This window comes from Herpailurus yagouaroundi, unplaced genomic scaffold (genome assembly GCF_014898765.1).
Source record: "Herpailurus yagouaroundi ecotype Mexico unplaced genomic scaffold, PumYag 186, whole genome shotgun sequence".
NCBI lineage: Eukaryota > Metazoa > Chordata > Mammalia > Carnivora > Felidae > Herpailurus > Herpailurus yagouaroundi.
The window spans coordinates 26,691,161-26,820,623 of NW_024412417.1; the positions used below are offsets into that span (position 1 = coordinate 26,691,161).

A 129,463-nucleotide genomic window follows, 5' to 3' on the forward strand; every position below is an offset into this window, starting at 1 on the left:
TGTTTTCCAGAGTGGCTGCACCAGCTTGCATTCCGACCAGCAGTGCAAAAGAGTTCCTCTTTCTCCTCATCCTTGCCAACATCTGTTGTTACCTGAGTTGTTAATGTTAGCCATTCTGACAGGTGTGAGGTGGTATCTCATTGTGGTTTTGATCTGTATTTCCCTGATGATGAGTGATGTTGAGCATTTTGCATGTGTCAGTTAGCCATCTGGATGTCTTCCTTGGAGAAGGGTCTATTCATGTCTTTTGTCCATTTATTCACTGGATTATTTGTTTTCTGGGTGTTGAGTTTGCTAAGCTCTTTATAGATTTTGTACACTAACCTTTTATCTGATATGTCATTTGCAAATATCTTCTCCCATTCTGTCAGTTGCCTTTTAGTTTTGCTGATTGTTTCCTTCGCTGTGCAGAAGCTTTTTATTTTGATGAGGTCCCAATAGTTCATTTTTGCTTTTGTTTCCCTTGCCTCTGGAGCCGTGTTGAGTAAGAAGTTGCTGCGGCGAAGATCAAAGAGGTTTCTGCCTGCTTTCTCCTCAAGGATTTTGATGGCTTCCTGTCTTACATTGAGGTCTTTCATCCATTTTGAGTTTATTTTTGTGTATGGTGTGAGAAAGTGGTCCAAGTTCATTTTTCTGCATATTGCTGTCCAGTTTTCCCAGCACCACTTGCTGAAGAGACTGTCTTTATTCCATTGGGTATTCTTTCCTGCTTTGTGAAAGATTAGTTGGCCATACGTTTGTGGGTCCATTTCAAGGTACTGTATTCTCTTCCATTGATCTATGTGTCTGTTTTTGTGCCAGTACCATACTGTCTTGATGATTACAGCTTTGTAATACATCTTGAAGTCCGGGACTGTGATGCCTCCATATTTGGTTTTCTTTTTCAAGATTGCTTTGGCTATTTAGGGTCTTTTGTGGTTCCATACAAATTTTAGGATTGTTTGTTCTAGCTCTGTGAAGAATCCTGGTGTTATTTTGATAGGGATTGCATTGAATATGTAGATTGCTTTGGGTAGTATCAGACATTTTAACAATGTTTGTTCTTCCAATCCAGGAGCATGGAATCTTTTTCCATTTTTTTGTGTCTTCTTCAATTTCTTTCATAAGCTTTCTATAGTTTTCAGTGTCCAGATTTTTCACCTCTTTGGTTAGGTTTATTCCTAGGTATTTCATGGTTTTTGGTGCAATTGTAAATGGGATCAATTCCTGGATTTCTTTTTCTGTTGCTTCATTATTGGTGTATAGGAATGAAACGGATTTCTGTGCATTGATTTTATATCCTGCAACTTTGCTGAATTCATTGATCAGTTCTAACAGTTTTTTGGTGGAATCTTTTGGGTTTTCCATGTAGAGTATCATGTCATCTGCAAAGAGTGAAAGTCTGACTTCCTCCTAGATGTTTTTGATGCCTTTATTCTTTTGTGCTTTCCGATTGGTGAGGCTAAGACTTCCAATACTATGTTGAACAACAGTGGTGAGAGTGGACATCCCTGTCGTGTTTCTGACCTTACAGAGAAAGTTCTCAGTTTTTCCCCATTGAGGATATTATTGGTGGGTCTTTCATATATGGATGCTGTATTTTGTCGAATGCTTTCTCTGAATCTATTGAGAGGATCATGTGGTTCTTGTTCTTTCTTTTATACATTGATTGCTTTCTGAATATTGAACCAGCCCTCCATCCCAGGTATAAATCCCAATTGGTTGTGGCGAATAATTCCTTTAATATATTGTTGGATCGAGTTGGCTAGTATCTTCCTGAGGATTTTTGCATCCATGTTCATCAGGGAAATTGGTCTGTAGTTCTCCTTTTCAGTGGGGTCTTTGTCTGGTTTTGGAATCAAGGTAATGCTGGCTTCAGAGAATGCATTTGGAAGTTTTCCTTCCATTTCTGTTTTTTTGGAACAGCTTCAAAAGAATAGGTGTTAACTTTTCTTTAAATGCTTGGTAGAATTCCCCTGGAAAGCCATCTGGCCCTGGACTCTTGTTTCTGGGAGATTTTTGATTACTAATTTGATTTCTTTGCTGGTTATGGGTCTGTTCAAATTTTCTATTTCTTCCTGTTTCAGTTTTGGTAGTTTATATGTTTCTAGGAATTTTACCATTTCTTCCAGATTGCCCATTTTATTGTTATATAATTTCTCATAATATTCTCTTATTATTGTTTGTATTTCTGCTATGTTGGTTGTAATCTCTCCTCTTTCCTTCTTGATTTTATTTGGGTCCTTTCCTTTTTCTTTTTGATCAGACTGGCTAAGAGTTTATCAATTTTGTTAATTCTTTCAAAGAACCAGCTCCTGGTTTCATTGATGTGTTCTACTGTTTTTTGTTTGTTTGTTTTGTTTTGATAGCATTGATTTCTGCTCTAATCTTTATTATTTCCTGTTTTCTTCTGTTTTTCAGTTTTATGTGCTGTTCTTTTTCCAGGTCTGTAAGGTATAAGTTTAGGTTGTATATCTGAGACCTTTCTTCCTTCTTTAGGAAGGTCTGGATTGTTATATACTTCCCTCTTATGACTACCTTTGCTGTGTCCCAGAGGTTGGACTGTGGTGTTATTATTTTCATTGGCTTCCATGTACTTTTTAAATTCCTTTTTAACTTCTGGGTTAGCCCATTCATTCTTTAGTAGGATGTTCTTTAGTCTCCAAGTATTTGTAATCTTTCCAATTTTTTTTTTTTTGGTTGATTTCAGCTTTCATAGTGTTGTGGTCTGAAAATATGCACAGTATGATCTCAATCTTTTTGTACTTGTTGAAGGCTGACTTGTGTCCCAGTATGTGATCTATTCTGGAGAACGTTCCATATGCACTTGAGAAAAATGTGTGTTCTGCTGATTTAGGATGAACCGTTCTGAATATATCTGTTAAGTCCATCTGGTCCAGTGTATCATTCAAAGTCATTGTTTCCTTGTTGATCTTCTGTTTAGATGATCTGTCCATTGTTGTAAGTGGAATGCTGAAGCTCCCTATTATTATGGTATTATTATCAATGAGTTTCTTTATGTGTGTAATTAATTGATTTATATATTTGGGTGTACCACGTTTGGAGCATAAATGCTTATAATTGTTAGATTTTCTTAAGGGGGTAGATCCCTTAATTATGATATAATGCCCTTTATCATCTCTTATTACAGTCTTTATTTTAAAATCTAGATTGTCTGATATCACTCTGGCTACTCTGGCTTTCTTTTGGTGACCATTAGCATGATAGATGGTTCTCCATCCCCTTACTTTCAATCTGAAGGTGTCTTTAGGTCTAAAAATGGATCTCTTGAACAAAACAACATATAGATGGATCTTGTTTTCTTATCCATTCTGTTACTCTATGTATTTTTCTTGGAGCACTTAGTCCATTGATGTTTACAGTGAGTACTGAGAGATTTGAATTTACTGCCTTTATGTTGCTTGTAGAGTGGAGTTTCTGGTGGTGTTCTCTGGTCCTTTCTAGTCTTTGTTGCTTTTGGTCTTTTTTTTTTTTTTTTTTTCCCCCCTCTTTTCTCCCCTCAGAGAATCTCCCTTAAAATTTCTTGCAGGGCTGGTTTATTAGTCACCAACTCCTTTAATTTTTGTCTCAGAAACTTTTTATCTCTCCTATTTTGAATGACAGCCTTGCTGGCCTGCCAAGTTTCTGTGGATAGGTCTACTGTGAACCTGATCTGTCTTCCCTTGTAGGTTAAGTCCCTTGTAGACTCTTTTTCCCTTGCTGCTTTCATGACTCTTTCCTGGCCCGAGTATTTTGTGAATTTGACTATGATATGCCTTGTTGATGGTCAGTTTTTGTTGAATCTAATGGGAGTTCTCTGTGCTTCCTGGGTTTTGATGTCTGTGTCTTACCCCAGGTTATGGAAGTTTTCTGCCATGATTTGCTCACATAAGCCTTCTACCCCTTTTTCTCTCTTTGTCTTCTGGGACTCCTATGATTCTGATGTTATTCCTTTTCAATAAGTCACTGAGTTCTCTAATTCTTATGTCATGCTCTTTTGCCTTAGTCTCCCTCTTTTTTTCTGTTTCATTATTCTCCATAAGTTTGCTCTCTATTTGGCTGATTCGCTGTTCTGCTTCATCCATCCTTACCGCTGTGGCATACATTTGAAATTGCAACTCAGTTATAGCATTTTTTATTTCATCCTGGCTAGCTTTTACTTCCTTTATCTCTGCAGAAAGGGATTCTAATCTATTTTCAACCCCAGCTAGTAGTAGTATTATCGTGATTCTAAATTGTGGTTCAGACATCTGGCTTGTATCTGTGTTAAGTCCCTGGCTGTCATTTCTTCTTGTTCTTTTTTCTGGGGTGAATTCCTTCATTTAGTCATTTTGAAGGAAGAGAAGGCAGTAATAAAGTAAAAAATAAAAATAAAATTAAAAAGTGAAAAAAACATAAAAAAAATCAAAGGATGCTAGATCCTAGGTGTATTTGGTTCCTTATCTGGCGAAAGATCAAGAAAAAAAAGGGAAAAAAATTCATTTGAAAAAATGAATACAATAAATAGAATAAAATAAAATGATGAAAATAAATTAGAATTTAAAAAATTTACAAAAAAGTAAAAAATATAGTAGAAAAAAATTAAAGAAAAATCTTTTTAATAAAAATGGAAATTAAAAATATTTTTTTCTTTCTGTATTCAAGAATAGAAAAAGAAAAAAATTGAATAGATGGATCAGTAAACAGAATGAAATACGATTGAACTTACATCCAGTTTCCCCTAGAAGTCAAAATATGAAGCACTTTATAGTCTGTAAACTAAGCAGAGGGAGAGACTTGTGGGGTTCCTCAAGAGTGAGGTTGGCCTAGCTGGGCACGGCTTAGTGTAACGGCTCTATTCTCCACTAGAGGGTGCTGCTCGGCTTACTGGGTGGATTGTTGTGGCACGTGTAGGCATGTATGCACATGTGCAGGAGGGGTGAAAATGGCACCACCCAGCTACCCAGTCTCTAGTTCAGAACTCTGTTCTCTCCCTAACTGGCAATCGAGCACCCCTCCTTTTTCTCTGGCTTCCGTCCACTCACCACTACTTCTACATTGTCTGTGACCAAGCCATCAGCCCGCCAGGCGGCACCTCCCTCCCTCTGGGGGAGGGTCTTGCTGAGCAATGACCAGGTGCTCGCCTGCCCCCAGCAACATTCCCCGGGCCATGCTGCTGGCAATCCATGCCCAGAGACTGCGGCTGGATGCCAGCCACTCCAGAAAAAGTTTGCATGATCATGTAGCAGCAGCACTTCAGGGATTATGGTAAATCTCAACACACATCTGGCACCAGCCTTCCCCCTTAACATCCTTGTTCCAATACCAGCAAATGTGGTTGTCTCTGGGGTCCACTGGGACCTTTGTTTGAGGGGAGGCCACACATAGCCTCTACCAAATGTCTTCCCAGAAGGGGAACTGCCACTCTCATTGTGGTCCTAGGACTCCTTGGACCTCCCTATCCATACCTGGAGTTTTGCCCTTCCCACCAGGGCACTGCCAGGTGTCCAGCTGTGGAGTTTCAGACTCTGTACTTCCCTGGTTTATAAAATCTTAATGGAATTTAAACCCTCTCCTTTCTCCCATTTTAGTTCAATCCCTGTAACTGTTGCCACTCTTCCACTTTTCTCCAGCTGCTTTCGGGGTGGAGTCCCCCAGTGTCTGTCCTCTCTCCACAAGCAAAAACAGCTCCCTGTCCTCCATGGTTTCTCTCTCCCCCATTCATCTCTCTGCACCACATACCTGATGAGTTCTGTGGTTCAGGTTGTACAGATTGTTGTGTTAATCCTCAAATCAGTTTTCTCAGTGTGCAAGATGGTTTAGTGTTGATATGGCTGCATTTCAGGGACTAGAGATGCAAAAAAAACCTTCCATGCTGTTCTACCATCTTGGCCCCTCCTCTCATTCTTTATGTATTTTAGATGTTAACCCTTTTTTGGATATGTCATTTGGAAATATCTTCTCCCATTCAGCAGGTTGCCTTTTTGTTTTGTTGATGGTTTCCTTTGCTATGCAAAGTCTTTTTAGTTTGGTGGAGTCCAATAGTTTATTTTTAATTTTGTTTTCCCTTGCCTAAGGAGACATATCTAGAAAAATGTTGCTAAAGCTGATGTCAAAGAGATTACCACCTATGTTTTTTTCTAGTTTTATAGTTTCAGATTTTACATTTAGGACTTTATCCATTTTGAGTTTATTTTTGTGTATGATGCAAAAAATCAGTCCAGTTTGAATTTATTTCATATAGCTGTCCAGTTTTCCCATCACCATTTATTGAAGAGACTATCTTTTTCCCATTGTATATTCTTGCCTCTTTTGCCGTAGACTAATTGATCATAAAATGGTGGGTTTATTTCTGGGCTTGCTATTCTGTTCTGTAGATATATGTGTCTGTATATTTGTGCCAGTACCATACTATCTTGATTACTACAGCTTTGTTATGTACCTCAGAATCTGGAATTATGATATCTCTAGTTTTGTTCTTCTTTCTCAAGATTGCTTTGGCTATTTAGGTGTTTCGTGCTTCCATATAACTTTGAAGATTGTTTTAGTTCTGTGAAAAATACTGTTGGTATTTTGATAGGGATTGCATTGAATCTGTAGATTGCTTGGGTAATATAGACATTGTAATGATATTATTTTTCTATTCCATTGTAACAGTATTCTTCCAATCCATTATCACAGAATATCTTCCCATTTGTGTCATTCTCAATTTCTCTCATCAGTGTTCTACAGTTTTCAGAATATAGGTCTTTCTCCTCCATAGTTGAATCTATTCCTGTGTGTTTCATTCTTCTTGATGCAACTGTAAATGGGATTGTTTTCTTAATTTCTCTTTCTGTTACATCAGTATTACTGTATAGAAATGCAACAGATTTCTCTATATTAATTGTTTCCTGCAGCTTTACTGAAGTCATTTGTCCATCCTAATAATTTCTGGTGGATACTGTGGGATTTAGTAAGTCCTATCTCCAAAATAGATCAAGAACATTATGCCCTGAGTGTGTACTTAAGGGTGTGGTAAAGCAAAAGAGAAGAATCAGGGTGGGAGGAGCTGTACTTGAGAATATTTTTGGTCACAGAAAGGTCCTCATGTTAGATTTGTCCAACATGGCATTAGTCTGGGTCACATATAAATTTGTTGAGACTTGTTTTGTGGCTTAACATGATCTATCCAGGAGAATGTTCCATATGCAACGGAAAAAATTGTATATTCTGTTTTGGGATGGAATATTCTATATATATGTTAGGTCCGTCTGGTCTAATGTGTCACTCAAAGACAGTTTCCTTATTTTCTGACTGAAAAATCTGTCCATGGACATGTGGAGTATCAAAGTCCCCTACTCGTGTTGTTACTGGTAATTTCTCTATATGTCTGTTAATATTTGCTTTATGTATTTAGGTGTTCCAATGTTGGATGGATATTTTTTGTTATATCCTCTTATTGGATTGGCTCCTTTATCATTATGTAATAGCTTTAGTCTCTTGTTACAATCTTTGTCTTAACGTGTATTTTGCCTGATATAAGTATTGCTGACCTGCTACCCTGGCTTTTTTTTTTTTTTTTTTTGCTTTCACCTGTATGAAATATCTTTTCATACCTTCACATTCAGTCTGTATGTCTTTGGGTCTGAAGTGGGTCTTTCTGTAGGTAGCACATAGATGGGTCCTGTGTTTTTAAGACATTCCACTCTGTGTCTTTAGAATGGAGCACTTAGACCACTTACATTTAAAGTAATCATTATTAGGTATGTACTTATTGGCATTTTGTTAATTGTTTTCAGGTTGTTTTTGTAGTTGTCTCTTCTCTTGCCTTTTTTAAAAAATGACTTTCTGTAGCGTTATGTTTGGCTTTATTTTTTTGTGCATCTGTTATTGGTTTTGGGTTTGTGGTTACCAAGAGTTTCATAAATAACATCTTAAGTACGTAGCAATCTCTATTAAGTTATTGTCATTTTGCTTCAAACATATTCTAAAATAATTTTTTACTCACTTCTCCACATTTTTATGTGTATGTCATGTTTTTATATCTTTTTTATTCATATTTTTATTATGTCTAATTATGGACTTTTCCTCTTAGAGAAGTCTCTTTAACATTTGTTATAAGGCCAATTTAGTGGTGATGTGCTTTTAACTTTTATTTACCTGGGAAAGTCTTTGTCTTTCAATTCTGAATGTTGCTAGGTCAAATATTCTTGGTTGTAGGTTTTTTCCTCCCAGCACTTTGAATATATCATTCCACTCTCTTTCGGCATGAAAATTTTCTGCTGAAAATTTAGCTGTCTTATGGGGTTTCTCTTGCATACAATCTTTTGCTTCTCTCTTACTGTTTAAAGAATTCTCTTTATCTTTAACCATTAACATTTTAATTATTACATGTTGTGGTGTGGATCTCCTTGGGTTCATCTTGTTTGGAACTCTCTGCTTCCTGAACTAGATCTCTGTTTCCTAGGTTAGTGAAATTTTCAGCTGTATATTTAAGTTAGTTTTCCTCCTTTTTCTCGCTCTTCTCCTTCTGGGATTTCTATAATGTGAATGTTCTGTTGATGTCCAAGAAATCACTTAACATATCTTTATTTTTAAAAACTCTTTATGCTGTTCAGCTTGGGTGCTGACTTCCTTTACCCCATTTTCTAGATTGCTAATTTGTTCTGCATCTGCTAATCTGTTACAGATTCCCTCTAGTGTACTTTTCACTGTTATTGTATTCAAATCTAGTTGGCTTTTTCATATTATCTACCTCTTTGTTGCAACTCTTGAGTTCTTCCACTCTTTTTCTCCAGTCCAGAAAGCATTTTTATGATCACTTAACTCTTTATCAGGCATATTGCTTATGTTTCATTTAGCTCTTGGGACTACTCTAGGTTAAGGGCCTGGGGCTCATCGAAGTGGTAAGCTGGCTAGGGCACCCAGGCCTTCCCTTCTGACCAAAGTGTAGGGGGGAACGTAAACCATGGTGCTTTGACAACCTTTCTGACTTGGGAGAGTTCCAGCAGCTTCCTTGCTGTTCAGTGGAGTTGTGGGGCTGCCTCTTTTATTTTCTGGTCTTTCAAACTTTATTTTGTCTGTGCCCCAGGATATCCAGGAGAGGTGTGCGGACATTTCCTTATAAGAAATGTCCCAGGGGTCATTGAGGGAACTGGCTGGCTATGGTGCAGGGACTGTGCCCTTAATCAAGGTAGAGTGGGAATGTAAACCCCTCATACCCAGAGAGTTCCAGCAGTTCTCCCACCATTTGGCAGGGTTCTAGGGCTGGATCTTTTATATACTCGTTGCTCTTTTACACGATGGCTCCTTTTCTGTGCCCCAGGGCAGATGAATCTGCAGTCAGTCCCTCAGTACTATCCCTCCCATCACCATTCATAGCATCTGATTCCCTTGTTGTCCTGTCTGCCTCTTGCTTCTGTATGTGGTCTCTCTTGTGAAGGTGTCGTCCAGCCCTCTTCTTCAGGAACAACGGTCCTATAAATAGGCATAGATTTGGTGTGTTCCTGGAGGAGGGGAGTTGATCTTTCTACGTTGCCATCTTGGACCCTAAATCTAAGTTATTTTCTATCTTTTAAATGTTGGCCAAAAGATTTTTATTTTCTGGGACGTTTTCTGGACCATTCCCAGATATTTTGGCATGCTGTATTCTAGACTCCATCACTTTCACATTAGGTTATAATTTTCCCCTAGTCTGTTTTACCATAGGTGGTGAGCCTCAAATTGAAGAATGTTTGGGTTTGAGTACAATAGGTGCTTAGTAAACACTGGTTTTCCTATTACAAACAGCAGTAAACTAATGCTTAAGATTTAGCAAGGCTTAAACCATCTTAGTTTCTTAAAGCTCACAGTTGGGAACAGGGTAAGGCTGAATGTGCACAGGTAGGGACATGTCAAATTACTGAATGCCCTGGCTTTCAGTAGCTTTCTCAGATGGGCTCAGGAAGCCTCCAGTTCATCGGCTTTGTTTAGGGCTGCAAGGGCATATACCAATAGGCACGTCATAATTTGCAGGTACTTAGCAGTTACAGGGATATATCTGTGCCCCAAAGATTCCTCAGCACTAGCTATTGGTTACTTTCATTTTAATTACATGCTAATATATATCATTACTGTATATCTACCCAAGTTTCAGATCATATGGCCCTTCTGTTGACAAGGACACTGATCTTTCATTTTTTTAACCCAAGACTTGAAAAATTCACTATCTGTATGAACAATTATTCTAGAGAAGGCAAAAGATGAGGCATAATTAACATTTTCCTGGGGAACACGATCAACAAAATACTCCAAAATTTACAGCTTATAACACAACTTTTATTAGAAAAGTTATACATAACATAGCATCAACTATTTTCAAGAACAATATTAAACCCGATAAGCAACAAAACCAGACTAACAAAATGTGTTAACAAGAAACTAATGACCTTTCTATAATCAAACATTCAATTATCTACAATGACTTTTTACAAAGGGAGAAAAATCCATGGTTTACAGGCACATATTGAAAATAAAGCTGCAATAGCAATTTTATACAATTACCATTCTCAAGAAACTGAATCATCAAAACAGTAATTACGAGTTCACTAATTTAAAACATTTCACATAATTTAAAATTATTGGGTATACACTGAAGTCTGAGTTTGAAAAGTGATTTTTTTCCACAAAAGTGCCAACATTTAAGCTAGAACTTTCAGTGTAATTTTGCCCTAAAAAGTTAAGACATATTTTGAGAATCATAATAGTCACATTATTTCTGGTGCTATCTGGTCTGTTAATAATAAAGCCTTTATTTGGATGTTTTTCTTAAATTACAGGAAACCGGATATAGGATTTCTGTTGCAAAGCCATTAAAAATAAAGTTCCAAACATAGGAGTGTGCAGCATTGGGAAAAGATCAGTACTAAAACTTGTAATAAATATCAGAGAAGCCATTAGTTATTAACAGCATTGTCTGCTTAAGGGCTAAGTCAACCAGGTGTATAATTTCCCATCAGTCTGTCCTTTTAGTTGGCATAGCAATTTCTATTTTCATGATCTGAATACTCAAATATATCCAAACATCTTTTTAAAACTTTGATTTATAGCTTCTGGAAAGTTATAAAATGTTTTTATATTTATTCTACTCTAAAAAGTCTACTTTGGCTCATTTGAGAGCCTCACTAAAACAACAGATTTCAGGATAGTCAGGTTCATTAAAAAGTTTCAAATGGAATGACTTACAAAATAGAACAATTTAAACCAAGTTCTATCATTTTGTAGCTGAAGGGTTTTACTTATATATAGCACAATTTCACGTGCCCTCTTGGTCATTACGGAATTACACTTTAAAATGTATCTCAAGAGGACAATTTGTTTTGGGCACCATCTCTAAAAATAGGTGTTAAAATTGCCAGTGTTACTAGTGGGAAAAGATGACTTCTGTCAAAGACTCACACCATAGTTCTTAAACTGTCCAGCGTTTTTTTCCTGACATGTTTTCCTTTCCAATGCAATAATGGAGAACTAAGATAAAAATCCCGACTTTCAACTGCTACTCATCATCACATGCGCCAATATTGCACACAACTGTTCTGAACTGTTAAAATGATCTTCTGGGTCCTCGGGTGTGCTTGTTTCTCCATCAGAACACAAACACATCCATATAAGCAGTTTCCCTTAAAGATGAAACTGATAAATTTAAAATACTGGAAAATGAAGAAAAAGGCAGAGACTTTGTACAGACAAAAATCTAAATTTTCTCAAAGGGTTTTGTGTGCCCTACACATGGGGGCAATTTGTATACACTAGTGAAATGAACACTAGCTATAATGCTTCTAGCTGCTCAAATAATGTGGAACCTTGGTCCAGGTGTTGCAATGATGTCACTGTATGGTTCTTCCTGTGTCAGCTCGATAGCTTGTTGCTTTTTAAGAACCAAAAAACTGTAGAATTTTGCTGCAGCTTGCTTTCTGTTTGTGTTTCGACATAACTCAAGCAAACTGATAGATTCAGCTCCAGTTTTAGCAAGAGCTCGCTGAAATAAAACAAAGGAAGAATTAAAGTAATCTCACAGGTAAGTGCTATTTTTTTTTTTTTTTAATGTTTGAGAGCCAGAGCAGGGGAGGGGCAGAGAGAGACAGGGAGACACAGAATTGGAAGCAGGCTCCAGGCCCTGAGCTGTCAGCACAGCCTGATGTGGGGCTCGGAACTTATGAGCTGTGAGATTATGACTTGAGCTGAAGTTGGACACTGAACCGACAGCCCCAGTAAAGTGCTAATTTTAAAAAGATGCTAATTTTGGATACTAGGAAGAGTATACTATGTATTCTGGTGGGAGTGGACTTTTTTCAATAGTGAAGGTAAAGGGGAAAAGCAAATGTGATACGATAGTAAAACTGAGCACTAACTCTTCCTAAGATTTCAACTTATTTTTTTTAATGTCTTTGAGAGAGACAGAATGAGTGGGGGAGGGGCAGAGGGAGACACAGAATCCGAAGCAGGCTCTGAGCCAAAGTCAGGTGTTTAACTGACTGAGCCACCCAGGCGCCCCTCAGCTTATTTTTAAAATCTCTCGATCCTTTGACTCTATTTTGGGAAACCTTAAGCAACATGCCTGGTATTTCACAGATGCTCAAATAATGATCCAACAAATACATTCAACGATCACTAAAAAGCAGCAGACACACAGAGGAATTCTATAAGCCACCACCAGTTTACCTTTGCAGCATAACCACTGCAAAGTGTTCACCTAGATGCTTTCCAGGCTTACTCTTTCTTTTTTAAGGCCTTATTTGTTTGGAGGGGGAGAGGCAGCGTGGAGCCTGACACAGGGCTTGATCCCACAAACTGTGTGATTATGACCTGAGCAGATATCAAGAGCTGGACACTTAATGGACTGAGGCAGCCCAGGCTTACTCTTGGCATATGTATTGGAATACGTTGTGCTGGAAAAAGTGTCACAAACGTAGACTTTCTGGTTATACCATGTTGCTTTTTGAGGGAGCAATGTCAAGTTTTCACTCAAGTCTTTCTAAGTCTGGACTGGCACACGTACCTGAAGACCATGAAGCATCTGCTGAGTCCTTTTATTCCATCTTCTTTCTTCTTGATCCTGATCACCTCCGGAAGCATCTTCATCCTGAATGAAAATGACCCCACCCGACACATAAAAAAGCTGACAAAAGTGTTCTGCAAAATGAATTATTTCCTTTATCCTGAAAGGTCTAATTTAAATTGTGTATTGAGTAACAGAAAATATCTGTGTCTAGTATGAACTTGCCTAACTTAGAGAAGAAAGTCTTCTGTACCTGTAAGCAAACACTTAACTGAATATATAGCTCATCTCCTTGCGGACTAGTACCAAAGAGCATACAGATTAGCAGATGAGGAAGTACTACTGGTCTGGATAGTGTTTTAAAAGAAATGGGCTAATACTTGATTTTGCTTGAGCTGCCTGGCTCCCAGTCACCTGCAGACCTGTCTTCTGTGAAGCTGGCATGGAGCGACTGCTGAGACCTGCTATGCCGGAACTACATACCCCATTTCCAAGAACCGGGAGTTTACAGCTTCATACATAATAAAATGCACAAGAATTTTAAATACTGACTCAACACAGTCTGAGATAATGTGGCATACATTAGTGCATAAAAAGAGTAGCAGCTCTGGGGCTAAATCCTGACTGTAAAAAAAGGTGGTACTCAAGCACTAAATGGTTATAAAATCTATGGTTGGCATAATGATGATAAATTATAAATACAGATACTCATGAAAATATATACCCAATCCATAACCTTTAGTCTTAGAAGAAATTTAAACTTCCTGGAAGATATTAACATTTTTATTGTAAATTTAAAATATCTGACAGCATCAAAATAATAAATCCTAAGTTACCTAGAACAGCTTCAAAGGTCCAGAAAGACCCCAAACAGCCAAGAAAAGCCATTCTCAAAGCACCTCTTCTTTTAAAAAAATAAAGCCATTCAAACCTTTCTTTTAGCCAAGTCACATCTCACCCCAATCTAATGAAAACAAAACTCATGGAAAATGGTTATGTGATTTCCAGGCCACAGAGAGCGAGGTCATACCAGAGGCAGACACTAATAGTAAGAATTGGCCACAAGATAATAAAAGCAGGTACAAACCACCTAGACTTTAAGAAATCAGTGAGAGGGCAGTCGTGTGTCCTTCAAAAGCCCACAAGGGAAACAATGAGGTATAGCAGAGCATAAAACTTGATGTTCTTAATGATGATCCAGATCATTAAGAATTTGGTTAAATTTTGTTTATGTGTGAACATTTTTCATCACTGTGATGCTCAACATCAATTACCTTAGCTCTAATATGAGAAGTAAAAGAGAGCTGTTTTAAGATTTTTGCTAAATCTGGGATGGGAATTTATTCATCAGATCTTTTCCAATATTTCCTTACCTCCTCCTCCTCATCATCTTCCTTCTCCTTCTCTTTCTCCTTCTCTTTCTCTGGTAGAAGTTCTAACTCTGGAATTAACTGACAGATATTTGGAGGCTCTTCTGGGGGCAGCTCTACAGGGGGGATTTCCACCTGCTCTACCTGCTGGGGCTGAAACAGTAGAAAGAAATACTGGGTCATATTGCCATACTTCCTTAAAACCAAAACTTGATGATCTGTTCTTCTTAAAGAGCTTTAACATTAGGGTACAGAAGAAATTAATCATAGAAGTGTTGTGTTCTTATACTTACTTTTTAGGCATCAAATACCTATAAAGTCCATGTGAGCAAGTTGTAAATCACAAGAAAAACCAGGAACAGAAAACCCCCAGAGCTTTGTCTAGTAGCATTTTAGGAAAAACCATACAAAACAGACCCACCCACTAACTCTAAGGCAACACAAAAAGGCTTTAACGTTAAATAGCCTGTACTATCAACCATTACTACATACAACTGTCTTAAGATTATTACAACTAAGCATGGGCTTGCCTTGGAGCTCTTACTGGCAGCAAATTAAAGGAATGAGGAGACTATCTTTCTGAGTCCATCTCTTGAATATCCTTCCTCTCACAGGCTTAATGTAAACAGTGAAGAACATTACAAAACAAGTTCCTCCAGGACAGTAGTACTAGAGTAACTCTCTTGATACCTGTTTCCACCCTCATTCCTGAGCTCATACAGGAAGATGCTCTCCTTGACAACTCTACCATCAGAGGGCACAGGAAACTAGTTCTTAAAATTGGCAGAGGAATCTTCTGCCAAAACCTCCTGATGGAGGCTGAACCAAGAGCCTAAGGTTATAAAAAATCATCCTTTTGCCCAGATTTATTCTATAAACTTAGGATTAGGGAGCCTCACACTACACCTTACTCCCTTTATACTTATTTTAGTTTTCCTATCCTACATGAACTTAAGGGTAGCCAGATGTTACTTCATGACAAGTATATTCTGATTATTTAATAAGACAGCCTAAAACGGTCTCATACTACAGGAACCTGGAACAGAATAGAGAGCCCAAGAATCAACCCATGTATATAGCCTACAACGTGGAAATCTTATTTCAATAGTGGTTCTGGAAAAACTGGACCCCTATCTTACACCACACACACAAATCAACTCAAAATGTATTAAAGACTTGAATGTAAGATCTGAAACCACAAAACTACTAGGAGAAAACATAGGATGGGTAAGCTCCTCAAAATAGGTCTTGGCAATAAAAGCACAAATAGACCTACATCAAACTAAAAAGCTCTGCAAAGGATGCTACGGATAAAAGGAAAAGGCAGTCTATAGAATGGAAAAAAATCTTTGCAGATCATTTATCTGATAAGGGGTTAATATCCCTAATAAAGAATTCACACAATTCAAGAGCAAAAATAAAACCAGTTTGATTCAAAAATGGACACAGGAGGTGAATAAACATTTTCCAAAGACCCTAGAGATGGTCAAAAGGTCCATGAAATGGTGCTCAACATCTTTGAAGCAAGGAAATGCAAATCAAAACCACAATGAAGGATCCCCTCACACTGTTAGAATGACTAGCATCAAAAGAGAAACCCTTGTGCACTGTTGGTGCAGCCACTATGGAAAACTGTATGAAGGTTCCTTAAAAGATTAGAACAGCACTTCCACTTCTGGGTATTTATCCAACAGAAATGAAATCACCACCTTCAACAGTTATTTGCACCCTCATGTTCACTGCAGCATTATTTATAACAGCCAAGACATGAAAACAATGTGTCCATTAATGGATAAAGAAGATATAATACATATACTATGGAATATTTACCACGAGAAAGAAAATCCTGCCTTTTGTAACAACATGGATGGACTATAAAGGCATTATGCTACTTGAAGTAAGTCAGAGAAAGACAGATACTGTATGCTCTCACAGGTAGAATAAAAAAAGGTTAATTCATAAAAGAGTACAACAGTAGTTACTAGAGGTTAAGAAGATGGTCCAACAGTATAAACTTACAGTTGTAAGTTCTGGAGATCTAACACAGTATGGTGATCTTACAAGTTCTCAGGACAAGAAAAAAAGAATCATGTAAGACAATATATATATGTATGTGTGTTGGGAAATGATTCCATAATATCAAATCATTATGTTGTATACTGTAAAGTAATAAGTATGTCATTTGTATCCGTCAAACTGGAAAAAACTGTTCAATCTTGCTGACAAGAAGAAAACCTATTAAAAAACTGGCCAGACACCTGGAACTAGGTGTTAATTACAAAAGTGACAAACCACTTTACTCATGACATATTTGATACTTAAAGAATTTAACAGGTTCTATATAATGATTTTCATCTTTAATCTAGAATTGTCAGATTCACCTGGACTATTGCCTGAGAAAGAAAATTAAATAAATAATAAACTGGACCCAAGTTCAGAATCAAGGATTTCACATTAACCAAGGATGGTCATGTTAGGCCCCTCTGAAACAAAACTATCTAAGAAGAGTCAGAAAGGCTCAAACTCCCAGATATCTTCTCCCACTTAGGGCACACTGTGTTCACATCTTCGGTTGCCATTCTTTCTCTCTAGACCCATTCCCTGCCATTAATACTTCATAAGAGCTCCTTAGATAACCTTATTACTAGGGATCTAAAATTCTTAATGACTGATATGCTTACTTACAGGGATCACAGGCTCTGGGTCAATTTGTCCTGCTTTTCGCTTCACTCCCTGGGGAGGCGGTGGGGGCATGGCTGAGTCATCCAAGTTTGTCCTGCTGGTCTCCATCACGGACTCCTGGAGGCGGCTTGGTTCTTCCAAAATGGGCTCATCTGCAATTGGTCATATGAAGAGGACATGTGGATAATACAGTCTTTAATAATATTTTAGAGAATTTACTTTTAATATTAATATATTAAGAGTACTTTTTCTCTAATGAAGAAGGCCAAATAAATTTTTACCACCTCTCCCCCCAACAAATATTGCTCAAGTTGTCAATACATTTAAAGGTGGAAAAGGGCCTTAAAAGGACAAGTTTCACCACCTCCAACCCAATGCAGGATAATCCTTTTAGCAGAAGATTACTCAGCCAGTCCTACTTTAAACCTTTCCAAAAACAGAAAGCTTATATTTAACAAAGAAATCGAACGCTATAGTAAGGAATGTATTTCCAGGTCCAAAAATTTGAGTATACCCCTTTGTTCCCGATTTCTTCTACTCTGCCAATATACAGGTAAGTCATCAAGGAACTATTCTAACAGAACATACCGATAACATCACGCTGCTGGTGCTGCTGCTGCTGGTCCTCTCTGGGAACCTCTGGATTTTCAAATTCTTTGAGGAATTCATCCAAATTATCAGCCTCTCCTCCTTTCCTCCTTTTTCTAAGATCTTCTGGTACTAGTGGTGTAAGACAGCGTGTAAAGAGCTAGGGAAAAAAAAAATCTCAATTATAAAATAAAAATCATATTAAAATCCACCACTGACATTTCTATTTTCCATTAAGTACATTTTAATATAGTTGTATGATTTCTACTTCACGTTAAATCCACACTTCATTCCGTCTTAATTTTTAAATACAGGTTAACAAATTATTAAGTACAGCAATTTCAGAAAAATCAATAAAGAAAAACTATCCACTATCCTATAACCTGGAGAGAACACTAAAATTTTAAATTTGTTTGCCTGCAGTTTATTTTCATATTCATACACTTACTCTAACTGGAAACATACCAAGTGGTTTTACATACTGTTTTTTTTTCACTTAGTTAATAAGATTTCCATATAATACTATCACTTTTAATTTTTAATATTCCACAGAGTGGAGATATATATGTACACGTGTACATACCACATTTGAACCATTTTTTTGCTATTTTGTTGTTGCTCTATTGCAAACACTGTAATGGACCATACTCACAGAAACGGTTTTCCATATTTTGAATTACTTCCTTAGGAATTTTCCTAATAATGAGATCACTAAGTCAAAGAGTAGAAATACCTTAAAGACTTTCTTCCAAATAATTCCATCACTCAGATTCCAATAAATAAATTTTACAATAGCATTGCTGCTCTGAAATACTTTCTAGTAATATCTATCGTAAAATCAATTCTATGCATATTTCAACTTTAGAATAACAGTCTAATAGTACTGCTTCACTCAGCATTCTCCACTTTTGGACCTTGTTTTGGAATAGTATGGAACCTAAAATGAGTAGAAAAGAGCCTAGAGATGAAAGTAATTCTTATTAAATAAATTTAAAGCCAGATAGTTTTGTTTTGTTTTGTTTTGAGAGTGAGCAAGTGCACAAGCAGGGGAAGGGCAAAGAGAGAGAATCCCAAGCAGGCCTCAAACCCACAAACCATGAAATTGTGACCAGAGTGGAAACCAAGTGTTGGACGCTCAGTGGACTGAGCCACCCAGGCGCCCCATCAGAGAATTCTTTATTCCAGGAAAAGGAGAACCACGCCATGGTTTGGCTTGAAAGCGGTATCTAAGGATTGTAGACTTGAAGCACAGTGTATGCTAAGGTAATAGAATTAGTAATTTATCAGAGAGAGGTTGAGGAGAGAGAATTATTAAAAACCACAGCAGCTTTTTCATACAGAAAAAATTCCTTCTGCATCTTTTAGAAATGCAGGTGTCAACACAATCTTTCCGATAGGTTATGTTCAGTATATTGTGATTTAAGTAAAAAAAAGTGCCATATAGTTGAAAATACTTGATCGAAAATGATTCAAAAGTTTTAAAAATTAACTTAAAAAAATTCTGCAAACTCTATTACCTTCAGTAGTCTGTTATTCCATAAAGGCTGAGCAGGTAAGGAGAAGAGTTTTTCCACTCCCCCTGTTTCTTTCCACATCATCAATTTCTTGGTGGGCGGTGCCAGATCCAAAGTAGTAACAATATCAGAATAATCACTGAGCTGGGCTCTAATGGTCTTACTATCCAACTCTTTGACACTATCAACAATCAGCTTCCTCTTCCTCTTGGCTTTTGTTTCTTTGACTGGAATGATAGAAGAAAATAAGGTCATTTTCCTGTGAGGCCATCATGAAATAAAGAGCCACCAGAGTTGGTCTCATTGTATCCCTGCTTTTCTATACACCTGGTAGAAAAACATCAAGAGGGCAGAATCCATTTTAACTTATGTTTCTGCAGTACCATGTAGAATAGAGACTGGCATACACAATAGGTGCTTGATAAAAATTTGCTGAATGAATATTTATAGACTTTAGGCACAAAATGAGTAAAATAATTCAAGTGCCAATATATTTTTCCCATGTAGGTTTACAGTGTAAAAAGGAACCTATCATACTTGATTCAGATCTGGGCTCAAGAACTGGGTTTTGTAATTTATTATTACCCAAGTGACCACTTAGAAAAGTTAACTTCATCTTGCTTATCCCTTTATTTTCTCACTTGAAATAATGCCAACCACTTATAGGAGTTGTAAAATACTTAGTCTTCTGTAAATGGTTGCAATTATGATTTTTAGTGGAGAAGTTACAAGTCACATATGGCACTTGTACAAGCAGACTGATGAAGTAAAACAAAAGCCCACACCCAGATGGACCTGGAGCTCTACTCTCAATCCTGCCTGTACACTCACTCGTAATCCTTACCAAAAACTCAGCAAAGTAGGCAGCATTCTCTCAATTTCTTAGGCTACAAATTCCTCAACATCACATCCTGTCAGAAATGTTATACCTCCACGATTTTTATGCATAAAACATTCAGGGAGTTCAGAATTCAAGATTCAAAAAGATGTTATACAGTGACAGCCCCTGTACAACACTTATTCTCCAGCTACTGAGTTCCCGTCTCTGAAAGTTGAAGTTCTTAAAACAGACTGCAAATCCTGATTATTATTATTATTTTTTTTTTACTATTTTTTTAGAGAGTGCAAGTCAGGGGGGAGGGGCAGAGTGAGGGGGACAGAGGATCCCAAGTGGGTTCTGTGCTGACAGGCTGACGGTAACGAGCCTGATGTGGGGCTCAAACTCACAAACTGCAAGATTACAACCTGAGCCGAAGTTGGACGCTCAACTGAACCACTCAGGCGCCCTCTGATTATCCTATTTTAACCAGTGCGGTGTACCTATTTTGCCTTATTTTTGGCTCTCTACAAAATCGGTCACTAATACAGTACATATTGTACTTACTCCTGCTCCCCTAATTAGTACTTAAGTTCTATGGGATAAAGACTTGTTCTTTGTTCTATTTGCAGTTTCTAAATAGATGTCTACCAAGCACTCTTTATATACCAGAAGCCCAAGGCAATTTTTGGTGATCAAATTCTAGTTTTAGGTAGAAAAAAAGTTTATCTTGTTCTATTTAAAAGTGATAGCTGTATCCTGAATTATAGTGTAACTAATTTCAAGTATTCACCCCAAAGTACCCATAAACCATCTAGAAATTTTAGTTTCACATCTAATTTACCAATCTTAAATTGCCCCTTTTATTGAGAAACAGCACCCCAGTATGTTTGGCTTTGTTTCTTAATAAGCACTAAAAGTGCTTATTTTAGAATCACATTTCCAGTTAAAAAAATAAAAATAAGAGGGTGGGTGATGGGTATTGAGGAGGGCACCTTTTGGGATGAGCACTGGGTGTTGTATGGAAACCAATTTGACAATAAATTTCATATATAAATAAAAAAATAAAAATAAAAAAAATAAAAAGAGAAAAAAAAAATAAAAAAAATAAAAATAAAAAAAGAATATGCTTAGCTTTTCCCAGATTGTAGCCCAACTCTACAGAACCTAGAACTTTGGAAGGTAATCAATCTTGTAAAATGCCTTGTAATGTTTTCTAATTGTTACCTGTGATCTTTTTTGGGAACCCCCAAAGACTAAGATACACGTTAGCAAAAAACGTGTTCTCTATATTTCAGAGCGACCTGTACAGATATTCTGTAAGATATCTGGATTATAACTGAAGATTCTATAATAGATACCTGACAAAAAGAAAGAAGCTTAGTTATCTAAAACAAGAGTAGCAGATTAGAGAAGAGCAGCCAGAACTAGGACCTTATATTCTAAATTTTATATGTTGAAAAAGTCTGTTTGCTCACCAGTGATATCAATAGGTTCCAAAGCAAAGGCTTCTTCCTCATTTGGAACAAGTGTTGTCTGATCAGTCATAGTTGGCATTGGTTCAACAGGATCCACCGAATCAGGACTATCAGGCCCACCCACTATAAAAACAGAAATTTGGTCACAAAAGCCTTGCGTATGTAATACATCTCCTACAAATGGCAGGACAAAATCCCCTTGAGAAATTGAAAGAAACCCACTGGTACCAATAACCAACACTTTTCTAGTTATGAAGGAGTTGCTCCAGACGTGAACCCTACTGGCCACAAAAGTGGAGGGACAGAGTTAAACATGAAAGAGAATAAGAACCAAACACTGTTTTTAAGAAGATTTACAATTCATTAAAAGCCGGAACTTTTAGTTTACGGTCGTCTACATTAAATACCTTTCTAGCTACCATATAATCATGTCCAGGTCACTGAACAGGAAATGCTTACTTGATACGTTATCATCCTCATCCATATCATCATGTGCAGGCTGTTCTGGCAACATCACACCTGCCTCAGACAGGGCAGGGGGATCGTCAAAGATACCACCATCATTATTACTTATAAGTTTGTCATCTGAAATAGGGAATGTAATTTAGTTATAACTTGAAAAAGAAATGCTAAAAGAATAGCTAATCACTAGGAAATACAATTATATGAAAATCAACCAAATTAAAAAACTTCAACTTCCATCTGTTTCTCTTCAAGGTAGCATACGAAAGTATAAAACCATATACAAAAAAATTTCTCATTCTTAATTTAGATTTTCTGGTTCATATCTCTATTTAAAACATATTTACTTAATATAGATATCAAACACAAATAGAGAAGTTTTAAGAACTAGTAAACCTTAACACTCTGAGACAAGCACCTTTAAGAAAATCAGGTACATCATATTTTTAGGCTAGTTTCAGAGAATTTCAATGAAATCAAATGGTCACAATTCACACATCTGTACCCAAAGAGCTGCTTAAGGCATAAAATTAGTGACTGCTCTAAAACACCACAACTGAACAAGGAAATGTTAAAATAACCACCTTGTTGTGACCTACCTAATATACCACCATCATTTCCTTCTCCAAAATTGTCATCCTTATATTGGTCTTCATATTCTAAATGGTTAATTTTCTCATTCAGATTGCTGGTGCTCTGTTCAGGCTCTAACAGGAGGTTAGAAGCGCTAGTGCTCACTAACATGTCGTCATCCTCAAAAGCGCTGCCTTCTCTCATTATCTCACGATCATCCATTCCAAAGTCGCCTGAACAAATTTTAGTGATAAGGTAAACAAAGTTACAAACATCACTGTTATAAAAGAAAGCACCTAACGATTTATGATAATTGTGATGCCACATCTACTTATGGAAGTCTTACTTGAGTATTAAAACATCTAGTTTAAACTTTAAACCTTTAGCATTTATATTTCATAAACTGATTCTGGGGCATGACTAGCAAATTCAAAAGTAGGATCCATATTTACATCATCTTAAATATATCAGGTAAATTTAACTATGTATGTAGGTTAGGTTGCATAAATACTCAGATTTTGTTACAATGTGTTTTCATCAAGAAAATACTCCCGCTAACTTGTTTTACACACTATTCAAAACGAGTAGTAGGTACATAATGAAATTGTTCCAAAGTGATTAGTTTAAATGTATTACTTCAATATTCAAACTTTTCACACAGATCCATACATAGATTCTATCACTGTGTATGGGGGGCAGGAGTAGACGAAATCAAGTTTGGTGCATAAATGGAAATGACGGTTCATATACTGGTAGGAAGGCAAATTCTTTTTTTGATGAAAATACAGGAGATAAAATTTTTTCTGTCATCATAAATGTAACATATGTCTGGGTTTTCTTTTTCAAATTGCTAGTAGTGCAACAACATAATTCTAACATTAGCTAGTGTCTAGTGATCTGTTTCTCTATTACCAAAATCATTTTCTTGTAGAATACTGATGTTCCCAACTTCTTCTCTCATGGTTATTTCTTCCACTCTACTCTGGTTCAGGCTGAACTGCTGGGCCACATCTATGTCACTTTAAAAGAATTTCAAATACATTTTAGTTTCAAGTCTTACTGTAACGCGTATACATATATACATATATATACGTATATACATATATATACATGTACATATACGTATATATACGTATATGTATGTGTGTGTGTGTGTGTGTGTATATATATATATATATAAAATCCTAATTCTCTCTATAAGGAAAAAACATGCACACAAGTTATCATGTTTTATAAGTCTTAATATAGAATACTAAATACAATTAAAGAATCTTTCAGTTTTTTTTTTAACGTTTATTCATTTTTGAGAGATGGAGAGAGACAGAGCATGAGTGGGGGAGGGGCAGAGAGAGAGGGAGACACAGAATCCGAAGCAGGCTCCAGGCTCTGAGCTGTTAGCACAGAGCCCGATGCAGGGCTCGAATCCATGAACTGTGAGATCGTGAACTGTGAGATCCCAACCTGAGCTAAAGTTGGGATGCTTAACTGACTGAGCCACCCAGGCACCTCTACAATTTAAGAATTTTAACAGTGATTCGGAATTTATTTTGTATGCTTATTTAAAAATCCTAAGTGACCGGCAGGCAAAACAGAATATGCTGAAATCACTACATAAGGTAATAGAGTATACAGAGGAAAAACTTAGAAGTGCATGGTCTAGACAGGCAGGAGTTTTCATCAGGGTTGTGAAACTTACAGGTGTTACGAACACTGAAGCTACCCAGCTTTTCTGAGACTTTCTTCTTCTAACAAATAATCTCTATTATTTAAAAAATATTAAATAAAAAACATGTAACATTAAACAATGTAGAATATCAGGAAAATTCAGAATGTAAATGCTTCAAAACAAAACATCTGTTTTTTTTTGTTTTTTTTGTTTTTTTTAGCAAATGCCAATAAAAACACAAGAGACTTCTGAAACATACCAACCAAATGCAGCTTACAGAATGTGTACAGACCCTAACTTAAACTGGGGGGAAAAAGGCCTATGTGTCAACAGGGACATTTGAATGCTGACTGGATATCACATTAAAGAAATATTGTATTTTTAAGATGGGATGTTGTTATGGATATATTTAGAAAATTCCTGGGGCGCCGGGGTAGCTCAGTCGGTTAAGTGTCCGACTTCGGCTCAGGTCATGATCTTATGGTTCGTGGGTTCGAGCCCCATGTCGGGCTCTGTGCTGACAGCTCAGAGCCTGGAGCCTGCTTCAGATTCTGTGTCTCCCTCCCTCTCTGCCTCTTCCCAATTTGTGCTCGCTCTCTCTCTTTCTCAAAATTAAATGTTAAAAAAAAAAATTAAAAAAAAAAAATTCCTTACCTCAAAAGAGATACATACTGAAGTATTTACAGAGAAAGGAAGATCTATATTCTTTAAAACAATCCAGTGTGTGTTGGAGGTTGAATTGGGGAAATACATATGAAATAAAACTGGCAACATATTCAAATTAAACAACAGTGCATGGGGTTCATTATACTAATCTAATTTTTGGCTGTTAAATTTCCATGATAAAAATTTTTTAAAAATGGAAGTTTAAGAGGAAAAAGAAAACAGGAAAGGAGCTAGATAGCACCTAGCATTATTTCACACACACACAAAAATAAATCAGGAGTCATAGATCATTTTACAAAGCAGAAAAATTTGTCAAAAAAAAAAAATGGGGCATAGTGTAAGAGTTTTCTGGTTGTCACTTGTGCTACTAAATCACATGGAAAGTTATAGGCACATTCCCTGTCATGGTAACAGCTGGATTTTGAGGACTTGAGAAAAGAGAAATATACTACAATATTATGCTAGAACGGTCATCTCCGTACAACTTCCTCAATTGGATGTTGTGACAATGACCCTTTCTTGCTCTTTAAGTTAGCTTGGCAAAGAGGATAACTGTAGATGACTTTAATATGTACCTCCAGAGAAAAATCATGAACCAATAGTTCATGTTTACTAATATCCTTATGTAAAGCACAAACCTGGGAAACTGTTTACACAAGCTTTGGCCTAAGCACATGTGAATTCTCCTATCTTAGCTTTGTTAAAGTTGACATCTGTACAGTTTTCTTACAGAAGAAACAATTCTAGGTTATATGTTTCATATTTATACATTATCCTAATTGAAAGCTTATACATTTGAGCCTCATGTTAATTTGGTGTCAAAACATTCCAAGGAAGGGGCGCCTGGGTGGCTCAGTCGGTTGAGCGTCCAACTTCAGCTCAGGTCATGATCTCAGTGTTGGTGGGTTCGAGCCCCGCATTGGGCTCTGCACTGACAGCTCAGAGCCTGGAGCCTGCTTCCGATTCTGTAACCCCCTTTCTCTGCACCTCCCCCCTTGCACTGTGTGTGTCTGTCTCTTGAAAATAAATGTTAAAAAAAAAACATTCCATGGAAAACTATACATGTGGAAACCAATAATGTTATTTGTAGACCAAGTCAACAATTAAAAGAGGGAGAGACATACTCTAAGTCAGGCAGTGGCTGATCAAAGTCATGAAATTCTTCAGGTAAGGTAATAGCATTGTAAGCAGCTTCTCGATTTTCTTCAGGTAGGTCAACAACACCTGGAAAGGAAATGGTAAGCTTGAAGGCCTGGTTATATCACAGGTTATCTAGGGATGAGAGGAAGGTAAAGTCAGTATGATCTCCTAAGGTTATAGTCCTGAAAGATTGATAATGTATGCAAAGTACCACCAAAGCTCAAGTACTTTTGTTTTTCTATACTCATAAGCCAAATTACTTGCTTTCCAAAAAAAGTCAAAGCACTAATAACGCATTAAGGTGGTAAGTCTTGGAAAGGACATGACAAATAAATATTAATAACAGTTTTCTTCATAAACATGACATTTATGAAGAAGGGGAATGACTGGAAAGGAACACCCTAAATATCAAGAGGAGTTGGTTATTTTAGGGTAAGTGGGATTACATTATTTTGGTTTTCCTTATATTCTTCAGTGTATGCTAAAAACGCATTGCTTTAAATAAGGAAAAATAAAAAAGCATGGTTACTTAAGCAAAATGCAATTACCTACATGTTAGAAATCATTCAAGTACCATAGCCTCTACCTAAACAATTGGCTTTTAAATAAAATCTTAGATCTCAAAAATCTCACTGTTCATATGTTAAAATAAATTGAAGTAGTAAAACATAACTTCGGTAAAAACTACCATATAAGGCATCTCTTCATTATTTTAATTAGAATAAAATTCCATCATTGTTTTAAAAATTACAAAATGACATATGAATTCAGATATCATAATTATTATCTATGCAGATGGAAATTTGGTTGCTAGAATCCAGTTTTAGAGCCAATCACTACCTAAAACAACAAAACACTATAAAGAATGTTTAATAAAAGTCTCAAGTTAAAAGTGAATTTTAAGAATATGCTAAAATTATTTGGGAAAAAAATTTTAAATCCTAAGATTTTCTTAAGTTACATTTAAAAAATTCATGTAACAATCAGCTTTTAACATTTCAACTCTGACTCAGTTCTATGTAAGATAATGAAAAGGCATTTAAAAAGGGGTGACTGCCATAATTCCATATGTACGACTGAAGTGGGTTTCTTCCCTTGAACCACTGCCTCTCCAAGCCTAGCCCTGTTTTTGAAAGGTTCCCCTGTATTAATATTAGAACAAAACAAGTGGAACTAGAATATACGTTTTGCAATTTTTCATACTGCATGAGAAAATCCAAGGTTTAAAAAAAAAAAAAAAAAAGTCAACAATACCTGGCCGAAAAGCCATCTTTATCTTAATGAATGCTTCATTACAGTCTGCAAGGAGATATTTGGCTTTTCTGTGATAGATTCGAACTACTCCCAGTAAGAGATGTCCTGATGTTCGGAGCGCCATCTTCACCTAGGAATAAAACATCAATATTGATCTAATTTACAAAGTTAATATTTTTCGTTTTAGAGGTAATCATACTTCAAAGCTTGTATTCTGTGCAATTGATGGGCAGTTTTCACTTTCTCTCTTCATACTTTTAATCATTTATTTGAAGTTACCTTATAAATCACCTATACTTATTTTACTTGTGCCTTTACCTGTAAATTTCGAGTATCTGTATTGACCAGGACTAGACTAGCAGTAATTCATGAGTGAACACAGACACAAAGGTAGCTATGCAGCAGGTACCAAGGCATCCCACAGACTGCCATCATAAGCACATTAAGGAATGTGTGGCACTTTTGTTTGCCAATCCAGAGCCATTGCTCCTTGCTAGTTAGCTGAACTCTATTTTGTCCGGGGAGTGAATGTTCTCAGCCTTGAAGAACTGTCTCTTTCCTCTTTGCTAATGCTTTTTGAGTGGGCACATAACCCAGTTTAACCAACAAGAAAAAGTATAAAGTATGTCAGCTTCTAAGAGAGATTTTCCCAATAAGAAAAAGAACGCCTCTCTCTTTTTTCCCTCCTGTGTTGTGAGCAGTGGGGTTTGGAGCTGCTTGTAGTCATGAGGCTGTAAGTACAAGAACAAGAAGCCAACAGGAGACTGGTGAGTCCTTAGATGAATGACATCATTGAATGAACTCAACTAAACCTGAATCTTCCTATCTCTAAACTTCTAATTAAGTGACTGTTAATTTCCTCACTGTTTAAGACCTTTTTCACTGAGTTTATCGGTTGACTGGAAGGCATAATAACAGTTGAAAGGTAATGGTAACCCATCTTTTTTTTTTTTGTTTACAAGAAAATACACTCTTCAGCCTGTTTTTTTTTTTTTTTTCCCCTTTCAAGGTAGATCTCAATCAATGCTTGTGTGGGATGAGATGCAGTAGTTGGGAAAAGAAAGCGCAGTAAACACTCAACTAAACAGCATGATTCACAATTCCTGTAGCTAGAATATGGAAAAGTTTTTGAGAACAAGACAACATGAACTCAAACTTTCCCAGATTATTTTCCAAATCATACCATAGATCTCAAATTCTAAGGTAGCAAAGAAAGCTGTTAATCATTTGCTTCAAATATAATTAGTATGTTACTTATAAAATGTTACTTATAAAATGTTATGTTACTTATAAAATGAAACACTGTATTTCTCAGTTATATATGTACTGTCTATAGCAGCCTAGGATTCCATTTACAAGGACTCTGAGGCTCTGTCTTTATGGCAATTTCACATGACTTACAACATAAATTATGAAAGTTACTGCTATTCTTAGTATATCTAAAATTAAAAATTTGTGATCAAATCCAGGACTTATCATCCTTGATATGAAAAGACCCAATTAAAACACTGTTCCTAATGGAAAGAAAGAATCTACTTTTACGATGTGGTCTTAGAAAATTTAATATTGACTGCACCTTTACCTAAGAAAGGAGGAAGGATTTAAAATTAAAACCCACTGCATGCCATTATCTTGTAAAGAATTGGAAACTTTTTAAAAAGGTGGTGTTTGGGCAAAAGATTTCTTTCTGGATGAGTTTGGCTCAGAGTTTAGCAAAGAAGTAGGTAATATGAAGTATGGCCCTTTTTACTGTTGAGCTAGCCCATGTTAAGAGTATAGGTGTAATATGGAACACAGGTTATGTACCCAGGGAAAGCTCTACAGAGGCTACCAGTGGCTGTTCAAACAGAGGAGTGTCGTGAGGGGGCAGAAGCCACACGGTTACAACTGAGCTGTATGTCTGACACTTGTTCTAAAATCCCTCACAAGAACTGGACAAGAGCAAACAACAGACATTTTTGAGTTAGCACACCTGTGGAAATATATATTCTATCAAAATAAAACAAGATCAATCATAAAAACCCACTTAGACGGGTGCCTAAGTGGCTCAATCGGTTGAGCATCCAACTCCTGATTTTGACTCGGGTCATGATCTCACAGTTTGGTTCCTAAGGTTCATGAGTCAGAGGCCCACATCAGGCTCTGGGCTGACAGGGCTGAGCCTGCCCGGAATTCTCTCTCCTTTGCTCTGCCCCTCCCCCACTCACACATGCTCTCTCAAAATAAACACTGAAAAAAACCCACTTAGAAATGGTTTTTAAAGTAAGTTGTTCTTTCTCACACCCTCCACAGTTTTTTACATTATTCTTGAACTGTATGCCTTACTTTGTGGCAACTGCTACATACCTTCACATATCAGATTATCTTGTATTCTTTTGTAGTGCCCCTAAAGGTGTACAAAGTACTCTGCACATACTATGAAAAAATGTTACCCTTTTAAGCCAAATCACCCTCAATATTTGCTTATGGGTGTTAAAAATTAGTCACACATATCAATTTCAAGAAAAGAGCTCAACTTCTCCTTTTTCCATTCACTTCCCTCAGTAAGCATACCTATAAAAAGTAGAAAACCTCATATTCTCATACAATTAGACCAGCAGTGCAAACTGGTACTATCTCCCCACAGAGCAAACTATTAATGCATGTCAGAAATATACCACCTGGCCCATCATTTATCTTCCTAAACATCAACACTAAGGAAAAATTTACAGATGGGAACAAAAGATCAATGAAAATGCAAGACTGGTTTTGATGTATCCTAACCTCACATAGTAAACAATCCTGAGTCAAAAAAAAAGAGGGGGGCATCTGGGTGGCTCAGTCGGTTAAGCATCCAACTTCGGCTCAGGTCACGATCTCATGGTTTGTGAGTTCAAGTACCTTGTCTGGCTCTGTGCTAACAGCTCAGAGCCTGGAGCCGGCTTCAGATTCTGTGTCTCCCTCTCTCTCTCTGCCCCTTCCAGGTTCGTGTTTTCTCAAAAATGAACAACAACAACAACAAAAAGCCCACAGATGTGACCAAAAGATTTTGCAAACAATGTTTATTCAATGGTTATTTTTTAAAAAGAGGAAAATAAACCTGTAGTCCTACCAAGTAGAAAAATCTTTGTAATTTTAATGGTTGCACAGTACAGGACCAGTGGAATTAAAATTCAAAAAATTAGGAAAAATTATAGATTATCTAAAAAAGACACTGGTAAAATAAATAATGTATAATCGAAACAATGAATTACAGGTCTATAATCTTTTATGTTAAATCCTTGGGGCCAAAAGTGTTTTAGAATTAAGAGATTTTTTTATTATTAAGGTAATACAGTGCATACGACATATATTAAGACATTCCCAGGATCATCTAATTCGAGCTGTTTCCAATAATCATTTACATTAGTAGTTCTACAGTGAACATATGAATACACAAATGACCTGTTTCTATGTTTTGTATTTAAATTCTGTGGATAAGAGACCATGACACTATACAATGCAACCATGAAAAATGATGGTAAAGTTATGAACAGAGCTTTTCCTGAATGTAGTCTTGTTATAAAACATATAATGCAGTTAGTGTATACATGCTTATGTGTAAAATATATGCACACATTTTAAATGCATACCAAAATACTAAAACTTTCTCTAGGTGGTAGGACTAGAGGTCACCTATTTCCGTTAGTAAACTTTTCATTTTATAATTTTTCACTTTACATCTTAGAAATAATATGATAAAATTTCCTTAAAACCAATAAATGCCACCAAATTTAACTCTAAAACCAGCCAAAATTCTGTAGACAAGTGGAAACTCTGTAATTTAGCTCTCATTACACATATAAACTTTCACTTTTCTCTCCTAAAACATATCCTCTCCCACACGACTTTTCTGAACAAGTCTTTTCTAGATCCCAGCTTTATTCATCTCAGATCCCCTTGCTTCTTCAGCAATAAAGAACTACCCTTATTTATTTAGCACATCATGGCAGCCAGCATCATCCAAACTGCCAATTCTAAGAGTAGCTCTCAATGCGGTCCAGACAGTTGTATCTGGACTATTTTCTCGACAGGACAACTAGAGTGCATATGGGTTAATACAAGGTCCGCAAAAGGACCTTTAAAACACAGATGTAATGTGTGTGTGTGTGTTGTATCATATTTAAGGACTTTTCCTTTGAGATTACTCCTTATACATTTTGAAGTCAACGTTATCTGTTTCTCAACAAAGTGTTAATGATGTTAATACCTGTAATTGTGTATGTTGTAAAGGTCCTTTCTTGGCAACACAAAAAAACATGGATTATTTCTAGTTACACTGTTTGTGAAATCCAAGGGTAAAAACCACTGCCTCAGAACAGTTTCACAGGATGTTAATAAAAGCTCCTCTAGGAACAGAGCCGTAAACAAGGCAGATAAGGTAAGGACATTCATGAGGCTTCCATGCTAGTGGGAGACACACAATAATTAAATATTTAGGAGAAGAGCACAGCAAGTATAAAAGTTCTGAGACAGGGAAAAAGCTTGATATCTTTAAGAAACAGCAAGTAGGCTTGTGGAGCGGAGGAGGTAGAAGAGTTATGGATACTATTTACTAGATGGCTACGATAATTAGATCTGATCCCTACAACAGTTTCTAATTAAAGGGTCCTTATTTTGAATATTTTATAAATTCCCAAATTAGAAACACCTATACACATGTTTAAGTACAAAAACATCTAGAAATATATTTGTGCCTGATCTCACGCTGATCTACCATGAAAACAGGCAAATGAAAAGATCTGTGCACTTACAGAATTTTTAAAGGGAATAACATACCAAACTGGAACTCTGGGTAATCTAGAAATTTTTCTTTGCCCCCAAAGAAGACGTAAACCTAAAAAGCTGTTTTACAGAATTGTTTCACATATCAATAAACAATTGACAAAGTGAATAAAAATATCAACAACAAACATACCTTTGGTGAGATGATACTCTCCACACTGCTCTCTAAATTACACTCAAACACATGGGCTTTGGTTAGCTTCTTATCCCAATGGGCCGCTAGCCAAATTTTGGCCAGAGGCCCTCTCTTACTGAGGACAAAATGTGCGTAGAACATTGTTCCGGCTGATTATGAAACAGGAGGAAATCTGAAAGGGAAAAAAAGTTAATATAACTACCATATGAAAACAAACATTTATCAAGACATAGAAGAAATATGAAAATAAAAGTTTCCTATTCTTTTTAATATGGAATCATGAAAGGTGGAAGAAAGTACAGTATGCATTTATGAAAACAATCTACTGTGTTAGTTTTGAGAGGGCAAGAAAAAGACCCCAAAATAGCAGCTGAAGAGAAAAGGGACAAAAGAGTCAAATCATTTTCATACCCAAAATAAAAGGGCCATTTTTTTTTAAAGTAAAAATTGTCACCAGAAAACTCTTTTCCATTTTGAAGTTCCATCAAGTGTTCATTCCATTCCTACCCTGATCACTGACTGTGGAAAAGAGTCTGCCTCTGGCCAAAAAAAAAAAAAAAAAAAAAAAAAAAAAAAAAAAAAAAAAAAAAAAATTCTTTATTGCAAGAAAAGTATGTCTAAGAATACTCAGGAACAGATATTAAACAGTGTGTAAATTTCCATTTTTAGAACCCCATTAACAATGGATTCTCAGCTAGATGCTTTATAGGATAATTGCTACCTCATGACAAGTACTGTGCTAATAAGTATTTCATATTGTACCAGATAAAAGTAGGTGGGTTGGTCCACCTTTACAGGTGAGTAGTTTAGAAAAGCTGAGGCTTAAAAAAGCATTATATATATAGTTTTTCCAACTCAAGAACTTGAAAAGCACTTGTCCAATTATAATTTAAACACTAACAGGACATTGTATCAGGACAATGATACAGCGTAACATTTATCTTATGACTGAAATAGTCTTAGTGGAAACACAAGTGCACATTTTTCTTTTAGCAAGCTATGTGTTGATATAGAAGGAAAAAAAAGGCACCCTAAAAAATCCAGTTTATAGAGTACATTAACTGTGTATGTTTCCTTCATTTCCTGTGTTGATATTTCCTTTATTTATTTACCCTTACATAGAAGATTAAAAAAATCTATTTCGCCAGATGAATTTCTTTTTTTAAAATGTCTACGACTACAGTAAGATATACAAGTCATGTTTTTACAGAAATAAACTCAAGCACACCCATAGCACATGAAAAGTACATAAACATTTTTACAACAGTTTTTCTCTTGAAATAATTATAGGTTCACAGGAGTCCCAGAAATAGTAGAGAGGTCCCACTTACCCTTTAACCAGTTTCCCCCAATGGTGACATCTCACATACAGTATCAAAACCAGGACACTGACATTGGTGCAAGTGTATGTATAGTTCTATGCCATTTTATCACATGTGCAGATTTGTGTAACCACCACTGCAAGTGAATAAGATACAAAACTAGTTCATCAACACAAAGCTCTTCCTCTCTATCCTTTTTAATTGTCACCCCCATTCCTTCCTCTCTACCATTCCTAAGTCCCAGCAACCACCACTCTTCTTCATCTCTAACTTGGTCATTTTGAGAAGGTCATATAAGTAGAATCATATAGTATGTGACTTTTTGGATTCAGCAGTCTAACACTCTTTTTGAGATCCACCCAAGTTGTTGCAAGTTATCAACAGTAGTTCCTTTTGATCACTGAGTAGCATTCCATGGGATAGAGAGGTACACCACTATTTGCTTTGTCAATCACCTATCCAAGGACTGAGGCTGTTTCAAATAAAGCTGCTATAAACACCTGTGTATATAGACTTTTGGTGAACAGAGTTTTCATTTCTCTGGGGCAAAAGTCCTGAAGTATGATTGCTGGGTAGCACGACAAGTGTATGTTTATTTATTTTTTTCATGTTTATTTTGAGAGAGCACATGCATGTGCATGCAAGCGGGACACAGGCAGAGAGAGAAGGAGAGAGAGAATCCCAAGCAGGCTCCAGGATGTCAGCACAGAGCCCAATGTGGGGCTTGATCCCCGGAACTATGAGATCAATGACCTGAGCTGAAATCAAGAGTGGGATGCTGAACTGAGCCACCCAGGTGCCCCTGTATGTTTAGTTTCAAAAGAAACTTTAACATCATGCCTATTGAAATCCTTTTGAGTTTTTTTTTTTTTTTTTTTATAGCCACTGACAAGATTTTTGTAACATTTCTTTGGAAAGGCAAAGGAACGAGAATAGCTAAAACTACTTTTTTAAAAAAGAATACAGTGGGATGAATTTGTCTAACCAATTTAGAGATTTACCTAACTGCTACAATAGTCAACATTGTGTGGCAGAAAACACACACACACATCAATGAAACAGGACAGAAACCCAGAAATAAATCCACATAAATAACTCCAACTGATTTTTCAAAGATGAAGAAGCTTGACAAAGGGGAAAGGACAGTCTTTTCAGCAAATGGTGATTGGATATCATCCATAAAATATGAATCTTGATCCAAACCTCATGCATTATATAAACAGTAATTCAGGGGTGCCTGGGTGGCTCACTTGGCTGAGGTCTAATGCTTGATTTTGGCTCAGGTCATGATCTCATGGTTTCATGGGTCTGACCCCTGCATTGGGCTCTGCATGTGACTGCAAGCTGGCTATGCAGAGCCTGCTTGGGATTCTCTAGACTCTCTCTCTGCCCCTGCTGTCCCTCTCAAAATAAGTAAGCTTAAAAAAAAAAAAGTAATTTAAAATAAATCACAAACTTAAATGTAAAACTATAAAATTTTTAGAAAAAACCAGAGGGGAAAACCTTTAGTACCTAAACCTTGGGAAGAATTTTTAGACAGGACACCAAAAACATGTCCCATAAAGGAAAAAAAGGCAATAAATTGGCCTTTATCAAATTAAGAAATTTTGTTATATAAAAGAGTTCACTGAGAATGCAAAGATACAAAATGGGGAAAAAAATTGAAAATGACATATCTGACAGGAACCTAGATCCAGAATAAAGAATTCTAAAAACACAAGTAAAAAAATCTAATTAGAGAGGTGCCTGGGTGGCTCAGTCAGTTAAGCATCTGACTCTTGGCTTCGGCTCAGGTCATGATCTCAGAGTTTCCTGAGTTGGAGCCCCGCATAGGCTCTGCACTGACACCCTGGAGCCTGCTTGAGATTCTCTCCCCCTCTCTTTGCCCCTCCCCCACTTGCACACGTGCACTCAAGCACTCTCTCTCAAAATAAACTTTAAAAAATCTAATTGGAAAATGGGCAAAAAAAATGAAGAGAAATTTCACAGAAACGGATATACCAAAGGTAAATAAGAACAAGAAAAGATGTTCAACATCACCAGTCATTAAGAAAATGCAAATTTAGATCCACGAGATATTACTGCACATTATTAAAACGTAAAATAAAAAATAATGGCAACATCAAAGGCGGGTGAGGATACAGAGAAGCTTCACCTCTTATACACTGCCAGTGGGAATGTAAAATTTAGAATTAGCTTAAAAAAATATCCAGAGTAAGTTAACTCTAAATTTTCAAGTTTTGCAGAGACTGTAAATTTTAAAATGAGAATCTGTAAATTTTATAATGAGAATTTTGCTTATTGTATTTTGAATTAACAACTGTATCCATTCTTTCCAGTGTTGTACAGGAAATATATATTAGTTAAACATATTATAGGCAAGAGATTTCATGCCTGTCAAAAAGGGTGGAAGGTGGTTGTGCAAGAGTAATTCAGTCAGGTTTGCCTCCTTTCCATTTTTCTATTACTTAATGGCAAAGGGTCCTGAAATTTTCAATCGCTGAACCAGATGTGTCCAGAGGATCATTATTAATTCACACTAGGAAAACTGTTTCAAAAGAAAACAAAAAACAAAAAACAAAAACAGGCTTCATCAACTGCCCAATGTTGTGAACTCTCTCAAATGTGACTAAGGAATGTGAAAAGTAGGAAGAATTTAAACACTCTACGACAGAATTAAACACTAACTCCTCAAGTGTATCTTATATCCTGCTCAGCAGTATTTTATATTTCCAAATATGCTTCCCATAATCAAAGAGAGCCTATGTTGCAAAGCAATGCTTTTACTTTAAGCCTTAATGTTTGTTAGCCTGAAAATTAAGCTGCCTCTACAGCGCTATAAATACAGTCTACAGGATTTTGTAGAAATCCAATATGGCAATGTGTTCTTAGAAATACAGTTGCTGTCACACACAAGAAGTCCCAATTTTCACTATAGAAGATAGCTGTATTCCAAGTATCTCCTTAATATTTAGATTTTAGAATACCGCCTGCTGCATAACAACTACTAAATACGTGCTTAATGAATAAGGAAATGAGATACACCAAGTGATCTCATAATTGACATATGTAAAAAATTCTAGAAATTTTAGAAATTAAAACTACTGGCACTTTTCAACAGATGTCAGTAACTCATGGCCAGGACTTAAGCTGCTAGTCAGAGTACCATGCCTAAAATATCCCAGTTATGTGGAGGCAAAGATTCCTAAATAGATGCTTTCTTGGCATGGGATGGGGTAACTAAAGCAAAGTGGTGCGAAAGTTATTCTGGGAAACAATTAGCAAGAGGAAATCACCCTAATAACTATAGGACGTCTGAAGCACAGTGGTAGATCAACAACTGGCTTATATCTAAATAAAGTACAATCTTTTGAACAATCTTTTTTCTTAGTATTACCATACTTTAATTAATTAAAAAAAAAGTTGATTAATCTCTGTAAATGTTGAAAATTCTAAGTCTGTTAATCCTTTGTAAAAGATCTTAGCATAAAGCCTGTATTTGGTCTGAGAGGACAGCTTACGCAATTTCAGCATTTCTCATTTTTTTCTAAAGCAGCAAACTTTTTTCAATATAGCCTAAAAAGTAATTTATGTCTAAAGTGAAATGACAAATCAGTATTTTTGAACATATTTAGAAATGGAAAAAACGACAATTTATGATCTTACAAAAAAAGGCAAATTACAGCCTTGTTTCTACAATGTAGAAGCAATGTTTCTACCATGATATTTATTAGTCATTATGATATTTCACTCATCTGTTAGAAAGCAGGGCAGGACAATGGTTGTATAAATTGGGATAACCTCTTTTAAGGGCAATTTGCCAACATCTTATGAAAATCTCAAACACTCAAAATAGAAAACTGCACTTCCAGTAATAATGCCAATGGCATACCTTGAGATATATAATAACAACAAAAAATGTTAAAAACTGATGTGTCCATCCTTTTAACGACAGTCATATGAGGTAAGCACCAGCCCATTTTACAGATGAGGAAACAGAGAAAATGGACAATGTGCCAAAGGTCATTAGCATTTAATGCAAGTGAAACTTGAATTTCAGAGCTCACACCTCTTGCCAGCATGTCTTTTAACAGCAAAACATTAGAAATAATTTACCTGGCTGCTAATTAGTGACTTTTAACAAATTAATACAGCCATATAACAGAATTCCATGCAGACTTAAACAATGATACACATATATGTACTCTTTAAAGGAAGGCTCTCTCTGTAAGATATATTTAATGCACTTACATAAATTATCTGTGGTGTACAAATGAAACTGATGACACTGGTTACCTTTGGAAAGCGGGTCTGCTGGGAAAGTGACACCTATCTTTTTGTACTGTTCGACTTTAACTTGGAACACACACAAATCTCACCCAAAGTAAAAACTATTATATTGTAAGTCAAGGCACAATCCTGCTTTGCCATTAACTAACAAGCTGCTTAGTCTGTGTGGTTCATTTTCACAAACTATAAAAACCTGGAAGGTTGAAATTCAGTGATTTACTAACCTTGGAAAACATCTATACCTAAAACTCAGATAAGAATGTGATGATCTCTGGAGGTTTGGGGGCTGTCTCAGGAACAGAAGGTATTTCCAACCCTGCACACTAGAGCTCCCCACCCTTCTGCTACTAACATTCTTTGAACAACAATTTTACAATCAAAAGGTCCTAGATTCAAATTCAGCTCCCTCCTGAGTTGTTCTGTAATGGTTAAAAGTTATTTAACTGAGTCTTAGCTTTCACATCTATGAAATGAGGATGTTAACCAAAAAGGATTATGAGAATGAAACAGAACAGCAAACTAGCACAATCCTACCGGGATGTAAATAAACAGTAAATTTGAAAAAAATCTCACAGCAGAAAATAAAAAGCATGATCATGCCTAACAATCTGACATCACAACATTTAAACAAAATACACAAAACCTTTATTTCTTAAACATTAGAAATTTCCCTTCTGCACCAAACTATGAAAGATAAAATTTTTTCAGAATATTTGCCTTCCAATAAATAGAAATTCATCAGGAAAGAAATAATTTTAAGAATACTTTAAACCTACCACTCTAAGCGAAAAACAAGTGTAGAGTGTACTAATGTGTTGTCTTTATAAACAAAAAAGTTATTAAGGTTACTCTTTACCAATCTAATTCTGACTTGTTTATGAAAAGCACTATGTCCATTAGTTATGCACTGCTGTCACCTCAACAATTTACGAACTGTTAAATAATTTAATCACTGGTTACGGTATATGTCCTCATCAGTGTCTTTCTAAAAATAATTGTAAATTGCCTCCAACATTAAAAACAAAAATAAATTTAAAGATTCTACAACTTAGGAAAGCTTCTCCAGCCCGTCTCTAAAATTCTGCCGATTCACACAGCTCACTGGCATTTGCATTCATTTTTAAAAAGATGTTTTTTCTGGATTTCAGTGATGATTCTAAACAGCATTATGAGAGCAAATATTAAACTTCGCTTGCAAAGAAAGCTGACAGACATAAGCCTTTACCAGAAATCATTAAAACACTAGCGCGGTTTTGCACCCTTAAGACAGCGTTACAATCACAGGGTGGGCAGACAAACCCTCCAGCGTTTCCTTCTTCCAAATTTGAAAGAATGCCGCTAGGTCTGGCACCACAAGTAGATAGTGTCACCCCACTCTATCACAGCAGATCAATCGCAAAGACTTTCTCAGAAAGGAGAAAGACACCAAGCATTTGTCAGAAACCACCTTCCCAAAGCGTCTCTATATCAATTAACAAAACACTATCCCTAATCATTAGAAAAGTAGGGTGGGGGGGACCAATTATGCTAATTTCCTAAGAATCAGAAGCAACTTCCCTTGGTCTCGTTTTCTATTGGTCTGTCCAGTGTGTAATATTCCCAACGTAAAATATTTCCTTAAAAAAAGGGGAGGAGGAGCAGCAGCAATCCCTGGCGAGGGGCCCGTCGCCGTGCTATGGGTCCACAGCGCCCGCGAGGGCAGTGCCCGCACGTCTCCGACCCCCCGCACCCAAGCTCGGCAGACGGTTGCTGCCCCACCGAGCTGCCACCGCGGGCGCCGACCCGCCGCCGCCGCCCGCCCCGCGTCCCGCGTCTTCCTAGACAGCCATTTTTGCCCGAGTAGGCGGCCCAGTCCCAGAGCGGGCTCGTTCAAACCTCCTCCTTTCCCTCCAGGACCCAAGGTTTCCTCTGCCTCCTCGGGGAGATGTGGCTCCCGAGGGACTGGAGGAGTAACGGCTTTTTCGGTCTTGGAACGGACTAGAACCATTTGTTACCAGACAAGCGATAATGCGGGCCCAGGTTGCGCGGGTCCTGGCCGAGGGCGGGCCCGGGGAAAGCGGCCTGGGCAGGCGGCGCTGCCGTTCCAGGGCTCGGAGGGTGGCAGCACGGCCACCGTCCCGGGATACGGCGAGTGCTTTCCTCCCTCGCTCCCCCCCCCACCCCCCCTCCCCGAGCCCGGCTCCTAGACGGCAGGACGGCAGGGAAGGGGTAGGGGGAGGGAGCCGGAGGATAAGAGGGGCCGGCCGAGTATCTTACCTTGTACTCCGCCGGGAGCTGGGCGGGCTGGGTGGCCTGGGGAGGGGAAAAGGGTCGGGGGAGGGGGCGGGGAAAGGGGGGGGAGCCCCTGTGAGGTGTAGCTTCGGAGCAGCTCCCGCCGCCGCCACAGCCACCGCCTCCTTTCCGATTCACTCAAACAAACAAGATGGCTGCCGTTACGCCGCGGCTCTTCCTGCCGCCCAAATCCTCGGTTCAAATCGGCAGGATGTTTACGGTCAAAATGGTACATATGCGCCTGCGCAGCCAGCCTAGGACCCAGAAGGAGCGGACGCAGGCGCAGTGACCATTTCCTCCTCTTTGGACCCCGCCCTCTGGTTGTGCAGCCCCGAACTAAGCAGGCGCTAAGGTGATTTTCTGGCCAGAGCGTCTTCAAGGGTTGAGAACCTGGCAGATAGCGCACGCGCAGTGCTTGCCAGTGAAGTGAATCCCTGGCTTTTACCTTTATTCTTGCACTTGTTTTAGAGGGAAGAGCTATCGTTGTTTGCCACGACACAAAAACTCATTTTAAGTAGCGACGAAAGTAACATAAAACCCTTAAACAAGCTCCATAAAATCTAAGGGTTCAGTCAACCTAGATTTATAGATAGTTGGGGTACAACAGAGATAGAACCTGCCTCCATGAAGCTTTCAGTATAGCTAGGGAGGGATTTTTAAATTTTTAGACATGCCTGTGGCACAAAAAAAGTCAAATGTACAAGGAGACCCAAAAGTAGGGCAGTTGGGAGCAGAAGAGAGGTCTTTCTTGAGTAATTTTGCAGCTGGGATGTGGAGGTTGAGTCCCAGGAAGAGAGAACAGCATGTACAAAAGTCCTGTGGCGGTAGAGAACAAACTAAGGATAGAAGAAAAAAAAAAAAAAAGAAAGTCATGTATATGGACACTGATGGAGGATTCTGCATTTTAGAAAGACTATCCAGGCATATTGGAGAGGACTAGAGTAAATGACCAAGTGTAATTTGTGTTCGTTTGTGTGTGTGTTGTTTTGTTTTTAAGGAAATAAAACCAATAGGAAATGGTAACTGATTCCTTATGGAGTCGTGGTAGAGGGAGTTGCAAAGATGATTCCTCTGGTTTGGAACTTACTTATAAGGATTATATGGTCTAGACTGGGTAGCCATACACTGACATAGAGCAGATGGAGGAAGGTTATATAAAGGTTAGTTTTGTTCTGTTTTTGTTTGTTGTCCATTTCACCAAGTTTCTATTCTCTCATTGGCTTCTTTAACTGGTCTCTCCACTTCCACTCTCGTTCTTCTTCAATTAATCAATTCCTTGCAATGCAGCCAAAAGAACCTTTGCAAAACACATGTGTGAACAGTCCCCTCCCCTTTAAAAACTCTTCCATAGCTTTTAGGCTATTACCCAGAATACTTGATGTAGCCCCTGTCTCCTGCTCCAGCTTCCTCGCTGCACCACCCCTGCACCCCTGCACTGTGCTCCAGTCACTCCACTTTTAAAATCATCAAATGCACTATGAGTACTCCTGCCTCAAGCATTTTGCACTGGCTGTTCCTTGTGCTTAGAATAGTCTTGTATTTCCACCCCCCACCCCCAGTCTTTTTTTTTTTTTTTTATGTTTATTTAGTTAAACAGTGCTGTCAGCACAGAGCCAGACATGGGGCTCGAACTCACAAACCATGAGACCATGCCCTTAGTCTAATTCTTAATCTTCCACAATCTTAGTTCCACAGTTATTTCCTCAAGAGAATCTACTCTGATCTTCTGTATTACTTAGGGTAATGTTATTACTGTAAAATAAATCCCCTCCCCGCCCAAAATTTGGGGGCTTTACAAAATGGCCCTACCAATTACTGCCTGTATGGGGATAATAGTTTTCATGATTGTTGAAAGAAGTAAATGAGATCATATACTCAAAGTATGTAGCATAATGCTTGGAACGGAGTTATTACTCAGTAAATTGTGGCTATTGTTCTTGTTCCTTCTTTCTGAGCAATGAAATAGCAAGGTATGGCAAATATTTATCAGATACTCAAGTTTTAAGAACATTGAAAATACCTGGATACTCTTAAATGTCCCTCTTAACTATACTCTATGTCCATCTTGTAATCCATATTTGAAAATGTCTCTCTCTCTCCCCCTCTCCCCTTCTCTTCTCTCACTTTTCTTCCACTCCCACTTTCCCTCCAGTACTGAATTGCCAAGGGACTATCACTTCTTTCCTCTTGAACCATTTTTATACTTACTCATTAGATCTCCACCGAAGTCCACCTTCCCTTTCACGGATTTTTGTATAGTTTCTTCACATACAGCCCTGGTCACCTAAATCTGCTGAATTTGATTCTTTTGACCAAGGTTTATGTTCTGTTCTGGCTTAAAGTCCCATCCTATCGACATATTCATTGATCTCCTTGTACCAGAATGTCAAGTTAACTTTTCTTGTTATAGAATTTAGCGGCAGTCACTATCTCCTTTACCTGGCAATACTTATTTGATGATTCTGCATGTTAATTTTAATAACTGTAGATTTGTTTGACTGAAACCCTGACAGGACCAATTTAAATCGGCTTTCATCTTCTTTGGTTGAAAATATCCTGTTTTCCTTTTCTGATTATTCAGTTGATGACTTGTGTGATTTGGGACAACCAGTGTCTGAAGAACTGGAGGCTGCCACTGTTCTGCATATGTTTATGAAAGCAGCTGTGTTCTTTCTTATTTCACAATGACATGCACACACACACATGCATACACACACAACACATGCATACACACACAACTGAGACTTAATGTGAAACAAAAATGGTTACAGAGAAAAATTACCAACTGATTGGTAATTATTTAAGATTTACACACAATTTTGTAGACTTATTCCTTTGAGTTGCCAAATTTTATAAGGAGGGTTATTTTATAATATAAAAAATATATATGGTAAGTAGGAGGCATTCGATTAGGAGAGATATAAGGCAAATGGATAGATGTTCAGGAGTATTTCAATGTTAGTAATGGGTGAGTATTGAGCATGTGGCACCAGAATTTTTAAAAATTTTATTTAAATAAAAAAAATCAAAGTATAAAATATTTGTTGCATGAAACTTCTAAACTTTATTTAAGAAAATCTAGAGTGAATAGCCTCGTTAAGATTCTGGACTAAGCAGAGAAATGGACAGAAAGTAACTGGGAAAACAATCGTATATTCTGGCTTTTCCTCTAATGTCAACAATATCCATTTATCTTTAAAAGGGACTGGAGGGGCACCTGGGTGGCACAGTTGGTTAAGTGTCTGCCTCTTGATCTTGGCTCAGGTCAGGATCACTTGGTTTGTGAATTTGAGCCCTGCCTCCGGTTCTGTGCTAATGGTGCGGAGCCTGCTTGGGATTCTGTCTTTCCTCTCTACCCTTTTCCCACTGTGTGTGCGCACGCTCTCTTTCTCCCTCTCTCTCAAAATAAATAAGCTTAAAAACATTTAAAAGTAGAAGGGACTTTAATATTTTGATCAAAGCAGGAATGCATTTTAAGGACAACCATAGTCAAAAATATTATAAAGAGACATAGAAATTATATAAGAAGACATAAGAAATTATATAAGATTGAGGACAAAACATGGAAATATTAATTCTTAATGTGCTGAGGTATTAAGTAAATGACTGGGTAATGGGGTGTGTGTGAGAGAGAGCTTTGTGAACCACAGAAATGGTAGATTTCATTCACAGCCCCATGCTTTGAGCATATGGGTTTGAGTCAGTATCGTACACTGGAGAGGGGCTGCAAATCTCTCTGTCCAAGTGTACAAAAGGTCTGATCAGACAGGTAGGGGTCAGCAAAGACAAATCACCAGAGGCCAGAGCAGGCCCAGGGATGCTGTAGGTCTGTGGGCCAGGTGAGACTGTGAGTTTGTCAAGAACTGAGGTTGAGACCAGGTGAAGCTGCAAAAGCAGAAGCTGGGTAGGGGCCTATGTTAATCACTTGGACTTGTCTCAGAAACTTTCATCATACTAACTGCATTTCAATGCTGAGAGCAGTTTTAACCCTTTAGCTGGGGATTTTTGTCAGTGACTATTTTAATGCATTTCTTCTGTCTTCAAGCCCATCATCTCTTCTGTGCATTGTGCTGCACCTTTGAGAATAATGGGTATTTATCTAAAAGTAGATGGACAGTGTTTCTTCTGAACCTCTCTAATCATTGCAGAATGTGGGCATTTCTGTTGGTGTAACATGATATACTTTGTTCCTTTCATTTAGCAAAACTGCTTACTAAAAATAATAGGGCAAACTGGAAGAAAATGAAGCTGGGTAGGTCCCTTAACTCCTATACAACTATCAAAAATGTTAACATCTTAATGAAAAATCCTTGCAAACTTAAAAAAGACATACTAAGTTACCATTCATCAAAGATGTAACATAGTAAATAGAGTACTTTTCCTAAAAAGAAGGGGAAGGTGACTTGATGGAAGGGGTGAAAGGGAAGGTGGGAGCTGCTAAGTTAAGAGGCAAGGACAAAATGCACAGAGATAAAGGAAACTCCAGCAGTAAGCACTTTAGAGACACAGCATGTGGCTAAACTGAGCCAAGTACTGACTTGAAGTGATTGGGAGTGATGTACAGTCTTGTGCTTTCTGTGGCTAGGTGCTCAACTGTGTTAATTGCATTAACTTGATGGGGGCAAAAAGTTAATGTGCTGGGGAAAGGAATCATATTTGAACTAATGTAATTTCCATGTTATTTGGAAATTATTCCCCTATCTGCTAATCCTATGTGAGGAATTAACATTATTATATAAACTCACACTAAAATATAACTGACTGAAATTCTTTCCCTAAAGAATAAAGGCGAACTTTATTATCAGTGAGGTCTGATATATTTATGGCAGGATGGCAGGGAATGAGGCTTGTCCAACTTTAATAGATTTACAGCTCAGGAACTTGTTAAATTGCAGATTTGCATTTGGCAGTTTAGGGTGGGGTCCAAAAATTCTATTTTTTGTTTGCTTTTTTTTTTTTTTTTTGTGGGGGCGGCCGGGGGGGGGGGAAGAATAGAAGTAAATCCGAGGCTGCTGGTACATGAACCATATCAAGGAGCAAAGATTTTTACAGAACAGACTTTGGAACCAGGTAGACCTTGGTTTATATCATGGCTTTTCCATAGCTGTGTGACCTTCAGCAAGTTGCTCAACTTCTCTGAAACTCCGTTTTCTTATCTGTAAAATTAGGCTAAATAGTATCTATAGCCTCATGGCTGTGGTGTTCATTGCCCAAGATGAACTAAAGCATCTAGCTCAGTAAATCATAGTTACTATTTTAATATTATTGTAGTTGGATCTGATAATTTTCTCTTTCCTATTGATATAGAATAAAGATCTATATTGAGTTCCATGCTAAACTGAGAACTACTTCCCAATATCTTTCCCTTTTCCTTTAGTTTGGCACATGGCCCCAGGTAAAACATTACACTTCCCAAACTCCCTTGCATGTAGGTGTGGCCAAGTGAATATGTTCTACTCAGTGATATGTGAGTGTTCCTAAAAGATTTCTTTAAAAGGAGCAGCCCGGGGTACTTGAGTGGCTCAGTTGGTTAAGTGTCTGACTTCTGCTCAGGTCATGATCTCATGGTCTGTGAGTTCGAGCCCCACATAGGGCTCTGTGCTGATATCTCAGAGCCTGCAAGCCTGCTTTGGATTCTGTGTTTCCCTCTCTCTATGCCTCTCCCCCACTCATGCTCTGTTTCTCTCTCTGTCAAAAATAAATAAACATTAAAAAAAAAAAAAAAGCAGTCCAGACTTCTTTTTCCTCCATTTTGCTGCTTGGAATGTAGATGTGATAGCTGGTGCTCCAGCAGTAATCTTGGACCATGAGCACAAGGGTTATGCTAAGGATAGTAGAGCAGTGAGATGGACAAGTTTGGACCCATGATAACTTTACAGAGCTCTCATGTGACCTCTCAAGTGTCCATCTTCAGGCTTCTTTCTTATAACTTAGAAATAAAGTCATGTCTTGATATTTTTGTTTTTTCTGTTATTTGCAGCGGTATCTAATCCTCACTGATACAAACACTTACCTGGTTCAAGTGCTTTATAAGATACAAGGGATATAAAAATGAATGTCTGGTCTTTAACTTCAAGTAGCTCAGTCTTATATGTTACATCATTTAGTTGTCTTTCATAGAGTACTGTTTTATAATTTCATTGAAAGAATTTTGTCACCTATAAACTTCACTTTCAAGCACCCTGTCCCCTCATTATTTTTTTGGCCATGCAAATAATAAATCTTCCACCAAATATGTTCTTCCAAGTCTTTGTCATATATTCCATTTTTCTTTAAAAAAAACATTTTAGGGGTGCCTGAGTGGCTCAGTTGGATTAGTGTCTGACTTCGGCTCAGGTCATGATCTCACAGTTCGTAAGTCTGAGCTCCATGTCAGGCTCTGTGCTGACAGCTCAAAGCCTGGAGCCTGCTTTGGATTCTGTGTCTCCCTCTCTCTCTTCCCCTCCCCTGCTCATGCTCTGTCTCTGAAAGATAAACATTAAAAATTTTAAAAACAAAAACAAAACAAAACAACCCATTTTAAATCATGAGGGAGAAAATCAGGACCCATCAATCAAAAGTCATGGTCAGTTTCTCCAGCATCTCCCTTTAGCTTTCCCAGTAACCACCTTCATGGTGAAGAAATAAATTTACATGTTTCATCCCAAGACTTGGCAATTCCCTATTTTAGACTTTAAGTTCACTGGCAATACTTCATGGTTTTCCTCGGAAGGCAGCATTTCATGTTATCTGAAATTGTTAGTACATGATGAATTTGTTGAGCCCCAGAAAGCTCTCTATTACATTTCTCTCCAAGATACTATCTCCCAAACCAAGCAGCATTTTTCTTTGGCATGTCAAGTCCATATGGGAAATCTCTGCACATACTGTAGAATTATGAAGGTGTAGCAGTCATGGATTATTCCTTGGAGATGTTTTCTCACTAGCACCTTTTCCTCCTTAGCATTATATGAGTATAGGTAACAATAACTGCTTCTTTTGATGGTCCAGAATTGATCACCGTTTATTGGCAAAGGTGCATCCGATATAAAACTCTTTTCTTATGCACTGTACTTCTTGTCTGGAATCAGTTGGATTTAATTTATGTTAAGTTTTACTTCAACCACTGATAGGATTTTAAGTTGCAGAATAAAACTGGGCAATCTCAGGGCATCTGGGTGGCTCAGTCGACTGAGAGTCCAACTTCAGCTCAGGTCATGATTTCACAGTTCAAGAGTTTGGGCCCCACATCGAGCTCTCTGCTGTCGGTAGAATCAGCTTCAGATACTCTGTCTCCCTCCGTCTCTGTACCTCCCCAGCTCATGCTCTGTCTTAAAAAAAAAAAAAAAAAAAAAAATTAAAAAAATACATTTAAAACTGGACAAACTCTTTGTCCACTAGCTCATGGAAGGTCAGGTTCAAAAGGATGATAGTCAAGAATCATTTATTTTAGATATGGAATGGTATTGTGGTTATATTTTTATTTTATCATTTTTTAAATGTTCTGATGCTTTATGTCTTTACTGATTTTTTTTTGTCTAGTTGTTCTATCAATAAGGCATGTTAAAATCTCAAGCTATAATTATGGAATTGAATATCTCTCCCGTTATTTCTATCAATTTTTAATTAATATATTTTAAAACTCTGTTATAAGACTTAACTTCCTAACAACAAATTCCTTTATGATTATAAAATGTCTTTATCATTGATAATGATCTTTGTCTTGAATTCTGTTTTATCTGCAATTAATTCCACTCCACTCTTCTTATGGTTACTATTTGTATGGTATATATATTTTCTGTCCATTTACTTTTTTAAAAATAAAAAACTTTTTTATTAAGTTTTTAATTTTAATTTCAGTATAGTTAACATACAGTGTTATATAAGTTTCAGGCATACAATATAGTGATTCAATAATTCTATACATCATTATTCAGTGCTCATCATGATGAGTGTACTCTTAATCTCCTTCACCTATTTCACTTATCCCCCTACCCACCTCCCCTCGGATATGTTTTATTTTGAGTGAGTACCCTCAGTTAAAGTAATTTTTTTCAACAAGAACATTTTTTTACTTGAGGCATACTTCAGAATAGATGGTTCTAAAAGATATGTATAAAACATTCTATCCAAGAAAAATAGAAAGAATATGCATTTTCTTCATGTACACAAAGAAGAATCCTCTGGTTAAATCACATACAAAGAGAAGTAACAGATATTACAAATTTAAGAAGACTGAAATCATACCAATTGTATTTTCCAACCACAATTGTACAAAACTAAAGATCAACAAAAACATACTGAACAATCAACAATGTAAATAAATATTAAATATTTAATTTGTAAATATTAAACAGTACACTATTGCACCAGCAATGAGCCAGATAAGAAATAAAATGGCAAATCAAAAAATGCCTCAAAATAAGAGAAAAAGAAAACACATTATTCTCAAATCTATGGGATGCAGCAGAAGCAAATGTTATAAATTTATGGTATAAATGCTTATATTAAGATAAAAATTTAATATAAACAACATTACATCATAAGGACCTAGAAAAAGAAGGAACTTAGCTGAAATTTATCAGGGAAAAAGAATAACAAAGAAAAATCAGCAATAAATAGGGACCACAATAAACAATAACATAATATTGAAAGTAATCACCAGTTTAAAAAAAAAGAAAATTGGTAATGCTTTACCTACATTAACTAAGAAAAAAAGAGAAAAGATTCAAAAACCAAAATGAGAAATGGAAGAGAAAACAATACAACAGACAACCACAGAAATAACATAGTATGATAACATTACTGTAAATAATTATATAATAACAAATCAGATAACTTAGGAAAAAACCCAGATAATTCCTAAAAATACACAATTTATCAAGATTGAATCATGAATCTTGAATCCAAGAGGTGGGAAATTATCTTAGATCAATAACAAGAACGAATGTTGTATTAGGAATCAAAAATCTCCCAGCAAAGAACAGCCCAAGACTACATGGGTTCACTGGTGAATTCAAATAAACATTTAATTAATGGTAATCTTTATCAAAATCTTACATATAATGGAACAGAGAGAACAGATTCAAAATAATTCCATGAGGCCAGTACTACCCTGATACCAAAGAAGGATAAAAACAAGAACAAAAAACCTGGTTTGTCCAATATAAGTACTGCTACTTCTACTTTCTTTTTACATCCATTTGCATGATAAATGTTTCTCTACCCCCTCACTTTCAATCTGCAGGTGTCTTTAGGTCTAAAGTGAGTCTCTTATAGGCAGCATATGGATGGGTTTATTTTATTTTATTTTATTTTATTTTATTTTATTTATTTATTTAATTTTATTTTTTTTAACCCATTCTGACACCCTATGTCTTTTGATTGGAGTGTTTAGTCCATTTACATTCAACGTAATTATTGATAGATACTTTTTTGTGTGCCATTTTATTACTTGATTTGTTGTTGTTTCTGGAGATTCATTACTTTTGGTCTCTCCTTTGCACTCAAAGAGTCCCCTTTCATATTTCTTACATGGCTGGCTCACGAAATCCTTTAAGTTTTGTTTGTCTGGTAAACTCTTTATCTCTTCTTCTATTCTGAATTATGGCCTTGCTGGATAGAGTATTGTTGCCTGCAGATTTTCCCCATTCAGCACATTGAATATATCATGCCATTACCTTCTGGCTTGCCAAGTTTCTGTCGAGAAATCTCCAGCTAGTCTTATGGGTTTTCCCTTATAAGTTAAGCCCTTCTTTTGTCTTCCTGCTTTTAAGGTTTTCCTTTATCACTGTATTTCGTAAATTTAATTCGTGTTGGCCTGCTTTTGTTGATCTTAATGGGAGTTCTCTGTGCCTCAAGGATCTGGATAGCTATTTCTTCCCCCAGATTTGAGATGTTTTCTGCTATTATTTCTTGAGATAAATTTTCTGCCCCATTTTCTCTTCTTCTTCTGGGTCTCCTATAATACAAATGTTATTATATTTTAATGGAGTCACTGAGTTCGTCAAGTCTATTCTTATGTTGCGTAATTTTTCTTTCTCTCTTTTGTTCAGCTTCATTATTTTCCATTACTTTGTCTTCTAGGTCATTAATTCATTCCTCTATTTTTTCCAGCCTGCTGTTCATTGCATCAAGCTGTTTCCAATCTTGTTTATTGCATTCTTTATCTTTGATTCTTTTTTAAAATTTCTTTGAGAGAGACAGAGAAAGCATGAGTGGGGGAGGGGCAGAGAGAGAGGGAGACAGGTAATCCCAAGCAGGCTCAGCTAGTTTAGCACACAGAGCCTGATGTGGGGCTCGAACTCATGAAACTGTGAGATCACGAGCTGAGCCAAAATCAAGAGTTGGATGCTTGTCTTTCATTCTTTTCTCAAGCCCAATGAATATCCGTATGATTTTTGCTTTAAAGTCTTCATCACGCATGTTACTTATATCTGTTTCACTTATATATCTGACTGTGACCTTATCTTGTTCTCTCATGTGGGATACATTCCCCCATCTTGGCATTTTGCTAAGTCTCTGCCTTCTTCTGTGTGTTTTCTAGAAAAGCCTTTTTTGCCTCCTGCTCCTAAAAGTAATGGCTTTATGAAGAAGAGGTTATGTAGCACCCACGGTCTGTGCTTCATGGAGTGTCTCCAGTGTGTACTGAGTGTGCTCTGCTGTTTCGTTTTGGCTGCTCTATATCCTTTAGGCCATTCATTTGCATAGGCTCTTCTTGCCTGCAGTGGGCATTGTTTGGTCCTTGGCCTAAATGTGGCAACTTTAACTAGGTGTGCTCTGGTCTGCTTGTAAAATGAGATCCAACACCAACTCCACCAGAACTGAGGCCCTGTAGAACTCTCTGGTCAGGAGACATGGTGTGGATAGGGGTTTGTGCTGGCAATGAGGTTTGGGGTGATGGTGGGGACAGCCAAGAAAGAATTCTTGAAGACATCTTTGGTGCAAAAAGGTGATTTTGTTAAAGCATGGGAAAGGACCCATAGGCAGAAAGAGCTGCACTGGGGTTGTGAAGAGTGACAGGTTATATACTATGGAGTTGGAGAAGGTAAAGTCAAGGGAAAGTTTTCAAAGAGATTTTCATATGCTAAAGAAGATTCACAGGATATTAGAGGTCTAGCTATTGTCAAAGTAAGGTTGTTTTTCCCTCTAGCAGAGCATTAACATTAAGAGAGTAGGGAGTTCCTGGAGAAATGTTCTACTCTGCCAGTCCCAAGTATTTGTCAATGGGCTGCAGGTTATAAGGAAATTTAATTTTACCTGCTATTTTCCTTCTTGCCTTTGTTCCCCATATCACTATGGAGGGGTGATGTTGGGGCTCCAGGAAACTGAGTCTACAGGTTTCTGGAGATTAGGCTATTGATAAGATTGCCTTTTTGTTGTAATTTACTAAGATATTTGTAAACTGATGGAGACCCATGTATTGTATGACTGTGATCTCTATCAGTTAACCATTTGTTTTCTTTCCTTTCCTTTGTTCTTGGGCAGCCAGGAGTGCCTGAGGAATATCACACATATCCCACCTGGGGTGGGGGTGGTGGTGGTGGTCATGTGCTAGCTTGTGCTTTGCCCTTAGCCTGTGTTAGGTTTCCATATCACTAGTGTTCTTGGGAAAGGGTCTGCCATGCTGGTACTGAGGCGAGGTTGACTGAGAAGAGCCATCCCTCCAGACCGCAGTGGGGTGGGACGTGGTGTAAGCAAATTAGGTAGCCTGTGTTGGAGCTGCGCTGCTTCCTGCGGGTGGCTCTGTGTTTATGCTGAGGGGTAGGAGAGTGAAATGGCACCAGATGGTCTTTTGTTCCTGGAGAGGAATCACTGTGAAAACTGCCTCACAGGGAAGCTCCTAGACTAGTGAATAATATCTGTACTGTGTGCCCCAGTCATTCCTCAGATTGCTGTTTTCACACTGTCTGTCCCAGCCCATCCCCCTGTTGTTTGCCTGCCTTCTCTCCTGGAGCAGGACAGTGCCCTCAGGGGTCTATCCCAGCCAAGCTCACTGACTTTTAACACTACAGGCTTTAAGCCCTGATGGTTTCATGAACTCACAAAATTCAGCCCCTCTTGTTTTCCAAGCCAATGGCTTTGGGGAAGCATCCTCCTTGTGTGTTCTCCTGTGTGCTCCTCTCTCTCTCTCTCTCACCCTTTTCTGTGACCATGGCTCCCTTCCCTTTGCAGCACCTATGATCCATTTCTCCCTAAACCACATCCTGCCTTCCTGCCATCTTCGATGTGGCCTCTTCTCTCCCTTTAGCTGTGGAATTTGTTCTGTATTAAGGTCAATTTCCGGGGTATTTAGGATAATTTGATAGTCATCTAGTTGTGTTCATGACACGAGATGAGCCTAGTGTCCTCCTACTCTGTTGCCATCTTGTTCCACTTGTAGTTATATTTTTAAAGAGCATTCTTATCCTTTAGAGATTCATACTAAAATATTTATATGTTAAATGATAGGATGTTTGGCATGTATTACAAAATAATCCCCAAGAAGGAGGAAGAGGAGTGGGTAAGGCTATAAATAAAACTGCATTGGCTCTGAGCTGACAGTTGCCAAATTTGGGTGAAGTGCATATAAAGGATCACTTTAAATTCTTTATCTTTGCATATGTTTAGAATATTGAACATTTTTAAAAAATAAAAAAAAATGAGATTGAGAAGTGAATAATTTTAACCTTAAGCAAATTTCCGAAGATTCACAGAATGGTTTTCAACTGGCATTTGCTGTTGACCACTTGGAATTTATTAAAGTACACTTATGTATAAACACTCAGTTCAACAAATTTTTTCACCATCAATTGGAAACTGAAAAGATTTCTCAATTACATACCTTGTTGTTAAGCAGAGAGCCTTTATCCACTGTCTCATTATAGGAAGATCAACTGGGGTGAAATCTACTTGCTATTTTAAGCAATGCATTAGTTAGGCTCTATGGTTTTCCATGCCTTATGTTGCTTCTCTCCTGCCATGATTCATTTCTTTAGCAAAGTGAGGCTATGAGTATCAGAGGCAAAGGTGGATCATGATGTCATCTGTCAAGGATCTGGAAGATCAATGGCAGTCTTCATCTTTTCATTCCCAGGTAAACTCTGCCTACATCTAATCATCCATTCAATAAGCATCTATTTGATAACTGTTACATAGCAGCAAGATTTCCAATGTTTAAAAAACTTACTCAAAAAAAAAAAAAACTTACTCGTCCCTCCACATCCCCTTTCAACTACTGTACCATCTCTTATTTTCCCTTTAGAACAAAACTTCTTGAAAGAATTGTTTATGTTTTCCACCTCCAATTCCTCTCCTTTCATAATTTATCTTTTTACTGTGGTAAAATACATATGAAATTCACCATTTAACCATTTTGTAGTGTACAATTCAGTGGCAGTTAGTGTAGTGCATTCACAATGTTGTATAGCCATCACTACTATCTAGAATATTCTCATCACCCCAAAAGGGAACCCCATACCCATTCAGCAGTTATTTCCTATTTCCTCTTCTCTCCAGCCCCTGGAAACCACTAATCTATGGATTTTCCTATTCTGGATATTTCATATACATGGAATTACACAATATGTGACTTTTTTTGCCTGATTCTTTAACTTAGCATAATGTTTTCTAGGCTCATTCACATTGTTGTCTGTACTTCACTCGTTTTTATGGCTGAACAATGTTCCAGATATACCAGATTTTGTTTATCCATTCATAAGTTGATGAACATTTGTATTGGTTCTATCTTTTGTCTATTGTGAATAGTGTTGCTATGAACATTTGTGTATATTTGTTTGAATGCTTGTTTTCAATTCTTTTGGGTATATGCCTAGGAGTGGAATTGCTAAGTCACATGGTAATTACTGAACAGCATAACTCTTTTCCAGTGTCTGTACTATTTTAGATTCCTACCAGCAATGTATCAGAGTTCCAGTTTCTCAATATCCTTACCAACACTAGTTATTTTATGTTGCATTTAAAAAATTCTGAGTCGATATGAAATGGTATCTCATTATGATTTTAATTGACATTTTTCTGACTAATGACATTAGGCATTTTTTCATGTCCTTGTTGGCCATTTATATATCTTCTCTGAAGGATGTCTATTCTAACACTTTGTCCATTTTTAATTGGTTATTTTGTCTCTTTGTTGAGTTGTATGAATTCTTAACATATTCTGAATAATAGATTCTTATTAGATATGTGATTTGTAAATATTTTCTCTATAATTGGTCATTTTTGACAAAGGTTAGTGAAGAGCCTAAGGATCTCAAATGTTCTGATATTCAGTAGGATGGATTGCAAGTGTAGATTAAAAAATGTAGTTTGCCTATAGTCTCATTATTAGCAGGAATAGAAAATATTTCAAATTCTTGAGTTGTAGGCAACAGTAGTCCATTTCTGATACCCAAACACGCCCCCAAACTTGAAATATGTAGATGTGCAATTTTTGAAAAATGTATTTTGGGAGTGGGAGGGGCAGAGATAAAGGGAGAGGGAGAGAACTCCAAGCAGGCTCCACACTGGCAGTGTGGAACCGGGCACAGGGCTTATCCTATGAATCTTGCAATCATGACTTGAGCTGGAAACAAAGAGCCAGACGCTTAACCAATTGAGCCACCCAGGTGCCCCTAGATGTGCAATTTAATTCTCAGACTGATATTTGAAATGTTGTCTTGGACCACAATTAAAATGAATCTTGATGAGTTTAAGGAAGATCACCACAACTGAAATTCAATGTTTTTGAGTCTTTCCTTTTCCTGGACCTTTGCAAAATAATATATATTGATTAAATTTAATGTACTGGATTTCCAGGTTTGGAAATCTGGCCTGACATTACAACTGATATTTGGAAGTTAGTAGACTCCTGACCTTTGTGTGAAATAAAGATACACCATGCAGAATTCCTATGAGTGACCTAGAGATGATGTGTCAGTCAGGATCTATCCAGGAGATAGAAATCGCTCAGTAGTTTGAGTGGCACATTTTAATATAAAGTGTTACTATTTAATAATGAACTAATAAACTTATCCCATGGAATTAACTACTAAGGGATTAAATAGTTAACTAATAACAGAGGATTAACAACTAAGCAATAAAGAGAACTCAGATTACAAGAATAGTAGGTAGAGGGAATATCTTCTACAGCTCAGGATCAGTACCTATGAAAGGAAAAAACTTGAAGCAAACACTGACATCCAGACCTTGATGGAGAGGGTGTGGCTGTGCCCTACTTAATGGCAGAGAAATCTGCTGCAGCGCCACCAGTCAGGGCCAGCCGAAAACCACCTGCCACCACCTGCTGGGGCCCCAATGAAACTAGGTAGTAATCAGTGTTCTGGAATGTTGGGGGAAACTCACTGGGAAGCCACCCTCTGCGGTGCTAGACACTTTGCAGTGGTTCTGGCAAAACTTGCTGGAGTGTGAACTCCCCTGGGCATCCCCTAGGTTTCTTGCTTTTAGGGGGTGGGGGAGCAAAAACTGCACAGAGGAACCGCGAAGTGCAGCCCCTTCCTCCAGTAATGTCTCTTCCACGCCCCCTGCTGACAAAGCCTAACATTGCACCAGCTGCCAACCGGGAAAAGTTCACTTAGTCCAGCCTCTGTATCACAAAGCAAGACAAAGAAAGGTGGATTTGGAGCTGGCAGACAATAAATTGATAACTGGCACAAAGGGTGTTTTGTGACTATTTGAGGGAAGAATGCAGAAAAAATATGGTTGATGAGGAAAAATCCTCAGAGGTGTTATGTGTGCAATGCATGGTAGCAGTGCGATTAATTTGAGTACGAAAGCTTAGCAATAGCTGAACCAGGAAACCTGTAATAATTAAAAAATAGATATGTTGAGGATTATCTGAATTTGTGAGCCAAAAGTTCCCAAAACGGGAAGTTCTCTTTTGGAGCAGACCCAAAGATAATGCCCAAAGCAGGTGCTATACAATCAATTATGAGTCAATATCACATGTTCTAGATAAAGTATTCCATTAAATGAAGAATTGCAGATATCAACAAGCAGATGACTTTTTTGTTTGTTTCTTTGTCTGGGAGTGTTGTGGTAAAGGGGTCTTGAAATCAGACCAGGCCTATTTTTGAGGATAAAAGATAAAATTTTCCTTTTAGGTGTGTATCAATTAAGAATGCATTTTTTTTTCCTGAAAGTAATAAATGACCCCCTCCCCCCACAAGGAATAAAAAACAGTGGTTTCAGGAATAAAGAATAAGACATTTAATTATCTCACTTGACAAAACATCTGGTGGAAGAAGTTCCTTGATAGCCTCACAGTTATGCTCTTTCATCCTTAAAATATTGTGGCTTCATGGTTGGAACATGGTATCTGTTGCTCTAGGTATCACTTCACCATTTAAGACGAGAAGGAAGAAAGGAGTTGTCATATGCACCTATGCTCAGCAGACATCATTGGTATCAAACTGCGTTTGACAAATATTTTAATGAGCTATCATGTGCGTGGCAATGTGTCAGCCTGTGAAATTTAATGCTTTATATTCTGGGCCTTTCCTACATATCCAAATATGAAACTTGTCCTTCCTAGGGATTCCTTTTCCACTCTACACATGCCTGACCTTGCGTAGCAGGGTCTTTCTCCAATCCCTATACACTTAAGGTAATTCCTCTGCTTTGAGCCTTCCTGGTACATTTTAAGAATTATCCTATTATTTATTTTTGCTATAAAATGTTTTTAGGATAACTTTTTCTAATTTTTTTTGTGATAGAATTCATTAATATAAAATCATTTTTAAAAATATAATTTATACTGATGCTAGGAAAGATTAAAAAATTTTTCTTCTTAACGTTTATTTTTGAGAGAGAGTGAGACACAGAGCATGAGCAGGGGGAGGGGCAGAGAGAGAAGGGGACACAGAATCCAAAGCAGGCTCCAGGCTCCGAGCTGTCAGCACAGAGCCCGACATGGGGCTTGAACCCACAAACACGAGATTGTGACCTGAGTCAAAGTCGGATGCTTATCCAATTGAGCCATCCAGGTGCCCCTGATGGTAGCAAAAAATTTATTCTTTCTCTCTCCCCTCTCTATCTCTTCTCTTTTAAACCTAATAAACTATTATGCTAAATAATATGAAAGTGCCATCTTTCAGGCACATTCTCTTTGTTATGAGAGTCTGATTTCTATTTAAGCAGGGGGTGATTTATGGTTGATTTTGATGGCAGAAAGAATATTTCTTTTCTTTTAATAACTTTTACTAATAATGACAATTTCTTATTATCTTACAACTTTAGAAAGACTGTTCATTCCTTCTGTAATTTCTTGGACCAATTCTTAACACTCATGGAATAACTCTTTAAGTGAACAGAAAAAAACAATTTATTAAAAATTCAATATAGGTGGGCACCTGGGTGATTCAGTTGGTTAAATGTCTAACTTTTGATTTTGGCTCAGGTCATGCTCTCACAGTGGTAAGATTGAGCCCTGTGTCAGTCTCCGTGCTGGGTATGGAGACTGCTTAAGATTCTCTCTCTCCTTCTCCTTTCTCCCACCACCCCCTTCCCCACCAAACACCCCCATAACATAGTTAACATGTTATTTGACAACCTTGTATTACTAAGTTTCAAGTATCTATGAAAAAATTCATCCTCTGATATCTTCTCCTTCATTTGCTTCCTATATTATGGAATCCTCTCTTACCAAGCTTGTCTCTTCGGAGGAGTAGCCTGTCCTTGGCTTGTTTGTATAAACATTATATAAATAATGGAGAGGCTTTCCCCCCATGATATTTTTCTGAGATGGTTTTTTTTCTCCAAAAACGTTTTCAGTTTCAAAAGCAAACTCCACAGATCCACGAAAGATAAGTAGACACAAAAACAGTTTAGCTGGTTCAACAGAATGTGCAAAAAAGACAGGAAGCAACAGCTAGATTCTCAGTCTTTCATTGTCCCAAATCACAGAAGTCATCAACTGAGTAATCACAGAAGGAAAACAAGCCACTTTTAGTTGCAAGAAGATTTGAATCTGTAATATGCACTGTAAACCCACAACGGATGTTTCATAACCATACCAAATGATTTTTGTGACTTAATTGGAGTTTCCCAGTACAACATACACTGAAAATTCCACAAAAATACCATACAGGATCATTGTGTAAAAACACTCAAATACTGAGATACAAGATTTTCTTGCCTCTTGGGAGCAGTCTTAACAGGCATCAGTAGCAGGTGCAAACTATTCCAGGCAAAGGGCGGCTGGAAAGAATATATGTATTCCTCAGTTCCAGAAATCGATGTTTCTGAGGGATTAGGAGGAGGAATATCTGGTACCAAGTAAATCTTAACTATTCTGAGTCACTGAGAGAGGAATCTAGAAGTGTTCATTTCGTTTGTGGGATCATATAAACTTAAGCTTGACTTATTGTTCTTTAGTGTTCCTGATGTTCAGCTTCCTAGTTGTAAAATGGGGATATACTGTTGTGTCTAATAGGAAGCATCTGAATAATCTAAGGTGAATGAGGTAGATTGTGGAGAAGGGCTGGCTCTAGCTGCGTCTCCAAGAGTGACTCTCAGAATATCAACTGAGGAAGAGTAACTTCTACCACTGTCAGGAAGCTGAAAAATCAGGAAGGCATTGTTGGGACACTTGGTTCCATGATCACACCACCTTGGCTTTGGATTGGAGTTCAAACTGCCACTAGAAATAGCGCTCCAGAGCCAGACCATGCCTACTAAATCCACTCCAGCAGGACGGATGTTGCTGGCATCCTCATCTTTCCTTCCTTTTTATTTACTAAACGAACGCAGCACACATTTATTGAATACTTACTATAACAAACGAGCAAAATACATGGCATGTTAGACAGCGATGAGCGCAGTGGAGAAAAGTAGTGCAGGAAATGTGGAGAGTATCGAGGGGGTGAGGGAAGGCCCCCCAAGAAAGTGACATGTGAAGACGTGAAGGGAGTAAGAGGATGAGACGTGTGAGTTTTGGGGAGAGCGAACAAGGTGAAAATCTCTGAGACAGAAGCTTCCCTGCAAGTTTCAAGGAACAGTATGGAGACCAGAGTGGCTGGATGAAGTGAAGACATGAGGTCCCTGTCAGAGATTCACACTTACTCCAAAGTAGAAATTTCTTCAGAGATTTCTAAAGTAATTAATCTCTTGGTTTGCTGTATTATTTGTATTTTGAACTAGGATATTCAAGATTCAAATAGAATTCAAACTAACATATGCTTCTTGAAATGAAAGAACTGATACCAATCTATTGGAAGCCATTGTACTTTTAGATAACATTCTGTGCTATTAAAGATGTTATGTGTAGTTTTTTTTATTTATTTGTTTTAGATATTATCAATGAAAATTTAAAAATACATGCATCTTTGATGTAACATTTTTGTGTGAAGAATTGATGGGTTACATGATTAAATCAACCATTTAGGGGATTTTTACGATAGGCTTCAGGTTTATTATAGTACAGTCATTATATCTGAAGAAAATCTGAGTATAAGTTGTCAGATGCATCATGGAAACATGTCTTAAGGATGGAGAATAATAAGCAGGCTGTCTTTGACATACTACCTATTTCCAATGGAAGGATAAGAGTGAGAAAATAAACTCATTTCTGTAGGAGACAGCAACTTACATTTATCTTTCTATGACAAATACTCCACCCTCACAAATAATATACATATTCTATGAATATTAGTTTCTGTCTGAGGCAAAAGAGATCTTATTGTAAAAACCATTGTGTGGTCATTATAATCATGTATAACTCTAGAGATTAAGAAAAACACATGGAAGGTGGGCTGATAAGAAAACTACTCAGAAGACATCTGAGAGAGAAAGCATTTGAGCAGAGGTTCTCAGCCTTGGCATTATTGTTATTTTGGGCTGTACAATTATTTGTCATGGCAGCTGTCCAGTGCCTAGGATTTTTAGAAGTATCTCTGGCCTCCACCTACCAGATGCCAGTAACATCTCCCTCTCCCTCCCTAAATTACAACCAAATATGTCTCTAGGCATTGCCAAAATGTCTCCTGGGGGCAAAATCACCCAGGTTTGAGAACCACAGAGTAAGAGTCAGAGGAGTGAAACAATTTTAAATATAAATCTGAGCTTGAAATTTGGAAGAGACAGCTCCCTTCATGAATATGGGAGCAGAAAGACTCAGTGAAGAGAGACGTAGTGATTTAAAACTGGATCTTAGAGACAATTTTAGTATTAATTGCAACTCTAGTTACATAATTATTGGTAATAATTGCTATTTTAATATCTAGTTTTCAGACTAGATTGTAAGCTACATGAAGGAAGGGACTGTATCTCTTACTGTCAGAGTCATATCATAATACTAAGTCAATCACCAGTTATTTACTGCATTGCTATTAGAGGTTTAGCAATGGGCTATTGTGCTTTGGAAATAAAACTGAGGATTTAGGCTTGAGTCCTTAGAATAGTTTATTATCTAGTTGCACAGGAAAGAACTATTGTATATAAAACAATGAGAGAATAAGCCATGAACTCAACAGTACTCAGGACCCTTGCTGGAAGAAGGGTGAAAAGAATATGAAATAGACTTTCAGGGAGAAGGACTGGACTGGAGCTGCCTCTTGTTAGATGCACAAGTGCGTGGAAGAAAAAGCAAATAAGTGCCCAGATATGGCGACCAGCATAAGCAAACTCCCTTTGATGGAATAGTTAGTTGGGAAGGTGGCCAATGTTTATTGGTAATAGGAGTTTGTGTTATCATAATAGGACTTTGTTTGGGGTATTTTAAGGCTAAAACAGGTCTTTGATGCCAGATATGAGTCTAACAACCAGACAACCAAAAGGACATATCTTGTTTGACACCAGAATCTTCATGGGAAGATACAGACAAAGGCATATTTTTGGATATCATCTTCTAAGGGAGTAGATTAGACTATTATTAAAGGAATTAACCAAAAGAAGAATTGCTTGCTGAAGCCAGAGCCTTCAAGACACCAGGTGTTGAAGCACAGAACAATGACTAAAAGGCAGCAAAATGGGTAAGAGAGAAAGAAACCAAAAAGGAAGGAGAAGAACCAGGAAAATACAAGGTCAAAACATGTTTAGAAAGCAAATGATGTATAATCTTTAATATTTTCTACTACTCTGTGAAATACAAGGGAGACAAAGCCAGTTTGGGGAACCCCTGAAGTCATCAGACCCGAGTAATTAAAAAATTTTTTTTTAATGCTTATTTATTTTTGAGAGAGAGAGAGAGAGAGAGAGAGAGAGAGAGAGAGAGAGAGAGAGAGAGAATGAGCGAGTGAGCGCAGGGGAGGGGGAGAGAGAGAGGGAGACACAGAATCTGCAACAGGCTCCAGGCTCTGAGCTGTCAGCGTAGAGCCTGAACCCATGAACCACGAGATCATGACCTGAGCTGAAGTAGGACACTTAACCGTCAGAGCCACCCAGGCACCCCTGACCTGAGCAATTTTATCAAGAAGATGAAGTGCTCCATTTGACCCTTCAGTTCTCATGGCTACAAAACATCATGAGAGGATGATTCAGTTACTCTGTAGTTTGTATTTCTATCTGTGGTTACAAATTGGATGGTTTACACTTGGTAACAATTTTTATAGAAAAACAATTAAATAAAAAAAAAAGGAATTACTGTAAAAGGGTGAGTGTGGAAGGACAAGTGTCACATGTACAATTGACAATGAGATCTAACACAGATCATAACAAAGTTCTCTAAACATGCTCAGTGTTACAATGAGCTAGAGCAACATGTCTTCTCTCATGTATCCACCATTATAGTATCATACAGGGTATTTTCACAGCCCTAAAAATCATCTGTGCTCTGCCTATTCATCCCTCCTCTCTCAACTCTTGGCAACCTCTGATCTTGTTGCTGTCTCCATAGTTTTGCCTTTTCTAGAATGTCATACAGTTGGGATCATACAGTATGTAGCCTTTTCAGATTGGCTTCTTTCACTTGGTAATATATATTTAAAGTTCCTCCATGTCTTTTCATGGCTTGATAGCTCTTTGTCGAAAAGTGTTGAGGGGCACCTGGGTGGTTCAGCATCTGACTCTTGATTTCAGCTCAGGTCATGATCTCACATTTCCTGAGACCCAGCCCCACATCAGGCTCTGTGCTGACAGCACAGGAAACTGCTTGGTATTTTCTTTCTCTTCTCTCTCCCCTGCTCATGCTCCCTCTTTCTCTCTCTCAAAACAAACAAACATTAAAAAAAGTGTTGTATAATAGTCTACTGTCTGGAGATACCAGAGTTTATTTATCCATTCATCTACTGAAGCAAATTTTGGCTGCTTCCAAGTTTTGGCAATTGCAAATAAAGCTGCTGTAAACATCTGTGTACAGATTTTTGTGTGGACATAAGTTTTTAACTCCTTTGGGTAAATCCCAAGGAGCATGATGGCTGGATTTTATGGTCAGAATATGTTTAGTTTTGTAAGAAGCCACAGCTATCTTCCAAAATGCCTGTACCACCTTGCATTCCTATCGGCAATGAAAGTTGATCCACATCCTCATCAGCATTTGGTGTTGTCAATGGATTTGACCATCTTAATATGTGCACAGTAGTATCTCATTGTTTTATTTTGCATTTTCCTGATGACATATGATACGGAGTATCTCTCTGTATGCTTATTTGCCATCATGCATTTTCTTTGGTAAGGTATGTATTAAGGTAGTTTGCTTATTGTTGACTTTAAAAGGTCTTTGTATAATTTGGATAACATTCCTTTAACAGATATGTATTTTGAGAATATTTTCTACTATGTGGTTTGTCTTTTTATTTTCTTGATATCTGGCAGATCAGAAAACTTTAACTTTTTTAAATGTTTATTTATTTTGAGATAGAGAGAGAGCACGCACGAGACAGGAGGGGCAGAGAGAGACAGGGAGAGGGAGAGAGAATCCCAAGCAGGCCCTGTGCTGACAGTAGAGAGCCCCATGCAGGATTCCATTTCACAAACCATGAGATCATGACCTGAGCCTAACAAGAGTCAGAGGCTTAACCAACTGAGCCACACAGGTCCCCCAGAAAAATTTTAATTTTAAAGAGGTCTAGCTTATCAATTATTCCTTTCACAGATTGTGCCTTTGTTGCTTTATCTAAAAAGTCATCAACAAACTCAAGTCATTTAATTTTTCTTATAGTTTTGAGTTTTACATTTAGGTCTGTGACCCATTTTGAGTTAATTTTTGTGAAGAGTGTAAGGTCTTCCTGGTCTTCCTCATCGTCCCCCTTTTCCCTCTCCTCCCCTTCCTCCTCCTCCTCCTCCTCCTCCTCCTTTTTTTTGCATGTGGATATCCAGTTGTTCCAATATCATTGTTGAGAATCTAAGCACATTTTAGGTGTTAATTTATTTAACCCTTATGAAAAGCTTATGAATTAAGTGCCATCCCCATTTTATAGACAAGGAAATTGATAGCAGAGAGGTTTAGTAACTTATCCAAGGTCACTAGGAAAGAGTGGAGGTTGTATTTAAACCTTTAGTCTAGGTTCATAGACTGATTGTAACCATTGGGCTAATGTTAATTCTTGCCAATAACTATAATAATGATATTGATAATCACTGATATTTCTTCAGCATTTTCTATGTTAAAGGAACTTTGATAGGTGGGGAGTGAAATTAGACATGGCACTATTTAGTTTCTAGCAAAAAATATTATATGCATATATTATGATATCTATATATTATTTATTCTGCTGTAGGTAATATTTTTATCCCATATCACAGCTAGAGAAACTGAGATGGAAGGAGGTTTAAATATCTGATAGTAAGTGGCAGACACACTCTGAAACGAGGTCTGTCTGACTCCATAACCATGTGTTCAGTTGTACTTGGCTTTTGGAAATTTAGTTTTGCCAGTTGTCTCTGCTGCATCCTGCAGGTCTTTCCCAATAAAAGGAAATAAAAACTCTGCCTGAAGCCTAAAGATGGGATTAAGAACCCAGTGTCTCCTTTAAATTGTGCCATTCCAGCCCATCTAGTGTGGTTTTACAACTCATCCCAGATTGCATTTATTATTCTTGTTCCAAATACAGGCCATAGAGACCAACTAGTCCACTTCGTGAAATATGGGAGAACAGACAGTCTTTTGGTTTTCTAATGGGGAAGTAGAGGATGCCAGCAATAACTTCCCATGTTTCCATTAAGATATATTATTGGTGTTTGCATTCACATAGTTGGATCCATAAATTTATGGAAAATTGTACTCATTTTTTCATCCCAGAAGTTGAAAGTTTCCAAGTAGGAAAGCAAATTGACTTTCATGTAATTTTCTTAGTTCATTTATGTTGAAAAGCCTTTTACTATCTGAAGTTTTCTGAGTGTAGCTCAGAGGCAAATGAATCTTTCACTTTAAATAGCATGAAACATCTGGGAGTTAGTTCTTATCTGTTAAATTAATAGTTCATGGAACTCCAGTTCTGTAGAGTTTGTCCTAAATTCAGGGTTGAATGAAAGTCCTTTTCCCTGATGGAAAAAAACCTTTGCTGCTATGCTGAGATTGGTTTTGCCAAAGATTGAAGTTTGCTCATTGATTTAATTAGGTGATTCTCATTTTATTTGACTTTAAGAAGATATCTCTATGGGATTAAGTGAATTTTTTTAACAGATATGATGCAGACAAAAATTAGCTATCAGCCAATATCAGAAATTGTTGATTCAACCATTAGACTGTCAAGCTGAAGTCACCTGAGGTTGAGATACTTTTCAGGAGCACTCTTCAGATGGTAAAAATTGAACAATGTTCCATACAAGTTCACCCTGTTCTATTAACGATTTCACTTTTTAGAATTCAGCAAATGGTAAACATGAAATTCTGTATTAAACACCTTTCTATAATAAATACTGTTAGACATTTTCTATGGAGAATTTATTTCACTAAAAACTTGCAAGCCCAAACATGCAATTCCATTCAACATACAAAACTGTCCCCTTTTGATCCAAACATAGCACTGTTCTTCAAATGGGGTCTGACCTTCACAGAATAAAACTGATTGATCTCCTTTCTCATTGTAAACCTTTAATGATAATATGGAAGACCCAAACATAGTGTAAAATAAGAAGTTACTAAATATTAATTGCATTTGAAAATAGGCTAAGTTCATATGACCTTTTTTCTGTATCCTACATTTAACCCATAATAAGCCCCTCTGATTTTTAAAATTATTATTATACCTGCTGCTGTTAAGTCACATCTCCCTGGATTTGTGCAATTGTTTCCTACATTTGTTCTTAGTTAACTTCTTATTTGTGAATTTTTGGTTCATCTTAGTTCATATAGGTCTTTTTCAGTTTTGATTTTGTTAACAGTGTCTTCTGGAAATTTTTTGGCTATAACTTTATCCAAGTCATTAACAGTAAACAATGAAGCGAATAAGAAATATTACCTGGACAGCACCAAGGACAGAGTCAATATCTAGTTAAAGCCTTTGGACTGATTCTGTTACCTTGTGTGTATATACAAGGACTCAACTTTAGCATTAACACTGACCTTTTTTTTTAATGTTTATTTTTGAGGGGGGGGGGAGCAGAGAGAGAGAGAGGGAGACACAAAATCTGAAGCAGGCTCCAGGCTCTGAGCTGTCAGCACAGAGCCCAATACAGAGCTTGAACTCATGAACCATGAGATCATGACCTGAGCTGAAGTCAGGCACTTAATTGACTGAGCCACCCAGCTGCCCCAACACAGACTTTTCTAACTTACAAAAGACTAATTTACACACCAGAATGCCAATGGATTGATTTGTAACAGAAGATTTATATTCTGTGACTAATGTTATCGTGTCCATCAACTGAAATTCTCCTTCCTATTATCAAATACCTGGGACTTTAACTCAACTAATCAGAGTTGCTTTTTTGAGAATGATCTTGCTGAGCATAATCCAGTTGAATTTATCTAAGAATTATTTTCATCATTTTATATTCTCCCACACAGATAGCAAGAAGTCTTGAATTACCAATTGGCTCTGTTTCAAATGTCAACTTGGGATTTTTTTTTTTTTTTTTTTTGGTTAGAATTTGTAACATATTTTTCATAAATAATGACATTACCATGGTGGTTAAATTCCAAGCCATTCCCAAAAGATTTGCGTGAGCTGTCACATAGGTAAAACAATGTACTTTTAGCAAAAATAGGTAGGAAATGATACCTATCTTATAACTAATGATTAAACAGACACGTTGAATGAAAAGTGGTCCATGAAATATTCACAGAAATTCTCCAACCTTCAATTTCTCTTGTGTTAACCCAGTCCCAGTCTACTTTCAACACATCTCCATCTATCACACTGGATAGGTTTATAAAGTGGCATTATTACACTGCACTGTAATTATCAGCTTATTTCACTGTCTTCTTTACTAGAAGATTCTTTTGTAAACTATGATGCTAATGGAGATGTTCAAAAAAGTTTTTGGAGGAGTTAATTATGAGCAAGACAAAAGCAAAAAGGCATCTAGAAGTTTAACTCAAGGATTCAGTCTTGGTAAGTAAGGACACTTATAGGAAAAGGGGATGATTATCTAATCTATATTGAATCATAGAAAGTAATGTTTTGTAATAGTCACTGAGTGAGTCAGCTGGGAGGGTGGATGAATGATTGCTTTCTCAGAAGTCTTAAACCCATTAGACCTCATGAGAAAATGCTTATCCATTTTTTTCAGGAGGGCTAATTTCTTCCCAGAGGCAGGTTTGGAATAACATTACAAAATAGGGCTCTGTCTCATACTAGGTGTTGATTTTTTTTTTTACAAAGCTAATGAGGTCTTGTATATATAAACAACATTAATGAAAAAATATGTGGTTTAGTTCAGTCTTGTTAATGAACCCAAATTTAGCTCTTCACTCTTGGAGATCACAGGTGTATAATTAATGAGGATATTACAGACAGAAAGTGTGTGTGTGTGTGTGTGTGTGTGTGTGTGTGTGTGTGTGTGTGGTATGTGTGTGTGTATAAGCTCCATCTCTACAGATATGAGATCAGGAAAACCTTGCCCTCAAGCACTGTGATCGTTTATGATAAGGCAGATGTTGTTGAGCACGTTGAAACAAATAGCAAGAATGCAAGTGTTAACTACATTACATTTCAAGCCAGTAAGGGCTAGTTCAAGCATATGAAGACCTAAAAGACCTGCAAGGTATTAAAATTGTGGAGAAATCATTTTTGTCTTAGCAAAATGATACCATAGCAATGTATCCTGAACAACAGAAGAAGGTGATTAATGAGAAGTGTTACCTAATATGTCTGGGTTTTAATGCCATGGATCTGATTTGTTTTGGAAGCTGCTTCTTTTAAGAATATATTTAAAATTGCCATTTCAATCATTATAACTCCCTATTTTATGTGAGACCCTGGTTTGTGCCAACCTAATGCTTGACAAAAGTACGATTTTCCAGGATGATAGACCCCACAGGTTGACAAGAGATTAGTATATATATTCACCTAAGGCAGGGATTATCCCTAATTTGTTTTTGCTCAGTGGGTGGTTGGAAATTTTTCATGGGTGAACTTATTGGATAGAAGAGAAAATGTTTTCTGCAGTTCTGTTTAATCTATCAGGGGTTAACCAGTGCAGGATACTATGCCAAGTCACAGTAATTTGATGAATGAATGAATGGAATTACTACTGATCACCATATCTGTCTTTAGTAACTACTCATTTCCTTTACTCTTTTTAACATATCATTTAAACTAAAATATTTTACTTTTTCAAGAGGCTTTATTATTATTCCTTTTTATTTTTTAATGGCTTAAGAACAGGTATTAAAAAGATTAGATGGAATATAGATGTCAAAGTAATGTGATGCCATTACAGATTTGTCTTGTGATATTTTTCTACAACTAGTATTACTTTTTACATAAAAACACATAAAAATATCTTATACCTAGTGTTTACTTACTTTCTTCTCAATTCCTGAGTTTCCTCATACCCAGAGCTAAATACTCACAAAACAACTGGACCCTATGCTCACATTCACGTAGCCCTCAGTAGATATACTAGAAGAATTGTAGTACAAGGAATTCAAACAGCAAAAATAAGATTGGACTAGATTTTATGTTTCTACAACATTCATGAAATAGCCTACATTAAATACAATTTATTATTTATTTTTGAGAGAGAGTGTGAGTGAAGTGCAGAAAGACAGAGAGAGAGAGAGAGAGAGAGAGAGAGAATATCCCACAAGGGGCAGAGATAGAGAGATGGAGGGAGAGAGAGGGAGAGAGTGCAGAGCCTGAAGTGGGCTTGAGCTCACCCAATGCAGGGCTTGAACTCACGAACTGTGAGTGTGCTGTGCCTGTCCTGTGCCGAAGTTGGATACTTAACCAACTGTGCCACTCAGGTGCCCCAAACAGCCTATATTTTTTTTAAGCACATAACTGGTATGATAAGGAAGACCAAGATAAATAAGATGCTGGTCCTATCTCCATGAAGCTTTTATGTAGGCAGGTACACATACTGTCTACAATTCATGTAGTGAGTGATAGATGAGTAAAATTCCAGGGATGCTATGGAGTCCAGAGGATGTTGTGACTCATTGCACTGTCCCAGGAGTATCAGCACGTTTTAAAATAGGCAACTGATTCCTTTTAATCTGAGTGTTGAAGGTTTGAGAGTTGTGAGGTAGACAAGGGAGGAAGTTTAGTCCTGGTAATGAAGAAGGAACCTGCACAAACATGTAGCCAATGTCACAGATGGCCATGGTAGTAACATGGTTAATTTAGAATTGGTGGCCATCACAATTTCTGGGTTCACTTTCATTGTTGCCACTAAATGGAAGCAACTCACACAAATTGGCAATTGTTAAAATGATAAGACTCAATAGTACAATAGAAGAGGTTATATGTCTGTTCTCAAAGTATTAGAGTCCCCTTGACATCAAGAAAAGATCATGAAGTGGGGAGCCTGGGTGGCTCAGTTGGTTGAGCAACCAAGTCTTGATTTTGGCTTAGGTCGTGGTCTCATGGTTTGTGAGATCGAGCCCTGCATTGGGCTCCATTCTGACAGTGTGGAGCCTGCTCGAAACTCTCTCTCTCCCTCTCTCTCTATCTCTCTCTCGCTCTCTCTCCCTCTCTCTGCCCCTCCCCTGCTCTCTCTCTCTCAAAATAAATAAACTCAAAAAAAACCCTGAAGTTTCAGTAACTATATGACATTCTATTGAAATGCTATTAAAAAAAAAAGATTGTGAAGTGAGGCAGATAGTGCTTTTAAATGTAGATTCTAGAGTCAGACTGCCTGGCTTCATATTTCCAGCCCCACCATCTGGTCCATCTTCCAACATAAGATTACTTGGCTTCTCTCTGCTTCAGTTTCCTCATCTGTAAAATGGGAATAGTTCAAAATGACTATTTTACAGGGTGTTTGTGAGCATTGAAAAGTACAGTATAAGAAAGATCACTGTGGGTTTCTGTGTGTGCATGTGTGTGCATAATGGAATATTACTCAGCCATAAAAAAGAATAAGATATTGCCATTTGCAACAAAATGGATGGATCTAGAGGGAATAATGTTAAGTAAAGTAAGTCAGAGAAAGATAAATCCCATATGATTTCACTCATGTATGAAACTTAAGAAAAAAAATGAACAGAGAAAAAAAGAGACAAAAAAAACCAGACTCTTTTTTTTTTAAATTTTTTTTTCAACGTTTATTTATTTTTGGGACAGAGAGAGACAGAGCATGAACGGGGGAGGGTCAGTGAGAGAGGGAGACACAGAATCGGAAACAGGCTCCAGGCTCTGAGCCATCAGCCCAGAGCCTGACGCGGGGCTCGAACTCACGGACCGCGAGATCGTGACCTGGCTGAAGTTGGATGCTTAACCGACTGCGCCACCCAGGCGCCCCAAAACCAGACTCTTAAATACACAGAATAAATTGGTGGTTGCCAGATGGAAGGTGAGGTGGGTAGGGGGATGGGTGAAATAGGTGAAGGAAATCAACAGTACACTTATCATAATAAGTAGAAATGTATAGAACTGTTGAATATTACACACCTGAAACTAATATAAGAAATTATTCTTCAATTTAAAAAATGAATGGAAACAATGAAATAGAAATAACCTAGTGCATTTTTTTTTTTTTGCCTTCATTGAATGTTTCTCCTGACAATTTACTATTAGCACTACTATTGCTACTATTTACTCATAGCTTCTTGGAGAGACATTTGTTTTCTGTTGGAAAAATCCCATACTTACTGAGCTATCCAGGAAACATTGAAAATTGAAGAATATATAACAAAGGGTTTGCTTTGGCCTGTTCATGAGTCAGTGTTTTGGGGATGCTGGTAATGTGCATTAATTTTATCAAAAAAATTTTTTTAATGTTTATTTACTTGGGGGGGGGGGAGAGACAGAGTGTGAACAGGGAAGAGGCAGAGAGAGAGGGAGACATAGAATCTGAAGCAGGCTCCAGGCTCCGAGCTGTCAGCACAGAGCCTGACGCGGGTTTCAAACTCATGAACTGTAAGATCACGACCTGAGCTGGTTGGACACTTAACCGACTGAGCCACCCAGATGTCCCTGTGCATTAATTTTAGACTTAATTTGTCTTCTTTACCTTCACATTGCTGGCGTTTTATTCTAGGAGGAGCTTCATGATGGTTTAACTCATCCTGCATTGTCATTCTTGATGGTATTCATCATGAAATAGAGACATATGGATGCAGCTCAGGATAAGAAACTAAATTAAAATTTGTTAGTTTGAAGTTAAGACTGGTTATAATTGTGAACCTAAAACTGTCTTTATCTGGAAGTCAACCCTACCCATGTACCTTGCCTTAGATTTAGAATGCAATTCCTCTTTTTTATTTGATGTTCACATTTTTCTTCAACCCATGTAATTTATTTTTATGATTGGCATCTTGGTTAGATTAATTTTCATCATTTATGCTCAGTTATGTTAATACTTACACATAACTTTATTAGTTCCTGCTTTGACAGGGTACAATTTATACTTAATTAATGAAATATCCTACCTAGGCTAAATGATATTCACAGAGAATTGTAATAAATGTATCAGAGAAATAAAGTATATTGAGTTATTTTTAGAAAGTGAATCAAGATAAGTTTTAGTGAGGAATAGCATTTTTTTTTACATCCACCCCTTCATTAATAATACTGTTTGATTGCTATTACTATTAAACATGTGCCTACAATGTTTCTTAATTAATATAATAAAATATTTCTACTGAATTTCATAATCTCAAGTAGTTACCAGAAAGACAAAAATTGATTCTCTGGTCCAAGACTCATAAATATCCATTGAGAGGTGTTTAAAAATTTAAACAACTCCTAGAATAAGATCTTTGGGTTATAGCTTTTTTATTTAAATAGAAATGTTCCCATTCTGGTGAAAATTTTTAAGGTATAAGACAGAGCCGATTTATATGCTGACATTGGAAGAAAGGTTCACACTTGATTAATAAGTTTATGTATTATGTTTAGAGGAAAGAATGTACTATAGGAAGTTTATTTGACTCTCAAGCTGGCTACATAAATATGAGCCACATTTTTGCTTTCTGATTTGTCAAACAAAAAGAGCCACCTATTAATTTGCCATAAGAAATACAACTATCAAACCAATCAGAACATTCTTATTATTTTTAAATTTTTATGTATGTATACACACACACACATTTAATTTGAGAGAGAGTGTGAGTGGGTGAGACGGACAGAGGAAGAGAGAGGGAATTTCAAGCAGGCTCCATGCTGTCAGCCTGGAGCCTGACATGGGGCTCAATCTCACCAACCATGAGATCATGACCTGAGCCAAAATAAAGAATTGGATGCTCAACTGACTGAGCCACCCAGGTGCCCCTTTCTTTTTTTTATCAAAGTATAATTAATATACAGTGTACGATATAAGGATTCAATAATTCTATACGTTACTCAGTGCTCATTATGATAAGTATACTCATGATCTCCTTTATCTATCTCACCCCTCTCTCACCCACCTTCCCTTTGGCAACCACCAATTTATTCTTTGTAGTTAAGAGTCTGGCCTTTTTTTTTTTTTTTTTTTTGGTCTCTTTTTTCTCTGTTTGTTCATTTGCTTTGTTTCTTAAATTCCATGCATGAGTGAAATCATATGGAATTTATGTTTCTTGGACTGATTTCACTTAGCATTATATCCTCTAGATCCATCCATGTTGCAAATGGCAAGCTCTCATCCTTTTAATGTCTGAGTAATATTCCATTGTGTGTGTGTGTGTGTGTGTGTGTGTGTGTGTGTGTGTGTGTGTGTTTGTGCATACACATACCACATCATCTCTATCCATTCCTCTATCGATGGATACTTGGGTTGTTTCCATATATTGGCTATCATAAATAATGCTGCAATAAATATAGCAGTGCATATATCTTTTCAAATTAGTGTTTTTTTTTTCCTTTGGGGAAATACCAGTAGTTGAATTACAGATCATATGGTAATTCTTTCTTAATTTTTTGAGGAACCTTCATACTGTTTTCCACAGTGGCTGCACCAGTGTGCATCCCCACGAACAGCCCATGAGTGTTTCTTTTTCTCCACATCTTTGCCAACATTCGTTATTTCTTGTGTTTTTTATTTTAGCCATTCTGACAGGTGTGAGGTGATATCTCATTGTGGTTTTGATTTGTATTTCCCTGATGATTAGTGATGTTGAGCATCTTTTCTTGTGTCTGTTGGCCATCCATTTATTCCTATGTTTTCTTTAGCAAAATGTCTATTCAGGCCCTCTGCCCATTTTTAATTGGATTATTTGGTTCTTTTTGATGTTGGGTTGTATAAGTTCTTTATATACTTTGGATATTAAGCCCTTATTGGATATATCATTTACAAATATCTCCTCCCATTCAATAGGTTGCCTTTTTGTTTTGTTGGTGGTTTCCTCCAACATGCAGAAGCTTTTTATTTTGGTGTAGTTCCACTTATTTATTTTTGCTTTTATTTCCCTTGCCTGAGGAGGCATATCTAGAAAAATGTTTCTCTGGCTTATGTCAAATAAGTTACTGCCTATGTTTTCTTCTAGGGGTTTTATGGATTTAGGTCTCACATTTAGGTCCTTAATCCATTTTGAGTCTATTTTTGTGTATGGTGTAAGAAAGTGATCCAGTTTTATTCTTTTGCATGTAACTATCCAGTTTTCCCAACACCATTTGTTGAAGAGACTATCTTTTCCCCATTGTATATTCTTGCCTTCTTTATCACAACTCAAAATAATAAAGGTCATATATGAAAAACCCACAGCTAACCCCATACTCAGTGGTGAAAGTCTGGGAGCTTTCCCACTCTCATCATTTTTATTCAACATAGTATTGGAAGTCCTACCCACAGCAATCAGAGAAGAAAAAGAAATAAAAGGCATCAAGTAAGGAAAAAGTTAAGTTTCACCACTTGCAGATGACATGATACTGTATACAGAAGTGAATTTGGTAAAGTTGCAGGATACAAAGTTAATATACAGAAATCTGTTGCATTATTATCCATTAATAATGAAGTAGAAGAAAAAGAAGTTAAGAAAATAATCCCATTTACAATTGTACGGAAAAGAATAAAATACCTAGGAATAGACTTAACCAAGGAGGTGAAAGACCTATACTCTGAAAACTATAGAACACTGATAAAAGAAGTTGAAGATGACACAAACTAATGGAAAGATATTCCATGCTCATGGGTTGGAAAAACCAATATTATTATAATGTCCATACTACTCAAAGCAATCCCTATCAAAATACCAACAGCATTTTTCATACAACTAGAGCCAATAATCCTAACACTTGTATGGAACCACAAAAGACCCTGAATAGGCAAAGCAGTTTTGAAAAGGAAGAACAAAGCTAGAGGTATCACAACCCCAGATTTCAAGACATATGGCAAAGCTGTAGTAATTAAAATACTTTGATAGTTGTTAACTGGCACAAAAATGGACACACAGATCAGTGGAAGAGAATAGAGAGCTCAGAAATAAACCCGTGTGTATATGGCCAATTTTCCATTCAATTTTTAAATTATAATTTCTAATTTTTTGCAAAATTTCCCCTTAATTGACACACATCCATTATAGAAAAAGTTTCAAAATAAAGAGAAATCAAAAGCAGAAAAATATCCTATGAAATATTTACTACTTAAAGAAAAACACTCTAAATTATATTGTACACTCTCCTAAACAGTTTTAACTTAATATGTTCATACTGAATATACATTCAAAATGTATATTGCATTCTTTATTCAATATGCACACACACATTATATTCTGTATTTTATTCATTTATCAATGTATCATAAACATGTATCCATGTTATCATTTGTAACAATTTCACAGTATTCTGATAAGTATACAGTCCCAGAATACATGAACATTTTATTAAACTGATACATATAGACCAGTAGCTTTCCAAGGATTGTACCAATTTACACAAATAGATCTTCATATTATGTGGGAGTATTTCCCTATTTTTTAAAATATTAATCTGTTTTTAGATGGTTTGTTCCATTTCTTAGATCTCTTTATCAATTCTTTTTATTTTTTTATGTTTATTTTTGAGACAGAGAAAGAGAGAGAGAGAGACAGACAGAGTGTGAGCAGGGGAGGGGCAGAGAGAGAGGGAGACACAGAACTCAAAGCAGGCTCCAGATTCCAGGCTCGGCACTGTCAGCACAGAGCCCCACATGGGGCTGGAACTTACAAACTGTGAGATCATGACCTGAACCGAAGTGGGATGCTTAACCAATTGAGCCACCCAGATGCCCCTCTTTATCAATTCTTAGGTCAGCACCACAGTTTAAATAATAAAGCTTTAGAGCGTGTTTTGGTTTTGGACAGGCAAATGCCCCCAAAGATTCTCCTTTTGCACCACCTCTTTAAAAAATGTATTAGGCTTGGGGCGCCTGGGTGGCTCAGTCGGTTGAGCTTCTGACTTCGGCCCAGGTCATGATCTCACAGTTCGTGAGTTCGAGCTCCGCATTGGGCTCTGTGCTGACAGCTTGGAGCCTGGAGCCTGCTTCAGATTCTGTGTCTCACTCTCTTTCTGCCCCTCCCCCACTCATGCTCTGTCTCTCTCCTTCAAAAATAAATAAAAACATTAAAAAAAAGTGTATTAGGCTTTCCCCTATAATAACATTACAATTGTTTCTAAATTTTTAAAAATGTTTATTCATTTTTGAGAGACAGAGAGACAGAGCATGAGTGGGTGAGAGGCAGAGAGAGAGGGAGACACAGAATCCGAAGCAGGCTCCGGGCTCGGAGCTGTGGGCACAGAGCCTAATGTGGAGCTCAAAGTCACGAACCATAGGATCATGACCTGAGCCGAAGTCAGACGCTTAACTGTTTGAGCCACCCAGGTGCCCTGCAATTGCTTCTAAATGCAATAAAAACAACCTTGCAATTTTTATTGTGTCTTATTCCTTTAAACTCTTTAATGACTTATCTTTTGTTTAGGGCAACTGTGCTTAGCTAGGGGTGACTTTACTCTCCAAAATCTGGCAATCTTTGGAGGCATTTTGGTTGTTGCATTTGGGAGGCCAGTGCTGCTAGTGCATCTAGTGGTTAAAGGCCAGGGATGCTGCTACACAGTCTTCCATGTACTACAGACGACAACCTCCCTTGCAACAACAGACAGTTTCTCCACATTTTTCAGTGTCAACAGTGTGGAAGTAGAGCAACCCTGGCTATGGGAGAAATTGCAAACTCCTTTGCTTGGCACATCAGTGCCTCATTCGAGTATATACACACACACACACACACACACACACACACACACACACCTTTGGTGGTCAGTTTTCAGATCCTCAAACTGGTCTGCTGGATCACCTGCCCAAGTTCAAAAAATATTTCTACATTAAAAGAGGGAGGCAGGGGAGGAGGTGAAGGAGAAAGAGAAGAAGGGGAAAAAGGAGGAAGAGAAGAAAAAGAAGGATAGAAGAAGCAGAAGAGGAGAGAAACATTTTTTACCCATCTCAAATCATACTATGCATAAATCCATGTGGCTATCCATGTGGCTTCAGCCTTTTTTTAAAAAAGATGGAACACAGCATATTGGGTAAGGCTAGTCTTTAATTTTTTCTAGATAGTTTCACAAATTTATGATTACGTTTGAGCTTGAAAACTGGTTCAGTTAAAAAAACTCAATTCACTGGCATAATTGGATTACATTGACTTTATGGATTAATGTAGGGAGTGTGAATGGCCATTTATCCTTCTTTTATATCCTTCAGTAAAGTTTCAGAGCTTTCTTTCCATTTCTTATTATTGTGAGTCAGATCTATTCTCCCTTGATATTTAAAATGGTTAGTGTTTGAATATGACTCCCCTCCCTGTGACTCTTGACCACACATACTTGTTTGCAATTCTCCAGCCTTGTGGGCTGGCTGGGTCTCACTCATCTTTGTATTCCCCATGCCCAGCAGGGCGCCTTATACATAGCAAATGGGCAAGAAATGTCTGCTGGATTAAGAACTGTTAAATGTTTGAGATAGGACACCTGCATTGTAGTTCCAAGTACTTCACACAGTACGTCTTCCCTCTCCCTTTTTTTTTTAAATTAAAAAAAATTTACATCCAAATTAGGATATAGTGCAACAGTGATTTCAGGAATAGATTCCTTAATTCCCCTTACCCATTTAGCCCATCCCCTCTCCCATAACCCCTCCTGTAACCCTGTTTGTTCTCCATATTTAAGAGTCTCTTATGTTTTGTCCCCCTCCCTGTTTTTATATTATTTTTGCTTCCCTTCCCTTATGTTCATCTGTTCTGTGTCTTAAAGTCCTCATATGAGTGAAGTCATATGATATTTGTCTTTCTCAAATTTCGCTTACAATAATACCCTCTAGTTCCATCCACATAGTTGCATATGGCAAGATTACATTCTTTTTGACTGCCGAGTAATACTCCATTGTATGTATGTGTGCATACTGCACACACACACACACACACACACACACACACACACACACCACATCTTCTTTATCCATTCATCCATCGATGGACATTTGGGCTCTTTCCATACTTTGGCTATTGTTGAATGCTGCTATAAACATTGGTGTGACTCTTTGAAACAGCATACCTGTATCCCTTGGATAAATACCTAGGAGTGCAATTGCTGGTTCGTAGGGTAGTTCTATTTTTAATTTTTTGAGGAACCTCCATACTGTTTTCCAGAGTGGCTGCACCAGCTCGCATTCCCACCAACAATGCAAAAGAGATCCTCTTTCTCTGCATCCTTGCCAATATCTGTTGTTGCCTGAGTTGTTAATGTTAGCCATTCTGACAGGTGTGAGGTGGTATCTCATTGTGGTTTTGATTTGTATTTCCCTGATGATGAGCGATGTTGAGAATTTTTTCATGTGTCGGTTGGCCATCTGGATGTCTTCATGTCATTTGCCCATTTCTTCACTGGATTATTTGTTTTTTGGGTGTTGAGTTTGATAAGTTCTTTATAGATTTTGGATACTAACCCTTTATCTGATATGTCATTTGCAAATATCTTCTCCTATTCGGTCGGTTGCCTTTTAGTTTTGCTGATTGTTTCCTTTGCTGTGCAGAAGCTTTTTATTTTGATGAGGCCCCAATAGTTCATTTTTCCTTTTGTTTCCCTTGCCTCCAGAGACATGTTGAATGAGAAGTTGCTGTGGCCAAGATCAAAGAGGTTTTTGCCTGCTTTCTCCTTGTCCCTCTCCGTTTTTTTAACCAAGTATTTAGATTATTTCATTATTATGCAGGAAATACATGTACAAATTAAGCAATTGCCTTGTTTATGTTTTTCCCAATGACAATAGCAATGATAAACATTGAGCAGTTATAATATGCCTGGCATTGTACTAAGAGCTTTCCCTATAGATAGCTCATTCCATTCTTCCCAAAGCCCATGATGAAAGTATTGTTATTAGTTATATTTAAAAAAAATAGACTATAATTTTTAGAGCAGTTTTAAGTTCACAGCAAATTGAGCAGGAAGTAACAGAGATTTCCCATTTACCCCCTACCTCTGCACTCCCACCTCCAAGCCTCTCCTACTATGAATATCCCCCTACCTGAGTGGTACATTTGTTTTAACTGATGAACCTACATTGATACTTCTTACTTATTAACATACTCATACTACCTTTGTGATTTTGGAGAACTGTATACTTTTTGTGTTTCTAGTTATAAAATGCAAATGATCTTTCCTGAGGGCAAAGAACAGGATCTATTTCCCTCTGTCTGAGGAGCTCTTTCTAGAATTATCCCAGAAGGTGGGTGGGAGAATTCGAGAAGTGTTGCACTTGAATACAGGGTGGGTGGGAGAGAAATGTGAATATCAGGTTCCCCGAGTAAACTAGTGAAATCAAATAAAAAAGCTAACTCCCACTGAAAGAACAAAAGAAAGACTAACCTCCTTTTCCCCCAAAAGAGAACACAATGAAAACACAAAACACTACACTAAAGTTGGTGGTATTATGATCCTTGTTTTATGAGGGAAACAGGCTCAGAGCAGTAACTTGACTCAAGTCATAAATCCATGAAGTATCTAGATTAACTCAAATCTATCTGATGACCATATGGCCAGTTTTTTTTTCCAAACAGCAGTCTTTTGGGTTTTACCTCCAGGTGCGTATGTATGTTTCAGGATAGTTTTGTCCTAAGCAATAATTTCAGGGAAATTATGTTTTTGATGTGTTAGTTATATTTCCCCCAAACAAGATTGAACACATTCTACCTGCAGTTCTCTCAGAGACAGTGACTTTCTGGTTTGTGTGCAGTTAGGAGCACCTTGCTTGAAAGGCTAACGCAACAATAGCCTAAAGGCAGGGACATGAGTGTTGAGTCTAATAGGCTTCAGGGTCTGTTATGGACGGAGGGACTAGTGACCAAAAGAACTCTTGTCCTCAAATACTTTACCAGTGGCATTGGACTCCTGAGATTGTCCTATTCCTACATCTCAAGCATCCAAGAATGATGTGTCTTGTAAGTTATTCCTTCTCAGTCACTTATAGGAAATATCAGTCATTACACCAATAAAAATTATTTTTTAATACCACCTATGCTAATTAACACACCCTCTGGTGTAGATATCAATAAGCATATTTCAAGGACACATTAACCAATTCTTAATCACCTGTTGCAACCACCCATTACACAAACGAAAGATTATTTTTAATACTGCTTATGTTAACTAGCACACCCCCTGGTATAGCTATTGAAAAGAGTACGTTAAGTACCAAATAATCTCTTAAATAAATGTCGATCCTTTTTAGCACATTTGAGGTAGTAATTAATTGCCCATACAATGTGGATTAGGGATAATTTGCATTACACTGCCAATTGCATGCTTGCAACCCCCCTCCCCCTCTCTCCCCATCCCCACCCCTGCCCCATGCTATGTTGATGCAATTTAAAGTAAATGATCATGCACACCACAGAACAGCCTCAGCAAGTAGTAATTACTAGGGTATTCATCCCAATGTTATGTATACGAATGCATTCTATTTAAATGTCTAATAAGAATGGCTTGTTTTAAAAAAATCATGATATATTCTCAGGTTTCTCAATCGCAGCACTTTTGAAATTTGGGGCTGGAGAATTGTGGGGGATTTTCCTGTGCACTGTAGGATTTTTAGCGGCACCCTAGATGCTCACTTTCCCCAGTTGTGCCAATCAAAACGTGCCAAACTTTCAAAATGTCCACTGGGGGCAAAATTGCACCTGACTGAGAACCACGTATTCTACAGCACAGAATACTATACTATAAAGCTATTATATATACATTGTAAAGAATTTTAAGGGCCTAGGAAGATGTTCATAATATTTTAATAAAAAAAATCATGATATGAAACAAAAGGTAAGTATGACTCCGATTTGCAAAATTAAAAATAATGGAGATAGGCGTTGAAATATAATGACAGTTCTTTTGTGTGTGTGCATACTCTGACCAAACATTAAGCTTTCACATGTTTTATCTATTTAATTCTCAGAATAACCTTATGAGGTTGGTACTATTATTAACTTAACAGATAAAGCAACTAAAGCTCATAGAGGTTAAGAAACTTTGAAAACCATAATATTAACAGCAGTTGTGCCCAAGTAGTGAAACTGAGTGGTATTTATCCCTCTGTATTTTTCAAGCTTTCCTCAATGAACATTACCTTTTATCAGAAAACTTAAAAAAAGATACAGAGTCATAAACCTTTCTTTTACTGAGTGCTTTCTGATTGTTTCATCTAATACCCACATCCTTAGTCTTTTTCCTATGCCTTAACTTTTATTTATTTATTTATTTATTTATTTATTTATTTCCCCAATGTTTATTTATTTATTTATTTTTTGGGGGGACAGAGAGAGACAGAGCATGAACGGGCGAGGGGCAGAGAGAGAGGGAGACACAGAATCGGAAACAGGCTCCAGGCTCTGAGCCATCAGCCCAGAGCCCGATGCGGGGCTCGAACTCGGGGACCGCGAGATCGTGACCTGGCTGAAGTCGGACGCTTAACCGACTGCGCCACCCAGGCGCCCCTGCCTTAACTTTTAAAAAATTTTTCTTTTTTTATTGAGATATAACTAACACACAATATTATGTTAGTTTCAGGTATACAACATAATGATTTAATATTCACATATATGTAAAAGGATCAGAAGTCTAGTTAACATTTGTTACTGTACATAATTACAACTTACTTTCTTGCGATGAGAACTTTTAAGATCTACTCTCTCAGCAATTTTCAAATATGCAACACAGAATCATTAACTATAGTCACCATGCTGTACCTTGACTTCTTTCTAGATAACATTTTCTTATTTGATTACTAAAAGCTGTAATGAAGAATCTTCTCCATGATTCTATTCAGATGTATATTTAGTGCTTCAACCTAAAGCCTTGAATCACTAAAATAAAACCTTGATGAACTCCTTCTTGAGAAGCAAGGTACCCAGATACTTTGAAACATTTTTTTTTAATTAACTTATAATTACCTAGAAAATCAAAAATCTCTGTTGAAGATCTTTTGAAAAGAGATCACCCAATGTCTCTCTCCTTGGTGAAGTATACTAAGAGGCGGAACAAGTAAAAACAGCATTCCTGTTCTTTGAGGATGGAGCTTCCTTAGGGCTGTAGATGCACAGGTTTCATGATTAGGACACAATACTGATGTTGAGGAAAGACATTTCTGACCACTGGAAACTTACATATGTTGCTCCTTGCCTGTTTGAGGATTATTCAAAGTTGCAGACATAGTTGGTTTCTGATTATTAATTCAGGTATTTTCTGTATCCTACTTATTTATGTTATACTCCTGATAGGACAGAGAGAAGCCTTCATGATTGGCCGTGTCCTTCTCTTTTGGCCTTGACTTTTCTTGGCAATTCCTCCAATTTCCCAATCCTCATCCAATCTGCCTTAGTAGCCCTCTCTTTGTATTTTCCTAGAAGCCAGTGAGCTACCATCACAAATTTATCACAATGCCATCAATGGAAATGTTCAACTTCATAAGCTGCCTCTTTCTGGAAACAGGTCAGGGTATTAGTGATGAATAGGTATCAGCGTTGAGTGGTAAACATCATCCAAAGCTCACATTATTTTTTATATATTTTTTGATGAAAAAAATTACCAAATGATATTTGACTTTAAGCTTCCAAGCAAGTTCCAAATTATGGAACATTCAGCTCTACTTTTCAAGTTCCCATTCCTACAACCTGCTCACCAAGAAGATATTTCACAAAATAATCATCAAACAAACAAACACAGTTTTCACATGTATATTGGATCTTTGTCCAATATTCTCTTCATTCAATACCTTTTTCTTTGGAGTAATTCTGTAAGAAAATAAAAGTCAGGTATAAATTTTAGCCAAACGTACTTTAAAATAGACATCCAGAGATGGAAGAGCTAGATTCAGTATTAGCCATAGCATTACAATATGTTTGAGCAACCTTAGAATCAATGAGATCTTCTCAGGTTGGTTTTTGCCTCTAAAGTAAATCTTTATCAGCAGCCAGAAAAGGACTCTGCAATCTGTGAGGTTCAGACCACTTTGGTCCTCTACCTATTCTCTTCTTTCCTATCCCCCACATCTGTACGTGGCTAGAGGTGAGAAAGTTTAAAACATCTTAGTGTATATGATGGGAAAGAGGAGACAACTGGGGGAGGAAGGAGAATGGATTCTGCATACTCAAGTGCATTGAAATATATCTTCTATAGAAATCAAATCAAATCAAAATGCTCAAATGTGTGTGCCAGTCACTTGTTTGAAATTATCTGCTAAAAGATTTTAGGTTAAAAATAAGCAAAGTGAACAACGGCTCAATTTATATTCAACTAGCATGCATTTACTAATGTATGTTACTAGTAAAACATTTTAATAATTCAAAAACATAAATTATCATTAATGTTAATTTGTATTTGCTCTTACAACATTCACTTACCTAATGATGATTTCATATGCTCATATCTTACCCTTCACAAAACACCTAGTAAATGCTATTGTTACAAGTTAGGTAGTCAATTAATTATAGGTATTATTATTTCAAAGTTTTTTGGGGAAGAGAGTATTAAGAGTGTAAAACAATGGAATTATTAAAATTCATTTTGTATTATCTGTACAATGACTTGGGGGAAAACATTTTAAATATTCAGTTCTATTACCACATTAGGCTAGATGGTAAGTCTTGTTCAACATAATGCAATTAATAGGTAGCTAGCTAAGCAGGGGCTCAAACCCACATGTCTCCAAAACCAACTCTTCCAGTTATTATGCCATTGGTAACCCAGCTTTGGTGGAAGAACACAGAAGTTGAGGTAGTGCTGTCAGCATTAGAAGACAACAAGAAGTCTGTTGAGCAGACTCATGACAAGATGGGAAAGAGAGATCAAGTAAGTCTCTTAGACTTGAAACATGGCTTTAGGACTTTAAAGGTCAAAAGTCCAGCAATTCTAGAAAGAGTAGATACTTCTCGAATGTTAGGAAACCAGTTAACCAAATTGATAAAACTAATGGTGAAATATCAGATGTCAGCAGAATGAAGCAAGAGGGGAGGAGCACAGCCAGGACTTTTTTCATGGTTCAGGTGTGATATAATAAGGAGCTGAACTGTATTAGCACAGGGCTTTAAAAGGAGGACTCAGGCTGGATGCAGAAGCAGTGGGTTGGAAGGGAACACCTGCTTAAGAGCTCTGCAGCCAGAATTCCTGGTTCAAATCCCAGCTTTGGGCCCTGCCATATCTATAACTTAAGACAAGTTACTTAACCATCTTAAGCCTCAGTTTTCCTTTCACAAAAACATAATAGCTTGTCCTCAGTAAGGGCTATTGAGACTACTGAGAGATTAAATGATGTTTAATGCATGTGAGGAGCTTAGTACAGTGCCTGACACATAGCAAAGTTCAATACATGACCATGATTGCTGAGAAAGAGGATGAGGAGGAAGGACAGTTTGATCCAGGATGACGTGGATCATGGTGGTACCATTAAGAAAAACTGAAAACTCATAAAGAAGACTTGGGTGATTCTTAAGGAAGATGTTTAATAAAAGCAGTTGATAATGATGACTTGGTATAAGAGATGGTGAAAGTAAGTTTTTAAGGTTTATGTTAAAGTGTCTAACACCATTAGCCTGGGGGGGAGGTTGCAGGATTTATTTTTATTTTTCTGGACAGCAGGGGGCTCCAAGGCACTGGAAAGCAGTAAGCAAGTCTACTGTTTTCTGTACTTTGCAGTTAACTTTCTTACTGCTGGCAAAAGTGAGCTGGCCTCGTCTGATGTCATGGTTAAAAAGAAGTTATGTAATTCTAGAATCATAAATGCACAACTTTCTCTATTAGGTACCTGACATCCACTGAGCCTTATAGAGGTGGAACGTATCTCAGTCTATAGTTTCACATCCATCCATCCAACCATCCATCCATCCATCCATCCATCCTTTCTGCAGCAATTATGGAACAGTCGCTAGACCCCATGAATAAGACAAGATGCCTTCATCAGAAACTCACAGGTTAAAGGGGAAAACAAGGGAAGAGCATCTAGCATAAAAAGGAATAAAAGTTGGAGTTACAGATACAGCAGTGGAAACTCACAAGAGGGAGGTTGTATTCCTGCTCAGGGAATTTGAAGACTCATCATAATAGCTGGGTAAGGTGAGAAGGGCATTCCACACACAGGAACAGCACATGTGCAAAGGTGTGGAGGAATGAAAATGTCTGAGAAGTGTTCCAGGAGCAGCAAATATAGTTTGTAGAAAAGGAACAAACAGGATAAAGAGAAGTCAAAATTCAGTGAATAAAGAGTCCACATCTGTAGATTTCTAGTTCCCTACTCCCTTCACTTCACTGTTTTATAGAGAGCTGCGTCACAGAGCTATGGGTGACTAAATCACAGATTCTGTAATTCTAGACATGGTATTTCTATCAGCATATTTTTTAGTTACTAATTCCTTTCTTCCTCATTCAAAGAATCATGTCTCAGAAGTCACTTTTCTCTTTCTCTAATTTTGATATTGCATTTTTTCTTTAATAATTTTTGTTATTTAAAAAATAAGTTTTAAAAAAGTGGGTATTTATATAGTCTGACTTTAACCTAAAATAGCAAACAAGTAGAATCCACTCCAGGTACTCACTTTTCATTCTCTTAGTTCACATTTAGCACTTACCTGTCCTAAGCAATGTGAGTGTACCTGTAGCCAAATAAATTAATAAGTCAACCAAGATGCCAGGTCTCTTTGAAAACTTTAGAGTCTAATCATTAGATGAATTTAAAGCAAGAGAGATGCTGTTGTTTTTGTTTTATTAGTGGAGTAGTTTCAGGTATGTAAGTTAATTTTGAGCATTACTATTTTTCAAGACTGAGAAATTTTTACCGTGTGGATTTGAAGGGATGGAAGGAAATAAAAGGTTAGTAAGGACAACCTAATTAATGTAAAAACAAAACAAAACAAAAACAAAAACAAAACCAACAGTGACAAGAAAAATGTCCACACTAGCATCTAGAGCACTGTGCCTGGCAAATAATAAGTGCTCCAAAATACTTGAATGGTGAATGAATGTTGATGCTCTGCCCTTTACCTCCATAAACATTAAAATCAGTGTGAATTGGTGCACATGAGTTTAGATGCTAGGCTACTTCAATACTGCATAGAAACCAAGCCTCTACTTGATAGCCCTGGTGTTTTTTCAAAACAACAAACTGTAAGTTGAAGTACAAATTGTTTCTTCTTATCTTATGCCCATCTAAAATGCCAGGCTCTTTTTTTTTTCTGTTATATGCATCATCATTTATTAAGTGTTTTTCTATTCTGTGTCTGCCAGAAGTTGTCAGTATGGTTATGATGGTGATGACTCTATTAACTGTTCCTTTAATAGAGAGATTCCATAAAAAGTAATACCGATGTGTAAATGAGGTGTAAGGAGCAATGCCCTTCATTTCTCTACCCAATAAGAGGGAAAAGAGTGACTAATAGAATTCTTTTAGAAATTCTGATTAACTTGTCACAGGTCAGATGGAAGTGGTCTCTTGGTAGAAAACAATGGCCTTTTTCTGCCCAATGGAGAAATGGAGAAATCTTATGTGTTCCCGGTAAACTCCACTTGGTTTTATTGATCTATGAGTATTGCTAGGTTAAGTTGTAGTTAAATGTTACCTTGTTTTTCCTACTAGAAATGTAATGTTTTCTTAAACACTTAATATTAATGATATTTAATTTTAATTTAATGTTTAGTAGCATATTGATGAAAAGGAATACTTTTTTTGGTTATAATCTTATGTTTAGGGTCTGTATATTTGATATTATTTATCAATCAGGATAGATTCTAAAAAGAATATAATAAAAAAGGAAGAAGTTATGTTTCCCTCTCTATTCAGAGGTTTAAGAAGAGAATCTCAGGTGTTGGGGTTCCCCAACTCCTTTTGATTAATGGTAAAGGAGCATTATGAAAATATTCTTGTGCAGATGGACATACAGAGTATACTTGGTATTCTTAAAAAAATTCATGTAAATATTGTGGGTGTCTGTGTTTGGATTAAACAATGGATCCATTGTATGCTTGGCATCGATATGACTGAAGGTTTCTACTGGCTTCCTGCATTTACCAATAGTCCACAAAGGATGCATTTACATACATTTCCTACCAAGCCCACAGTACTTTGGCTGAGTTTTCCAAGTCAGGTAAACCTCTCCTATTGTTTATATTGGTGTCTATGCCAAAGAGAAGTGATTCAATGGAAAGGCAGTCTTGCAGCATATAGCTGCCAAGTTTCTGGAACATAACTATTTAAAAGATGTAAATTTGGGACCAATTCTAGAAGCAAGGAAAAAATACAGGATAATGAATAGCTTAATATTTTACATTTTATGTCTCTATATAACATTTAAGCCCTAAGGAGAAATGACAATGAAATGTCAAAACAATGAATCTGAACTTTTAGACTCTATTTTAATGCAGTACACTGATGCATTCAGACTACTGCATAAGCATTCTTTACAAGCTACCTCCGATATTACTGAGGTAGAACTCTGTGTAAAGAAATCCCAGGGAGTTATAGAATGGATTGTGATTGGCTTCTCTTTCTTTTTCTTCATCCCTATTATTTTTATAATACAAGTAATGTAGCATATATCTGTTGTTAAAATTGAACAGTCCTGGACAGATGTTACTACTCCACAATGTTTTTGGGAATAGGATGCCTTCGGTGTTCTGATACTGAGTGTGGTTCCTATCCTCAAAGGAATATCATGGTCCCGAAATGTCTGTTGGAACTCTAGCAATCAAATCTTTTTGATTTGAGCCTGCTTCAGATTCTGTGTCTCCCTCTCTCTCTGTCCCTCCCCCACTTGTGCTCTCTTTCCCAAAAAAATAAGTAAATGTTAAAAAAAAAAAGTGTATATGTAGGATGATTGGAATGGAGGCAGAAAGAGAAGGTGAGTGGTGTTCAGAGTCCAGAATAGTTTTTGTGAGGGATTTGAGATGGCCAAAATGGAGTGAATTAAAGGATTATTGAACAATATGGAAAAGACAGCTGAGACTGGGAATCATGTATTTATGATGAACATGGGCACAGGGCAGTACTTGACTGCTTAGGAACAGGAGTGAAGACAATGGACAAATAGATTAAATTAGGGTTAGGACTGACAGGGTCGGGCTGGCAGAAGACCCAGAGTATAGAACGCTAGATGGTGCTGATATGAGTTAGAGAAACAAATTTACCATGGGGTTCTGGCTGGGAAAGAAGAAATATAAAGTCAGGAGAAGACTTCAAAAATTACTTTCTCAGGGCACCTGTGTGGCTTAGTTCGTTAAGCATCCAACTGGACTTTGGCTCAAGTCATGATCTCATGGTCATGAAATCAAGCCCCATGTCTGGCTCTATCCTGACAGCACTGAGCCCGCTTGGATACTCTCTCTCCCTCTCTCCCTGCCCCTCTCCACTTACATTCGTGTGTGCGCTCTCTCTCTCTCTCAAAATAAATAAACTTAAAAAATTGATTTCTTTTGAATGAAATCAAGAGTCAGATGCTTAATCAACTGAGCCACCCAAGTGACTCTCAAAATAAATTCTTTTTTTTTTTTAACGTTTATTTATTTTTGAGACAGAGAGAGACAGAGCATGAACGGGGGAGGGTCAGAGAGAGGGAGACACAGAATCGGAAACAGGCTCCAGGCTCTGAGCTGTCAGCACACAGCCCGACGCGGGGCTCGAACTCACAGACTGTGAGATCATGACCTGAGCCGAAGTCAGCCGCTTAACCGACTAAGCCACCCAGGCGCCCCTCAAAATAAATTCTTAAAGGAGCGCAGTAAGTTACAATAAAAAACAGATAAATAAAAACAGGAAATTAATACATGAACAAAATGAGAAGTTCAGCAAAGATACAGACAGCATAAAAAACAAAATTCTGGAGCCAAACAATACAAAGATTGAATGGAAAAAATGCAATAAATATCTTCAATGGCAAACTGGATCAATCATAAGAAACAGCAAACTCAAAACAAGTTATTTGAAATTATCCAGTCAGAAGCACAAAGGAAAAAAGAATAAAAAAGAGTAAAGAAAGCCTATACAACTTATAGGACAACATCAAAAAAACAAAGATACCTATGATGGGATTCCCAGAGGTGAAGAGAAAGGGACAGAAAGCTTACTTTAAACAGTAATGGCTGAAAAATCACAAAATCTGAGGAGGGAAATAGTCATTTGTATTGATGAAGCACAAAGGTTCCAAATAGGTTGAACCTAAAGAGGTCTATAATGAGAAACGTTATAGCAAAACTGTCAGAAGTTGAAGACAAAGAGAATTTTGAAAGCAGCCAGGGGAAAATTACTAGTCACATACAAAGGAATCCCCATAAGACTATAAGTAGATTTCTCAGCAGAAACCTTGCAGGCCAGGAAAAAATGGAACGATATATTCAAAATGCTGAAAGAAATGAATTGTTATATCCAACAAAACTGTCTTTTAAAACTAAAGGAGTGGTAAAAACTTTCCTAGGCAAACAAAAACTGACCAGGTTCATCACCATAAGACTTGCCTTAGAAGAGGTAATAAAATGAGTTCTTCAAGTTGAAACAAGGTGTTAAACAACAACATGAAACCTTATGAAATTATAAATTGTACTGGTAAATATATAGGCAAACAGAGAATAATGTAATAGTGGTGTGTAAATCACTTTTAACATTAATGTAAGAGTTAAAATACCAAAATATTAACAACTATAAGCACAAACAATTTATTAATAGATACACAATACAAAAAGTAAATTATGACATCAATAACATACATGGGTTGGGAATAAAGTGTAGGACTTTTTGTATGCAATTGAAGTTGTTATCAGCTTAAGATAGATTGTTATAACAACCAAAAGTTTTTTGCAAGCCTTATGATAACCACAAATAAAAAAACCCATATAGACATAAAAAAGATGAGAAAAAAATCAAAGTATAGCACAATAAAAATAATCACAACTACAAAACAGACAAAAAACAATGAATAAAATCACAATAGTAAGTTCTTACCAATCAATAATTACTTTCTATGTCACCAATCAAAAGATAAATAATGGCTGAAGGGATGAAAAAATAAGATTCAATTATATGAAGTCTACAAGACTCACTCTAGGTTTAATAACACATATGCTGAAAGTATAGGGATGGAAAAAGACATTCCATACAAAGGATAACCAAAATAGAGCAGGAATGGTTATATCAGATAAAATAGACTTTAAGTCAAAACCTGTCACAAAAGACAAAGAGGTCATCAGTCAATGACAAAAGAGTCAGTTCAAAAGGAACATGTAACACTTATAGATATGTATAAATCTAACATTAGAGCACCTAAATACTTAAAGCAAATACTGACATATCTGAAGGGAGAAACAGACAGGAATATAACAATAGAAATAGAACTGAACAAAACAAACCAAATGGACCTCACTGATGTAGAGGAAACATTCTAAATATATATTCTTCTTTTCTTTAATTTAAAAAAATTTTTTTTTTCAACGTTTTTTATTTATTTTTGGGACAGAGAGAGACAGAGTGCGAACGGGGGAGGGGCAGAGAGAGAGGGAGACACAGAATCAGAAACAGGCTCCAGGCTCCGAGCCATCAGCCCAGAGCCCGACGCAGGGCTCGAACTCACGGACCGCGAGATCGTGACCTGGCTGAGACTTAACAAATTTAAGAATACTGAAATAATTCCAAGCATCTTTTATGACCAAAATGGATTGAAACTAGAATTAAAAAACAATATGAAAATGGAAAAACTCAGAAACACATACAAATTAACATATTATTGAATATCCAATGGGTCAAAGAAGAAATCAAAAAGGAAATGAGAAAATATCTTAACACAACATATACAAACTTGGGAAATGTAGCAAAATAAGTTCTAAGAAGGAATTTGATAGTGATAAATGCCTACCTTAAAAAAGAAGATTGAAATAACCTAAATTTTTACCCCTACAAACTAAAAAAACAAATCAAGCCCAAATTTAACATAAAGAAGGAAATAATAAGGATTAAAGCAGAAAAATGAAAGAGAATAGAAAAAAATCAAGAAAACTAAGATTTACTTTCTTTAAAAGATAAATTCAACACATCCTTAGCTAGAATGAGAAGAAATTAGAGAAGACTCAAATAAATTAACCAGAAATGGAAGAAGAAACTGCATAACGAATACCACAGATATAAAAAAAGATCATAAGCAAATATGAATTATATGCCAGAAAACTGGACAACCTAGGAGAAATAGATATATTCCTAGAAACATACGACCTGCCAAGACTGAATCAAGAAGAAATAGAAAACCAAAACAGACCAATAATAAATATGGAGATTGAATTAGTAATCAAAATCCTCCCAACAAAGAAAAGCCCAGGATCATATGGCTTTACAGATGAATTCTATTAAATATTTAAAGAATACCAATCCTTATTAAACTCTTACAAAATATAGAAAGGAACACTTCCAAACTCATTTTATAAGGTCAGAATCACACTGATATCAAACCAAGACAAAGATACCACGTGAAAAGAAAATTATAGACGAATATCTCTGATGAACCTGGATACAAAAATCCTCAACACAATATTAGCAAGGGGAATTAAAGAGCAAACTAAAAGGAATATATACCATGGCCAAGTAGATTTATCCCTGGGAAGCATGGATAGTTCAATATATGCAAATACCACATTGATAGAATGAAGCATAAAAATTACATGATCATTTCAATAGATACAGATAAAACCTGACAAAATTTAAAACCTTTCCATGATAAAAGCTCTCAACAAATCAAGTATAGGAAGAACTTTCCTAAACATAATAAAGGCCATATATAAAAGCCCACAGCTAACATGATACTCAGTGGTGAAAAGCTGATCACTTCCCTATAGAATATGGAACAGGGCAGGGATGCCCACTCTCACCACTTCTATTCAACATCATACTGGAAGCCCTAGCCAGAGATACTAGGTGAGAAAAAGAAAGAAAATTATCCAAACTGGGAAGGAACAAGTAAAATTATCTGTTTGCATATGACATGACCTTATATGTAGAAAACGCTAAAGACTCCACAAACACACAAAATACTACTTGAATTAATAAATGAATTCAGCAAAGTTTCAGGATACAAAAGCAACATACAAAGATCAGTTGCATTTCTATACAGTAACAATGATCTATCTGAAAAAGAAATTTGGAAGACACTCCCATTTACAATAGCATAAAAAATACTTAGCAATAAACTAAATGAAGGAGGTAAAATATCTGTATACTGAAAAGTATAAAACACTGATGAAAATTTAAGGAACACAGACATAAATGGGAAGACATTCTTTGTTTATGGACTGGAAGAATCAGTATGTTAAAAAAGCTCGTATAACCTAAAATGATGTATAGACTCAATGCAACCTTTATCAAAATCCCAATGGCACCCACAAGTATATGGTCAATTAATCTTCAACAAAGCAAGCAAGAGTCTCTAATGGGAAAAAAAATAGCCTCTTCAACAAACAGTTTTGGGAAAACTAGAAAGCAAGCAACATGCAAAAGAAAGAAATCGGACCACTTTCTTATACCACACACAAAAATAAATTCAAAATAGTTGAGAGACCTAAGTGTGAGACTTCAATTCAAACCATAAAAATCTTAGAGGAGAACATAGGCAGTAAACTCTTTGACATTGGTTGTAGCAGCTTCTTTCTAGGTGCCTCTCTGGAGGCAAGGGAAACAAAAGCAAAAATAAACTATTGGGACCTCATTAAGGTAAAAAGCTTCTGCACAGCAAAAGAGACAATAAATAAAACTAAAAGGCAGTCTATGGAAGGAGAGAAGATATTTGCAAATGACATATCCAATAAAGTTAGTATCCAAAATACATAAAGAACTTATAAAACTCAACACTCAAAAAACAAATAATGCAATTAAAAGTGGGCATGAATAGACATTTTTCTAAAGAAGACACAGAGATGGCTAACAGACACATGAAAAGATGATCAACATCACTCATCATCAGGCAAATACAAATCAAAACTACAATGAGATATTACTTCACACCTGTCAGAATGTATAAAATCAACAATACAAGAAACAATAAGTGCTGGTGAGGATGTGGAGAAAGGGAATCCTCTTGTACTGTTGGTGGAATGCAAACTGGTACAGCCGCTCTGGTAAAACAGTACAGAGTTTCCTCAAAAAGTTAAAAATAGAACTAATTTACCATCTGGCAATTGCACTCTTAGGTATTCACCAAAAGAATACAAAAATGCTAATTCAAAGGGATACATGCATCCTGATGTTTATAGCAGTATTATCTACCATAGCCAAATTGTGGACGGAGCCCAAATGTCCATCAACTGATGCATGGATAAAGAAGATGTGGTACGTATGTATATATAATGGAATATTATTCAGTCATAAAAAAGAATGAAATCTTGCCATTTGCAACAACATGGATAGAGCTAGAAAGTATTATGCTAAGCGAAATAAGTCAGAGAAAAACAAATTCCATATTATTTCACTCATATGTGGAGTTTAAGAAATACAAAACAAAGGGGGGGGGGGAAGAGAGGGAGGCAAGCCAAAAAACAGACTCTCAACTATAGAGAACAAACTGATGATTACCAGAAGGAAGCTGGGTGGGGGATGGCTAAGATAGGTGATGGGGATTAAGGAGAGCACTTGCTGTGTGAAGAGCACAGGGTGTTTTATGGAAGTGATGAAGTCACTATATTGTACACTTGAAACAAATATTATACGTATGTTAACTAACTAGAATTAAAAAAATCTCAACAGCATTTTTTAGAGAAAAAGAAAAAAATTCCTAACATTCATGTTAAATCACAACAGACCCAAAATAGCGAAAGCAATTTTGAGCAAGAACAACAAAGCTGGAGGCATACTTCCTGATATCAAAACATATTATAAAGCTACATAATCAAAACAGTATGGTACTGATATAAAAACAGACATATAGATTGATGGAACAGATAGAGAGCTTATAAATAAACATGTAGACAATTAACAACTTGTCTTCAACAAGGGTGCCAAGAATGCATAATGGAGAAAGGATAGTTTCTTCAATAAATGGTGTTGGGAAAACTGGGTATCTACATGTGAAAGAATAAAATTGGACCCTTATTTTACACCATACACAAGAGTTAATTCAAAATAGATTAAAGACTTAAGTGTTAGACCTGAAACCACAAAACTCATAGAAGAAAACATAGGGGCAAAGCTTCTTGACATTGGTCTTGGCAATGATTTCTTGGATATTACACCAGAAACATTGGCAAGAAAACCAAAAATAGACAAAAGGGATTACATCAAACTGAAAAGCTTCTGCACAGCAAAGAAAACAATCAACACTATGTAAAGACAACCTATGGAATCAGAGAAAATATTTGCAAACTATACATCTGACAGAGGATTAATATTGAAAAAATATAAGGAACTCATACAACTCAACAGCAAAAGCCAAAATAGCCTAATTAAAAAACAAACAAAGGAAGTGAATAGACATTTCTTCAAAGAAGACATTCAAATGACCAACAAGAATATGAAAAGGTGCTCAACATCACTAATCCTCAGGGAAATACAAACCAAAACCACAATGAGATAAAACTTCACACTTGTTAAGATGGCTATTATCAAAACAAAAACAAAGATAACAAGTGTTGGCAGAAGTGTTGCAAAAAGGGAACCCTTGTACACTGTTGGTGGGTATGTAAATTGTTATAGCCATTATGGAAAAACAGTAATGGAGGTTCCTCAAAAAATTAAAAATAGAACTACATTATGATCTGGCAATCCCGCTTCTGGGCATGCACACAAAGGAAGTTAAATCAGGCTCTGAAAGTGATATCTGCACTCCCATGTTCACTGCAGCATTATTCACAATAGCCAAGACATGGTAGCAACCTTTACGCCCATTAATAGATAGATGGATAAAAAAAAATGTAGTGTACATACACACACACACACACACACACACACACGAATATTATTTAGCCATGAGAAGAAAATCCTGCCATTTGTGACAACACAGATGAACCTACCACAGATGAACCTGGAAGACATCATGCTAAGTGAAATAAACTGGAGACAGAAGGACATATTCTACATAATACCACTTATGAGGAACCTAAAATAGTCAAACTCAAAAACAGAGAGTAGAATGGTGGTGTTCAGGGGCTAGAGGAGCGGGCAATGGGGTATATGGCATACACAGTTTCCTTTATATAAGATGAATAAATTCTCAAGATCCACTGTACAGCATACAGCCTATAGTTAACAATATTATACTTACTTAATCCAAACTTAATCCTATACTTAATCCAAACACTTAAAATTTTGATGAGAGTAGATCATATGTTAAGTGTTCTTATCACAAATAATAAAAGAGGAAAGGAGTAAATTTTTGGAGGTGATGGATATGTTCATGGCATAGATTGTGGTGATGGTCTCATGAGCGTATACTTAAGTCCAAACTCATCAAGTTGTACACATTAAATATGTTCAATTTTTTGCATGTCAGTCACATCTCAATAAAGTTTGTTTTTAATTTAAAAAGTTAAACTTTACAAGCTTAAAATAATAAATATTTATTATCTTGAAATTTCTGTGTTCAGGGATTTTGTATTCTCTTGTAAGGATGCAATCAAGGTGTTGGGTGGAGCTACAGTGTCATTTGGAGGCTTGACTGGGGGAGGATTGTCTTCAAGCTCATGTACATGGTTGTGCCAAGATTCAGTCCCTCATGGCTACTGGATTGAAGACTTCAGTTTCTCAGTGGCTCCTGACCAGGGGCCTCCCTCTATTCCTTGCTACATGGGCCTCTCCATAGATCAGCTCACTGTACAACAGCTGGCTTTCTTCAGAACAAGCAAGAAAGGACATAAAATTCACTCTTTTTGTAAATCTAATCTTAGAAATCACATCCCATTCCAAGAGACCATTTTAAAGGCTGCCTACCTCCAATACTAAAACCATTTCTGTCAGTTATCACCATTTCAATCAAGTTGTGTCATCAGTTACAAAAGGAATGCATTTGTTAACATACTTCCTTGCTTGGGTATTCTTTGGTGCATTGCACTAAGTACAGTTCAACAAATGTTTATGATGATTCCATAATATTTTGATTTTACTGAAAAGAAAATTAAATCTTAAAATGAGGTAGCAATGTTTTCCAGCAGATATTGCTTCTTGAGTACTAATAACTAGTCTTAGAATTGAAATTGCCAAAGAAAATAGTTAACTTGTATATCTTATTCTAAAATGTATTTATTAAAGCTGTTTGGACAAATTTGACATTTATTCTATGTCTCAAAACTCTTGAATGTCACAGTACACAAAAGGCCCTACAGAAAAGTGCCATAAGTTTTCTAGTTTCTATGATTTTCTGGTGTCATGTTTAGTTGAATCTTAGAAAAAGGCTGTAATTGAAATGTCTTCAAGATACAGAGCATGAAGAGAAGATAAACAGCCAATGCTATATTAAAAGAAACATATCTCTTTTTATACTTGCTATAGAAATGAAGTTGTGATATTCTTTTCAGACTATAAACTGACAGTCTAAAATTATACAGTATCCTGAATATGAGCTTTAATATATTCTCTGTCAATAAAAAAGTTACTGTTATCTATATTTCATACATGACTTTCATAAGTCATTTAAATTCATCTAATAAAAGAGCAAATGTATTTGGACAGATACTAGAAATGCTTTGTACCTTACAAGAACTAGATTTTTCTTGTTTGAGGCAAATAAGCTTCTGTGCATCTCTACAGAAACTATTCAGTAAAACTTCTATTTACTAGATAAAACTCAGTCTTCTGGATGCTTACTTTTGCATACTACTTTCAGAAAAGGAAATAAATCAAAAAGAGAAACTGATACCAGGGCTTTCAAGAAAGCAAACATCCTAACCTCCTTGAATTACTACATATGTTTATTTCTCAATCAAGCTATATATTCATGAGAGGCCAGCTTCCACTCTGCTTGATGCTATCTTCATTTCAGGACCCAGGATGAAGGAGCTGCCTGCCCTAATACACTGAAGGAAAAGAAAAGGTGGATTGTGTGATGGCACCAAAGATGTCACTGGGAAACTGCATATGTCCCTTCTGCTCACAGTTTACGGAGTTAAGCAAATCCTGTGACCAAGCTTGAGGTCAGTGGGGTGGAGAAATATGATCTTCCTGCCATAAGAGACAGAGAATATCTTGAACAGTAACACAACTTACCATACGCAGTTAGAAGATGCGATGGGCATGATTAAATGTGTCCTATATGATCACTGACAATTTAAAATGGTCATCCAACCCACTGGAATGGGCATTGTCCAACTCAATTTCACTGTTGTAGGTCAGACCTCATTCAGTTTCCCTCATAATCCTAACACCAATTCTCCTGGATCTTTCAGATCACATAGTACTGTGATGTTCATTGATGCAATGTTCAGAAACATGTGCCTATGGCAAGAACCCTACTCACATCCCTTATGTCAGATGGAAGAACCACATTTATAAAGGTCCTATTTGGTTCAGTGCACTCTTGGGTACTTTAATCTACTCAGCAACCAAGTGACAAAGAAAAGATTATTCTCATTTTACTTGTGAACAAATCAACCCAGACAGCTTATACAAAGTCACGTGGCTAGCAACATGTGAAACTGGGATTTGAAACCAGCATTTTGACTTCAGAGTTCTAGAAAACTGTCCTAGAAAGACAATGACTACATTTTGGACATTCCATAACCAATAAGGAATTTTTTGCCAGCCGCAAGACAACATGACTGTGTTCCCCAAACACTTTCAAATGGCTCAAGCCACTAAACTGTTCACTGAAAAAATTACAAGTATTTGTTTTAAGCCTTATAAGGAAAATTTCCTCTCTCTGATGCCTAGAGAAATATTTTTTTTTCTTTTTGCACAGAGCACTCAGAGACATTCTGTTTGCAGTTGGAAAACACAGCGCCCATTGCTCAAAAGAATAATTGTCAAGGGATGGTTGAAGACGAGGCAAAGAAGTGGAATTAGATCTAAGGTTCCTAAGGCACAGCTAAAGAACACATAAAAGGGGCGCCTGGGTGGCTTAGTCGGTTAAGCGTCCGACTTCGGCTCAGGTCATGATCTCGCGGTCTGTGAGTTCGAGCCCTGTGTCGGGCTCTGTGCTGACAGCTCAGAGCCTGGAGCCTGTTTCAGATTCTGTGTTTCCCTCTCTCTGACCCTCCCCCATTCATGCTCTGTCTCTCTCTGTCTCAAAAATAAATAAACGTTAAAAAAAAATTAAAAAAAAAAGAACACATAAAAGAACTGGGGACTAGGTTTCCTAGGGAAAGGTGAACAGGCAGGAAAAAAAGATAAGAAATGAGTTGCAACAAAGGTAGACATTAAATGATGAATTTATGTAAGAAGATGCAGAGAGACAATTGGGCTTTTGTGTAAGGAGTTTCAGGCTTTTGTTTGGCTGCTGTTCTGCATGAATTAGGAAGGGAGCTAAGGAAGATTGGTCTAGGTAATAGGAATAAACAAAATTTAACTTTCAACCTCCTTTAGCTGAGTTTTAAGGCTTGATGTGGTATAAGGGAAAGAGCATAACCCTTGGAGCCACCTGGATCTGGAGTCAAATCCTACCTCAGCTGTTTCCCTGCCTACTATGTGACCTTCGGCAAGTTTCTTACTTTCTTTGAACCTCAGGTTTCCATCTGAAAACAAAACAAAACAAAACAAACAAAACAATCTAACAGAATTTTTGTGATTAAATGAATTGTATACCTATCTGTATCTGTATCTGTGCCATATCTGTAGGGCATCTGTATGCTACATCTATATTTGTGTGTGTATGTGTGTGTGTGTGTATACACATATATATCTGCATCTGTACTTGTATCTGTGTCCACATCTATCTAATGCTTAAGAAATGCTCTATGAATGCTAATTGCCCCTGCTGTATCAATCAGTTTAACCAATATTTACGTGTATCTTTTATGCTAACATTGTGCTAGTTTCTAGAGAGGACGAAAAGGTGATGAAGATCCAGAAACTGTCCTTAAGAAGCAAAAATGAAAAAGAGACATACAGACCACATAATTCCAGATATTACATGATTTCCGAAAGTTGGCTGAGACTGCTGAGTTCAGATACTGACAGCTTGTTGCATTTGGAGTTGATGTCATGACCTCTCAATGAATCATGTGATCCACTTTATACAAGTACACTGATAAAATATGCTTCAAGGCCAGTTCTTTTTCTTTTCATTAGAAGATACTGTACTCTTTTCAAGCAAGCCTGACTTACCATTTTGGACTCACTGTGGAAAATTTCATTAACTTACACATGTTTGCTTCAGGTGCTAGCCTAGTCAGTGCCTTCCTCCTTCTGTTTCCCCTTCCTCCTTTCCCACTATTCTGCTGTTTTCTTTCTCTTTCCTTCTCTCTTTTTCATTCACTTGACAAAATTTTATGTAGTGCCTATTAAGTGTAGGTACCATTTTAGGCATGGGGGATATAGTTAACAAGAAAATATCTGTTCTCATGGAGATTATGTTCTATTAGGAGAAAATAAACAATAGAATAGGAAACAAATATATGACAGTTGGTGTGTTAAGAGAGAAAAAGCAGGATAAAGACACAAAGAATGACAAAAATTGAGGCATGTATATACACTAGATCAGGGAAAGCCTCTCTGATGAGGCAATATTTGAGCACAGACCTGAACACAGTAAGGGAACTAGCCATCCACATAACTGGGAAAAGAGAATTCTAGGCAAAAGGAACAACAAATTCAAAAGCACTGAGATGAGAACAGCATAGAGACCAGGTGGCTGGGGTGGAGTAAGTGAAGGAAAGAGAAGAAGGAGATGAGATCAGAGAAATGGAAGAAATGCCATATGGGGTGAATTAGGAAGAACCTTGTAGGCTATGGCAGAACATTGGACTTTATTCTAAGATGGGAACACACTGAAGATTTTGAATGAGGTGGCATGATGTTCTTCAAGGTGAACACTGTAGGGAAGAAAAAAAAGGGCAATTATGCAGGGTAAGACCCTATGCCAATAGTCTAGATAACAGGGAGTGGGAAGATTAGTCTAGAATGGTAGCAGTTAGACACTCTCTTTGATTTTGGATCTTTCATAAAGTACAGCCATGTTGATAAATTGCATGTAGGGTGAAAGATGGAGAAGTAAATTGTGGGTGATTCCAAATTTTGTATTCTGAGTAACTGACAGAATTGAATTTCCATTCTATGGGGATGGGGGACTGAAATTAGAATATATATAAGGGATGTGGGGAATCAAGATTTAAGAGTGAGATATATTAAGCTGAAAATCCAAGGGTAAAGATAGAGTTAGAAGAGAGATCTGACCTAAAGATAAAAGTTTGAGATGTTGGCATACCATATAGATAGTAATAAAAGCCATAAAACAAGATGAAGTCATTATGCAGTGAGGAGAGAAAGAAAAGAGAGGTACAAGGAGAAAACATGAAAACATTCTAAATATAAAAAACTCAAAGATGAGAGGAATCAGTAAGCAAGGCTCAGAAGGATGCTCACAAAAACTTCCTTCAGGGACCACTGTCCTTCTTTGCCTGATACCCAGTGTCATAAAGTCTGTTCTATCATATATTTTGTGTTTCTTGGTTGTTTCAGAATTGAGGATAAATCTAGTTCATGTTACTCTATCTTTACAAGACACAGAAGTTGTATCTTTGTATCTAAAGTGCATCTCCCCTGTAAAAAAGTAATTAAAAACAAACTGCATCTCTTTTAGGAAGAATATATTTGTTTCTTGCTTTTGTCATCTCTACCTTTTAGTTGGAATATTTAGTACATTAATATTTAATGTAATTTTTGATATGATCTAATTTAGATCATTTTACTTGTTTTATGTTTGTTCTCTTTCTGTTTTGATTCTCTGTACCCCATTTCCTACCTCATTTTGGATTAATTTAATGTTTTTAGAAAACTGTTTTAGTTTACCTAATGGCTTAAAAAAACAGACTTTATTTTTAGAGCAGTTTTAGATTCACAAATTAAGCCAAAAGTACAAAGAGTCTCCAGTACTCCTGCCTCTCTCCAGCTACATAAACTCCCCACTATCAACATCTTTCACCAAAATGGTACATTTGTTACAACTGATGAACTTATACTGACACATCATTATCACCCAAAACCCATGGTTTACATTAGGGTTCACTCTTGATGTTATACATTCTATGAATTTTGACAAAGGTATAATGACACACATCCACCATTGAAGTATCATACGGAATAGTTTCACTGCCCTAAAAGTCAATATGCTCTGCCTAGTCATCCCTCCCCCTCCAACTCCTGCAACCACTGATCTGTTTACTGTCTCCATAATTTTGCCTTTTCCAGAATGTTATAGAATTGGAATTATACAGTACACACCCTTTTCAGATTGGGTTCTTTCAATTAGCAATATGCATTTAAGGTTCCTCTATGTCTTTTCATGGCTTGATAGCTCATTTCTTTTTAGCTGAATAATATTCCATTACCTGAGTGTACCACAATTTGTCCTCTACCTACTATATGATATCTTGGCTGTTCGCAAATATTGGCAATTATGAAGAAAGCTGCTAAAAACATTTATGTTCAGGTTTTTGTGTGGATGTATTTTTAACTTCTTCATACAAATACTAAGGAGCATTATTGGTGGATTATTTGGTAAGAGTACACTCAGTTTTGTAGGAAATTGCCAAACTATTTTCCCAAGTGGCTTTACCATTTTGCATTCCCAGCATCAATGAATGAAGGTCCCTATTGTACCACATGGTTGCCAACATTTGGTGTTGTCAGTGTTTTTGATTTTGGCCATTCTAATCAGTGGATATTGATATCTCAATTCTGTTTTAATTTGCAATTCCATAATGACATGCAATGAGCATCTTCTTATATGCTTGTTTTCTGTGTATCTTTGATGAGGTGCCCAGGTCTTTTACCCACTTTTTAACTGGGTTATTTTTTTATTGTTGAATTTTAAGAGTGATTTGCATATTTTGGATCACAGACTTTTATCAGATACATATTTTGCAAATATTTTCTCCCAGTCTGTGGCTTGTCTTCTCATTTTCTTGATAGTGTGTTTCACAAAGCAGAAGTTTCTTTAATTTTAATGAAGTTCAGGTTAGTATTTCTTTTATGGATTGTGCCTTTGATATTATATCTAAAAAATCATCACTATATCCAAAGTCATCTAAATTTTCTTTTATCTTCTAAAAGTAGTATAGTTTGCATTTTACATTTAGGACTATGATTCATTTTGAATTAATTTTTGTGAAGGTTGTAAGTCTAGGTCTAGATTCTTTTTTTTCTTCTTTTTGGCATATGGAAGTCCAGTTGTTCCATGACTATTTATTGAAAAGACTGCATTTTCTCCATTGTGTTGTCTTTCCTCTTTTGTCAAAGATCAGCTGCCTGTATTTATGTGGATGTATTTATGGGCTCTCTGTTCTGTCCCACTGATCCATATGTCCATTCTTTTGTCAATACCACACTCTTTTGATTACTGTAGCTTTATATTAAGTCTTATAGTCAGGTAGTATAAGTCTTCAAATTATGCTCTTCTCTTTAATATTATGTTGGCTATTCTGGGTATTCTGAAATTCTATATAAACTTAGGACCAGTTTGTTGGAATGTACAAAATAATTTGCTGAGATTTTGTTTGGTATTGCATTGAATCTATAGATAAAGTTCGAAGAACTGGCATCTTGTCAATATTGAGTATTCCTGTCCAGGAACATGGAATATCTCTCCATTTATTTAGCTAAGTTTCATTTTTTCAGTTTTGTAGTTTTTCTGATATAGATCTTGTACATATTTTGTTAGATTTATACCTAAGTATTTCTCTCTCTCTCTCTCTCTTTTTTTTTTTTTTTTGGTGCTAATGTAAGTGGTAATGTGTGCTTTACATTTCAAATTCCACTTGTTCATTGCTGGTATATAGGAAAGTGATTAACTTTTGTATATTCTACTTGTATCCTGCCAACTTGATGTAACTGCTTCTTAGTTCCAAAAGTTTTTCTGTTGATTTTTTTAAATTTTCTACACAGATACCCATTCTATCAGTATTTTAGCTGTAACTCTTTGCACTATTTTTTGGTGGTTGCTCTAGACTATAAAATATATGCTCTTAATGTTTTACAGTGCACATAGGATCAATACCATACCACTTCACATAAAATACATAGCTCCATTTATCCTCAAGAGGTAACCATCGGTTTGTTCTTTATAATTAAGAGCCTATTTCTTTGTTTGCCCCCTTCCCTCTTGTTTTCCCCTTGCCCATTGTTTTGTTTCTTAAATTCCACATATGAGTGAAATCATATGGTATTTGTCTTTCTCTCACTGACTTATTTCACTTAGTTCTCTCTAGCTCTGTCTACTTCATTGCAAATGGTAAGATTTCATTCTTGTTTATGGCTGAGTAATATTCCATTGTACATGTATATCTATATCTACATATATACACATATATATGTATATAGATACATATATACATACATATATAGACACACATACATATACAGAGAGATCTATATCCATAATATCTATATCTATATCTATATCTATATCTATATCTATATCTATATCTATATCTAATCTATCTATCTATATATCTCACAACTTCTTTATCCATTCAGCAATTGATGGACATGGGCTGTTTTCATAATTTGGCTGGCTAGCTCAATTGATGGAACATGTGACCCTTGATCTTGGGGTCATAAGTCTGAGCCCAACGTTGGATGTAAAGTCATATATTTTTTGAAAAACAGGAATGAAAGTCATTTATATATATACACAGACATTTATAATTTCTTATGCTCCTCATTCCTTTGTAAAGGTCTAAGTTTTCCTCTCCTATCATTTTACTTCAGCCTGGGGTGTTTCCTTCACTTAGACTGGTAAGAAATTTTCTTAGTTTTCTGCTACATCAAAACATGTTTATTTTGCCTTTGAAGGATATTTTTGCTGGATATAAAAATATCTGTTAAATCTTTCCTTTTTTCTTTAAAAAAATTTTTTTTAACATTTAATTATTAAGAGACAGAGCATGAACAGGGGAGGGGTAGAGAGAGGGAGACACAGAATTGGAACCAGGCTCCAGGTTCTGAGCTGTACAGCACAGAGCCCAATGTGGGGCTCGAACTCACAAACTGCAAGATCATGACCTGAGCCGAAGTCGGATGCTTAATCAACTGAGTCACCCAGGCACCCCTTCTTTTTGAGAGAGAGAGAGAGAGAGAATCTGAAGCAGGCTCCACACTCAGCATTAAGCCCAAGACAGGGCTCGATCCCATGACCCTGGGATCATGACCTGAGCTGAAATCAAGAGTTGGATGCTCAACCAACTGAGTCACCCAGGTAGCCCAAATTTTTCCTTTCTAAATATAAAAAAATATTGTCTTAATATCTTCTAGCTTTCAATTTTTCTAACAGGAAGTCAGCAGTCATTTGAATCGTTTGCATATATTTTTCCCATGGAAAATTAAAAATATATCTGCAAAGTTTTTGAGACTTGAAAAGGTGGAGCCTAATTTCCCTCCATTTGAATGTAGTCCAGACTTAAAGACTTTATTCTAATAAACAGAATGAACAGTGGTGGAAGTGAATACGTGTAACTTCTAAGACTAGTCATAAAAATGTAGTTCAGGAAACAAAGAGCTTCTATCTGGCTTATTCTTGATCTCTCTGTCTTGTTCTAAGGGAGGGTGGGCACCATAGTATGAGGATACTCAAGCAGTTCTGGGAAAGGGTTCCCAAGGAGAGGAATGAGGTCACCTGCTCACCATCAGCACCAATGCCTGCCATGCGAGTGATACATCTTCCACATAGATCATCCACCAACCCCAATCACATCCAGCTTCAAATGACCAGTTTTGGTGACATTTGACTACCATGCTATGAAAGTCTCAGATCATAACCTTAGCTTTTTTCAAATTCTTCTCACAGAAAATGTGAGAGATAATAAACATTTATTGTTGTTTTAAGCCAATAAATTTGGGGGTGATTTGTAATACAGCAACGGATAACTACATTTCCTAACTAAAATGTCTCTACATGTTATAGTCACTCTAATTCACCAATGCTTCAATTCACTTCTACCAAAAAAATTGTAAAATTCAAGATACACTGTAGCTGAAAAAAATCAATCTATGGAAGGAAATTATTAATTTTTGATAACTCCAGTCTATTTTAAAATACCATTTTGTCTTTCTGGTTTACCTTTCCAGCCTGAGCACCTTGTATAATGCCTGGTATATAATAAGACATTGATTAAATATTGCAGAATTAATAAATGAATTTGCTCCTCCAGGTTTTAGCTTCTGGAGGGTAAAATCTGTGTCTTATTCATGGTACAATACTTAACACTGAACAAATAGGCCCCGTTTGCTGTTGAAGTAAGTCAAACTTACCTGAAGTTCTTGTTGAAGTAAATGATCTGGAAACAGAAGTGAAAAATCATGGCAGAAAACTCATTTTAAACATTTATACTGTACATTGACCAGTGCTTATTTTCAAGCCCCACTTCCTATCACCATAACAAACAAAAAACCCACCAAACAAAAATACCCTAAATTTATATACTCTGTCGGTTCCTCACAGACCTTAAGGATTTTCACAATCCCCATCACTAGAACCCATCTTCGAATATTTCTCGAGAATCTTTACGAAACAACATACAATGATAGGTATTTGTGCTTAGATTGTAAACTATTGGTAAGATGTTGAATTTGGCAAATTAGCCGCAGAGGCTAATTTGGTAATCTGAATTCCTCCTTATCTAGTCAAAGCCTTAAACCATTTTAGTAGAGCTGAATTTTATGAGCATAGGGAGTTTGAAAACCACATGCAACATATAAATTGAGCAACTACTTTTCCCTCTTGAGGAGGCAGTGTGCATACCTAGGTGTGGTCCAGTGGTTTACAGCACAAAGCAGCCTTCCTAGGTGCAAATCCCCACTAGACCATTTATTTTTTTAATTTATTTAAAAACAATTTTTTTTTCAACGTTTTTATTTATTTTTGGGACAGAGAGAGACAGAGCATGAACGGGGGAGGGGCAGAGAGAGAGGGAGACACAGAATCGGAAACAGGCTCCAGGCTCTGAGCCATCAGCCCAGAGCCCGACGCGGGGCTCGAACTCACGGACCGCGAGATCGTGACCTGGCTGAAGTCGGACGCTTAACCGACTGCGCCACCCAGGCGCCCCCCCACTAGACCATTTAACCAGCATTGCGATCTTTGGCACACAGCTTAACCTCTGCCTTAGATGCCTCATCTGTAAAATGCAGAAACGAACAGTACCTCCCTCACAGGACTGTTGTGAAGAATAAATGAGTACATGAGAAGTGCCTGGCACATCGTAAGCACTAATAAAAATAGTTCTTATTGTCTTCAATGCCTACCACGAACCTCGATCGTTGCAGGGGACTTGTAGATCTTTACTGAACAAATGAGTAAGATAAGAGTACTGTATGAACATCTCTGCCACATTTTTTGGAGGGGAGTGGGGGGAATGTGTTCGTGAAAACACAAAGGTTTTGATTGTTCCTTTTTAGAAATTCTCCATTAGATCAAAATGAGGCAGTTGATTATGCTCATTGAAAGAGGACATACAAGTCATACTAGCACATGGTTACACTGAATTGGGAACTATGAGACAACACATGTTGGGATAAGAGGAATTTTCATGGTTCATTTCAGCCCCTTCATAAACTTCGTGAAAGCGGCAGAAAGTAAAATATAAAAAGGAGCACAGAGTTTCTGAATATCAAGTGCTTTCTGCACTGTTGGGCACGTGGAAAGGCTATTCTTACTAACTCAGAGAGACAACTTCCCAGACTGTGAGCAACACCTGTGGAGAGGTTACGGGCCTAATTAGACTTTAAACCCCCAACACCAGGCCACAGTGCCTAACCGACAGGAGAAAAGTCAGAAAAACATATTTTATAGGAATGGAGTATTCAGTAATCAAGGCAACTGGGGCAGACTTTGTGGCAAGATATTCTACGTTTGGTCCCAAACCTTCCGTCTGCAACTCAACTTCCACCTACCTGGAGAGATACAAGTCTTCCTCTTAGACACTCCAAGGAGCAAGAAGTGATCCAGTTGCAACCTCTTCGCGGAGTTACGGGGAACCACCTCCTCCGATTGCCGCTAAAATGGGAGGAAGGCCAGAGATGAGTCTGGGAGAAAGGAAGCGCCTCCGAGGGGCTGAGCGACAGCGGCGTCCCACTTGCCAGCGGTCCCGTCGGTTCTGTTAGTTACCCCCGTCCCCGCCCTCACCCGCCCTAATTCTCGCACTTGGAAACCAACGGTTAGCAATACATGCCTGGAATGGGCCCCGCCGCCTCTGGAATGGGCCCCGGGGACTCCGGCAGCCGCAGAGAAGCGACTTCCCGGGGACCCCACGGAGTCCCAGTCAGTGTTGGGCTTTGGCCCCGAGGCCCTTGCCCGACGCGCGGCTCCCCCGGGGGCAGCAAGCGCACGGACGGCCAGGAGGAGGCCCCCGTCGCCCCCATGCCGGCTGCCGGAAGACCTCAGGCGGCGGCTGGCGGGCGCCTTCCAGCTGGCTGTGCCGCGAGGGGGCTCCCGGCGCCCCCCGGCGGAGGCGGAAGCGGAGGCGCAGGAGGAGCAGAGACCCGAGCGTCTAGAGCGCCCTGGCCGGGCTGCGAGCCGAGCTGGTGAGAGCGCGCGTGTGCCACCGGCTCTCGGGGACACCGTCGCCTTCCTCCTCCCCTCGGGCACCAGAGCCTTGTGGTCCGTTTGAGGACTTGAGAGGCTGCGGGGAGCTTTTCCCGGAGAGGAAGAGATGAGAGCGCGCAGCGAGGTCGAGCTGGGCACTGGCCGTCGGTCTTCTGGCGCCGGCCCCCGGCTCCCGTCCCGACTCGGTGCTCACGCACCTACCTCCCAGGGGCAGCCTGGAGCGAGGAGGGCCTTCGGGACCCGGGGTGATGGCACCTGCCCGGGGCGGAGTCTACTAGAGACACACCCAAGACCCCAGTGACCAACCCCTCCAACTTGTTCTATATTTTTCTGCCATATGGAAAGCTCCCTGTGGGGGTGGGGAGGAGGTGGAGAATAAAATTCCAAACAGATGAGGGTTCAAATCCCAGCATTAACATTTACATGCTCTTCTAGTTCCTACTGGGTCTAGGACTTCAGGAATGGTAATGAGCAACTTTGGGTTTCAGTTTACTTGTATATAAAATAGAGATAATAACCTCATAGGACTGCCATTAGGATTATATGAGATAATGTTATATAAGCATCTAGAACATAGGCACTATTCAGCAGCTATTATGATTATTATTTTTAAAAAAAATTTTAACGTTTATTCATTTTTTGAGAGACACAGAGAGAGTAAGAGCGGGAAAGGGGAAGATAGAGGGAGGCACAGAATCGGAAGCAGGCTCCAGGCTCTGAGCTGTCAGCACAGAGCCCGTCGCAGGGCTCGAACTCACGAACTGCGAGATCATGACCTGAGCCTAAGTCTGACACTCAACCTACTGAGCCACCCAGGAGCCTCTTTATTATCATAATTATTATTATAGACATTGGAAACGGTACCAAGAAAACAAAAACAAAACACAGAATGACAAATACACAGGTATGAAAGATCAAGGTTTTTTTTTTTTTTTTTCCCAGAAAGACGCCAGCAATTTTCACACATACACAGATATTCTGTTCTTGGGTTCTAGACCATGGTCAACATCTTGATCAACCATTTCACCAAGGTGTATGACTGGTCATGAGGAAGAGGCAAAAGGGTTTCGTTGCTTTACCTTAACACCATCACCACTAGAAGAAGCAGTTTCTGATAAAAGGCTGTTACCAGATTTCTGTAGGAATCTACACACAACCATATGCATATGTCCATGTGTCATGTGTTAGGGTGGTATTTGTGTAAGGAACAATGGTGAACAGGTTCAGTTAATTTAGAGACGTGTTGCTATTTGTCAGTTATGCTATTATTTGTTGTTTGGTCTTCTTAGGATGCATTGATTTCTAGGCTCTGAATTTTGGGAGTTCCATATACCTAAAATTGTAGGCAAATTATGTATGTGCATAAGGTGCGCTTCTGACCAGCTGCAGTGGGGGCTGGTGTGGAGACAAGTGCGGGAAATGAAGCTAGAAGACTAGGGCAGGACTGGAGAGCACCTGTGCGGTACTGGAGAACTGAGGCTCCCTGGAGACAAGGGGCAGGGGCTTTCTGTGTGGCTCACTGTGTTACTCTTAGCGTGCTATATGTTCATTTACTTTGTCCTTTGTGAATTCTCTCGCTATCAGAAAAGTGGTTCCAGGTGCTGAAGAATAAAAAAAACAAAAAACAAAAAACCGTGGCAGAGGAAACTGAAAAAAATTTTTATCCAATGATTTTGCTTTGCAAATTGGGGTGGGGGAGACCAGTATTTGCTTTTTACTAATGGAACACGCTGGTTTGTCCTGGGGTGGTTCTGTTGGTGAGTTGCTGAGGGTTTTAAGCCGAGAACAGGGTCCTCCTGTATTAAATAAGGCCCTAATTGAAGAAATTTGCAAACATTTAATTATTAGTTTTCAACCACAAAATAAAGATTATGTTGGACTAAGCTTTGTTGGGCAGTCTTATAGGTAAACTGCCCTAGAGATTTATTTTTTAATACATGAGGACCTTCATAAACCCCCACTGGAGGAGGGTATAAATCAGTCTTGCTGTATAACAGATTTCACTCTAGAGTGAAAATTGTTAGATTATATAAGTACATATAACTGCACATGTGCCTCTAAGGTGTCGTTAAATGGTTTTGCTCAGCAGGGTGACCATTTAAAATCCTAAAAACTTGAAATGACAAGTACCCAAGTAAATGGGCCCAGGTCCTGAGAGCTAAGGTGGCCCTGGGCAGCTATCCTGTGGCTCAGAAAGCTCATAAAGATAAATGATTTCATTGCAGATCACACGCCATTGCTTGAAAACAGCCTTCCGTGCACAGGAATTTTTCATATGGACAGCTTTGTGCGTCAGCTATTTTTGTTTTCATTTCAAGGCCATTTCAAAAGCTATTTGTATATCTGGATTTTACCTTGTCGCATAGAAAGTCAGTTTTATAGCCAGGCCAAACAGTCAGAAATGGAGAATAAGATGAGAAATACATCTTTCTTGATATCTTATTTTCCTTTCCTACAAAGTCCTTATTTTTCCTGTGCGGAAAGCAGTTTCATTTGATCCGTTATCTCAGGCTAATAAAAATCCTTATTCTTTTTCTAACTTTTAGCTGGAAATGCATTTCCCAAACCGCCAGCTGGCCAGAACTTTCCTGGATTTAAACACGAAAATGTCGCAGTTGAAAAAGGGTATCTGTAAACTGTATCCGAATCTCAAAGCCCTGAGGAGAACGTTGTGACCCTGAAAGAAGAATATGCACACTTGAAGATCTGAACCCGAAAAGTAACACGACTCCAAAACAATTCTGACGCTTTGAGAGAAAGGAGAGAGAAAATGGTGTGTTATCAAGTTTAAGAGTTATATATTCATAGTTTTGACTGGGAAATAGAAATGCAAGAAAAATATATTGAAGAATGCCTAAGGCCAATTTCTAGCATTCTGTCTTGTGCCACCTCAACTTTCTGTCGTTACCTGAACTTTTAGAATCCATGCAAGTTTTTGTTTTACTTGATTATTCTTGGTTTGTCTGTCCAATTAGCTCTCAGTATCTTCCCTTGCCTCTTTTTAAAAAATTTTTTTTTTCAACGTTTATTTATTTTTGGGACAGAGAGAGACAGAGCATGAACGGGGGAGGGGCAGAGAGAGAGGGAGACACAGAATCGGAAACAGGCTCCAGGCTCTGAGCCATCAGCCCAGAGCCTGACGCGGGGCTCGAACTCACGGACCGCGAGATCGTGACCTGGCTGAAGTCGGACGCTTAACCGACTGCGCCACCCAGGCGCCCCCCCTGCCTCTTTTTTATTTGATAATTATGTCCACCTAGATTCTAACCATACCCTTAGGGTAGAGTCTGCCAATACAGATGCCCCACCTCCCTGGATAGAGTCACCCAGATCAAGGCAGATTGATCAGCTTGTCCTAGGAGCTTTTGAAATAAAACAAAAGAAGTGGATGAGTATTGCCTGATGGTAGAGGCCATGGGGTGGGGGGCTTGGAGGCTGCTGGTGACCACCATGTGAGAAAGTGCCAGCTCTAGTGAAGGAGGTTGAAACTGAACCAGAGTGCACAAAAGTGAGGGAAAGAGCCAATTTTCCTTGTCCCTGGGGTTGAGCTGCATAAAATCCCAGCCCTGAATCCCACATGAAAATACTGTGATATCCTCCCAATAAAATCTCCTTTGGCCTAAGTCAGTTGAGTTGGATTTTTATGGCTTGCACCCCAAAGATTCCTAACACAATTCCTTTGTTAAGTTTTTAGGACTTAAGAAGATTCATGTTGAATTAGAATATCTATCTTATCCCTAAAAGTATTGCCTCTGTAATGCAAAAAACAAAGTTAATAAAAAAAAATAGTTGCAGATTTAAGTGATATTCATAGTGGTCATTATCTGTAAAAATAAATATTAATTTACAAGACATATAATTTTATTATTTAAAAATAAAAATTAGTTGTTGAAGAGAAAGGAGAACAGAATGGACATGGTCTTTCTCTTAAAACAAACACAAGTTGTTTTATGTGTGTGAGGATTTGAGGATTATCTGGACCACATTTCATTTGTATTTAACTTTTTTTTTCCCACTAGAAGTGAATCATTCAAGCCTTTTGGTACTTTATTTCTTCCCTCTGTAAAACTGAGGTATTACTATGTTCAACTTATAGGACATTGTCAGCAAGCAGTGGGTAGCATCCTGATATCTGATCTCTGGATTTCTTGAGAAATTCTCCATATAAGCTCTTGGCTGATAAATATACACTGATTTCTTAAATCATTTTCATAAAATAGATTTTCTATATGTCTCTCCATCAAAGTTACAGAAATTCTGGGGAAAGAGTGGAATTCCTTGTGATCTGTTCTTTGAAAAAAATTCTAATTTATTGGAGCAGTCATTCTCAAGTACATTTTTAAGGTTAATATTCATAAATTGTGATTTTGTGTTTAGAAAATATTCAAGATGATTCATTTTATGAGTTAAGTTCCTTACAGAATACAGAGAAGCTGATACTGATTAGTTTTCATGTGAATAATTCAAGTATACTGATAATGTACTCTATCGGGAATCAAAAGAAACTTAAAAGAGAACTTCTTTAATGTTTGTTTAACTTTGAGAGAGAGAGAGAGAGAGAGAGAGAGAGAGAGAGAGAGCATGAGCAGAAGAGGGGCAGAGAGAGAGAGGGAGACACAGAATCTGAAGCAGGCTCCAGGCTCTGAGCTGTCAGCACAGAGCCCCATGCTGGGCTCAGACTCACTAACCACGAGATCATGACCTGAGCTGAAGCCACGCTTAACTGACTGAGCCACCCAGGTTCCCAAAGAAGAATGGATCCCTGTCTTCCACTTTTTCAGACATAAAAGTACTGATCAGTTTATTGTAAAGTTTTTGGTCACTGCTTCTCTGTCCCTCATCCCCCCTCTCCCAGTCTTCTAGTGATAAGCTTTGGATCACTGTATCTTTTAGGAGTGACAGATGCAGAAACAGAATAAGAAACTTTTTTCAAAAGCCTCTGGTTTGGGGGAGCCCTAACCGGTGGAACTGGCCTGGGATATCAGCTGGCCATACGGAGATCAATGAGAGCCTGATATGTGGGACACTACCGTTATTCCTGGTTTTTGCTTTGTTTCCCCTTGCAAAGTGAATTCTCTCATATGACATCACTTTGTTTTTGTTTGTTTGTTTTAAAGTAGCAGAAGCCACATTGTTTTAATATTTTTTCTTTACAGTGGCACTCATCTGTTTGTTGTTAGCTTGCTGGATTCTGGTCCTGCCCGCTGTGGCACATGGAAAGGCAGCAGGGACACTTTTCCGAGGGATGTGGATGTGCCTACAACAGCTACATTTCCTGGCTTTCCAGAGTGTTTAAACAAGCTAGGGCAACAGTGTGACATTTTAAGGAAATACGAGGTGGAAGGGACCAAACTAATGCCAGCTGGAGGGGAAAATGAGAAAATAATTATAGTCTAAATTATGCAACAGGGAAGCAGCAAGTGGATAAGCCAAAGAAAGTAAGATGTTCATACCAAGAGTGAGGAGAGAGGGCCAGAAGAAGAGGAACTTAAAACAGTTCAGTGAGGAAAATGTGGTGTTAAGTTTTTTCAAATGACACAATTTCTCACAGCTTTAATTATGGAGGGAAAAACCATGTTAGCAGGAAATGGGCTTTCCCAGTACAATATGATACTTGTTTAGCACCTACCAGTGAAGAGGTGCCAAATTAATTATGACAATTAGAAGCCTCGCACAGGTTGTTAGGCATTAAATCCCTTTACAGTTGGCCTGGATGAACCCACGTTTTGTTTGGCTTGCCAAATGACGTCTGCCGTAACAGGTGTTTCTGGAGCTCCCATCTGGGGACAGATCACAGTAAACCCATGATGGCTGAGCCCACACCAAGTGTAATTACAAGAATCCCTCCTCCCCCAGCCCCTTCTCTGGCAGGGTATGGGCCCCCGGTGCAGCCATCAGCTCTGTTTATTTACCGCTGCAATCAATGCCGGAGTCCCTCCAGGCCCTGAGCCTGGCACAAGGCCCTCCAGGGCCAGCTGCTTTCTTTCTCGGTGCTCTGGGTGCTGCTGCCGCCAACACAGCCATTTCCCCCTGCCTCTCGGTCACGTGATTAACGAGGGTTATGGGAGGATTAGAGACACGCATAGGTTTGGAGTAGAACCTTTGCCACCCTGCCTCCCTCTGGGTCTGGCAGCCTCTTGTTTCACCTGAACCAAGTGGTGGGCAATAGAACTCTGAGACGGGCACCACTTCTCAGAGGGCCGCATACTTCTCGCTGCTTCCTGATCCCGGCTGGGATGAATGCTGAGGGTCAGGAGACTCCGCCTCTTCCTGAGGAGTGAGGGCGCCGCCATCTTTCCCTGCCGGGGCCAGTGCAGGAGGAACCATGGATTGTAAGGATAATTAGGAAACTAGCAGTGATATGAGCCACTACTCCTGTACCAGTCCCCATGCCGAGAACTGCATGCGTATTAGCTTAGTTAATCCTCACGATGATTCTAGGCAGGTAGAACAGAAATTATAACAGAAGCATGTATGAAGTATAGGGATGCTTTTTGCAAGAATAAGTCAAAGACAGCTTCATTGAGGACATGCCTGCAAGTTGTCTGTGTCTGCCTGATAAAAAAGCCTTTATTTTGGGTCTCACATTCTACATAAACTAGCTGGGTGCTCTTAGACAATAACTCCACTCTGTACGGGACTCATCCGTCACATTCGAAAATGAAGAGTGGAGGTGGCCTGTAAAACATTACTCGAACTTATAGAAACTATTCTGTTCTAATCCTGCCTGTGGGAAGTGGACTCTTCAATCACTCACCTTCCCTCGCCCAGGCTTTCTGATACCGGTGGTGGCACAGTAGGTCACAGACTCGATCAGTGGCCCTGGCCACGAAGTGGACTCTCCAGGCCCCAGCCCTTGCCCTGATCACAGCCCTGGCTATTGCAGCCTTGATGATGACAGGAAGCAATTCTTGTCTCTCTGGGAAGCCTCTCTGGTCTTCTCACCCATACATGACTGTAGCCAGGGGAAATGTCACATTTGCACTTCAGAGGGAGACAGGCACTGCTCAGACTTTTTATGTGTTAGATTTTAGAAGCAGCCTGGTGGATTGCCTGCTGTGGCAAGCACTGTAGGCTGAGAGCAGTGTTATGTGTAGTTTGGAGAGCAGCCTCTGGAGCCAGACAATGGAGTTCGAATCTTGGCTTCACTGCTTTGCTCTGTTACTATCTCCGAGTTGAGTCTGCTTCTCTGTAAAATGGTAACAATTACACCTACCCCCATGGGCTTGTTGTGAAGATCTGATGGATTAATACACATGAAGTATTAGAATACTCTCAAGTAGTGTCTATTATTCTAACAGCCTACCCAACAGACGTTTTGCTCATCCTTCCTGCCTATTAGAAGAGCCCAATTCCAAGACAGAGACTGAGAATGCCAGCTTCACTTTTCACAGACCCCCTGGGGGCTCAGGTTGCCTATGGAACCCAGTTTTGTCCAATAAGACATAAGGGGGGAAGTTTGCTGGAGGGTTTCTGAGAAACACGTGTTTTTCTTACAAAAGGAAAGACAGGAGGTAAGCTCTCGTCCTCCTTCTTCCTTTCTTGCTTAGGAACATTGTCACATGAGGGTGTAAAGCTTGTACCTGCTGCAGCCACCCTGTGACTAATGTGGGAGATATACGGACACTTTGAGGATGGGAAGATAGGAAGATGAAAAGAAGCAGTGTCTCTGATGGCATCATTGAACTGCTGAGCCAACCCTCAGATTGCCTACCTGTGGTTAGTCTTGACCTGTGAGGCAGCAGCAATGATAGGATTCTATTGTTTAAGCCACTTTCATTTGGGCTTTCAGTTCCTCGCACCTGGAGCATCCTGACACACCTAACAACCTCCTGGGATAAAGTTCAGGATGATATGTTGGTCTGATTACAACCTTGCATATCATTAGAAACTATGGGCAAAGGACTCCAGAGACATCATCTGGGTGTTTAAGTGCCTCACACATGCCTTTAGTGAGAACCTGTCTTCTGAAATAGGAGACCAATTAGAGTATATTGGGGGAGACTTGTCTGAGAGGAACAAGCCTCTGGAACCCTATGGAGACTCTAGAATCCCACAGTGAATGTTCTGACCATCAAAGACACTTCCTCATTCTTACACTTGTTAAAAACAAGACAACATGGTGCGTGAGTGGCTCAGTCAGTTAAGTGTCTGACTCATGATTTTGGCCCGGGCCATGATCTCACTTTGTGAGATTGAGACCTGCATCAGGCTCAGCGCTGAGTGCTGAGTAGAGCCTGCTTGGGATTCTGTCTTCTCTCTCTCTCTGCCCCTCCCCCACTTGCACTCTAGTGTTCTCTCAAGAAAACCAAAAAACCAAAAACCAAAAACAAAACAGAAAAACAAGACAACAAGCCCGAAACTATGTTAAGCCCAAAGTCACCAAACTGAGACTTATGGTTTCAACTCCCCCAGAAATGGAATCTTAAACCAGTGAGACAGAAATCGCCTGATCAGCACCATTAGGTAATCAGCCTGATAGACCTCTGCCAACCCCGAAAAGAAAGTGATTTTGCAATAACCAACCCGCTTTTTTCTGCCCAGTATGATTTCCTTGTTCACGCTGCCTTCTGCCTATAAAAGCCCTTCATTTTATATAGCTCCTCGGAGCTCCTGTCTATTTGCTAGATTGGATTCTGCCCGATTCAAGTCGATTTTTGTTCATATAAACTCTAAAAAATTTTTAACTCCATCAAGGATCTCCAAATGCCTATGGAACCTACCACCTACCTAATTCTGTCAGAGAAGCCACTTTCATTTGTCACAGTTGGTGATGGGAAAACACTGGGTTTGAGTGTCTATAGTGAGCAATTAAATAAGGGAACAGGGAAAAAAAAGGATACTAAATTTAAATTCTCTATACTTTATCATTTTGCCTTAAGTTCAATTAACATGAATCTAAAAGTCCAAACTTTCTTTGTTTCTTTCTCTTTCTCTCTCTCCCTCCCTCTCTTCCTTTCTTCCTGTCTTTCAAACTTATTGTTGTGTCTACTAGGTGTCAGGCATTATTCTAGGTATGTGTTGAGCATCCACTTTGAAATAAATATCTCACTGGGTGCTGAATTTAGGACAATAAACACGAAAGATGAGGTTCTCCTTCTCACTGTGCTTACACTGTAGATGAGGGGGCAGATAAGTCAGGAAGGTATAATAGAAGATACATGCTGTGGTAGGGGAAAATTCAGCATGCTAAGGAAGTGAGTAAATAGGAAGCATGTTTAACCCAGATGTGATGGGAGAGGAAAAGCTTCCAGAAGCACAGCCAAGAGAAGGCTGGGAAAGGAAGAGGAGGAGAAGACAGTTTTAGGCAGAAACAATGGCTCAAGGAAAGTCACCGAGGTGAGCAAAGTCATCATCTACTAAGAGGAGGTGAAAAAAGCTCAGTATAGTTGGAGCTTAGAAGGAAGGGGTAAGGGGTCAAGGAGCAGGGCTGGAACAGTAAGTGGAGGTTGCTATAGATGACAGGTCTTTCATGCTCTCCTTTGGGTTTCAGACTATTTTTAGGAATAAGGGTAGCTATTAATGATACTTTAAAATTTAACTTTTATTATGGTAGTACACGTAAATAATACCTAAAAAATAATAAAGTCTTACACAAAAACTGTCAGTGCCCTAATGGTATCCCTATCCCAACCCCATTCTGCCCCAAAGAAAACCACTTTCAGTTCTTTGGCCTTCTGAATAATGTGAGTATGCTTCTTTCTTTTGTTGATTTTAGATATGAAGCTTTCATTGTACAACAGAGGAAAATTTGAGTTCTCTTATACTCACTCTTTCAAATCCCTCCATTCTTGCCAATTTTAGTATAGGGGCAAATGATTCCTTTTTGTAGATGGCCACAGACAGGTATCCACACACAACATAGTAGTAAGGGACAGTGAATGATTCCTTTTAGTCATGTAGCAGTTACTATAAAAACAACTCTATATGTTCATTAAAACAATCAGCTAAGTATTTTGAGATACTGTGTGTAATTTGAGATACTGTGTGTAATTTGAGATACTAAGTAACTTGAAATAATTTCTGTCTACTTGTTTAGGAAACTCAGAGGGTAGAATCTGGAAAAGTTCTACATAAGTTGAAGCAATCATACTTGAGGAACTGAGGGAAATGCAGGTTTCCACAACTTTAAAGAAAATTGAAAGTTAGGAAAATCTCCTTTTTTATTTTTGTCTTAAAGAATGTGGAAGATCTTAATACTTGCATATTGTTGTGACTTGTTTTATGCTTCTCCTCTTTATGTCTCTTATCTTAAATAATGAATATTCCTAAGATTTCCTCAGTGTCCTTAGTAGAGAATAAAGGAAAGGAGGAAAGAAGGAAGGAAGGAAGAAGGGAAGAAGGAAGGGAAAAAGAGAAAGAGAAAGAGAAAGAGAGAGAGAAAGAAAGAAAGAAAGAAAGAAAGAAAGAGAAAGAAAGAAAAGGAGGGAGAAAGGGAAAGAAAGGGAGAAAAAAGGATGAAGTATAGTTGTTTATTTACTCATTCATTTAAGACATAGTTGAGAGGCTTTTATTTATATATAAGAAACAACTTGTTTTAAAAGGATTTATGTCAACCTCCAAAAATATATACAATATAAAGGCAGAAAATAAGATACAGATGAAAAAGTGAAATGAAGAAAAACAAAACATGGTGAACAGTTGACACAAGGTTAAGATCAGTACTTGAAATATTAAATCTTGAGTATTTGCAAGTAATGGGCTGAATTTTGAGTTGCAGGATCTCTAACAGTTAACAACAATACAAACAAAAAAATAATCTAGTCTATTTCTGGTGTACCATCGAAGACAAATTGTTTGCAATATAGGTGTCTAGGAACTGAATAAGTTAACTCATTTTAGTGGCTCATTAACCATAAGGCAATTAGGATCAATGAAGGCTGCCGGAAATGATGACTTTTGGCTTTAGGATAGTTGAACAGCAGGGCTTACAGAGCAGTAACTAAAAATAAGGACAATTTTTTTGTGTGTGTGTTGGCTAATCTTTGGTTATACCAATAAAAGCTATGCCTCCTCCATATTGAAAAAAAAAGTTATCATAATTCTTTTCAGTAATCTCCTTTTTCCCCACCTCTGTTTTAACTTTCTCATTCTACAGTGATGTCAAGACATTCATGTAGATTTTATCCCATCATAGCATTTATTCTCCCTGAACCTTCACAAAACTGTCCTTATTGATGCCTGCTCTAGTCATGCCGTTAAAGTCATGACATTTTATGAGCATCAATAGCCTGGGAGTAGTTTGAGTTTATGATGTTTAGCCAGTAGTTGATTCATTTTCAAAGAATTAAAAGCTAAAGAAAGATCAACTAAAGTCACAAAAATCTCATGTTGCTCCCGACATATCTAGATCAGACAAGGTCGGGCCGTTCAGGGTGGTATGGCTGTAGACACTCCTGATATATCTAATCACCAGGTAGGAAATAGTATAACCACAGCCATGTCTAAAGGCACTGCTTTTCTTGTATAACACTGTCCTGCAAAGATCTGGTTTCAGTTCATTGGAAGGGAAACTGACATACTGTTCTATGGAGGATTATTTGATGCATTACCAGGTCGATAATTTGGCAGCAGTGTATGGTTGTCATTTTAATGCACGAGGTAGAGTGATTTCTGACACCTCTCCTGTGTGTCAAGGCAGAGTGCAAGGACCACAGAAAAAGACATAAGACTCAAGGAACGTAGAGTCCGGTCGGGAAGGGACATGAGCCAGCAAACGGTTATGACATATGTGGTAGTATTAATATAGGTTCTGTATAATACCTATATTTAGGAATTATCTAAATTGGATCAGGAATGGGAGAGGTCAGGAAGTTTATTTAAAAACTTAGGAGATCTTGGGGGTGTGTGGGTGGCTCAGTCAGTTGAACGTTTGACTTTGGCTCAGGTCATAATCTCGCGGTTCGTGGGTTTGAGCCCCGCATCAGGTTCTGTGCTGAGAGCTCAGAGCCTGGAGCCTTCTTCAGGTTCTGTGTCTCCCCTCCACCCCCGCCCCCCCCGCGCCCTTTGCTCCTCTCCTGGTGACTTTGTCTCTCTCTCTCAAAAATAAATAAACGTTAAAAAACAAAACAAAACAAAAACACTTAGGAGATCTTCAGGCCTGGAAGGAGAAAGCTCACTTCATGGAACTAGAATAACTTAAATTGAGCCTCATTTATTTCTCTGGAACACCAGATCTGAAAGGAACCATGAGGCTGTCTAAAATTCTCCCTAAGATTTCAGTCAGGCTTGTGGTGTTACCCTTCTGGAAACATGAGAACCAAACTTACTAAAAAAAACGGGTCTTTTAGAAAAGTTGTGGACGGATAAACATAAAGCTGACCATTAGTGATGTTTAGTACATTCACAATGTTGTACAGCCATCCTATCTAGTTCCAGAACATTTTCATCACCTCAAAATGAAACCCGTACCCATTGAGAAGTCACACTTCATTTCCTCCACCCCACAGGCCCTGGAAACCATTAATCTGCTTTCTGTATCTATGGATTTGCCAATTCTGGATATTTCACATAAATGGAATCATACAATATGTGGCTTTCTGTGTGTGGCTTCTTTCACTTAGTGTAATGACTTCAAAGTTCCATAATGATTTCTTGCATATTATAGGATATATGAACATATATTTATTCCCGTTATGGCTGAATAATATTCCATTGTATGGATATACCACATTTTGTTTATCCATTCATTAGCTGATGGAAATTTGGGTCCACTTTTTGGCTATTGAGAAGGTTCTGCTATGAATATCCATGTATGAGGTTTTTTTTTTTTTTTTTTGAACACCTGCTTCCAGGTCTTTGGGGCATATAAGCAGGAATGGAATTTCCGAGTCACATGGTAATTGTATATTTAGATTATGGAATTGCAAAGTGCTTGCCACAGTAGCTGTACCATTTACTGAGCTTACTTTTAATGAGAAAAGTATTTCTTTCAAGGCTACCCTATGTCTTGGTAATTTATTCTCTTTCCCAACTTCAAAAGATTGTTCTGAGGACTAATAATCTTTGTGATACTGTTAAAGGCCTTCTGAAAGCAGCCTTTATATAAATTAAACATATTATGTACTCAGGCATTCATTACAGTGTAGTTTGCAAGGAGTTTGATAGTTCAATAAATTTACATGAAATTCGATCTGTATAGGTGTAAGCTTTTACAATCTTGGAAGACCCGAAGCTGAAAGGAGACAAATTGAGTTGAATTAGTTTGCCTCCATTTGACCTGTTTTTCCTAATGAGATATTGGAGGCATAAAGAAAGTGCAATCCTTTTGAAGTATGGGCACGCTGATTCCGGTTGTTAAATCCATTAATTAATTTATCTCTATTCAGAACATTCTAATGAACTGAAACCCAAGATTGCTGTTAATTCAGAGAAGAAGCAAAAGCATGGCTGAGTAGAGGATGTTTGCTGCATTTTAGCAGACTTTAGTAATGGTTTTTGAGAGATAACCAAGTGAAAAACAAATTAGAACTATTTTTACGGCTTTAGACAAGCGTTTTATTTTTTTTTTTAATTTTTTTTTCCAACGTTTATTTATTTTTGGGACAGAGAGAGACAGAGCATGAACGGGGGAGGGGCAGAGAGAGAGGGAGACACAGAATCGGAAACAGGCTCCAGGCTCTGAGCCATCAGCCCAGAGCCTGACGCGGGGCTCGAACTCATGGACCGCGAGATCGTGACCTGGCTGAAGTCGGACGCTCAACCGACTGCGCCACCCAGGCGCCCCTAGACAAGCGTTTTAAAACCTCTTGTGAAGGGGAACACAGAGCTCCTATTCCACGTTTGACTCACACGGTGCTTTTGGGAAGCTCATCCACTCAGTATGTAGCACCTCTCCCCCAGAGTGTCTGGGTTCCTGGATGCCAGACTGTCTGAGAAAAATCTGTTTCCTAGACCTGAATCAATCCAAGATGTGTATAATGGAGCAAGGTGTCAGAGAGGCTCACACAGCAGGCACAGAAACCAAAATAAAATATCAATACCTCTGTCTATATTTTACTTTCTCAATTTCAAAATTGCCTCACACTACACGAAATCTTTCTTTTTTTTTCTTTCTAAACTTTATTTCGAGACAGAGAGAGGGCAGGAGGGGCAGAGAGAGAGAGAGAGAGACAGAGAGAGAACACCCCAAGCAGGCTCCACCCTGTCGGTGCAGAGCTGGACACGAGGTTCAATGAGGCTCAAACTCATGAACTGTGAGATCACGACCTGAGCCAAAACCAAGTGTTGGATGCTTAACCGATTGAGCCACCCAGGTGCCCCTACACAAAATCTTTCTATAACCTACTCAAGCACTTTGTTGGGTAAAGTGCTTCACATACTTTACATATGTTAACTCAGCAAACACCGAACAGGATTCCAAAGCATGAAGTTCTTTGCAACACTCTACTATGTGTTATATATTTTATATTTCTTATTTTACATCTTTAAGACAACCATGCGAGTGGCTAGTACTTTTATTTTAGAAATGAAGAAACAGGGTCTCCAAAGGATAAGTAATTGTCAAAACTAAAATGCACACCGAAGGATGGCTTATTCCAAACTCGGAGATCTTGCTAATACTCCGGTAACCTTCTAATCAAATAAGAAAAAAAGTAAACATAGTAACAAATATTAAAAAAAATTTAAATTTGCTCCTCCAAGCCAAGATATACATTAGATTATTTAAAAGATATATTGGATTTATCTTCCTACTACCTAGATGTCAGCTGAAGTCATTCTGTTCTTTGGGCTTTAAATGAATTTGACTGTATTCCTCATCCCTGTGAATTTCACACCTTCCCCGGATTTTGAGGGGCTTATCTTTCGCTGACTCACTCTGACTCCAAGCTACAGCTTCTTCTGAAACAGTCGTTTCTGGAGCTTTCCTTTTCATTTCTCTTCCCACTCCCACCCCCCTTCCAGCAGTGTCTGCTATTGGAATAAAGAAGGAATAAAGAAAAAAGTTCACTGGCTCAAGTCAATTTTGACTTAAATAACATTTTATTCTTTTTATGTGAAACTTGAGCAGAAAAATCCCTGAATAGTTCTTGTCACTAACCATCTTTCTACTACAATGAAAGCTCCTTATTAGAGGTTCTTCCTTAGGAATGTTTTTGATTTTATTTATTCATTTAAATTTTAGTTAGCCAGCACACAGTGCAATACTGGTTTCAGGAGTAGAATCCAGTGCGTCATCACTTACATACAACACCCGGTGCTCATTCTTAATACCCATCACCTATCTAGCCCATCAGTCACCCACCTCCCTCCATCAACCCTCAGTTCATTCTCTATCATTAAGAGTCTCTTGTGGTTTGTTTCAATTCTTAATAAGGTGAAATGAACTAAGGGTGCAGCTGAGAGCTTGGTACGAATCCCTGGGAATCTGTGGAGAGTGTGTGCGCAAGAGAAGGAAGACACTGAGGGTTTGGGATTTTATCACCTTTACTTTTCAGTTGAGAGCACAGGGGATCAGCGTGGGCTCTGGTTTGCTCTAGTTCAATGGCTACTTAAATAGATAGGACTTTTTTTCCTGGACTCCGCATTGCTACCGTTGATATCTCTCTACTGACCCTTGATTGTGTCTTTTTCAGACCTCCTTGAGGTGACAGTTGGAGCTTCCAGCCCCATTTCCCCCCCACCCCCCTGCTAAGTTCATCTAGCCCCAGGGGCAGAAGCAGTGGATGAGGCCATCACCCTGGGAATATATTTCGCCTTAAAGGCAATGCTACTAGTCTGTCATATATTTATTTATTTATTTATTTATTATTTTTTTTTTTAATTTTTTTTTTCTTTTTTTTTTTTCAACGTTTATTTATTTTTGGGACAGAGAGAGACAGAGCATGAACGGGCGAGGGGCAGAGAGAGAGGGAGACACAGAATCGGAAACAGGCTCCAGGCTCTGAGCCATCAGCCCAGAGCCCGACGCGGGGCTCGAACTCACGGACCGCGAGATCGTGACCTGCCTGAAGTCGGACGCTTAACCGACTGCGCCACCCAGGCGCCCCGTCTATCATATATTTAATGAGGTCCTTCTCCTCCTTCTCCAGCATTCACAGTCATGGGCAGCCTCTTAGCCTGTCACATTTTGGGTTCTCCAGGATCTATTAATTATAAGGAGATATAGATTCTGATGAATTTGGCCTTGGGTAACCTACTTTATAAAATAAGAATGAGAATATCAATATTCCCAGGGTGACATCAGATTCTTGTAAAATACTCGCTCAATTATGGAAGAAAATTGCCAGGAAATAAGAGAGGAGAATATGTTGTTACTTGGGTACAAAACAATGACAACAAAGGCCATGAAGACAATGAAACTAAGTCCCAGAAGACACTTTGCTGCTGGCTTCCCATCTCCTACATACACGCCGAACTACAAGGACCAAACATTTGAATGAAATGAGTCCCTGACTCATTCACCAAAGGGAGATTCAGGATAATTAGCAGCAATCTAGTCTCACTCCTTGAATGTTTCTAACTGTTCAGGCTGCTACTTTTATATCTTCACGAGTACTGAATGGCTGCATCTTGTCATTGTCACAAGAGAAAAGTAAAGGTGTGCATTATAGAAAGGACCAAGAGATTATTGTGACTTACGTAAAAATCCCTGAGGGTCAAGGAATGGACTTTTAAAAATGTAGAGTGAATACATTTTCAAGATTTCTCAGTCTTAAATGGTAGTGTGAATTTAAAAACACAAACAAAACTCATTAAAACCTTGGTGGTTCCAATTTAGCTTATATTGAAAAAGGAGATGGAAGAAAAGAGAGGAGATAATGGAAAGCTAGCATAAAAAAATTGAGGAACAGCCAGATAACTTTCCTGTATGATTTTTAAATTGCCTGGGGAATTAATTTAATTTGCACTAGTCTATACTCCATGAAGCAGGTTTGTCCAATCATACATTTTCTTCCATGTTGCCATGGAGATTGTCCACTCAGGATATTGGTAGTTAACAAGAGTGTGATACTTTCTGATTTCTATGTTGGTCAAGGTACATTTCACTTCTATAATTTTGAGCCATCAAATTCAATTGCATTTCATAATCTTCAAAAGGTAATACTTTGTCTTTCAGTATTCACAGGGGGTAAGAAGTAGGTACCTAAATAAATGAAAGTCCATAAATGAAAATGATTAATATTGTTAAAATATATAGTGGTTTTCTCATGGTGGCATATAGGTTTATAAAGCATAACCAGGTAGAAATGGAAGCGATAGTTCTTTCTAAATAATATAACTTACAATTGGAGGTTTTCAAGTTAGTAAAGAGAACAAATTCTGTGATACATCCAGCAACTTAGCTCAGGCTGGTTGTAGGCTGGAAGTTCTGAGTTTTCAGACTCCAGTGTCACAAACTCTCTGTAGGCAATATGGGTTTTCTGACATCTTTCCTGGAAGGAGATGCGATGTGCTATCATGAGAAAGACTTGTGCTTTGAAATCACAAAGATCGATAAGGGTTGGGGATGGCTTTGTAACACTAATGCTGTGATTTTGGTCAAGACACTTAAGCTGAGATTAGTTTTTCCCTTTATAAAGTGAAGATAATGATATTTTCCTAATAAAACTTGTGAAGATATTTGGCTTATTCAGATACACACTAATTAGCCTTGTGAACTCTGAACAACAATGTATTATACCTGCAAGACCAGAGAATTCATTTCAACTCCTATTTGCACTCAGGAATTGCTAACTATATTAATCAGCTATGTTGCAGTAACAACCCGAAATTTCAGTGGATTAAGACAACAGACACTTATTCTAGTCTCTGTTACATGTGAAGAGCTACGAGTTAGATGACGCTGCATCTATGTAGGAACTATCTTATTCATAGCAGAGAGAGAGAGAGCAAGAGAGAGATTGAGAGACCTGGAGGAAACACATGATGCTTCTTTAAGCATCTGTGGGAACTTGGCAGACTGATATTCCATTGGCCAAAGTCAGTCACGTGACCAACCCTGCCATTAATGGGGAAGGGAGGTGTACTTCTTCCCCCAAGGCGCTAAATCTTAAGGCAATGAATGAGTACATTTAATTCTCTTACGGGAAGAGGGAGTGAATAGTCAGGAACAATAATATAATCTACCATAATAACTATTGCTATTGTCAGAGAGGATGCATTGGATGGTCAGTAAAAGCATAGACTCTGAGCCTGGGTTTTATCCTACCTCCAGTGTTACTCGCTAGAAGAGCTTAAGCAAGTTACTTAACCTTTCTGTGCTTGTTTGCACAATTGGAAAATTGGGATAATATTATCTGCCACCTCTCACAGGATTAATAAGAAAATGAAATGAGGTTGTGTGTGTATATATATATATATATATATATATATATATATATATATATATTTACTTGGAACAAAAGTTGACACATATAGTGAGTACTTACGTGTTAGCTATTATTATCACTGGTTATATTGAAAGGATAGTAAATTTGTAGTGGTATTCCCTGTAGAAAACACAAATCAAATTAAAGTAGCTGTGGTGGGGGATGTATATAAATTTCCCACATCTCTCAATCAACTGACCTTCTCTACAAAATTCAATATCACTTTCTTCTTTTGTCCTATAGTCATCAGTCTTCGGAGAGGGACTGGAAGATAGGGTAAGGAGAAAGATACGACAGCTCACATTATGGCATAAGCCACTAACTTTGTTTCTTTTTTTTGAGACCTTTAATGATATTCCCTATTTCAACAGCTTTCAGGCAAAGCAATTTGTCTTTCTGGAAAATTTTTCTATGTTTTCAAAGAATCAAATTCAGAAAGATGTTGGTTTCTGATAATGAACATTAGTCTTTCTCTCCCCCATGGCTTGTTTCCTTAGACAATGAGCATTGCATTCTTGTACTGCTTAATACTCATTTTGAGGAATAATCAGATAGACAAATTGCCCAAATACCACTCTAACAGTAATAATGCACATGGCCTCATTGCCATAACAATGATGGTTCTATAATGCAAACTGTGTGTGGTTTATACCTCTCCCTATATCACAGATTCTGCTTGAAAACTTAGCCTGGATTTCCTTTGAATAGCTCCTCTGAAATTTACTAGATAAGGAGAGATAGCCGTAAACTGAGATATTCATGCAAATAAATGTTTAAATGAAAACGATCTTTCCTACCATAAGGCAAGCAGCCTAGTGAAAAACTAGCTCAAATCCCATAACTGCTCATTTCAGACACTGCAAAAGCATGGCTGAGTGAGAAAAGATCCACTTACACAATTACTTTTCTAAAAAATTTTTACTTTCTCCTCCTTCCCATGAAACATGCCAAATTACACCTTTATACCTCATCTTCTACTCATCAGAAATATTATGCAACATTCTTCCTACGCCTGGTGGCACACGATTCAGGTGACTGGGGAACAATTTCTAAATTTGCTAAAAAACTGGTCCAAGGCACCAGGCTTGAATTAGAGGTCTGGTCTGGGACCTGCTTTCTGCAGGCTGCCCACAAAATAAGCGAAGTAGCGTCTGTGACCTTTTGTTGAACTGAGGCAAGGAAGTGAGTCAACAGGTGAATGACTTCAACCACGGAGGAATCAGGGACTGCTGTTTTTGAGCTGGTTAAGATGGTTGGGACCACCAGGAAAAGAAAGAGAAGGCAACCATGCACTCTTTTCTCAATGTAGATTTCCCACTTTCAGCAGACCTGAGCTCCCTGGAGAAGAAACACTTTAACTCTTGAAGGATGTTTGAGTTTTAATTATGATGCTTAACTAGACCTAGAAACAATATCTTGTTTTCTATTTAGGCCTGTACAGGGACCACTAATAGTTTACAGGCTTCCATCCCAACTGTTTTTCTTACTAGTGATAAGCCCCCTAACTTTGAGCTGATCAGATAGATGCCCAGTAGTGACCACATTCCCCAGTTCTCATTGCAGTTCAGTGTGGCCATTTAACTAAGTTTAGACAAATGAGTATGGGGACAAGTGCTCTCTGCAGCTTCTAGGTCACTGCCTTAAAAACAGTCTGTTTTATTTAAATCTTCTTTTCCCTATGCATGGGTAATGGCAACTAATGAAACAATTTGGATAGAAGAGCTGTGCCACCAGCATTAGACTGCTTAGCTCTGGGATAGTATAAGAAAAATGAACCGTATTTATTTAAGACATTGTATATCTCAGTATCTTTGCTGTAAAGCTTAACCTGTACCCTGCTTACTATAGAAATTAGCATCCAAAACTGTGTTGCTATCATAACAAAACCCTAAAATATGTGTCCTTTCTTAGTGGTCAGGTAGAAGGTGACCAAGAAACATGTTAAGGCTGGAAGCCTCATGACCCTCCTGTAATGCTTTGGGAACATGTTCGGTAAAACTGTCACCTGCAGTGACATGGAGGGAAGACCATTTAACTTCAGGGAAGTGATTAGAAAGAGGTAGGCTCTGTGTCTTGACTGCTTCTTGCTGCTTTTACCAAGGATTTCAGAAGAAAGAAAGGAGCCCAGGTGAGAATTCACCAATTTGTTAGTGGAGATGAAAGGAAACGAACGTGTGCTAAGGAAGCTTTCTCAGCCTTTAGTCTGTCCTCCAGATTAAAGGTCTAGAAATTTGGGCCTGCAAGATTGGAAAAGTCAACTTTATCTGTAACTGAAAGACCAGGAGAGAAGATTCATTCACAGCCTCTTTTGAGGGTGTCCCACTGAAACTGTTCAGCTAGAGGGAGGTAGTTATGGCCTCTGGAATCAGGACTTCCTGTAGTTGCTGAAATAAGGGAGAGGAAGATGGGCTGAGCTAGAACTTAACACAGAAGGGGGTGGGGCAGGTTTAGTAAGGTTTTTCAGAAGAAATTTGGGTCCGATTACTTCCACATGAAACCAGCTGGTAAATACTTAATAATCACTTCTATGTTTAAAAAAGCCTTGATTTTTATTGTCTGCTGATTTTCATGGGGTAAATACTCCTGCCACAGTCTATGTTAAGCTACTAATATGATGTGACAGATCGATCGTGTGGAGTTGGGAAGAGATGTACACAGTATGTTCTCACAAGCCGGTGTGAGCCAGACCCCGCACAGCCCTGCATGGAACTGACTAGAAAACAAGAGGCGGGTAGCTTTCTGAGTTTTGGGAGCAAGAAATCACAAGACTGGCTTACAAAGTCCTGTGCATTTTCTCATCCCTGAAGAATCTATAGAGCTCCCAAACCTTGTAAAAGCAGAAGATGCGTCATCTTGCAGAGCATACCCTCCAACATCTACAGATGGGGCCACAGAAAGTAATGGCTAAGGAAGACTCTTCCAGAGAGGAAAACCAGGGTCACAGACAGCAGTAGACAGGAGAGCCATTTCCAAAGAGCACAATCCAGGTTACCTACTTCCTTGACAGAGCAGGAGGTCTTCACAATTACTGCTTGGCAGGGTGTCATCGGTGCTAGGGACCCTAGAATGTAAAACAAAACAAAACAAGAAACCAAAAATCAACTCCACAGTGTTCCCCATTCTTTTCTTTTCTAAATGGGAGTTCCTACTGTGCACCTGCTGTTCCTGCCCTACCATTGTCCACTGGCTATGTGGAGGCCTGGAAAATGGGGAGGTGGAAGTCACTTGTCTACTGGTGTTAAAGTCACTGGACCAATGGAAGTCACCCTCAGACCTGATGCGGATTACCCTACGTCACCTTGAGATTCTGGGAACTGGGCCAGATGCAGTAATTGGGCAGGGTTTAGATCTATTTCCTTAGGAGAAGGAAGGGGTATTCTGTGAATTGGAAGAAGGGTGATTGATCATGGATACTTTGGTGGTGAGCAAGGCACAATGCGGAGGCATTGATAATTGTTCCTCAGCAGCCAGTCTCCCTGTCTTCCTTTTAGTAATAACTCCTCCCACCCCCCACCCCCGCCTTGAGTTTTTAACTGCACATGAGGACAAATGTGCATGCCAATGGGCTTGCAATGCCATTTTGGACTTCAGAGAACTCTTCCCATGCTTTTGTGATTTAAATCTGAGAAAGGACCCATCCTGAAAGAGATTAACAATCCTCTTCTTAATCAATCAAATGATCCCTTCAGAATCTTGCCTTATTGAGGCAAAATACATTAGGTCTACCCTTTCACTTTTAACTCACTGAACTTGGTTTTGAGTACTGTGGCTCTCTTTTGCCTGACAAGAAATAAATTCAGCTTAGTTTTTTTTTTTAGCTCTGGTGGTTGTATTTTTATCTGCCATCCTGAAAGATAAGCTGCTTGCCATGAATCTTCCCTGTCTTCCTCTGCTTGATGGGAAATGGCTTCTTTTTGAAGAACCTTGGAGTCTGTGAGTTGAGGATGGCAGATCTATCCTGGGAGCTTTGGGTGGCTCCCCTCTTCATTGTCTTGAACAAGAAATATAACCTTTCTATTGAAACCACTCTATTTTGGTCACTTTTTTTATACCAGTGGAGGCTGTATTATAACTAGTTCTCCACATGGAAGTCCAAGTCTTTCAACATACTGTTTACAGATGTAAAGTCAGCACTGTGGCTTACATATTGTATGTTCTCAGAGTTTGCTATTATTCACAATAAATATGCCTGAATGCCACAATAAATTGACCAACTGAATGGGGAACAGACACTTAAAATCTGTGTTACCATTAAAGATTTATTTGGGAGGGCGGGAGGAATTTCTGAACAGCATCTGCATCATTTAACAAAAAGCAGAAGCAACAAATAGAAAAGCATCAGCCATGAACCACTAATTGTTTTCAGCATGCACTATGCTTGATGCTTTATAAATATAACAAGAGATATGACCTCTTCTTAGCAGGCTCCTAACCTAAATGAGATGATCAGTAGTGTTGCAAACCAAGGATAAAATGTGGGCAAGTCTGACAGCAGGGTGTTGTTTGTTCTTTTCTTCTTCTTCTTCTTCTTCTTCTTCTTCTTCTTCTTCTTCTTCTTCTT

The 129,463-nt window shown here is 37.8% G+C and overlaps 2 protein-coding genes across 3 annotated transcripts; both read right to left on the reverse strand.

Annotated features, from left to right (window-relative positions):
- Window positions 1-10,235: 10,235 nt before the first annotated feature.
- On the reverse strand, window positions 10,236-40,159 carry RAD21 (RAD21 cohesin complex component). 2 transcript variants are annotated; one of them, XM_040494284.1, is made up of 14 exons: window positions 39,994-40,159; window positions 32,123-32,297; window positions 27,187-27,316; window positions 25,917-26,016; window positions 23,373-23,479; window positions 22,487-22,693; window positions 21,885-22,010; window positions 21,426-21,548; window positions 19,134-19,357; window positions 17,617-17,776; window positions 17,032-17,180; window positions 14,350-14,499; window positions 12,977-13,060; window positions 10,236-11,956 (listed from the first exon to the last, which is right to left on the reverse strand). In XM_040494284.1, the coding sequence occupies exons 2-14, from the start codon at window positions 32,264-32,266 to the stop codon at window positions 11,765-11,767; spliced, it is 1,896 nt and encodes a 631-aa protein (XP_040350218.1). In that variant the 5' UTR covers window positions 32,267-32,297; window positions 39,994-40,159; the 3' UTR covers window positions 10,236-11,764. The 2 variants fall into 2 exon arrangements, with proteins under 2 accessions (XP_040350218.1, XP_040350219.1); XM_040494285.1 differs by lacking the exon at window positions 39,994-40,159 and adding an exon at window positions 33,457-33,583.
- Window positions 40,160-51,935: 11,776 nt separating this feature from the next.
- LOC121043262 (translation initiation factor IF-2-like) lies at window positions 51,936-112,675 on the reverse strand. The gene is made up of 5 exons (XM_040494874.1): window positions 112,504-112,675; window positions 106,218-106,779; window positions 105,940-106,042; window positions 104,299-104,324; window positions 51,936-53,023 (listed from the first exon to the last, which is right to left on the reverse strand). Exons 1-5 carry the CDS (start codon window positions 112,673-112,675, stop codon window positions 52,984-52,986), a joined length of 903 nt encoding a protein of 300 aa, XP_040350808.1. The 3' UTR covers window positions 51,936-52,983.
- Between the last annotated feature and the right edge of the window lie 16,788 nt (window positions 112,676-129,463).

Bases quoted from the DNA above. Each gene is read 5' to 3' on its own strand.
- LOC121043262 (XM_040494874.1), bottom strand. From the start codon at position 112,675: ATGCGTGTCTCTAATCCTCCCATAACCCTCGTTAATCACGTGACCGAG. The intron at 104,325-105,939 runs GTAGGTGGAAGT...TTCTGTTTCCAG, and splicing joins GAAGACTTGTATCTCTCCAG to ATCATTTACTTCAACAAGAA. The intron at 53,024-104,298 runs GTAAGTTTGACT...TTGATCTTCCAG, and splicing joins TACTTCAACAAGAACTTCAG to ATCCTTGACAGATGACATCA.
- RAD21 (XM_040494284.1), bottom strand. From the start codon at position 32,266: ATGTTCTACGCACATTTTGTCCTCAGTAAGAGAGGGCCTCTGGCCAAA. The intron at 22,694-23,372 runs GTAATAGAGAAA...AAATTTGTTCAG, and splicing joins TCTACAAGAAAATGATTTTG to GCGACTTTGGAATGGATGAT. The intron at 13,061-14,349 runs GTAAGGAAATAT...ATTTTCATTCAG, and splicing joins AAGATGATGAGGAGGAGGAG to GATGAAGATGCTTCCGGAGG.